The following is a 141896-nucleotide window of genomic DNA, read 5'->3' as shown; positions in this document are numbered from 1 at the left end:
GAAAAGGCAAAAAAAATCGGAAAAAAAAGGGGAAAAAGAGAAAAAAGGAGGGGGAAGCGAAAAACAAAAGGGAGAAAGAAGAAAAAGGGCAAAAGAAAAAAAAAACCACATATTAAAAAAGAAAGGTAGAAAGGAAAAAAAACAAACAAACAAACCAAGGAAGGAAAGTGGGAACATCCCCCGGGCAGGAGGAGGGACAGGAGCCGGGGGAGGGGGGAGGTGGGGGGAGGTGGGGGGAGGTGGCGGTGCCAGCGCCGGCCCCGGGGGCTGCGACACCACGTTTTTGTCCTCTACTGCAAAGTGTTCTGTGAAAAACAACCAACCAAATCCCACCCAACGACAACATCAAAAAACAAAGAGAAATCTCTCCAGCTCACACGAGCCTGAGCTGCTCTCCGCTGCTCTCTTTCCAGTGTCTCGGGGGGGTCACGGCCGAGCTGAGATTGGGGTGGTGGTGGTGGGAGTTTGCCCCATGGCTGTGATGGGGGGAGAAGGGGTGGGTGAGGAGTGGGGGATGTGGTGTGGGGGTTTTTTTTGGGGTGGTGGTGGTTTTTTGCCAGGTGTCGCTTTACCCAGTGGCTCGGGGAGGCGTTGGCATCAGGAAGCCTGTGCTAAAGCGGGGTGGGGGCCTCGCCGCAGTTGGTTAGCAAAGCCAAAGTCGTTATTAATGGTTATTAATGGTGCACTAATTACGCCCTTGTAACTGGGAAGCTCAGATGGCCCCTAAGCACCCCCCCCGGTGCTTCTCTAGCCAGGCAAGCGCTGGGCATCCCCCCCGCAGGAGAGGAGAGCACCTCCGGGGTGGGTGGAAGGGCATCACCCAACGGGGAGAGGACCAAGATGGGGCTTGGGTGTCCCTTGGGGTGGCCGGGTGGTGGGGTAGGGCTGCTGGGGGCTGCCACGATGAGGGACACCCACACACCTTTCTCCATGGCTCCCAGAGCTCTGCTCCCTCCCTCCCTCCCACCCATCCAGTGCCACCGGAGAGGTGGTGTCCCCCCTCCTGGGGCGGGCAGGGGCTGTGCCACCCCATCTAACACCTCAACGCACCAAAGCACCGCACTGGGGGAGGGACTCTGCGCCTGGTAGCCCCGTGCTCCCCAGCACTGTAAGGATGGGGCTGAGCCCCCACCTCGGCCACCCTGTGCAAACCAAAGACCCCCCCAAACACCCCCCCCCCCCCATTCCCCGCAGCGCTGCGAGGATGCACAGCCGAGGGGTACGGGGAGGGCTCTCTCCATCCCACAGCCTCCCCCTTCCTCCTCCCTCGCCTCCCGACGCTATCCCTTTAGTTGGACTAACACAGGCAGAGAGAGAGAGAAAGAGAGGTTTTATTATTCTTTTTCTTTTTAATTTTTTATTTTTTATTTCCTAAAAGCCACCGGTTTTTCATCCCAGGCATGGCCAGAGGAGCTCACCCAGCGTTGAGGGGGGGAGGTTGGGCTGCGGCACACAGCGCAGCGGCTCATCAGTTTTTAGAATTAATGTAACGATAACAAAACTAACGGCAATTTTTAAGTTTTGTAAGGATTTTATTTATTTATTTATTTATTTCATTTCAGAGGGGGTGGGGGCGGGAGGGGGATGTTTGTTTTTTAGCACAAGCCGGCTTTTCTAGAGGTTAAAGAAAGGCCGTGCTTGGCCGTAAACGCTTTGGGGAAAGATCCCGGTTGCAAGGAGAGAAGGTGGGAAAAGAGGGGCAGGGGGGGAAAACAGATTTCCAAGAGGTTGTCAGCCCAGGGCTGGGGGAAAAAAAAAAACAAAACACTAGCAAAATTATTATTTTTTTTTAATTTCAAAAATAAAACACACACAACCCCCAACCCCAAATGACACACACACATCCACACACAAAAACTACCTCAGGTTTTCATACCTCAGCACATTGCGCTTCTCTTTCCCTTTTACAGATTTTCTATGCCTTGTAAAACTGATAGCTGGAGCATTATTTTTGTTTATTTTCTTAATAAAAAAAAAATGAGTTGGAAAACACACTCTTACTGAGTGCGAGGCGGGAGAAGGAAATCAATCCCACGGGTGCCACAGCTCTTCCATAGTCTCCTTCCGCTGGCTGAGAGCCAGGGGCCGTTCCTTCGGAGAAAGCTTGAGAGATATTTGAAAAGAGAAAAAGAAAAAAACCAAAAGAAAAAAATGGGGGGAGAAAAAAAAAGAGGGGAAAGAAGAACAAAGAGAAAAAGGAGATAAAAGGGGGGGAAGAAAATAGGGGGGAAAAGAAAAAAAGGGAAAATGAAAAAAGGGGAGGGAAGAGAGAAAAAAGGAAAAGGAAACAAAACCCCCAAATATAAAAAAAGAAAGGTAAAAAGGAAAAAAAAAAAACCAACCAAACCAAGCAAGGAAAGTGGTGAAAGCCACCGGGCAGGAGGAGGGACGAGAGCCGGGGGTGAGGTGGCGGTGCCAGCGCCGGCCCTGGGGGCTGCGACACCACACTGCAAAGTGTTCTGTGAAAACAACCAACCAAATCCCACCCAATGACAACATCAAAAAACAAAGAGAAATCTCTCCAGCTCACAAGAGCCTGAGCTGCTCTCCGTTGCTTTCGTTCCAGTGTCTCGGGGGGGTCACGGCCGAGCTGAGATTGGGGTGGTGGTGGTGGGAGTTTGCCCCATGGCTGTGATGGGGGGAGAAGGGGTGGGTGGGGAGTGGGGGATGTGCTGTGGGGTTTTTTTTGGGGTGGTGGTGGTGGTTTTTTTGCCAGGTGTCGCTTTACCCAGTGGCTCGGGGAGTGTGACAAAACGGGAAAAAGGGCTTCACTGAGAGGTTCAAATTAACAATTTCTTTGGACTTCGCTCACAGGTCCAATACGTCACTATTGCAAGTTCTGTGTGTGCGATGGCGATTACACTATTGCAATTTAAAAGAAATTAGCGGGATCCACTATTGCGAGCTACAAATGCCCCCGACAAGTAGCAACACAAACCACAAGGGCGCTAGATATTAATGCCTTAGAAGAGTGCACCAGTCACAAACTCAATCACGTGGCATATACCGTACGGATGTTTCTTAGTCACTTACCCTCTCTCTCTCAGGTGAGGTCGCTCAATCCCTGGGAAGTTACCCTGTAGAGCGTCCTGGATGGGGGGGGCGGATCTCCTAGGGGCCAGCTGTATCCTTGGAGGATTCCCCATTTGTCTCCTCAGACCCTGCGGTTTTTATTTCCTGACTCGGTGAGGGTGCAGGATTATGCCGGAGTGGATTACACTGTCTGGGATATTTCCCTCCGGTGGTGCCATAGCGAAGTCTCTGTTGCCAATTTGTGATGTCCGGCGCTCAACCTCACGGGAAGAGTGGTGGGATGGGACTCGGGGCATTTTGTTTGTTAAGGGCCATTTGGTTTTGGTTGTTCTGTGCCATCTTGAGATAAGCCCGGGCTGAGCTGTTTTGCAGCTGCCCCCAAGTTCTCTCTGCACAGCCAAGGCACGGCGGGGATGGAGCTGAGTGGGACGGCAGCTCCCTGCCTCTCACCTCTTGTGCTCTGAAACCGGCTTGGCTGGCTGCTCCCACACAGTGTGTTACTGGCTTGCCCAGCAGGTAAAGAACCCAGATTTGGGACACCACTGGGGTGTCCGTTAGGGGTCCTGGGCTGCCCTTATGTGGTCCTGGGGGGGAATCTTGCAGGCCAGAGGGAGTCTGGGGCAGCCCTTCAAGGATCTGGGGGTCCCTCTTGTGCCTCTGGGGAGGGTTTTGTGGCTGGGGAGGGCCAAGCTGGTTTCAAGAGTTGCTTCCTCCCTTTCTCCAGCCCACCCAGCTCCCCCGACACCCCCACCCCCCAGGTTGGTGGGTGCCAGCAGTGCCAGCCTGTCCCACTGGGTCGGGCACTGAGGGGGGCACAGCCCCAGCCGCGGGATGGGAGGAGGAACCACAGCACCAGGGATAGAGACCAACATTTTATTTCTTTAACATTTCCCATGGGGGGCACCCCAGGGTTGCGCGGCTGCACCGCAGCTGGTGCCAGGAGGGACTCCAACGTCCCCCCCACAGCTCACCTGGCTCCGCTCGTGATGCTTTTGATGGGGCTCAGCGCGGTCTCTTCTGTGCTACGGACCAAGCGGCTCCAGGTAGGCGACTGCTGCACCGCACTGTGCCGCAGCGTGGGGAGGGGTGGGGGGCTGCGGCGCAGGGCTGGGAGCTGCTCCCGTCTCACCCAGCTCCCGGGGTCCTGCAGAGGGACTGGAAGAAGCCAAAGCAAGAGACGACGGACACGAGAGCCCGCCCAGAGGAGCAGAGCGGTGAGTGGCCCTGGCACCGAGCACCATGCAAACAGCCCACACCCCACAGCAGCCCTGAGCCGGGGCTGTGCCGGGGGCTGCCGGCCGCTCACTCCGTCCCCTCCCTCAGCAGCTTCTCGGCTAGCGGATGAAGGAACGGAGCTCAAATCGATGCAGGAGAAGCAGGGAGTGTGTGGGAGACCCCCAGATCCTGCCCCAGACCCTCAGCCTGTGCCCTGCCCTGCCTGCGCTGGGCAGCCCTGCCCGCCTGCTGAGGAGGGGGTGCTGCCCGCGGGCTCCAGCGGAGGAGACGGGGTGCAGCGGGCTCTCTTCTCTCTCCTCCTCTGCAGGGCAACCGAGGAGGCAGCGAGGAGGGAGCACCGGGCCCCACAGGACCCACTGGGCTCCCTGCCAACCATATACCATCTGAGCAGTGATGCCTCTCTCTACCCCCTGTTCCCCCAAAGCCCCCAGGTCACCCTGCCCTCCTCTGCCGCCTATAGGTCCTATCAGTGGGGACAGCTCCTTCTGGTCCAGGGAACCCCCCAGGCTCCTGGGCCCCCCAAGGGCCACCGCAAGAGCCCCTGCAGCCTGTGCTCGCTGGCCAACTCGGAGGACTGCAGCAGCCTGGTGAGGAGCAGCTCCTCTTCCCAGAGCTCCCTCTGCCACTTCCTGGAGCCCTGGCCCAGTGCAGCAACAGAGCCAGTGGTGCTCACACACTCGGGACACCCCCGCTCTCCCATGGCTGCTGGTGGGGCAGTGGGGAAACTGGGGCCGGTCCTGAGCCAGGAGCCTCCACAGGATCTGCCAGCCGGGACCGAGAAAGAGTGGGTTCCCAGGCAGGGGACGGAACTGAATGTGGAAGCATATGCTGTGGGGCTCTGAGCTGCTGCGTTGTGTCAGGTCTATCCAACGTCAGGCAGTACATTCCCAGGAGATGTCACTGCTATCAACTCTTCCGAGGAAGTCGGGCCGTTTCTGTAGTCATAGCCTGCCTGGAGAAAGAGCCCCACGGAGCCAATAGTCTGCTGAGCAGTAAGGGAGCACAGTCGCTGACTCTCAACCAAGGACTGAAATACAGCAACCCACTCTACTGCCTTCCCCCTACGCCCGCTGCCTCCCACAGTTGAGAAGAAACCAACCAGGGAGTTCCAAGTGAGGGGACCCCTCCCCCACTCCCCCAAATCTGCCCAACACCCCAAACCTCCCTCACGACACGGGACTCCTCCCACACACCGCCAACCCTCCCCCTCCCCCAACGCTCCAAAAAGCAGCAGTCCTTAGGACAGACTCCTTAAGCTGACTCCACAGCTACGGCTCCCCGTCGGCTCTGGGGGAGACAAGGGGGCCCCGGGGGTCTCCGTGGGCTTTAAGGGGGTCCCAGGGCTGCCCACGGGCTCCCAGCAATGCCCGTGCCCACCACCCACCCCCGCTTCAGGGGGCCCAGCGCTGACACCCCCCGACCCATCTCGGGGGTACCTGGGGGGACTCGGCCGTGGGCTGGAGGCGGGCGAAGGGGGCACGGCCGGGCTGACCTGCCGGGGGCGGGGGGGTGCTGAGCGGAGCCCAGAGCGGAGCCAAGCGCCCGGCCAGGCCGGCCCCGGGCACCCTGCGCTGCGGCCGGGGCTGCCGCCACCTGCGGGGAGCGAGCGGGGGGTGAGGGGGCGGCAGCGGGGGACGGGGGGGGGGGGCTGAATCGGCCCTGTTTCCTCCGGGGACCCGCCACTCGGCTCTGCCCCCCCCAAACAGGCCCAGACCGCCCCCCGAGCCCCCCAGCCCGGTCCCGCCACCCCACAAACCCCCCGAACTGGCCCTGGACACCTCCGCACCCCTCCTGCCGCCACACCCCCCCGGTCCCCCCCGTCTCACCCGGTACCGACCGCCGCAGCTCCCGACCGCCGCCGCACACCGGAAACGTTCTCCTTCGCGTCCGCCCACCCGCGCATGCGCCGAGGGGCAGACCCGGGCCACGCCCCCCAGCGGAGGGGGGGGGCGCGTCGAGGAGAACGAGGCCCCCTCAGCCCCGCGCCACCGCTTCCCTCCGCCCCGGGTACTGCGAGGCCGAAGAAACCAGCCCAGCCCTCCCCAAAATGAGCCGGGACCCCCCCGAAACCAGCCCAGCCCTCCCCAAAATGAGGGTGTCCCTGGCACCCTCCTCCCGGCTGGGATGCGTCACCGCGGGGGCGGCCAGGGGCACCAAAACGGCCCAAAATGGGGGAGTTCATGGGGTCTTTGGACCCCCTGAACAGGCGGTTCCTGCGGGGCGACCCCCCCCCAGCACTGGGGGAGAAGGAGCCCACCCCTTCGCCTCCTGGCACGGGATCGGGCCCTGCCGCCACAAAAAAGGGGGTGTCAGCACCATTTTAGAGACGGAATCCATCCAAAGGTACTCCAGGAACATTTGGGGCGGATGCTGGGTATGGGCATCGATACAGAGCTGGTGGGGAGAGAAAAAACCCAAATCGGGCTGGCAGAGACCCACGGGCAGCTCTGAAGGACTCGGGGGGGGGGGACGGGGTTAATTACAGTTCCCCAAGTTATTGTAGAGATCGATAAACCAATAAAATACTCTCAATTCCTTTTAATATGCTGTGACTGCATCACCCGGACAAAGAACACATGCACGGGATGCCAAAAATGATATTGCCAAAAGCAGAGACAGAGACTGTCGCCGATCGGATTTGCATCCTCCAACAATTAACGGCTTTCTCCCCAAAAATGCTTTAGCTTCTGCGCGCCTTCATCAAATCAATATCTCTGAATTGTGGCTGAAAATCCTAAAGAAATGGGCAATGAAAGCAGGAAGGGAGGAGCGGGTTTGCCAGTGAGACGGGCACTGCTCCTTCTCTTTGTCTGATCCCGTGTGTGAAGCCAGAAAAAAGCAGACGGAGGCAGCGCTGCAGGGACTTGGCACTGATTTAAAACACTATGAACAGTATCTTTATGGATATTCACTTACCAGAAAAAAAATTGTACTTAAGAAGGGTTCAAAACTGCTTTAGGGGGGCTGAAAAACTGCTTTGGAAGGGTTAACCAACTGCTTTAAGTAGTGTTCAAAACTCCTTTCAGGAGGGTTCCAAACTGCTTTTTGCAGCAGGGAAGCTGGGAGAAACCCCGCATTTCCCATCTGGAAAACCAACAAAAAGAAAGAAATAATCCACAGCCTCACTGAGGCCGCAAAGGAAGAAAACTTGTCAGCTGGGCACCCGGCGGCGGCACTGCAGTTTTGGCGGTGGGTTGTGTGTGCCAGAGCGCCTTTTAGCACCTCCTCGGGCACATTTCTTTTCCCTCGGGGCTGAGATTTAACAGGGCCTTCTCATCTGGCCAGCTTTCCGTTGCGCTCATTAATAGGGGTTGCCATTAGAATACCCTGGGAATCTTTGGATGGTTGTGCTTGCGTTGTTAAGTTTTGCGGGTTTGACCTTTGTCATTGTCTGGATCTGCGGTAGAGGGAAACGTCCGGCAGAGACCCCGCCGGCTCCTACCGGCCACAGCCACCGCCGGCCTCTATGGCGGGCAGTGATCCCATCCAGACTCCGCCGGCTGAGATCCTGCCAGCTCCTACAACAGCCCCCGCCGCCCCCCTGCTGTACACCGTACCGGCACAGCCCCCGCCAGCCCCCCCGACGGGCATCCCGCCTGCACAGCCCCCACCAGCCCCCGCGACATACATCATCCCTGCGCAGCCCCTGTTGGCCCTGTGACAGACACTGATCCCATCCAGACCCCACCGCCTCCCACGACAGCACCCGCAGCTGCAACAAGGACCAGACCTACTCTGACCGTGGTGATGGCTGATGCAGCTGAGCTACAGACACAGTCAGTCGGTGCCGGTATCAGTCACCTCTGTGCATAAGAGGAAACGTGCAGTAGGGCCAGACAGCAATGGGCAACCAGGGACATCATACAATGAAGGAACAGAGGAAACTACTCCATCATTAGCCCCAAGTGAGCTGCGAGACATATGTAAGGATTACGGCTGTCAGGAAGGCGAGCAAGTGATTCCTTGGCTACTCTGATGCTGGGATACTGGAGCCGAGAGTTTGGAGTGAGATGGTAGAGAAGCCAAGCGGTTGGGACCATTGGCTAAAGATTCGGGTATTGACAGGGCTCTTGGAGGACCACCACAATGCCTCACCCTCTGGAGGCGACTCTGTGACGAAACGGGAAAAAAGGACTTCACTGAGAAGTTCAAATTAACAATTTCTTTGGACTTCGCTCACGGGCCCAATACGTCACTATTGCAAGTTCTGTGTGTGCGATGGCGATTACACTATTGCAGTTTAGAAGCAATTAGCGGGATCCACTATTGCGAGCTACAAATGCCCCCGACAAGTAGCAACACAAACCACAAGGGCGCTAGATATTAATGCCTTAGAAGAGTGCACCAGTCACAAACTCAGTCGCATGCCCTATACCGTACGGATGTTTCTTAGTCACTTACCCTCTCTCTCTCAGGTGAGGTCGCTCCATCCCGGGGAAGTTACCCTGTACAGCGTCCTGGATGGGGGGGGACGGATCTCCTAGGGGCCAGCTGTATCCTTGGAGGATTCCCCATTTGTCTCCCCAGACCCTGCGGTTTATATTTCCTGACTCGGTGAGGGTGCAGGATTATGCCGGAGTGGATTACACTGTCTGGGATATTTCCCTCTGGTGGTGCCATAGCGAAATCTCTGTCGCCAATTTGTGATGTCCGGCGCTCAACCTCACGGGAAGAGTGGTGGGATGGGACTCGGGGCATTTTGTTTGTTAAGGGCCATTTGGTTTTGGTTGTTCTGTGCCATCTTGAGATAAGCCCGGGCTGAGCTGTTTTGCAGCTCCCCCCAAGTTCTCTCTGCACAGCCAAGGCACGGCGGAGATGGAGCTGAGTGGGATGGCAGCTCCCTGCCTCTCACCTCTTGTGCTCTGAAACCGGCTTGGCTGGCTGCTCCCATACAGGGAGGTGTTGGCATCACGAAGCCCGCACTAAAGCGGGGTGGGGGCAGTTGGTTAGCAAAGCCAAAGTGGTTATTAATGGTTATTAACAGCACACTAATTACGCCCATGTAACTGGGAAGCTCAGATGCCCCCTAACCACCCCCCCCGGTGCTTCTCTAGCCAGGCGAGTGCTGAACGTCCCCCCCGCAGGAGAGGAGCACACCTCTGAGGTGGGTGTAAGGGCATCACCCAACGGGGAGAGGACCAAGATGGGGCTTGGGTGTCCCTTGGGGTGGCCGGGTGGCAGGGTAGGGCTGCTGGGGGCTGCCACGATGAGGGACACCCACACACCTTTCTCCATGGCTCCCAGAGCTCTGCTCCCTCCCTCCCTCCCACCCATCCAGTGCCACCGGAGAGGTGGTGTCCCCCCTCCTGGGGTGGGCAGGGGCTGTGCCACCCCATCTAACACCTCAACGCACCAAAGCACCGCACTGGGGGAGGGACTCTGTGCCTGGTAGCCCCGTGCTCCCCAGCACTGTAAGGATGGGGCTGAGCCCCCACCACGGCCACCCTGTGCGCAAGGACCATGTCACGGGGCACATGGCAGCGTGCCAAGTGTGCAAAGCTGGAGGAGGAACATCTCCTCCAGCCGCGCTGAGGGCAGCAACAGTGTCACTCGCACTGTGGCTCTACCCACGCTCTCCTGGCAGCACGGGAAAGCGCAAGCTCGTCACCTCCCAAAGGCCACTTCCTAACGAGAAGCGAGGCCCAGCTCCTGCACAACACGGCTGGCCCAAAGCGGGCTGATTCTGCCCCCTGGGGTGGTCTCAGGGGAGCTGGTGGGCACATATGGGCATGCCGAAGGGCCAGAGCCCACCCTGTGATGCTGTAGGCAGAGGGGACAGTGGTACCTGGACAATGTCCCCACCGCCTCACACACGGAGGCTTTCAGCAGTCACAGCCACCCGGGCGCTGCCGAGGGGGCAGCAGGGGATCCCCACGGGGGGTTTACAGAGCACAGAGAGCGTCCGTACACCACTAACCCCTCTCCAGGGGCGGATTTTCGGGATGCTGCTTGCTCATCTCACCGCTGAACAACTCCCCGATTGCCCCTTCAGCACGTTGTGACCATCGCTTCGTGGCTTTTGTGCTCCGATACTCATCCTGGCTCCAATCCTCTTCCTGGGGGATTGTGAGGGAGCAAAAGACCACATCGCTACATCCAACTTTTTTTTCAGTTAAATAAAAAAAAAAGAATAAATCACCCTCTGTCATTATCAGGTAGAGTTTCGTTCCAGTCAGGCTCTTTTTATTAAAATAAATATTTAAATTATATAAAGAAATAAATATTTCTCTTTTCACATTAAATAACTCCCTGGAGACAGCAAAAAAAAAAAAAAACAACCCAGAGTTACTGTCTCCAAAATAAGGAGGGTGGGAGGGGAATAAACCATCTTAACTTCTACTTCATAACCTAAAGAGGAAAATTTGTCTAAGAAATGTAACTAAAGGTCTAAGAAATGTAACTAAAGGTCTAAGAAAAGTGACTAAAATAAGAACTCTAATTGTCCACGTGTCACAGCAGCTGTTGATGGATTATCTCCCACACCATCTTCTTGCGCAAGTATGGCATGTGAGTCTGAAAAGAGAAGAGAAATCCATTAAATAACGACATCACGGCAGAAAGAGGCGGAAAACACGCATAAACGCCCAGCGGAGTCCTTAATAGGATGTTCCCTTTAAGAACTGTCAGCCATTTGGGTACAACACCCCACGCGGCTCCTAAGAGGGTGACACGACAACCCAACAAAACCAGATTGACTTGACCGCGCGACAGCTTACAAGCACGCTAACAAAAGACCGGTATAAAATAAAAATAAGCAGCGGCAGTATCTTGCCCAAGAGGAATCTCACCGGCAGCAGCTCCCAAAGGCGGGGATGGAGAACCACAGCTCTGCCCTGCCCAGGCCACTTGGAAGTTCTGACCCCAGCAACTACGCACCGAAACGGGGCACAAAACCTCAGTCCCTGCCTCGGACACAATTAAGAGCTGCTGCGTAACCTCCCTGGCTCCTGTCCCTGCGCGAAAGGGGCTGGAGGGGTTTATGACCTTCACTCACCTGGGTAAAGTTGAACGGTTTCTCTCTGGAGATGTAATCTGCGTATTTGCACATAAAGACGACGCAGTCGCTTCCGTTCAGCTGCTGAGGGATCTCCTAAGGAATGCAAAGAAGATGGAGGATTTCCCTCTGTATCAAAAGAAAAGCAACTCGGAAGTAGCGCACATTACCCACACCGACGCTGCGCTCACCGCACACTCCTGACCCTACTTGCGTAATCCCGAATACCCACTCCCGCCCACGAGGAACAGACCCAGTTCACTGCGCACCATCCCTCCCCTCTGCCTCCCAGACTCGGACACTACAACCCAAATTCTTGGCAGGCCCAGAAGGGGCAGCAGCCCTCCTCCCTGCGAGGCCTCTCGAGGTTCGCACGGCGTCTTTCTCAAGTGACCTTTCTTAAATCCAGTCTGTAGGGACCGCTTTTTACTATTAACTCCTCGAGAAACATCAGCTCAACCCTTTGCTTTGTCACGTGCCAGGATCTGGGCCCCAAAGAAGCACTTACAGTTCCCATTTCAAACCCAAGTGGTGCTCACGTACACGTGGCTCCATGCTGTGAAGAGTCCACTCCGAAACATTCAGCTCCAGGTTTCTTTTTTCCCGGCTTTTTGCAGGTATTGGCTGGTTAAAACAAAAGGGAAAAACAGAAATCCCTTTTCATCTCTGTAATTTAGGCCAACAACAAAATACAGCGGCTGAAGGATCACAGGAAGACGGACGGCAGGACGGGAAAATGTCAGAGGATCCTCACAGCAGCTGATTTAAGGCTGATTTTGGAGGAAGAATCCCAATCTGAAACTTACAAACACGGGGAGAGGCTGTGAGCTAATAGTCAAGAACGAGGCCAACAATTCCAACAGAGACTTCCACACAAACCTAAGTTCATTGCTTCGGAGAGGTCAAAAAACCCCAAATCACATGTTACCAGAGGACCAAGAGACAAACCAAGCAAGGAACCGTAATGCCATAATTCCACCGGTGCCTTGATCCCACACCCTGGGCTCCGACTAACAAAGTCGGCACACGTGTGCCACGGGGCTATGGCGTATTTGGCTGTGCCTATCACGGGAAGGTGGCAGAATCCAGGCACCCCAGACCCTGGGTGGAGGGGACGCTGTGACACCAGATCAGCAGTCAATGCCAGACAACTCGCAGCAAGCAACTCCAGGATTCCTGGTTGGTTATCTACAAGCCATGTGAAAACTTGCAGTCGCCTTACAGGGACTAAATCTAAAAACCCTCTCCTCATTCACACCATAAAAGCAGTGACGGAGCGGTTACTTACAGCAAAGTCTGACAAATTTCATCCCCTTTCTGTGCCAGTGAGTTCAAGTATGTGATGGTCTTCTTTCTGACATCTATGACCTGTTATTAAAAGGTGACTGTGAGACAAAGCACAACCTTGTGCCGCACACCCACCAACACCTAAATGACTTCTCTTGCCAGTTATTTCTCCCCATCCAACTCCAGAGAAAAAGCCCGTGGAACTCACAGCTAGTGTCCAGTGCGCTCACAAGTTCACAGGCATGAAGATGATGTCCTGCTTGAAGACATCCACACTCCTGGTCCACCTCCTGACTGCTTCATAGCCCCCCGATATTAGTTTGGGATAAAAAGGTACTGAAAGCGTGGACCGCTGGATACCCTTCCTTCTTGCCTCTTTCCATCAGCAGACCCATGTAGAAATTAACGACCTGTACCATAAAGAGTAACCATGAGGTGTAAAAATAAGACGCTGGCTTTCCCAACGAAAAATACAGCACCACGTCTTTTCTGGCCACCCTTAAGCACGCAGCGGAGAGAACTCCAGCCTCAGCTGTCAGCTTTTGTTCCCAGAATTTCACACGGGGTTACATCGGCAGTTTGATCAAAACACCTGCCCCCCACGCCAATAACACGAACTAACTCCTGGAAGCTGCGTCATACAAGAAGTAAAGGAACTTCCAGAAACACTCGACCCTTCAATACCTCAAGTAAGAACTGTACAGAGATTTCTAGGCTCTGCAGCGGAGGTCGTCAAAGAACGTTGATGAGACTTCTGTACACGGCGGAGGGGTATTTTTCAATAAAGGCTGAATGAGACTGTCCCTGTGCTGCAGCTGGTTTTACCTCATCATTTAGCCAGCAAAGGTTCCTGAGCATGTGGATGTCCTCACGAGTGACCTTTAGTTTGAAGGCACTGCTCATGATCTCATCTGGCTCACCTCTGCCAAATGCGGCACTGACCTCTCTCTCCATGGCCTGAAAGGAACAATTCAATGGGGAAGGACTTGTGAAACAGAGCACGGAGCACGCTGACCTGGGGGCAGCTTTCCACTGAAACACGGCCTGTAAATTCAGCTCAGGTGACAGAGCAACTGCCTTCGACGGTTTCTTGGCTCAGTGAGCGATAGCGCTTTTGCCTTGCTTGCTTGGTTTCAGCATCCCAACTTTGAACTTTAGAGCCCAGGCTTGCTGCCATTTCTTTTCACCAAGGACGTTGGGATAAAACCCATAAACTCAGCAAACACGCTAAAGCAGCTGAAAATGGAACACAAGTCTGGCAAACCCCTTTCCCACGTGCTGCCGCGGCCCTCGCAATACCCAGGTTTAAGCCAACCCCAGCGGGCATCCTCCGTACCAAGGCAGCTAAGTCAGGAGCCTGAAAGAATGTGAAGGTGGGGGACTTCAAAGGGAACGGCAAAGGGGGAAACTGAGGCAGCTACACTGGAGTCAGGCAATGGGGAGTCCAGGTTGTACACGCAACTGGTCGCAATTTGCACGTTCCCATCTAAGTCTGCTTAAGGAATGCAAATAAATCAGTATGTCTGGTAGTATAAAATACTCTGATCTGCAATAGCATCTTCTTGCTTGAATCTGGGTGAGCAAAATAAGAAAACCACCCGGTTTCCCTTGTACCCAGCATCAACTCCGCAGACTTTGTAAACTCTGCATTTGCTCGCCCTTTCCAAGTCCATCCTCAACAGGCAGGAAAAGGCGGGGGGAGCTCAATTAGACTGCAACTCTGAAGAATAAAAGCAGCCGAAATTCATACAAGCAGGGGAAACTGAACTCCCACTCCCTGGTGGTCGGCACCATGGATCAGCAAGCTGATCTTTCAGGTTCTATCACCATGGTAGGACAAGAGGCACATCCAATATAACTGGATGAGTCGAGTAAGCACTGCTCTGGAGACTGGTGTTCAACCTGGACTCATTTTTTGTCCTGGTAACAGAAGGCCCACAAACCCTCAGGTCAGCACAACTGAAGGAGCGCTGGAGCACACGAAATCCTTCAAACCAGCTTTAGTGCTGACCCTCGCACTGTGAAGTCACAGCCGCAGACACTCGCTAACAGGTTCAATGCAAGTTCTTCAGATTTCAAAAAGCCTCAAGAACCACCTAGAATAAGAGGAGTTCCCTGCGGCTCTGTTGCAACCTTCTGTTTTGTGTAACAAACTGTTGGCTATGGTACCTCCGTGAGCAGAGGAAAGCGTTCCGCTGTTTTTCTCAAGCTTGGCACTTTCTTTCCTTCCACATTGAGGCTGGCTGACTTTTTGGACTGCACACGTGTTGGGTGTCCTCGGAATAACGCATGTTCTGAGATTTCAGTGCCACGCTGCCTCTATTAGACAAACGGACGTTAAGCTAGCAATCAAGCACAGATTTGTTTGCTTGGGGATAGGACAGAAAATCTTGCTTATATAGGGAACTGGAAGGGTTTTTGTATACACATCCAACCAGCAAACCCCAGAGTTACTTTTTATTGACGACTGCATTCCAACTGTGCACCCATGGAGTGCTGCACTCAGAGGCAAGAGAGGCAGAAAGCTCGTTTGGCTTGGGCTAGCGTTAAGAACCCCAGCAAAGCCTCCACGTGTAGGTATCAAGTTGAGAGCGAGATTACTATTTCTGATTTCCATTATTAAAATTTTATTTTTTACCTCAATCCTGACCAGAGGTGAAAGTCAAAGAGATGTACTTCCCATCCCAGCAAACAAGATAAGACTAAAGACACCCCAGTCCAGCTTTGCAGGTCAACTAAGGCTGTGCGCTAAAGATTTTGAGGCTCTACCCAACACATTAAAGGGGAAGAATCAAAACGGTATAGTGTAGCGTGCTCCTAATAGTCCAGAAACAAAATTAACAGCAGCGTAAACACTTTGCGACTCATCAAATAATGCTCCCGCTTTCCTGGGGAAAAACAACCTGGGCAAATACAGATATTGTTGAGTAAGTCATGTGAAGTGGAGAGTGCTGAAGTTTCTGATCACAAATAGCTGTATTTTCCTTGTGAGTAACACAAGCTTACCCCTGCGATGGTTTGTTTCACGGCTCCTTCCTCTTCCTGAGAGTTTTCTTCTGGTGTGCAGTACCTGCCAGGAGAGGGAGAGAGAGAAGTGAGCTGTGTATCCATCCTGTCCCATGGAATTCTCAGGAATTCACCTTCTGGACAAGAAAGGCTTTTTCAAGGCTTATTCTGACTACAGCCCCGGTTGCGCACATCAACATGTGACAATATCGCCTCAACTTCCAGCACTGTTCTTTCTTAGCAGCAAGACTGGGATAGAATGAAGAGCTGGGAGCTCTGGAATTATTTTTTTTTCCATCTACTTGTACAAGACTCCTTTTCTTTCTCTTTTATCAGTTGCATTATTTGGAAAACAGGGAAGCAGCCAGCACTTCCTCTATCGAGTGCTTTGTGATCTACTGCTGATAAACACTGCACGCTGGGTGTTCTACTGCAAGGTGTAACAGGAACATCTGCAACTAGACTTGCATCCAAACAGAGTGAGCTTCGGGAAACTAAGACCAGCACACTGAATTCCAAATGGGACAGCGACAGGATGTTTACTTGCCTTCTACAGGCCAGTCAAGAGAGTGATTATCCCCATTTGGAGAGGATTGTCATTCAAACCACGCAGACTCTGAAGAGCAAACAAATACACAGACATTGAAGTTGTCCAGATATATGTCCCTGCTTCAAAAACACAAATTCGCATTGTCACCAAAAGACCCCTTTTTTTCAGGAGGGAGACCTACACCAGACTCTCACGGTATTCTACACTCATTGTGCTTTAACGGCTTTCAGTCCAGCATGGTAAGAGGAGATATCACAAGCTTTGTCAAATCATTTCAGTTAGTAGCTAAATCCGAAAAAAAAAAAGGCAAGAAAATGTCCCTTTTACTTGAACGCATGAGTTATTTTTTCTCCATCTCTCCCCTCCAGCTTAGGGGAACCACTGACACTTTAAGCACACAACAGTGCCGCACAGCTAAATATAGCGCTAGTGTTTAAAGCGGGGAGAAGAACAGGGACAGAATTAGCTACAAAACAGGACTGCCGCAACTGAACTTCTCTCTGCTCCCATCTACGCTTTCTCCTCTCTCATGTAAGGGCAGGTCACTGCAGAAAGATGCGTGCATCTTACTGCCGTACAAAATCTGCAATAGCTGCACCTACTGCCCCCAAAACCCATTTCCCTCAACACCACAAAGCCCTCAGAACTCACAGTCCTGCCAGCTCAGACAGCCAACACCAATGAGGCCACTGGCCTCTCAAACCCAACCGCACGCTGCCTTTTTCCCCCTCCCAGTCAAACCCCACGCATCCTCTAAGTCCCAAAAACTGCCTCAAGTCCCACCAGGCTTTACAAGCTCTCTCATCCTTATGCTCAGGATGCGAGTTTCCAAGTGAAAGAAATGAAATGTCAGCTCGTTGATGGCTCGGCAGAACGACTCACAAACCAAAACGGATTCTGCAAATCCAAGGACAACTTGGGATGGCCACCACTCGCACCCTTACTGGCTTTCTTCCCACAGCAAACACCACACCAGCACAACCCTCTTTGTCACGCAGCACGGCTCTCGCATGGGAGCTGTGTTGGAGATGCACCTGGCTTGCGAGCAATTCCGGAGCCGCAAGCTAGCTACTCCTCTTTCACAGCACTGAGACGATCAAATACCATTGGTCATCTTCGGGACTCTACCAGCGGCTGAGAGACACACTCACGCAGAGCCAAAAGAAACAAGAACCATCATTAAAAGAGACTCTACCTGATCGTATCACCTCTCTGCGACCACTGCGGGCAGCAAACATCTATACATTCAACACCTGCACAGAAAAGCAGTAGTAAGAAAACAAGAAGACGACTTTCAATCACCATCAGATAGACACAGCTCTCAATTTCTGGGTGATAAATAAAAAACCCCAAAACTTTTAATGATGACTGTATGGTCAGGAGGTTTGAATTCTGGCAAGCACTTTGAACATCATCTGCCAGTGTATAGGAAATGCCCTGTTCCGATTTGAAGTCTACCTACAAAGTGGAACGGATTGGAACCATGGGGATACTCACTGGTCCTTAGTGTTGGACGTGGACAGACATCTCCTCTGTGTTTTGGTTCTTCTACGTGACTCACAGTCATCACTGGTTCCTTGGAGGAGGCTTGAACGCTTTGGGGCAGGAAAAAAACAACAGAGGAGAATCACAATTTTTATATGTGGGGCATTTGTTATCAGTGCGTACCAATTCACAGTGGCTTTTTGGGTTTTTCTTTAGAAAGAAAAAAATATTCTTTGCACATCTGACAAATATCTGCATCAACCTGAGGAGGCCACTTTACTCTGTGGGACAAGACAGAGTTCATTTCAACCAGCCTTGACCAATTCTGCTCAATCTATTTGTTAAAGATCATGCTGACAGTGAGAATGGCAATGTCCACAACATCCACACTGCTGGGACATTTTACTTCAGACCCGCCCTGCTCTGACCTCAGGGACTATATGCTCTGTAGCAGTTGGAGTGCATTAGACCCGTTCCCCAGGAACCTTCTCTAGTTTAGCTTCCTCTGAAAGGAATCTCTTTCTCATGCTCCAGATCTGCTCCAAAATATGAGCGAAACCACAATAAGCAACGACTGGGAGATTAGATGCCGAAAGCAGAGTCTTGACCCGCTCTCAAATGCGGTGCACTTAAACTCAGTGCACCCAAAATTACATGAGAAAATGTTTTCTGTATCATTTTCATGGTATGGATTTTCATCTGAAGTGGCGGATTCTGGCGCAGCGTGCTCCTTAGTGGGCGGCCTCAGTGGTAAGAAGCTGTCTGGAGCAGCTTTGATGCTCTGTTTGCCATTCCGGCTTGTGCTGAAAACATCAATGGCAAAAGAAATCGTATCCAGAGAACATTTAAATATGCACCTCCACCACCAACTACTTTGTCAAGCACGTACACCGATGACGATGGAGACAGACACGAGATGTTCATGACTTTCAGATGAAGACCTGCTGTCTTCAACTGGCTAATGGGGAAGTACAGAGAAGTAAAAGTGAAAATCACAACAACTGCCTTGAAGATACACTGTCGATTGTGTCCTCAGCCTCCTCTCAAGTTCAACACTTCCTCTTACCGCAGACCTTTAATCTCTAGCTAGTCTCCTGCACCAATTAAGTAGCTGGGTTTAAAGAAAAAGTTTAAAATTGGTTCTTCGGGGAGGAAGCAGCTGGAGACCTCCCTTACCATAGGCAGTAAACCTTTCGGAGAAGAAGTCAAAGAAAACGGAAAGATTTTTACCTCAGACATGGAATTCTCTTGTGAGGACGGGATAGTGTTTCCTTCGTCAGGTGAGCATGGGTTCCACACGGCATTTGAGCTACGAGAGAAGAGCATAAGGTATCAGTAACTCTCAAAGGAAACTGAAGAGGTTCATGAGTTTACAGTAACGAGCTTCATCAAAGATAAATTCTCATTTTCTCTCTCACATCATCGTATTATTTGTGTTATGTCACTTGAGGACATTTTCGGGTTTTCACACTGGCAGCTACAGCAAGTTGTGCGCACAAGGTATTGCCAGTCAAAAACCTGAAATACAAAAGGCTTCTTGGGATCTACTACCTAAAAGGAGCCTTGAAAACAATCTACTTCTGGCAAGCTAACAGTGGACGGATCAGAACGGAAGGACTGCATCCAAGGCAGCTCTGGCACTGAGATGACAAGATAAACGCCCGGCCCCACTCCAGAAGCAATGCAAGGATGCAGGTAAGAAACAGAGGTCACGCTCAAGTCTTCCCAGATGCTGCCTCGTCCCGTGCCTGCAATAATCCGTACAGAACCCTAGGGGTAGGCTTGGACAGTACACAAGGTAGGGTGAAAATGAAACAAGTCGTATAACTTGATGTCAGCCTTACCAATTTGCAGCATTGATACATCGAGCGACGAAAATTGTGGTCTTTTAGTTGAAGGCTCAAAAGAAGTGGACCGAGGCTTAAAAGAAAACAAAAAAAAAAAGTACCAACGTGAGTATAACTTGAATGTGAATCCAAGCAAACACACTTCCTGAGACTTAGTCAGCTCTGCTATGACTTGGGGACCATGACACGCTGGTTCACATTGCAGAAGAATGCAAATCTTTGCAGGACCTTTAACAGGTATGCTTTAATTTTTTAATACAGGCTCTCATACGTGAAGCGATTAAAAGAATACAAGCTTGTCACTCAGTAATCACTCAGTCAGCTCCTAAACATTCCAAAGTGTGATAGTTCAGCCCTTGAAAAATATATTTTGTACAAATCAGAGTTAATGACGCTCTCAGGAATGAAGAATTAGAGCCCGACAGTCTCTTAGCCCTCTTATCCCATGGGGCAATAAGAAAAATAGCACTACACCTTTGAACCAAACTAGGGAGTCAAGCAGTCGGTGGCTCATTTTTACAGAGCCAAAGTCTTACAGGAATCCTCTCCTGGGCTGGTGGCTAATGAGCAGAAAGAGGTTTATCCACAGGAAGTATGCAGTTTTTCTTGCCAGGTAGTGTATTTTGATTCCTTAACCACAAACTCGAGAAAGAGAATAACGCAGACTTGAGTAAGGCAAACCCAGCCCACATTAGAGCTGCCTGCTAGAAATGGAAAAGAACCACCTACAGCTGTACAGGCTCAGAGCAGGCTCAACCTCAAGATGCATTAGGGAGAGCTGCTTGCTCTCGCACCTTGCACAGACCCTAATATTTCAAACCCCTTGCTAACCTCTTCCGCAGACTCTGTGAATGGAGCATCTTTGCTGACGGAGGCCGCCGGGCGTTTGGTTGCCTTGGTCGGCAACTGCAGCACAGCAGAAACTTTCTCTTTCTGTTCAGAGATGGAATAATCTAAAAACCAAAGACAGGCCATATAAGAACATGATAGAAAACCAACAGAGGTACATTGCGAATACAGCCAGGAGGGAGCACACAGCTTTGATTTAAAATACTCTTTCTGCTGACACGCGCGGGCTCACCGCCAGAGACCTGGGCTATCTCCTGCTGGCAGTAAAAGTATTGTGTCCTGCCACAGTCACCGCAGATAACGTCATACAGAGGGCTAAGCCCCACCATACACCCTCAAGCCATTGGCTATAGGGATAGATAGCCACAAGGAAAGAACAGCTTGAAAAGCCACTGTTTCAGGAACAATGCCAGAGCACAAAAGTCAGACTTTTCGAAGGGACACAAAACCTCAGAAAAATCAGGCATATTCAATACTTCTGTAATGTGCAATACCTGATGTTTTCTTTTTCGGCGGACTCTCGTCACCATTGTCCACAGGTATCCAAACGCTGAGGAAAGAACACACACAACAGCGTTTTGCAACCCTAGGGAAGCTCCCAAGAGGCTGACTTCCCTTCACAGGGCCCAAACTTCCAAAGTTACTTTTCCTATCCCGAAGGTCTCCCCCTCCAAGCGCCCCTGGGATCATCTCAGGCACACACACACCTAACTGCACCCCTCCTCAACACCCCCCAACCTCTCCCAGCCAACGACCGCTCTCAGAGAGCTAATTATCCCGCTGGAGCACATTAAGCCTCTTTTTCTCGTTGGGTTAATGCTCCCTAACATTTTACATTTGTTCCTATCGCCAAAAACTTAAGTTCATATGTAAAGTTTTCCTCTTTCCTCGGGGAAAGCAGCACACCAGAGATTACTACGCCATCTAAGTTCATAAATCACTACACCGAGTTGCAAAGAAAAGTCTAAGTAGGACAGGAAATAAAAGGTGGGAAAGCAACAACTGCATACACCCACTTCAATCACTTACTGCTAAATCAGTGCTCGTCAATGAGTTCTTGAAATAATTCTTTGCTGCACCCTTTCTTACTAAGCATAAGTCCAAGTATTATATCAGTTGATAACAATGATAACATCTAGTAAAAATTTTTCCTTTGGGAATGGAGCACAAAGGTTGCTCCTAGGTGGGTTTTCCTCTATTTGTTTTTTTTTTTTTTTCTTCTATTTGCCCCCCCAAAATGTCATGACAGACTCCAAGGATTCTTTGAAGAATTCTTTGGTCTTTCTTACACAAAGGAATTTCTTTTAAACTGTTATGCCCTGAAACCCTGCTGATATCATTGCTTCTGGACTACCTTCTCTCTGTATCAGGAGCACAAAGAAGTCCCTAAAAGCACCTTTCATACAACATCAAGAGTATTGGCTATTACTATGCTATTAAAAGTCAGGCAGAAAATATTGGGGGGTAGGCATTAGAGGGAAATATCTTCCCATAAATATGCATTCTTACTCAGCATATTTGATACTTCAAAAGGCAAAATCTTTGTATCCTCCTGCTCAATTGTTAGCAGGAGCTAACTCCTTCTGAGCTGCTCTCCAGGCTCAAGGCTACGTCCTGAGAGAAGCGCAGTTTCAATACCTGACTGCGGTTACGGCAACTGTCTGTGAACAGAAATGCCGCTTTCTCCAGCTTTACCAGAGCACCCAGCACCTGGAGAGCATTGTTTTGTCCTTTTTTACCTTACCAGCCACTTGGAGGTTTAGAATCAGTTTGATGGCGAGAAAAGAGGAATTCTCTCTTGGGAAGTTGTAATAAGCTGCTCCCCGCTCCTTCACCACTCCAAGTCTCCACCCCCTCTTTTTTCCTTTTCAAGCCCCCGCTGTGCAGACAGAAAGCCAACGAGGGGGTGGCTTTGCCCACGGATTTGGGGGGAACATCTGGAAGCCACAGTCATCTCAGCATCACAGGGGAACAACTCTGACTGCGGCACGGGGCGAGCCCACAGCGGCAGGAGCCACAGCCGCCGCACAGGGCCGGAAGGACGGGGATGCCGGGCTGGGAGAGGGCGGGGGGGGGCACGGAGCTGCCGGGGGCCCACCACGAGCCCCACCGCCCCGGAGGGGGGGCTCTGGGCGGGCAGAGGGGCCGAGCCCAGCCCAGGGGAGGGCAGCCAGAGCCAGGGGAACCCCAGAGCAAGACCCCACCCTGCACCCGAGCCCACAGAGCAACTAACGCCGCTCCCGCCCGAGGAGAGCCGGCCGAGGCGCCGGGCGGGCTCCCGCCAAGGAGGCCCCGGGGGTCCCGCAGGCCCCAGGCGGGGGGGGGGGAGAGAGGAGGAGGGGGGAGTGGGTGCCGGGGCGATGCCTGGGGGCGGCCCTGAGGCGGCGGGGCGGCTCGCTGACCTGGGAGGGGCGGCCTCTTGCGCGGCGGCGGGGCCGGGGGCGGCGAGGACGGCGACGAGGGCCCCCAGCAGCCATTGCTACACAGGCCCCGGCCGGCCCCCGGCGGAAGTGCGGCCGACCCGCGCGCCCAGCGCCGCCTCCCCATTGGCTGCCGCCGCCGAGTTCCGGCCCCTACGAGCTGGAGGGGAGGCTGAAGGGGGGGGAGGGGGCGGTGGATATGCGCAGGCGTGTTGCCGTCTGCGCGCTGCCTGAGGGAGCCGTTGAGGGCCGCCCAGCCCGCCTCTGCCCCTGCCCTGCGGTGGGGCCGGGCCGGCGCCGTCCCGCCTCGCCCCGCCCTCCTGTGTCTGGGGGAGGCGCTGGCCCTTCTCCGAAAGCCCCGAGCCGGGCGCCGGGAGGCCGAGGAGTGCCCGGAGGAGAGGAAGAGGCCTGTTTGCCCTCGGGGAGAGGCCCTCACAGAGGCCAGAGGGGGCCCCCTAGAAGCCCTCCAGAGACGGAGGGGCCTCCCAGAGAGGGTACCGTGGTTTTGATGCTGCTGGACATGGGGTCATTGTCAGCTTTGGGGATGGAGAGGCACAGCGGGCACTGCCTGATGGTTTTCCTTTCTGTCCGTCTCCTCCCCAGGCCCAGGGGTGAATATTTGGGAAGCTGAAAGAGGATAACTTCTTTAACCCAAAAGAAGTGAAGCTTGAAGCCCACATCAAGGTGCCTTCCTTTGCCTCCAGCTGCATGATAGGCAAAGGTGGCAAGACAGTAGAGGGGTGTGTGTGTGTGTGCATGGGTGCCCCCCCCTCTCTTTGCCCCGGGGACACAGAGTTTGGCATCAGCCATCACCCCTGCCCACCCCAGGGGTACAAATCCCGGGTGCTCAGTGGTTTCAGCGACGTCTTGATCCTCAGCCCCCATGTCCTGGTGGTGGTTCTCGTTCGTCCCAAGGAAGGGGGAGACACACAGGGTGCCTGGTGCCGTGGGGACACCGGCAGTGGAGGATTTTGGCTCTTCCACAACAAAACCCTCTTGTGGTTTGCTCCAGGTGAATGAACTGCAAAACTTAACCAGTGTGGAAGTCCTTGTGCCACAAGACCAAACCCCAGATGAGAACGAGGAGGTCATCGTTAAAATCATTGGGCATTTCTTTGCCAGTCAGGTATGGTTTGGCTGTGGCTTTACCCGATCTTCCCCGGCTGCTTTCGTCCACCGAGGAAAGGCGCGGAGTGGCTGAGCCCAGCACCACCCGAGCATCCCGCCGCTCTTCTTTTGGGTGGTCCCTGTGTCCCCAAGAGGCACTGAAGGTGTTTCATCAGCTCCCCCAGGCTGTGCGAGCGCTGAAATTAAAGATTGGCTTGTTTGAGCTAATAATGGGTGTTTTGGATGCTGTGCAGAGCAGCACCCAGGGTGTGAATGGAATCTTCGGCGCTGGCAAAGCCACGCACATCGCACCTGGGTGCATCTTCCATAACCTTGTCTCCTGTCCACTTGAGAGGGAGGGCGGCCCCCCCAAAAAATTCAGGTGCTCTTGAGGAGCGATGGAGGAAGCACAATTTAAAAAAACAAACAAACAAAAAAAAACCCCAAAACCCTAACCAAACTTGAAATTAGTTACAGCTTGTCTGGAGTGAGAAGTTGCGAGCGTTGAGATGCTCAGTGGGGGGTGGAGAAGCGGTGCCCTGACCCCCACCTCTTGCTTTTCCCTTCTCCTCCCCAAGACTGCACAGCGCAAGATGAGGGAAATGCTCCAGCAGGTGAAGCAGCAGGAGCAGAAACACTCTCCGGGAGCCCCGGCCCCGCAGCACAGCAAGGGAGGCTCCCGCCGTGCCACCCAGCACCGCCTGATGAATGTAACCCAGCCACCGGACATCCCCCACCTCCTCTGTTATAGGTTAATTTTATTTATATTCTGTTTTGAGGAACAGATTCTTTAATTTCTTGATCAACTCTGGTGCGCAGATCCACCATATGAGTTTTATGTTCAGTGTCTTGATTAGTCCAGTTTGGCCGCTGTATTATTCGAAAAGTGTACCTATCCACGATGGCATATTCTGATTTTTGTTTCTCTTCCACTACCCATGAGGAGCCATCCACAAAGAATTTTTCTCTTTCATCTAATTCTTCTTCTTCTTCTTCTAAATCTTCTCTTACTTTGGTCTGTAGATTTATTAACTGGAGACAGTAGTCTTTCTTTGGGCTCTCCGTATAAAAATTGGGCCGGATTTTGAATGGAAGTCATTTCCATTTCTAATCTAGGGGAGTTAATCAGAATTCTCTCATACTTCAACAACCGACTGTCAGTAAGCCATTTATCAGCTCGTTGTTGCAACACTCCCTGGATGTTATGGGGGGTATATACTTTCAGTTCACCTCCTAAAGTGACTTTTCCGACCTCCTCTATCAATAATGCGGTTGCCACTACCACTTGCAGGCAAGTGGTCCACCCCTGGCTTACAGGATCTAAGATTTTAGAATAATATCCTACAGGTTTTCTCTGCCCTGCCCATCCCTGGGTCAAATCCACATATGTTGTTCTATTATCCACATTGATGAAAATTTGAAAGGGTTTACGGATATCAGGTAAGTTGAGGACAGGTGCTTCTATCAATTTTCTTTTTATCTCTTCCCAACGCCTCTTGTCCTCAGAGGTCTACTTTACTAGTTCATTTTTAGTTAATTTCGTTCATATAAATATTTTACTTTATTGCTCTAATCTTTTATCCATTGTTGACAGTACCCTAACAATTCTAATTGTCTTATTTGCCTTTTATTAGTAGGTATTGTTAGAGACAAGATTCCCTTTACTCTTTCGGGATTTAATTTCTAATGCCCCTTTGTAAGCCAGTGCTCTAGATATTTTACTTCTTCTGTAAACTGTAATTTAGTTCTTGAAACCTTTAGTCCCTGGAGACTTAGAAAATTTAGCAACTTAATCCTTTCAGTTCTAACATCTTCTTGAGTTTTTCCAGCAATTAGTAAATCATCTACATATTGTATCAGAATCAACACTTGAACTCAAATTCCAAAGTCTGTGGGCAGTATCCCTTTAAATTTGATATGCTATTGTAAGCAGCACACCCTCTACACAGTCAATTTTTTGCTGACAACAAATTGTAAAAAATAGGGAAACCTCTGAGGTGTGATGTAGTTTTAGGAACTGAAGAGCAGCTTTCCCAAAGTTTAGGACAAGTACCAAATAATATTGCACAGCTTAAAATACAATTGTTTACGTTCTGACTTCAGTACAGTACAGCTTAACTGTGAATGTAAGGAATTAACATTTTGCATTGTGAGCCAAATTATTTGTGGCAGAAGGTCAAACATCACGTAGAAAATTTAAACCTGGATGTTTTAAATGTCAACTTGTTACAGGACTTGTAAGCAAACTTTAAAAAGCTTAAAAAGCTGTTGGCCTCACTTTTGAGGGCTCCAAACACTCCTGCAAACCAACATTAATATTTCTGACCTATACAGACCGTTCAACACACTGTTCCCTAAAAAAGCTATCAGGCAGTAAGCATATGGTGAAGTACACATGTTTATTTAACATTCCTAAAATAAGTTGTATCTACATACTACATAAATGAATGAAGTCTTAATATAAAATAGAAAACTGCATTGACAGAGGAAATCAAAGTCCATATGGAGTTACTGATCGAAGACCTTTTGTTTATGAAATTTTACAGTCATTTCTATAAATGATCTCTTCCAAATTAGATGATTTTTTTCTTTTCTCCTAATCCACACCATTTGGATGACTTTACAAACAGTGGTGTTCATTATAAACTTAAAAAACAGTTACAGCATCTTCTGGTGCACAAGTGGCTATGGAAAATGAGACAGTCTTTTTTTGTTCTTTCAGAGTGTTCTCTGCCATGTCTGCGGTTTCTTTCTGTTTGCTTTTTGTTCCATCCACTGGACTTCCAAACGGAGAGATAAATTTGATTTCCGCTGGTGGAGGTGACCAACTAACTCCAAAAAACCCCTGTTCTCTAACAGCAAGACTATGGATAAGAATTAAAAGGCAACGACTCACGAGAAACTATGGATTGGCTTCTACTTGTGGCTTCTTCCCTCCCACCCCCCTCTAAAATCAACTACAAAGCTATTTAGGGGCAGTTACATGAGAACTGAAGAAATGGCAGGAAATAAATATAATGCATTAACAACCCTGAGAGCAGTCTACGAGAGGAAGTTCTGAAGGGGAATTAAACTACTTGGTTGGCTGCGGACATGCACACTGGGCATAATCTTGCAAGACGATCCATCGCTCTAGCTAGTGCGCTTCCAAAAGGAGAGGTGAATCTTGTTTCCACTGGGGGAGGTGACCAAGGACCTTCTTTTCTTGTGGTTCTGCAAAGACAGAGAAGTATCAAATTGATTCTTTTATTACCAACAGTATTTAGTAGAGGAAAAGAAACCCCGTGGAGTTACAAAATCAATGCCAAGGAATTATTTATGGCCTTCTTTGTAGACAGGATCAAGGCAGAAAAGGTACATCAAGAAGCTTCCTTCTGCTGTCATTCCTTGCCAGACTGCCCCAAGCATTCTCAGTCACTATTCGCAGGAGCTTTTAGAGCCCCTCCCACCTCCCAGGTTTTAAGAGGCAACCGTCCTCAAACGGTTTTCCAGAGGGAACCGGACAACATGGCCAGAAACAAGCAGTTCTCTTTACTCGTTGTCTGACCTTCTCCTGCATTCTATAGGGAACTAAAGACCATAAGAGTGTGGTTTCATACGGTGGAATAAGACCTTAGATAGGCAGATAGACAGACAGACGGATAGAAGAGCGCGCCATCGTTGCAAAGAGTAGTGCCCACTTGCCCTTTTCTCTCCCATCCCTCTTCTGTTTCCATTAGAAAACTAAACCCCTAAGTGGGGAAAACGGTGCCCAGCAGACCAGCAAGCTGCACAGGCTCAGAAAGTCAGAGCAGAACTGTAGAGCCAAGTGAGGAAGAGGCAGTTCGGTGGCTAAAAGCTGAATCGCTAGCACGACAAAGGAATGCAAGTAAGTGCTCAAAAAGAATTTCATACTTGCTTGCTTGCTTCATTTTTGATTTTGCAGCTCTCCCTCTCTTGAGTTTTGGCTTTCCTACAGACTCTCGGGAGTTGGTATCCTCCTCCTCTTGAGTTGGAAGCTCCTGTGTCAAGGCAACAAAAACATTACTCGTGCACAAGTTCTTACACTTCTACAGAACACAAATGAATGTTTCTTTCATGAAGAAGTCATGACAGAGTGATTCCCAAAAGCATGACAGTTTCTCTCCACAAAAACAAACCTTCCCTCTCAAATTCTCCTACCATCCTACAAGCTGAAAGTCTGCAATTAAGAGGTAGCCCACCAAGTAAGTTTAAAGAAAGCTACTCTGCCTTTTGTTAAAGGCAAAGCAACGCTTCCTAATTCTTGACTTACACAGATTCAGCGGTGATTTTTGTCACTAGTTTCCATGAAGGAAAAAAATAATCAAATCATTTAGCTGATTAATTTCAAGCTCTCTTTCGATATACTTTCAAGGAAAAAGGCAAGGCCTTGCTAAGTATGATTTGAAAAAGCGGTAGAGAGCAAAAATCAAGAACGTGAGACAACCAGAGGTTTGCTTACTGGTTCTTTCACAATTCGGGAAATGCTAGACACATTTTTTTCCCTTGACCTCAAAAGAGGGGGCAAAAAGACAGGTTGGGAAGACAAGTCCGGGTCTAAATCCTGAAGCTGCCCAGGATGGTCTGCTTCCCCAGCTAAGAGAGGTTGGTCACTAGGCTGCGCCTCTTCATCCCTGACTGTATTTTCAGCAAATTGTACCTTAAGGTTTTTCCGTTTTCTTGCACTTCTTCTGGGAGTGACTGCCGTTTTTATCTCATGAGCAGTGTCAATCTGGCCCATTCCTTGACACGGAGATGCTCCCAGTGCTGCACTATCTTCAATCCCCTGAAGTTAAAAAAGGTCCGTTAAGGCAATATTCATTACCAAACAGACTAACTTCAAGTCGAGCTAGATGAAACCGAGGACAGTGAAATGCTGCTTTTCCTTTCAGATCACCACTGGGTGTAAAAAGTTAAGACACGTACAAGGTACTCTCTGCTACAGATAACAGTTCATGTGTTGAAGGGATAGAAGAGAGCATTCAGTGCTCCATTTCTGGTGTTCCTCTTCACGAGTAACGATTTGTCCCCACTCGTGGACAAAGTGAGCGGCTTTACAATACAAGCTGCATACACAACTGCCAGTAATCATCCCATTGCAGTCCCTTCTGGACCGATTACTAACCCACACAGAGTGACCGACTCTGCACCTAACGGGGCAAAATGTCCCCAACGTCTGAAGTTTCAGTCATGAGAGGTGTGACCGCAACACTGCGCCAAACTGGCCAGGTATCACATTCGGCATCTCGACACTGCGCTTTCAGGAATCACTTGGATTACACGAGACAACACGTATATTTTAACTACCTCCACCTCGTGCTTTCTAGTTCCCTGTACGGAGCAATTCTTCTTTCCTTCTAGATCCTCAGATCTGACGATCCTGAGTGAGATACTCAGGCTTTTATGGTGAGAACAAAAGTAGTATCTGTGACTTATTTCCAGTGACTCCGATGCTCAAGAGAATTTAACCCCTGTGTAAGCACCTTTGCCCAGCCCTCTACGTTATCGTGCTAGCCAACGATGGCAGAAGGAAGAAGCCCCTCTGCAGCAGTCTCCATAGAACCGGCTCGTTTTCTTGCCTCCTGCCTTGTCCAAAGTTGCCAAAGCATCCTATGATAGCAACACACCATGCTTCACAACTAAACTCAAGACATACTAGTCTGCCATAAGCTTTCCTTTCATGCTTACAAATCTACAAACAAGAGAGCAGTGACTACTTTGTCCTCAATTCAGTGAAGGCAGACGAGCCAAAAGCAGGTGTTTACATCTAAATCAGGACAAAACAGTTATAACGAAAGCAGAAAAACCTTCCCCGTACTGCCACACGAATGACTGCAGAAGCTTTGTGACCGTCTCAAGTACCCGCTGCCTTCTTCCCATCACAAATTTCCCGTCTACACCATAAGGGATTTACGTATTCCCAAGTCTGTAACCCTCTTCTCTACAGTGTCATCCTAAATCCCAAAGCCGAGACAGCTAAATAAGTGACTGCCCATTTAACTTCATCTCAAATGTGGGACACTGAAAAGCACTTTCTCTTACTTAAGACCGATCTATTTGTGGTACGCCTTCCCTTCAGTTTGCATTTCACTCCTAACTGTTACTAACGATTCATGGCGGATGTCTTCTGAAGAACTCATCAGCGCCAGCAGAAGTGAAAACAATGGGGAAGAACCTGGGACAACTGGAGAATCACTAGTTCTAATTTTCAGTCCATGTGAACAACCTTTCAAAATTCATATTTTACAAAGTTCAGATGGTAAAAAATGTAGTTTAAGAAAAAAAAAAAAAGACTTTTAAGTAGCTTGAAGTATCTTGATGCTGAAATTAACTCATTACGGGGAATTCTGTTTATGTTAATAAGGAACAGAGAGTAAACGATCTCAGCACCTAAATCATTCCAACAATGAGTTTGGTTCCCACAGCATTTTGTCATTTGGTAAACGGCCCCCAGTATCGAAAAGCTGCACTCTCCAACTTTTTGTGTTGTCTTTAACAATTAAACGACTTCTTTTATTAAGTCAACTAAGAAACTTTTAAGTTCTAACAAACCAAACGAATGTATGGTTATTTTAAAAAATAGTTTAGGCACTTTTGTTTTTCCTACTACAGCCCTCAAAGGCCCCAGTCTTGACGGGTTCTATTCGGTGTTAGAGGTCCACAAAACGCATAGGAGAAAAACAGAACTGCCCTTATGTAATGAGGCTTTAACTTGCGTTCACCAGCTAAAGAAACTGAGACCGTTTTGGGTGCCTTCCAATTGTCAGTAAGACAGGACTGTCCTCCATTTGCAAAGAGTTTTTCTGTTTTGTCGAAAATGGGAACATAGCTGACTTACATTAATTTCCTCAGTTTTAGGAAAATTGTTAGAAACAGTTATTTCTTCCTGCAGAAAAGGAATATTTCCTTCAACTTCAGCTGCTTCCTGCCTACATTCTTGGGGAAATCCATACACTTCTCCTCAAGGCGATTTCCTGAATGAGTACTGACCACATGCCAGTGTTAACTCACTTTCTTCCATGCAATACAAAGAAGTGTATTTCCCAAAGCTATGGGACAATGGGCACACGGCAATTTAATTAGAACTAAGCTTCCCCTCTTCAAGACTGGTCCTAACGCGCTGCTTCCAAAAGGACTGTATATGCAATACTCACGCGCACACTGAAAATATTCCACAAGGTGAACGCAACAGTGTTTCCGTTAAATTCTTTGGTGGTTTCATTTCACACCAAGTTTACCGGCATCTGGTGTGGTCGGTTGTTGTTGCTGGCTTTTTTAAAATACAAACCTTAACCGCAGGAGGAGTCTCAGGTACATTCAGCTCTGATGCTCCCGCGAATTTCTTGTGTGAGATGGGACCACACATATTTGATCCAAAGGGGCTGGATGCCACAGATGAAGTAGGTGGTCTGCATGGGAACTGCCAGCTACAAGCCCGCACGGGAGAACACGAAGGAACGGGACGGCCCACCAAATCCAGCAATCTGGAAGATTCACAATTTAAAAGATGAAAAGTAATAAATAAATGGGGGGAAAAAATCACGCTGCGGTCAAGAAATCTGACACGACACATAACAAAAACATTCCAGGAACAAGAAATACAGGTGAACCCTCCCTGTTCAGGTGATGTATCAGGCCCAAGAACAAGCTACAGGCATCTTCTAGTTTCTCAAGTATTTTGGTACATCTCATGCTTAATTTCCCAAACCACTGCCACTGAGGAGAGAGGAATCCCTTGCAAATTGCGCAAGTCAGGTCAGTCTCACGCCAGAAGAAATATCATCTACATTGCAACACTGGCACCACTTCACATTCTCCCCTCACTTGTGTGCCCAAGTTGACCTTTTCTTTCACAGAGACAAAGCGGAATGCAAGCACTTGGAAAACACAGAAAGTCTACACACACACATCCATCCATCCACATACGAGAAGCAACACCTTTTGGAAAAATTCATGCTAGATCCACTATTCCTGGAACATTTTTGTGAAGATTTTGTAATTGGTGTCCCAGCAAACGCATCGCACAACTCTGCATCATGGGGAGTTGATGTTGTGGCTGGCGGTTCTGTAGCTCTAGGACTAGAATTACAAGGAAAATGTAACTGACTCCCATTCCCGTGAAGTCCACACATACCAGAATTCAAGTTTATTTGACCGTGCCACCCGTAGGAAAATCATCGGACAACCGCAAGCCTCTTTCCTGCTCATTAGAATTCTGCTTAAGTTGATGTAAAAAAGACAGAAACGAAGCAGCAACTGGGCAGGAAGCAGTAAAAGATTACTATTCGATCCCACGAGCAAGTCTATCAAAATCTGTACAACAGTACCTTAGTGGTAATCAAAGTTTTTGTGTCAGCCATCTTAAATTCTGTAAACACATTCACCATAATGGCAATGTGGTATGTATGTGTGTGTGTATATATTCATATATCTATATGTATTTGCATAAGTGAGATTTTCATAGCAGAACTCTCTCTCTAAATACTCCTTATGAAGGACAGTTTCTCAAGTGTTCTATATTGTACGTGCAAAAAAGCCAAAGTTTTGTGCAGGTGCACCTTCCCTCCAAAACACTCACATAATGCAAATGGATTTTTCTCTCTCTCCACACATGTAGCTCAAGACTGTGACAAAAGGCTGCTTACCCATCGCGTTGGGAGAAACTGGGTTTCTGCTCATTTCCTTCCCAGAATTTTCTGATATTGGCCAATACGTGACTGAGGAAGTTTTCTCTTTTACACACATTTCCCACATGAGCTTGTTTCGTTATTGTTGATAATGGCTTTGGTCTTGAGTCTGTAAAGCAAGAAGGGAAACATATCAGCCTTGTGTAATCAAAGTGACAGTGAGTTGTCCACTCTATTCCCTCTCCTAAAAGTTACCTTCTCTTAATACCAATGAAGGCAAACGGTAAGGCTTGGCTCTCTCAACAGCCCGCTTCCTTTCAATTCGAGGAAGGATCTTGCCAGATTGGGCTACTGCAGAACTTCTGGCAACTTTAGAAAAAAAGAGAACAAAAAAGAAATGAATCAAAAATTTCAAACTCAAAAAATATGTCACCTTAAAAGAAGGCAAGAAGTATTACCTTCAGATGTCCAACGTTTAATGCATCCTCTCAGAAGTTCTGCAGAACCTGTCTGGACAGCAGCTGACAATACTGCTTCCACCTGCTCCTCCTAAACATAACAGACAGAATAAAATGAGAATCTTACTTACTTTCAGCACCTGAACCATCAACGGTGAATGTTTGTTTCTAGCTGTATACTCAGTCAGACATCACAAAGTCAATTCGGAGACATGCGAGTCATTCCACATTCTTTGTCTTAATTTGAGCCACAGGCTGGACTGCTCCTTGGTCTGAGGAGCACAGTAACTTTTCCTCTGACATTTCAACTTACTGAAGGCTAATTCTGATCTTTAGATCCATGCCTCTGCAGTACAGGCTTCATGCACTGACTTCCAATTAGCTCTTTTCTGTAACATCCTCTGCCACTACCCATTACGCATTCCGTGCGTGTAAGGTTGCCATCAGGAGTGCAGGAAGGGTGAAAGGTTCCTCCACAAACTTTTACTTTGCTCTTTTGGGGGTTTTGTTTAGTTGGGTTTTTTTAAAGACATTTAAAAGTATCTTTCCCTTCTAGGCAAAATCGTTACATTCCAAGGGATTTCTACACAGTGGAACACACATGTGATATTTCCATCTTTTTCTGAAAACTGGTTGCAGGCAAGGAAACACACCAAATGCTATTCACAGCGGCAAACAAAACTGCAAACCAAGCTTCTCGACCCTACTGCTGCAATTTGTCTCACTAACATTCCAAAGGAATCCCTGCTCAAATGCATAACAAGTCTCCGAACGGCACAGTCACAATCCAGCAAAGGCTATTAAAAAACAGACGGGCTGTTCATCACAAAGACTATCTCTCATGAAGCTCTTCAGATGAGAGAGAACGGTCGGTGCCAAAGGAAAACCTGTGACAGAGGGGGTGAAGTCACTATGGCAAGATAAAGGAGACAGAAGGCAGTGAGCGTCATGAGATAAAGGTGATGACGGTGTTGCAGCAACAAGAGGGCAGTCTAAGAGGAGTACGTTGGGCTACTGTAGCACGAGGCAAAGGCCGCAGAGGTGAAGATCTGCTTTCACCTGACACCAGTAATCCTTTACCACAGCTCTCTTCCTTGGAAGCAAACGGTCGTGTGTAGTGCAGCAAGCTGACGTTTGCAACAGCTCGCATCCCAGCGAGACACCCCCATTGTCAGCTACTGCACTAAACTTCATGCTTCGAGAAACTGATGGGGATGAAGGTTGCTCTGAGGGAAAGAGGCTTGATGTTGCGCGTGACCAGCACTGAGCGCACGCTTCCTTGTGCATGTCTGTGGCCCAGAATTAAGAGACGGGTCTCTAAAGACAAATCTCTTAGGGCTGTTCCCAGTCAAACTCCATAGTTTGCGGCTAAGCATACTATTTCTTCTGCTAACTCCAGCCAACACTCGTATTTCAGGGCAACTAGCAAATAATACGAAAACCACGTTATCATGTCTTGTAGCCTCTCCAGCCCCGCCAAACCAGAGGGCTGTATCTCCCCCTTGATTCCCTCATATGCGCTCACCTGGCTCAAACTGGATGGCTGGACATCGACGAGTCTTGGAGACAGCAAGCCAGCTACCAGACACCTGTGGTAGCTCTCACCAATGGCTTCAGTCATTGAAGGGACAGATTTCTTCAAAAAATTCAGGGTCTGAAACATCAATCCAAAACTACTCATAAAGGCCGCATTGTTAGTCGGTCACTAAGGGCCTGGGTAACCGCTAAGAGAAATTATAGAAACGTCCCCTTAAACTGTCAGAAAGCCTGCATCAGGAATGTGCTTTGGCTTAGCCATCTGAGTAAGCGTTACTATGCCGAGTCTTAAAGACGGCAGCCAAACTAACAGTTACAGTTTATTTTAAAAATCCTGTGAAAGAAAAGAGCAGCCCTTGCAATGATTGAGTATTTTCTAGCTTCTCTCTCGATACACACGCCTTTCTTTTTCCCTGACCACTGACACAAAATGCATTCTATAGCAGCTAAACTAACACACAACTGTAAACCACGCTTTGGAAGATCCTTTCGATGCTTGTTTGTGCAGAAGCTGATCCATGTTGGAAATATTTAGCGAGCTGAAACTTAAGTCAACATTATTTGTCACAATCTGGGCAGTGGCTCGGAAGTTGCAATTGGGCCAAGTTTGGGAGAAAAAAAGTTTCCGTTCTTCTCAAACAGTTAAGTAATTTCTCATTTTCTCCATTCTGGCTCCCTTTTTTCAAGTTAATCGGGGATAAAAACTCTAACTCAAGACTATGCAGGCAGTTTGACCGATGGCTCGTAAAGAAGTAACAGCTTTCCCCGACTTCCACAACATTTCTGTTCTTGCTCCTAGAGCAACATTGCATTCCTTTCTAGACATCCAATCCCTGATCATGCTTCCACAGGAGACCGTGGTGGTTTTACAGTCCCAAGAGCGGACCTAAAGCATGAGCATTTGCATAAATCTGGTGACAGGCTACAATTGCAATTACGCGTGTGGATGGGCAGGAGGAGCATTAAATGGTCTCAGACACTGAAAGCAGTGCAACAGAAAGCTTAGAAAATGTCCACCTCGTGACATTCTCAACAGAGACAGAATAAAAGGTCACCTCCTTCTGGAAGCTGGTGCAAGTCATGTGAACAACTCCGGAGTTCAGCAAGCATGTGCCATCTGCAGAAACAACAAACGTTTGACAACCTTCCAGACTCTCTCAGTTATGTTATGACCAGTTTACATTGTTTACATAGCAGTATCTGGAAAGATAGAACTGAGTACTTTGAGCTTCAGTTCCAAGTCATTTCCTTCTATAACCAGCACCACTTCACAGGCTACGTCACAAAAGCAGCAAAACTCCGCAGACTGCCAGATATATTTCACAAGAGGAAATACCTTGTTAGTACAACGTCATCAGAGTTGGGTTGGGGGTGTGGGGGGTTGGGTTTGGTTTTTGTGTGACAGACAATGAACAAGAGAACCGAGAAATAGCATCTCATTTTAAGCTTATCGCTCTTAAAAGCACTGAAATACCTACCAAAAGTACAGGCACTCGGATTAAAAAACTGCTCCGGTGGTGGATAAAAAGGAGGAACTTCCCGACGTAGACTGCGCTCATGTACCAGAATATCCAAAAGGAGCTCGGGAGAAGTCATGCTTGTCACAGTCTCCAGTGACCACAAAGCAAAATAGGGGCAATCATGAAGGAACTCTTCTGGCCTTAAAGAAAACAAGGGCGTCAGCTAAACGCCGACATTCAAATTAATTATTTGCAGGGATATTGAAAGCAACTTAATAAAAATCTACCTTAGCGAGTCTGGCATTTGAGCATGATACCAGCTGTTAATGTCAAATACGCCCAAATAAGTAGATGGTTTGCCTTGACCGTATGTTTGCACTTGCCAACTGAAGACTGCTACACTGATGTCAGGATATATTGCTGTAAAAGAGAAGACATTGTTTTATTTGCAGAAAATAGGGTAGATCCGATATTTTTAAAACACCACTTTCGATTTTGGCTTAATTTTGTTCTATCACTCATGAAACACAACTTACTAAGAGTAGTGAAAAAAATTACAGAGCAGCAAACATCTCTGCGACAGGTTTCAGTCATACTGCCCCTTTTGCTTGTTCAAATTGCATCCGTTCTAAGCAAAGTCAAATACACAATTATTAGCTAATTAAGTTCTCCATACATGAAGAGCTGATCAAGACGTTTAGCTAGATGAACAGTTTAGCAAAAAAAGCATGCTAGGAACACATACATTGCGACTTTTAGAAAGCATACAAATAATTGTCGTATATGCTTGTCTCACACAGCTGGCATTATTCATTTCCAGCTTTGACTCAATGACGAGTTTTAAGAATAGCTCCTTTCCATGCATATTCCGAACGAAAGACCACAATTCTCACACCAAATAAACAAAGAAACCCTGACAAACCAGAAATTGGAATAGAGATTTTAACATAAACTATTCACAACATTCACACCTCCACACTTACACACACAACACCAGTTCTCTTAATCCAAAGGCATTTCAGATGAAGACCCTTAAGATCAAAGCCCCTTAAGATCGTTGAGTCCAACCATTAACCTAACAGCGACAGGTCTCTTACATACCTCCAGGGATGGTGACTCAACCATTTCCCTGGGCAGCCTGTTCCAACGCTTTACAACCTTTCCCGTGAAGAATTTGTTTCTAATACTCATTCTAAACCAGACCTGGCACAACTTGAGCTCATTTCCTCTCATCCTGTTACTTGGGACAAGAGACTGACCCCCACCTCGTTACAACCTCCTTTCAGGTAGCTGAAGAGAGCAAGAAGCTCTCCCCTCAGCCTTCTTTTCTGCAGGCTAAACAACCCCAGTTCCCTCAGCCGCTCATCGCAAGACTTGTGCTCTACACCTCTCACCAGCTTCATTGCCCTTCTCTGGACATGCTCCAGCACCTCAAGGTCTTTCTTCCAGGGAGGGGCCCAAAACTGAACACGGTCTTCAAGCTGTGGCCTCACCAGTGCCGAGTACAGCAGGACAATCCCTTCCCGACTCCTGCCGCTCACACTATTTCTAAGACATGCCAGGATGCTATTGCTCTTCTTGGCCACCTGGGCACACTGTCGGCTCCTTTTCAGATGCCTGTCGACCAGCACCCCCATGTCCTTTTCCACCAGGCAGCTTTCCAGCCACTCTTAGAATCATAGAGGAGCGACACCCGGGCACTTGACCCGACCTGGCCAACAAGTCGATTTCATACAACGAACATCACATTCGATATCAATTAGAAACTTTGCTGTGAAGTGCTCTCTCTCCCCTCGATGGCTGTGATCCTGAGAACTTCTTCCCCAAGCTTGTACTGCTGCATGGGGTTGTTATGACACAAGCGTAGGATCTGGCACTTGGCCTTTGTTGGACCTCAGACCATTGGCCTCAGTCCAGCCAGCCAGCCTGTCCACATCCCTCTGTGGAGCCTTCCTACCCTCAAGCGGATCAAGGCTCCCACTCAGCTTGGTGTCCTCTGAAAAATTCTTGAGGGTGCGCTCCATTCCTCTGTCCAGATCATTAATAAAGGTAGGTATTAAAGACATCAGGCCCCAGTACTGAGCCCTGGGGAACACCACCTGTGAGGGACTACCATCTGGAAGTAGACACGCAAACAGGTTTGAACAGGGCAAAAAGAGATTCAGATAACATTCCAAAGCAGTGGAGAGAATGATCTTATTGTTCAAAGGTGACAGCTGAAGGAATAAAATGCCTGACCAGCAGTATACAGATGACCCCACCATACATCGCTAGAGCATGTCAGCAAGCGTGAAAACTCACCTAGTTTTTACCTTAAAGAAGTCTCACATAACTTAAGCACACGGTTTGTCTTTTTCAATAATCCCAACAATCCAGTCTGTACAGATATTTAAGGCTTTCAGACCCTGTGGCCAGAACAGCATCCATTGCTTACATTCCAAACCCACGTATTTTAAAATAATCAAACACAGGCATCAGAACAAACCTTCAATAATGCTATCCTCTCTGTCAACAGGGCTGAGAAATTTTTCTACTGTCTGACAGCTGAGTAGTTTAAAATGGCTGATCTGCCCTCTCAAGGGAAAGACTCCTCCTGTGAGATCTAAAGTGTACCTCTCGTCACAGTTTTTCAAACCCTGGGGAAACAACAGAAGAGACAAAGGGTCATTTTGAGATAAAAACATACATTATAGCTAAATATGAAAGACACTCTATATCTCATATAATAAGCATATTTTACCGTGTATATTTCCCATGAGCTTATTTGTTACAATAAATAGAAACTACAAATGACATGCAAGAGAATTCAGTGTCAAACCCCAACAGCTAAGTTTGGCGGTACAGACCAGGCACGTTTTCAAACTCTAGCATTTCCCTAACATCATTCAGATCTAAATGTGTTTTGCAGACTTCCTTGCAATGTCAAGGTTTCTTTATAAACCTAAATATATATCTACAAAGAGATATCTGAAATAACGCAGCACGCATGCACACAAAGCTCTTTCCTCCGTGTCTTGGTCACAGAACTGATGAAGTCAGAGAAGTCATGCCATCGCAGCAGCTAAAGCTCTGTCGAGAGGTATGATCTAGAGGCACATCGCCAGAGTGAACGCACATCCCTCGCTGGGAACTACGAGAACTTCTTACTGATGAACAATCTTCTTTCAAACCACATAAGCTCCTGCCACCTCCTCTTCTCATCTTGTCAGAGACTGATTAATGGGTGAATCGGGTGAAATGGGTGAATGGCCCTCAGGTCCTTCACCGAGCACAGCCAACAGCAAAAGGGGAAAACAGAGAGGACATGGGATGCACGTGGCCAAGGCATTTAGGATCACAAAGCACTACAGAGTAAGCAAACTGCTTTGAGATACACTGAAACCCCGGCAGGATTGTGTTCAACCCCTGATGCCACCAGTTGCTAAGTAAGCATTAACTAAAATGAACCGTCTTTCCAAACACAGCATTGCTTCAAACTGTCTGCTGTACGGTGCAAGACTGGGCGTACTGTGGACACCAAACAAAAAAACAACAAAAATCCACCACCACCAAACAAAAGCCAACCCAGAAACGGATCACACCACGTTCTACCCAAGTTTCCTAAAACTTTCCTAAACTAGCATGAAACAACACATTCCCATACGATCTCATAACATACATCTAATTCACCTGAGAAGAGGCAAGCTTTCTCTTCATAGTTCCAGGAAATGTTTCAAATAAATATCAAGGCTGTCTAAAACCAGTAATAATTACAAAAAATTATGGTTTTCATTCCTAAAAAAAATAACAGACGTGCAGAGGAGATGAGGAAAATGAAAACCATCTCTTTGAAAAACTGATGTGAAGCATAGGCAAAGAGCCTCATTTTTGGTACAGAATGAATGATCACTACACCCAATTTTAATAAAAGATGTTGTCCTGAACGAGACATCCACCACTCCAAAAGACAGTTTCATCAGGTAAAGTACTAAAACTCCAGAAACCTGTCAGAGACTAATTTTAAGAGCTAGAAATTTAGACTTTCGTTCATATATGAAGAGCCGGTCCTCCACAAAGAGGGCGCAGAGGGAAAGGGCAAAATAATACCAAAACAATTCCTGCCTAAGACAACTTCTGAAGCAAAGCAGTCTATTTGAAACTTCCCACACTGGGGCAAGCAAATCCCACTTAAGGAACTCCATTGTATGGAAGTGATGAAGGAGGGACTTTATCGACCAGTAAAACAGGAAGAGAGTTTTCAAATGAGATGCACTGGTCACACTCCGATATGGAAGTAGACGCTTTTCTGCCAGTGAGGATGGAAAGAAACTTGTCTCAGACAGCCGTGTAGGCAGACAGTCATGTGGTACCGACCAAGCTGTGATTCCAAGGAAGTGTTCTGGGACTAAAAGTGCCCACGGTAGAGTACAGATCCTGGCCTAATGCACCTTTTGGGGTTTGTCCTGTTGAGAATATGCAAGACAGAGGATCAAAATAGCAGGAAAGGCTTGCTCTGAATTAAGATTACTTTCCCCTCAAAAAGGTTTTGGAAGACTTCCGAGCATACTACTGAATAGAATTCTACATTACACAGATGCGCCCTATATCTGTTACATACCAGAGATATAATGATACCTCACCTGCATTTTAAACGCACCACCTTTGGAGCCAGCTTGTACATTTCTGTATTCTCTTCTGAACGAGTCATCCCACTGTTTACTGTATTTACATATTTTGCTGGCTCTGAGAGTGGATTCAATAGGTAACCCAGCCAAAGAGAAGAACAAGTTATCTTTACAGCTACAAGGTTTCAGGATCATCACCACGTAAGAGACGCTGTAGGTACATTTCATGTGAAGTACAGCTGACAGAGCTCAAAAGGAAACCAAGAAACTAAACCCAAAGATCAGCAAAGAAGAAACAGGTATAGATGACCGTCTTTGGAGAAAGGGAGACAGAGGGAAGCTTATTCAAGTCTGCAGGTTGGTTAAACAAAGCTATTCGAGGCCCTGTCTTTTCTTCCTACATGCCCTCAATTTGCTGTTTAAGAATAATTTTATTTGTAAAAGCTGCTTCCTCTTCAGGAATTGAATTGATAGGGGCTCTTTGCAGACGAATCTAGTTGCAACACACGACACTGCAGCACAAAATTGTACGCCTTGTTTTCAAAAAGCATGCACAAAGGCCAGGCCCAAGAAGACTCAGCAAAAGACTACTTTTTTTCCAGTCAGCTCTGAATTTTGATGGTCAATATTAGCCCTGCGAACTCAGCTGATGCTCACCCACAGAAAATAACTCTTCTTTTCACACGCGTGCACATCTTACCTCATACATGACTTGTCCTGATGCCAAGCACTTTCTGTCACCAAATGTTAACTGCAACAGATGTAAACTCAGCGCATCACCTTCGCTGAAAAGGGTATCAATGAGGAAATTAGATTACAAAGATGCTTTATAATCCTCATAATCATTTCATTAGTTCTAGACCGACGTTTTCTTAATAGCACGCTCTTGCTGACAAGAAAAACACCGCTTCCCAAAACACGGTAACTGGCCACATTTAGCCACTAAAATACATAAGAGGACATTTTGGCACTAAAAGCTCCAAGGGCAAATGCTAACCATACATTTTGAAAGCTTTAATACGTTGCATGGACTAAAACTTGTTGGATAAACTTCTTCACAGCCAAGAGGTCTCGATCACAACTGCTTTAAAGTCAAACTTAAAAAGACTGTCGCTCTCGGAACGGCTGAGATGATGCTGAAAGAGAGAGAGATCTTTCTCCCCTTCCCTTACCACCAAAGTTCCGGTCCCTCTCCTGCACCCACTGCACCCTCCCGCATTCGGATGTGATGCAGTCATCCAGCAGGAAACCGTTGACTTCTCTGCTGAATCCTTCCCTCCAGGTGAGCTGAACTGGCTCACGAAGGCTCACTGGCTCACGACTGCCGAAGCTGGCACAAGGCAATCGCCAATACTGTCACCGCCCTCCTTTAGGGGCAGCGGGCTGTTGTATCGGCACCTTTAGTCTTCTAGATCTGCAGCCTCAACTGCTTTTAATGGTATTTTAATACCATGCTGGGAGCATCAAACAAACCGTGAAGCAGTCAGCAAGAAACAAAAGGAAATCATTTAAGAATGCAAGCGCAAAAATGCAGCCACAGTTGCTTTGCCTTCTTTCCGAAGGCGGGAACTACCGGGTCCCTCTTCACATCTCTTAAAGCCTGTAAAAATGGCATTGTCAGCTTAAAACCTTTCCTACCTGACAGAATCTCCTGCATAGCTCAAGAAACAAAACAAATATACCTGTATCGACTGTATGCCGACAAACACATTAAAAAAAAATAAAATTCAGTGGCTCACTGAAGTGACACTGAAGTGTTTATTCACCTTTCCTGTGTAGACTGAACAGCCCACAAGTAGCAACAATTGAGAGGATCATTCTCAGGCTCTTGAAAAGTGACAGCATAGACAGGAATCCTTCCTCCTTCAAGCTGAGAGTGGTGCCTACAACGTTAAAAGAAAAAAAAAAAAAAGAAAAAGAAAAAGAAAAAAAGAAAAAGAAAAAAGAAAAGGCGAGCCTACCGGCCCTAACTGTTTGTAGAAGGGTAGCAGCTTCTTCCATGAAAAGAAGACCTTACGAGCTTATCCTCAAAGTACAGAAGGTCATACTTCCATCTCAAACAAGTGAGTCAAGGAAGAGACAACTGTATATGCAACAGTCAAGAGGTGAGGAAACTCCTGTCCAGCAAACGCAATAACCTGGGCTTATGTCCTCCTCTGCCTCAGGAGGAGGAACATCATAAAGGATTACTTCAGCAGCCAGGCAAAAGATTGCTCCTACTGTTGTAGCCTACTTCAATATTGAACTTCAGATGCAGCATATCTTCTGAACAAATTTAAAACAGTGCCAAACACAAGTAGCTTCTCATTTCTTGGACTACACAAAGCATTTTTCTTCCAGACTTGTGAATCTTATTGGTACCTTCACAGTCCATTCTTGCCACCTAATTATTCCTCCACTGGCTATGCATCCAACAGCTTCTGGTGAGTCGCTGCAGACGTGCTGAAGTGAATCCCTGTCTGAAGCTGGCCAAATATTTCAAGTGAGATTGCTCTTTGGCAGATCTTAAATCACCTCTTAATTTTTCTTACTTATAAATTTACACCTCCCTTATTCTCACCGCCAAGTGTTGCAAGCAAACTTTCATTCACATGCATCGTTGCCTCGGAATGGGTCAATCTCTGATTTCAGCCAAAGCTGACGTGGAGGAAAGAATATATTTTCAGACACAGATCAGCTACTGATCTTTCGTCTCTCACTTGTTTCCTCCTGCACATTTTAATGACTAGCATCACCAAAATCACACCACTAACGTACTTCAGCCTTTCAAAGTATGCCCTAGGTGCAGTTACTGGATCTGAAAAAGAGTTCCTCAAATCAGTTTCATCAAAATACGCACACAGGGAAACAACGGTTTCACTGAATACTACTGGTAGAACAGACTGTCTGATAAAAATCGGCTCTATCGCATCCCAGCTGCTTGACGTGGAAAGCATGCTTCTTTGGGTTACAATTCCTCAATCCACAGGCACAATAAGGAAAACAATCCCAGTGCACGCAGGAGAAGGCCATCCACTTAATGCAGGTATGACTTAAAAGGTATTGCAGAAGAGGATTTCTACACATTCCAAGATTGTACTCATACTGGGTTCAGTCCCTGAAAAAGTCCTCTTTAAATTCACATACTTCCTTAGGCAAAAAATGGAGACCGCTGCCCCTCCAGGCGTGGCCAAGGGTAAAGGCCTACTTACTCCCTCTTCAAAGTGTTCATGTTCCACAGTGACAGGTAGCCGTCTGAAAAACCCACAGCGAGCTGATTGCTTCTGCTTATGTAGCACAGGGTTGACACTGCTGTTCCGGAAGGATTTTCTAAATAAAAACAGAGACGTCTCCCTTCTCTGGTCACAGCTTCTCTCCTCTGTGGGACTTGAGCAGGACTTCTAGTGACAACTTCCAGATCTACACACACAAAACAAGGAATGCGTGATGCCATTTAGCGTGCATTTTATACGCTGACGTCACAAAACCCATAATCTAAGTCGACCGTCCCAGGCAAAATACCAATTTATGCAGCACTTTTTTTGCCATTTCCATTTTGTACGTCTTCAAAGAACATAAGAACTCTCTGATCGGACACGTATTCTCACTCGTAGGCAAAAATCAAGTAGAAGCGTAACCTTCATAGACAAATTCCTCTTGGACTCCATACATCAGGAGTTTGGGCCTCACAGTGAAGCTATTTGAAGTGACACCAACTCCTGAAGCCACTGTTGTAATAGTTAAAACAGTGGATGCAATCTGAATACACCAATCAGAGATTTCATTCATCCAAACGCAGGGGTTTTGACAAGTTGGATTTTTTTTAGAAAACAAGCCTAGAATTTGCCCCAAGTCACTTAAGACGAGCCAAAGAACGTTCCCAAGAAATAGGGCACCTCCGACACAACTTCCTACCAGGCAGCTGCACCGACTCAGATGGTAAAACTCCCACACCTCACTGGCAAGAACCGTAGTGACACAGCGATCTCGGTGGGAGGGGGCATTTATAACACTAGGAGGAGTAATCAGCCACTCCTAGCTTTAATCAGTTCAGGACTATACAATGTCAGACCGCCACCTGCAGTCAGTACTCACAAATGTCTGCACACTAGTATCTTCAAAGCGGGATGCATACTGCTTCTTTAAAAGACACACATTTTCTTACACCTCATTTCATGTTTAAAAACTGAAGCTTACCCAATGCTTCGATATCGTTCTCACTGCAAGACAAATCATCCAAACAAAGGTCAACCAGAAGTAGATGACCAACATCTGTAGCCACTGCTGCCACTCCAAAGAGCCATTGCAGGCTCTGATGAAGGTGCTGAGTGCTCACACTGGCTCCTCCGTGACTCGTTATGGGCTCTATAGCAGTTACCTGCAGGAAAACTACAAGTTAATATTTCAGCTGTTTGACAACCCAAGTCGAAATCATTCAAAAGGGAAGCCAGAACTGGCACATCACAAACAAGAAAGTAAATACAGGAGCATAAGACTTAAAAACAAAGCATGGTTTACGATTCTATCAAGGAAAAAGAAAAAGAAAACAGCCCTGTACAAAAATCTCTTATTGCCTTCCCTTTACTGTATTTCCTACAGCTATTTCACGGAATTAACTTCAGCTGAAAAGGTGCAGTCTATTATTACAGCTTACCAACTTCCATTTCCTACTTAGAAATAATGAACTATGGAAGGAAGAAGCGCGCGCTGCTCTCTAACATGCCAAGCAGTCGGCATGCACCTCTATTACAAGGTGAGGACAGATTTTTCAGCACGTGTTGCAACACGTCCCAGGACAATACCCACTGCCAGAGCAGAGCACAAGCACAGGAAGACTCCTGCACTGAAGCTATACAACAGAAGGACACAGGCTATCGTTTAGCCCTCTCACAAAATGCAACCCAATGCAAACAGGAAGCTTTACATCAACAACAAACTGTTACAGGAAAATAAAGCAAGGGAGTGAACTTCACAAGGTAGTCCATTTTTTATCTTCTATTTTTACCCCCAGAGGTGGGGAAAAATAACCAAACCCCAAAGCCCCAAAGGTTTCTCCTCTCCCCTATCAAGCACTTGTTGCCACTACTCTGCCTGGCGACCTGCTCCACAATTTACCTTTCATCTTGCTCACGAGAATTCTAATCTTAGAAGCACCCGGAGCAATTTAGACCACTCTCATTTCCTGTTTCAGATTCCCTCTAAATCAAATCAAATTTCCAGTCTTCTCTCCTACTCGAAGGACTATCGCAAGCGCTTTGATTGTTCCAATTCTTGCTGCTCCAAGTCTTGAGGACTGTTATGAGGGAAGCAGAAATACGCTACACAGCTTGCTGCACAATTAGCCAAAGTTCAAGTGTCGCTTCCAACTTCTTTCTCTTCTAAGATTGTTTCCGTTGTTCAACTGGCTCCAAATGAATCTTCTCCATTTGTACATACGGTCTTCCAACAACGTTTCCCGATTTTAACACTGCCATTTACCACCTAGAAGCTCCTGAAACGGCCTAGTTTTCCACTGCGCTCTGCACAGGCTTTTCATATGCTCCTAGACTAATGCCGACTCATTCTGGGAAGGAACTCAGAAAACTTTTCTCAGCTCACAGGATCCAAATGCTACCCCTCTGCCTCATACAAACCAGGAAAACTTGGGAAATTACCATTCCATACTTCTGAAACATACAACCATTATAAACCCATTTAACAGAACTAATGTTTTTAATTCAGAGTTGCTTTTACTAGAAACCAATTCCAATAAGACTCCTTTAACATTTTCAGTTTTCCGCTGCATTTCACATGTATATCATCCAGAGGGTAAAAAGAGCTGTTGCCATGACAAAAAAAAAAAAAGCCAAAATTCTTTCTAAGCTTACAAGTTCCGTTTTCTAAGTCATTCCTTTTCTCTCTGAGCAACTACACACCTACTTTTCCACTCAAAGACAGTCATACAGTCACTACACATACCCTGTATTAATACACTCATGGCTTGACACCTCGGTCCGGAATTACTTGAAGTTGCTGTTAACCTGGATAACTTTGTTGTCCACAGAAGTCAACAGTCCAACCAGCAACACCTGTGTCCTGCCTATGCTCACCTAACCTCAGAGCAAAAAGATAGGAAGCGAAATGAAAGCAACAGACCAGACAGGTTTGTAATCAAGAGCATTCAGGCCATAAGAGCAGAAACTCAGATAAGCTTTGGCTTTATTCCCAAATTCACAACCTTCATCACACAACAGCCAACTTGTCCCCCCAAGGCTTCGTCATATTTTCTCCTCAACCACTCTTTTTGTGGTATGGAAAGACTCCCTGATACAACTGAGACTTATAACTCTATTTGGTTTCAAAACACTTCTGTAGACACAGACTCAATACATGACATGTTCCTTCTTCCCCTTTCCTGTTCTTCTTCCCAGCTTGCTTAGATTTCAGAAATAAAACTTAATAAAGCTACGTCCTTTTTCACACACATAATTTACTTATTGATTATACGCCTATGCCAGCACACAACTTGTCTTTCCAGCTACAACTCTCAGATTTACCCAGACGGTAGGCAAACGCACCCAGTGGAGCACCAACCCAACTCCTCGCTTTAGAAAGTACCGCAATACAAGTGCTTGAGACGAGTAAGCACACTGTAGCATTACAAACAAGCAAAACAGAAACTGTGGTCTGCTCTAAAGTCACCTGCTTGCTAGGCTGAGATTCATGGGAAAGGGTCCAAGTCATTTACAGCACAACTATGGAAGACCGAGATCTTTGAAAGACGGAATTCCTGACAGAAATTTCATTCTGACAGAAAAAAGCATTTCAGAAATTTCTGTTACAGACCTGTTAAGGGGTAGTGATTTATTTTTTCACTCGTGCCAAACAAAAGGTATTTTTCAATGCCCTTTTGTGGAAGTGGAGAATCAGGTAACTTTGTGCTCTATGATGAAACTAGAAAACTTGGTTTACTATCCCTAAACTCAAAAGATAACAGTACCATTGTGCCCAAGATTTTACCTCAAGGCTCTCTCGACTGGATACTCTCAAGTGACAGTACGTTAATGCACTAGACAAGAAATACCCCCTACAAAGAGGCGCTCCAAAGCTTGTCCTGAGACAGGGTCATGCAGCACCTAACAACATAAAAGCTTCGCTTCTCCAATTAAAAAGTACGTACCATTCCAGGAAGAACAACCGATTTCACCACTCGTGATGTTCCAAGGTCATACAGACAGAGAACACTTCCCTCTGCTTCTTCCAACCCAACCAGTAGTCCCGTTCTCTTCTGCCAGGAAAACTCCTTCACCACACGAACAGTGGGAGGCTGTTTCTTTACTCCACTGAAACGGTGCGCAGAGTGCCGCTCTGCTGTCACAGAGTTCACTACCTCAAGCTGAGGACCACGCGCCAACCACGCTAGGCCATTCCTCCCTGGAAGAGAAAAGAAAGCTGGCTAAAGCAAATGTCCAAGAGAAGACAGAAAACAACTGAAAAATCACAGTCGCTGCCCCTTTCCTTCCCTAAAAGGACCTAACAGAGGAAGACTGACTTACCTCGTCCTGGTCAATTCCTTAAATCACCCACTGAAATCCTCAAGCCATACCTCTTAAAATTAACAGCCTTATTTATTCTTTTGCATTTGTACCTGTCATTCCTGCACTGAAGAATCTGAATTGTTTGGGATAAAGATTACAATATCTTGACCTAGAGTCTTTAGACCACATTCGGCTTGGTTTTGCTAGAAATCATCGAAATGCATATGGGAATGCAAGTCTTCAAGCAGGCTTCCCACATAATAAATCTAAGCCAATTCATTCCTAGTTGATTAATTGTCCTTGACACAGGACACCTTCTCCCGGGGTACTCATCTGCATCCTAGTAGATACTTTGGAAATATGGCTGCAGCACTTAACAGCGTTATCCTCTTCCTTCTGGTTTTATTCAGACTAGAAAAAAAAAAGCAGGGGGGGTGCCTCTGTAACAGCCTAGAAGAACTATTTCTGCACGCGATGTTACGATGGTCATAGAGCCGGTGCAAATAAATACCGCCAAAAACACCACTATTCCCTTTTTGAAAATGCTTTCTTATGGAATTAAAAATTGAGGAGGGCTCACTGACTCAGCATGTTTAAGTAAACTATTTGAATTGCACAAGATCGGTGCAGGTTGTTATAACTTCAAAGTTTAACTATACCAATGTTCTAATATTAGCATACGTTGAAGCATCCTTTTTGGTCTCGCTAAGCCTGATGCACCTTAACAGCACCGACCTGGCACAGTTGATACTATGACCCGATGCTTCCGGTAACCTCCAGGCAATAACAACTTTATACCAAGTCCAAATTTAAAGGAAAATGCTCACCTCTAGAAAACTTCCCGCACAGCACAGAATTGCGGCTCCTCTCCTCTTCCCCAACTGCCTCAAGAGTCACCTCTGGAAACTGCAGCAGACTGCTCGTAACGTGAGCCCTCAGGTCTGGCATTCTTCACTGTAAATAAAAAAAAACATTGACCAAACAGACTCATGTCAGCCATAAATATTCTTGAGATTGACACTAGTTTCATCAGACGCAGGGAAAAATCTCCTAGGCATCACCTGTATCTCTTTTCCTTAAAAAAGGGGCACTCAGGACAGTTTTTCCTCCCACAGCAGAGCCAAAGGAGAATCCTTTGCTTTTCTGATGCCCATGAGATCCCCAACAAAAAGTGACAGAGAGGTATGGATGAGATAAATAACAGGAAAAAACCCACTACACTGAGTTCAAGGCTGCTCACACAGGTGAGTAAGAGGGGGTCTGAGAAAAATCCTATTGGGAAAAGCTTCTCAGTAACAGGCACAAGTTTCCAAGCTGAAGAGAGGATTTCACAAACCATGTTGACTGCGCTGCCACCAAAAGAGAGGCCTTGCTGCCGCCTCCCATCTCTCCATCTGCCCCTTTCTTCTACTACTGTACTCCTGTGGGCTTACCTTGCGCTGCCTTGAACACTTCTTAGAGCACTTTGGGAGCCAACTTACCTCCCTAAGCAGACAGGCAAATAAGCCAGAAAAGGAGACAGTGTTCCACCAGGTTAGAGAGTGCAACTGGCTTGCAGAGAGAACTCGCAAGTGTAAAAGGCGGCACAAGGAAGGGGGCAGGACAACGCGTTGGGAAGAAGGAGAGGGAATTCGTCCGTGTGCGCTTTGTGGCAGTAAGCCGGTATGCTAGCTCAGGCATGGGTGAACACCACACTCCGTTTGCAGGGAGAGCTAAAAACCCCTTTGCTTTTAGAAAGGACACCACCCAGGACACAGTCGGTCCACTTAGAACTCCCTCTTGCACGGAGAGGCCCCCCGTCTCACTGAGAAAGGCTGCAGCTGACAGGCGTCGCTCCTTCCTTCAGCCAGAGGGGGAAGCCAAAGTCATTTCAGGGAAGTGGTACTTGGTGATCAGAGAAGGGACGACATTGTGTGCCTCTACTCAGATCACATTTTCTAAGGAAACAGGACAAAGAGTGGGAAGAAGCCAAAGAAGAAGAAATGGAAAGAAAACTAAGTTCTTTTGGGAAAAACAGCATCCATTTTGTTGAACAACAGGTCAAGATCACAGAATCGCAGAATGGTCAGGGTTGGAAGGGACCTCTGGAGATCATGTAGTCCAACGCCCCCCTGCCCGAGCAGGGTCACCTACAGCAGGTTGCACAGGACGGCGTCCAGCGGGTTTTGAATGTCTGCGGAGTGGGAGACTCCACCACCGCTCCGGGCAGCCTCTTCAAGTGCTCTGCCAGCCTCAAAGTAAAGAAGCTCCTCCTCATGTTAAGATGGAGCTTCCTATGTTCAAGTTTTTCCCCATTACCTCTTGTCCTATCGCTGGGCACCACTGTAAAAAGACTGTTCCCATGCCCCTGGCACCCTCCCTCTAAGTATTTATAAGTATTAATAAGATCCCACCTCAGTCATCTTCTCTCTAGACTAAAAAGACCCAGGTTCCTCAGCCTTCCCTCATGAGAGAGATGCTCCAATCCCCTAATCATCTTAGTAACCTTTTGCTGGAGCCTCTCCAGCAGTTCCCTGACCTTCCTGATCTGGGGAGCCCAGAACTGGACGCAATACTCCAGATGCGGCCGCACCAGGGCAGAGTAGAGGGGAAGGATGACCTCCCTCCACCTGCTGGCCACACTCTTCTTGATGCACCCCAGGATGCCACTGGCCTTCTTGGCCACCGGGGCACATTGCTGGCTTGTGGTCATCCTGTTGTCCACCAGGACTCCCAGGTCCCTTTCCACAGAGCTGCTCTCCAGCAGGTCAGCCCCCAACCTGTACTGATGCACGGCGTTATTCCTCCCCAGATGCAGTACCTTACACTTGCCCTTGTTGAATTTCATAAGGTTCCTCTCCGCCCAACTCTCCAGCCTGGCCAGGGCACTCTGTATGGTGGCAGTATGGGAAGCAGAGGTGACAAACACCTGGCAGCAGGGATCATCTGTAGGTTCTACGTTTCAACTCCATGCTGCATCACTGGGAGGGAAAAGGAAGGAAAGAAGCGGAATTAAGTCACACGTAGGAGAGAGACCCAGAATTCTCAGGAAAAACAGTCACCTCTGTCCCACAACTCAGTTGTGAAAATATATGCCCTCCGCTAATACGAACACAGAATAAGCTCTTAATCTGCTGCCTTTGCTTATTGACAGATTTGCTCTTTCTTCATCCGGAGCAGTCAATCACTTTGAAGGGGAATCTTTTGTCCTTTTGCCCAGCACCTGACTGCAATTTGCAGCAGGAACAGAACAGGAAAAATTATGAAAGCGTACCTTTCAGCATAGCGTAAGGCTGACAACGTTCCTTTGTAGGAGAGGTCTGCCGGACTCACGGCCGCAATCTGGAAGCGTATGAAAAGTATCAACTGACATTAGACTTTGAAGGAGATTTTTTTTTAAAGCAGTGTTAAACACTACCAAAAATCAGAGAGGGATTAAGTCCATAAACATAAAAGGAGAATCCTAGTGTCTTAGCAACCTGGCTATAAATTAACTCCTTTAGCATTTGAAGAAACTCAGGTAAGCTGTTTCAAGGCTGTCAGCATTTAGTCAATGTTTTCACAGATGCACTTTTTCTATTTGTATTCCTCCATCTCTCTACTGATAGTCCTTTCTTTAAGAAAAAATACCTCTTCAGAGATGCTGGAGTACACAGTTAGTTCCCTGAGACAAAGGTGATCCTTTGGCAGTTTCATCTTATTTAGGAATGAAACATCTTGTGCACAGCCCAAACGATAATCTCAGATTTCAGGAAAAAAATATAGTTGCTTCATAATACTGCTTCATTTTATGGAAAGAGCATGGCTTTTCTAAATAAAGGGGGGCTGCTTATGAGTGTTATATCTAAATAGAGAGAAATGTAGGTAAGTTTTTACAAATATGCATAAAACTCTTGCAGAAGAAATGGGGTTTGAATGGCTAATGTAGAAAGAGAGAGAGAGAGATTTTTGTTCTGAAAACAGAAGTGCTCTCCATTTGAGTAATGCGTTTCCTAGTGGCAAGAAACTTGTGACCAGCAGAAGGGTTCTCACCTTTATGTTGCATAGAAAGCAATCTTTTATCTTTTTATCTACACGCACTTTCACCACTGTTAGAGCCATGCGATCAGAATTAGAATCGGTTTACCATGATGGTCCGGCTGTTTCCCCCCAGAGCGGACTGCAGGAGTTTCGTCAGGACGGAGTCCTTGTATGGGATATGCAGCACTTTCTTTCCTGGAGCAACCTCAGCCAGAGCACTAAGGGAAAGAAAGTCAAAATATGGGAACAGTAAAGCATAACCATCAAAAGCAAATTAACGGGGGAGAAACTACCAGATTCTAAACTTCAGTACATTCCTGCTTATTTCATGCTTATGTTCATTCTTCAGTATATGAGTGCTTATGTACATCTCAGGCTTTATTCACTTAAGTAACTTTATTAGCCATGCAGCAAGTTGGTCTCTGTCGCAATCCCCAGCACTTCCCGCTGGATTAGGCTTTGGGAAACAATTCCAGGGTCCCCAGCCACCAAGGAATGAGCCGTTACTAACTGGCAAATCAGTAGAAACACCAGCCCCAGTCATGAGGAGAAAGTCTCATTTTTCAGTCATGGATTTTCACGGGTTTTGTTTTCAGGCCACCCAAACAGGGCGCGCTTTTATAGCCATCAGCAATTAAGTTCTCTGTCCCCTCCAGAAAAGCCTTTTCCTAAAGGCGCTCTCCTTCCAAGGGCAGACCCACAAAAAGAAGCCCTCTCTGCTTAATCCATTTCACAGAGAATTTCAAATGCAAACAACAATTAAACAGGACGTCTTTTCCCCGCTTCAGGGAAAGCCAGTAATATACACCTTGGCAACAGATTTAGCAAATCTATCATTGTAATGCCTTTGCATTTCCCATTTCCACCTGGAGAGCAGGCTGAAAGGACTCTCATAAAAAAAAACCCAAACCAACCACAAAACATATTCCTGTCTAGGGGGTAATTTTATGAAACAATTTGAACACCTTAACGATTTGAACATCTTTTTACAGGTACAAGGCAACAAGAAACATTCTCGAGGTGAAAAAAAAGAAAACAACACCTATTCACCTCTTTACCCCAAAGATCTTTTCACCACATGGATTCCACCACCAATACACAGCTGCTAAATAACCCCGGCTGCTGCCGATCCGTAAGAAACCCTTCAAAATACAAGAGAACGCCGAGCCCGGCATGCTGACGGTGCTGCCAGGGCTGTGAGTCGGAGCTGGACAGAGTTGCAGCCCCTGAGGTTGAAATCAGACCCACGTTTAGGCACAACCCGGGGTTTTAAGCCTCGCTACAAACCAGACCCCCGCTTTTCAAGAAAAACAGGGAGATTCACCTCAAAATAAACCACGTTCTCGACGCCAAAGGGGCGCTGGTCCATGGCCGCCGCCGCCCTTAGGGCCAGTTCCATGGGGCTTCGCTTGACCTGGAGCAGAACTTGAGGGCGTGAGGACAACAAGCCCCCTACACAAAATCTAAAAAAAAGGAAAAGTTCAATAAGATTTGCTGTTATTCACCCACCAAAGCCTAACCACTACAACTGGCCCTTTCACAACCAGGCCTGATCGCAGAAGAAAACTGAAATATCCCAATTCCCGGTTCAAACACAAGGCGTGGAGCTGCCCAGACCCCACGTGTGGGCTGGGCAGACGGGGGGGGCTCTTCTTCTCAAAACCCGCAGGAAGAGAAAGGGCAGGAGTGTTTTCCCAGCCCTGGAAGAGGCTGTGGGGAGAAGGTGGGAGGGAGGAAAAGGCTGCCCAGGAGTGGAGTCGGGGGAAGGAGAGGGCTCCATCCATAGGGGAAACGCCATTCCTGGCCACACAGGAGGCTGCGGGACCACCCTGGGGATGGATTTGGGGGCTCTCCCTGAGGGAAACACTGCTCCCAGCTATGCAGGAGGCTGTAGGGCAACGACAGAGATGGATTTGGGGGCTCTCCCTGAGGGAAACACCATTCCCGGCAACGCAGGAGGCTGCGGGGACACCCCGGGAATAGGTTTGGAGACACTCCCTGAAGGAAACCCCATTCCCGGACACGCAGGAGGCTGTGGGGCCGCCCGGGGGACAGATTTGGGGGCTCTCCCTGAGGAGAGCCTGTGGGGAGGAGGGAGGCGGGGGCCGCCCCAGGGCCGGGGCCACTCCTGGAAGGGGAGGGGGGGATCTCCAGCCGCCCACGCGGGGCTGCCCGAAGCCTGAGGAGATGAAAAGAAGAGGAGAAAAGCCAAGAGTTCCCTCACCGCCATCGCCTCTCACAGCCCCGGCCCTCCCCGCCGCGCCTCATGGCGGCTGTGTGCGGTGTCACCTGAGCGGGGGGCGGGGGCTGAGGCAGGAAAAGGCGAGAGGGGAAGGGAAGGGAAGGGCGGCGCCATTTTGAATGGGAGGAGAGGGGAAAGGGGGGGCGAGAGATGGAGGGGGGTGTGGGAGCGAGGGTGTGAGGGGAGTAGGTGTTGTGTGAGGGGGGAGTGAGGGGGGAATGGGTTTTCGGGAGAGGGAGGTTTGCAGGGCTGTGAGGTGCCTGTGAGAGAGGAGGCTCCGGAGGGAGGTGAGTGGAAAGGGCTGTGTGTGAAAAGAAAAGCTTTAAGGACAGGCCGGGCTGGGGAAAGGTGGTGAGCCCTGAGGGAGGGCTGGGGGACCGGGGTCGGAAGCGTGGGTTTGGGGGCAAAACTCTGGGAAAGAAACTGCAGGACAGGGCCAATCTGAGTATACATTTTAGCGAAGCTTCTAGGAAAAGGTGACCAAAGGTGCCTCTTGTCCTTTTGTGGGCTGGTTTTGTCTAAGTTATTCATGCGAGTGGACTTTTGCCACATGGGATGGGAACTTTCGCTTCCCGGGATAGCTGATCCCCCTGGATAACCACTGCCCGCGAAGCACTGCGAAACCCCGTGATCAAAAATGAGAACAAAGGCCGGATTTTGCCTCTCAGAAGGATCTCTAAGCCCCATCTCCAAGCTATTTTCAGTACCTTTCTGGTTGTTTTCTTCCCCCCCAACCCCATGATGTTCGTCGGGGGGGCTGGCGGAGCTCTGCAGGCGGATGTCCGGCTCATTTTGGGGAGGGCTGGGCTGGTTTCGGGGGGTCCCGGCTCATTTTGGGGAGGGCTGGGATGGTTTCGGCCTCGCATTGCCCGACGCGGAGAGAAGCTGTGGTGCGGGGCTCGTTGTCCTCGGCGCCGCGCGGCGCGGCCCCGCCCCCTCGCTCGCGTTTGCCGCGGCGACGCAGGGGGGCGTGGCCCGGGTTTTCGCCTCGGCACATGCGCGGGTGGGCGGACGTGAGGGGGAGCACTTCCGGTGTACGGCGGCGGGCGGGAGCTGCGACGGTCGGTACCGGGGGAGACGTGGGGACCGGAGCCGAGGAGGGCGGGAGCGGGCGGGCGGGGTGGCGGCGGCGGCGGCGCGGAGGTGTGCAGGGCCAGTTCGGGGGGTTTGTGGGGTGGCGGGACCGGGCTGGGGGGCTCGGGGGGCGGTCTGGGCCTGTTTGGGGGGGGGGCAGAGCCGAGTGGGGGGTCCCCGGGGGAAACAGGGCCGATTCAGGCCCCCCCCCCTCACCCCCGCTGCCGCCGCCTCACCCCCCGCTCGCTCCCCGCAGGTGGCGGCAGCCCCGGCCGCAGCGCAGGGTGCCCGGGGCCGGCCTGGCGGGGCGCTTGGCTCCGCTCTGGGCTCCGCTCTCAGCCCCCCCCCGCCCCCGGCAGGTCAGCCCGGCCGTGCCCCCTTCGCCCGCCTCCAGCCCACGGCCGAGTCCCCCCAGGTACCCCCGAGATGGGTCGGGGGGTCTCAGCGCTGGGCCCCCTGAAGCGGGGGTGGGTGGTGGGCACGGGCATTGCTGGGAGCCCGTGGGCAGCCCTGGGACCCCCTTAAAGCCCACAGAGAGCCCCGGGGCCCCCTTGTCTCCCCCGGAGCCGAAGGGGAGCCGTAGCTGTGGAGTCAGCTTAAGGAGTCTGCCCTAAGGACTGCTGCTTTTTGGAGCGTTGGGGGAGGGGGAAGGTTGTCGGTGTGGGGAGTGGAGGTGTGTGGGAGGAGTCCCGTGTCTTGAGGGAGGTTTGGGGATGTTGAGCAGATTTGGGGGAGTGGGGGAGGGGTCCCCTCACTTGGAACTCCCTGGTTCTTCTAAACTGTGGGAGGCAGCGGGCGTAGGGGGAAGGCAGTAGAGTGGGTTGCTGTGTTTCAGTCCTTGGTTGAGAGTCAGCGACTCTGCTCCCTTGCTGCTCAGCAGACTATTAACTCCGTGGGGCTGTTTCTCCAGGCAGGCTATGACTACAGAAACGGACCGACTTCCTCAGAAGAGTTGTTAGCGGTGACGTCTCCTGTGAACGTACTGCCTGACATTGGATAGACCTGGCACCACGCAGCAGCTCAGAGCCCCACAGCGTATGCTGCCGCTCTCAGTTGGCTCCATCAAATCCTCCAACCTGAGAATACCAAAGGTACGGAGTTGAAACGGGCCCTTCCTCACCCGCTGAGTCAGATGAACCTTTTTGTGCCCAAGTCGGCTGGGGACTGCTCCTGCCTCGCCGCCTTCAGGCGGAGCATGGCTGTGAGCAGGGGAGCTCAACACACAGTGCTTGCTGATTGCACCTGCTCCCTCGGGGGAGCGCCCGCAGCGGTGGGATGGGAGGAGGGAGGACAGCACAAGGGCTAGAGACAAACATTTTATTTCTTTAACGTTTCACATAGGGGGTACCCCAGAGGGGTTCCCGGCCCCACACCCCACAGCCGCTCAGTATTCGGGGCACTGTTGGTCTTCTGGGCCTGGCGCTGTCACCACTTGCAGGGCTGGCAGAAGCAGACACGGCTAGTGGCATCTCCACCAGCCCTTCAGGTAGCCCCACAGCCAGGCGCAGCCCTGCCGTGGGCATCTTCCTGCCCTGCACAGCCCTGGGTCTGCCTGGCCACACTCCCTGCCCGTGGTCTTGCAGGACTCCTCCCTCTTTGCCTTCAAGGCCTGGAAAGCGCGGGTGATCTCCCGCACCCGCTCCACCTTGTCCATGTCCATGGCTGGGGGCCTTCCGGGGGACAGGTGCTCGTCCGTGGGCCTCTGTGTCCTGTCCATCCCCTGCCGGGGAACCCACTCTTTCTCGGTCCCTGCTGGCAGCTCCTGTGGAGGCTCCTGGCTGAGGACCAGCCCCGGTTTCCCCACTGCCCCACCAGCAGCCATGGGAGAGCGGGGTTGTCCTGAGTGTGTGAGCACCACTGGCTCTGTTGCTGCACTGGGCCAGGGCTCCAGGAAGTGGTAGAGGGAGCTCTGGGAAGAGGAGCTGCTCCTCAACAGGCTGCTGCAGTCCTCCGAGTTGGCCAGCGAGCACAGGCTGCAGGGGCTCTTGCGGTGGCCCTCGGGGGGGCCCAGAAGCCCGGGGGGTGCCTGGACCAGAAGGAGCTGTCCCCACTGATAGGACCTATAGGCGGCAGAGGAGGGCAGGGGGACCTGGGGGCTTGGGGGGACAGGGGGTAGAGAGAGGCATCACTGCTCGGATGGTATATGGTTGGCAGGGAGCCCAGTGGGTCCTGTGGGGCCCGGTGCTCCCTCCTCGCTGCCTCCTCAGTTGCCCTGCAGAGGAGGAGAGAGAAGAGAGCCCGCTGCACCCCGTCTCCTCCGCTGGAGCCCGCGGGCAGCACCCCCTCCTCAGCAGGCGGGCAGAGCTGCCCAGCGCAGGCAGGGCAGGGCACGGGCTGAGGGTCTGGGGCAGGATCTGGGGGTCTCCCCCACACTCCCTGCTTCTCCTGCGTCGACTTGAGCTCCTATCCTTCATCTGCTAGTCAAGAAGCTGCTGAGGGAGGGGACGGAGTGAGCGGCCGGCAGCCCCCGGCACAGCCCCGGCTCAGGGCTGCCGTGGGGTGTGGGCTGTTTGCATGGTGCGCGGTGCCAGGGCCACTCACCGCTCTGCTCCTCTGGGCGGGCTCTCGTGTCTGTCGCCTCTTGCTTTGGCTTCTTCCAGTCCCTCTGCAGGACCCCGGGAGCTGGGTGAGACGGGAGCAGCTCCCAGCTCTGCGCCGCAGCCCCCCACACCACCCCACGCTGTGGCACAGTGCGGTGCAGCAGTCGCCTACCTGGAGCCGCTTGGTCCGTAGCACAGAAGAGACCGCGCTGAGCCCCATCAAAAGCATCACGAGCGGAGCCAGGTGAGCTGTGGGGGGGACGTTGGAGTCCCTCCTGGCACCAGCTGCGGTGCAGCCGCGCAACCCTGGGGTGCCCCCCATGGGAAATGTTAAAGAAATAAAATGTTGGTCTCTATCCCTGGTGCTGTGGTTCCTCCTCCCATCCCGCGGCTGGGGCTGTGCCCCCCTCAGTGCCCGACCCAGTGGGACAGGCTGGCACTGCTGGCACCCACCAACATGGGGGGGTGGTGTCGGGGGAGTTGGGTGGGCTGGAGAAAGGGAGGAAGCACCTCTTGAAACCAGCTCGGCCCTCCCCAGCCACAAAACCCTCCCCAGAGGCACCAGAGGGGACCCCCAGATCCTTGAAGGGCTGCCCCAGACTCCCTCTGGCCTGCAAGAGTCCCTCCCAGGACCCCATAAGGGCCGCCCAGGACCCCTTACGGACACCCCAGTGGCGTCCCAAATCTGGGTTCTTTACCTGCTGGGCAAGCCAGTAACACACTGTGTGGGAGCAGCCAGCCAAGCCGGTTTCAGAGCACCAGAGGTGAGAGGCAGGGAGCTGCCATCCCACTCAGCTCCATCCCCGCCGTGCCTTGGCTGTGCAGAGAGAACTTGGGGGCAGCTGCAAAACAGCTCAGCCCAGGCTTATCTCAAGATGGCACAGAACAACCAAAACCATATGGCCCTTAACAAACAAAATGCCCCGAGTCCCATCCCACCACTCTTCCCGTGACGTTGAGCGCCGGACATCACAAATTGGCAACAGAGACTTCGCTATGGCACCACCAGAGGGAAATATCCCAGACAGTGTAATCCACTCCGGCATAATCCTGCACCCTCACCGAGTCAGGAAATATAAACCGCAGGGTCTGGGGAGACAAATGGGGAATCCTCCAAGGATACAGCTGGCCCCTAGGAGATCCGTCCCCCCCCATCCAGGACGCTGTACAGGGTAACTTCCCAGGGATGGAGCGACCTCACCTGAGAGAGAGAGGGTAAGTGACTAAGAAACATCCGTACGGTATAGGGCATGTGATTGAGTTTGTGACTGGTGCACTCTTCTAAGGTATTAATATCTAGCGCCCTTGTGGTTTGTGTTGCTATTTTTCAGGGGCATTTGTAGCTCGCAATAGTGGATCCCGCTAATTTCTTTTTAATTGCAATAGTGTAATCGCCATCGCACACACAGAACTTGCAATAGTAATGTATTGGGCCCGTGAGCGAAGTCCAAAGAAATTGTTAATTTGAACCTCTCAGTGAAGCCCTTTTTCCCGTTTCGTCACACTCCCCGAGCCACTGGGTAAAGCGACACCTGGCAAAAAACCCACCACCACCACCCCAAAAAAAACCCCACAGCACATCCCCCACTCCCCACCCACCCCTTCTCCCCCCATCACAGCCATGGGGCAAACTCCCACCACCACCCCCCCAATCTCAGCTCGGCCGTGACCCCCCCGAGACACTGGAACGAAAGCAACGGAGAGCAGCTCAGGCTCTTGTGAGCTGGAGAGATTTCTCTTTGGTTTTTGATGTTGTCGTTGGGTGGGATTTGGTTGGTTTTTTTCACAGAACACTTTGCAGTGTGGTGTCGCAGCCCCCAGGGCCGGCGCTGGCACCGCCACCTCACCCCCGGCTCTCGTCCCTCTTGCCCGATGGCTTTCACCACTTTCCTTGCTTGGTTTGGTTGGTTTTTTTTTTTTCCGTTATACCTTTCTTTTTTTATATTTGGGGTTTTTGTTTCCTTTTCCTTTTTTTTTCTCTTCCCTCCCCTTTTATCATTTTCCCTTTTTTTCTTTTTCCCCCTTTTTACTTCCCCCCCTTTTATCTCCTTTTTCTCTTTGTTCTTCTTTCCCCTCTTTTTTTTTCTCCCCCCATTTTTTTCTTTTGGTTTTTTTCTTTTTCTCTTTTCAAACATCTCTCAAGCTTTCTCCGAAGGAACAGCCCCTGGCTCTCAGCCAGCGGAAGGAGACTATGGAAGAGCTGTGGCACCTGTGGGATTGCTTTCCTTCTCCCACCTCGCACTCAGTAAGAGTGTGTTTTCCAACTCATTTTTTTTTTATTAAGAAAATAAACAAAAATAATGCTCCAGCTATCAGTTTTACAAGGCATAGAAAATCTGTAAAAGGGAAACAGAAGCGCAATGTGCTGAGGTATGAAAACCTGAGGTAGTTTTTGTGTGTGGATGTGTGTGTGTCATTTGGGGTTGGGGGTTGTGTGTGTTTTATTTTTGAAATTAAAAAAAAAATAATAATTTTGCTAGTGTTTTGGTTTTTTTTTTCTCCCAGCCCTGGGCTGACAACCTCTTGGAAATCTGTTTCCCCGCCCTGCCCCTCTTATCCCACCTTCTCTCCTTGCAACCGGGATCTTTCCCCAAAGCGTTTACGGCCGAGCACGGCCTTTCTTTAACCTCTAGAAAAGCCGGCTTGTGCTAAAAAACAAACATCCCCCTCCCGCCCCCACCCCCTCTGAAATGAAATAAATAAATAAATAAATAAAATCCTTACAAAACTTAAAAATCGCCGTTAGTTTTGTTATCGTTACATTAATTCTAAAAACTGATGAGCCGCTGTGCAGTGTGCCGCAGCCCAACCTCCCCCCCTCAACGCTGGGCGAGCTTCTCTGGCCATGCCTGGGATGAAAAACCGGTGGCTTTTAGGAAATAAAAAATAAAAAATTAAAAAAAAAAAAAGAATAATAAAACCTCTCTTTCTCTCTGCCTGTGTTAGTCCAACTGAAGGGATAGCGTCGGGAGGCGAGGGAGGAGGAAGGGGGAGGCTGTGGGATGGAGAGAGCCCTCCCCGTACCCCTCGGCTGTGCACCCTCGCAGCGCTGTGGGGAATGGGGGTGGGGGGGTCTTTGGTTTGCACAGGGTGGCCGTGGTGGGGGCTCAGCCCCATCCTTACAGTGCTGGGGAGCACGGGGCTACCAGGCGCAGAGTCCCTCCCCCAGTGAGGTGCTTTGGTGCGTTGAGGTGTTAGATGGGGTGGCACAGCCCCTGCCCGCCCCGGGAGGGGGGACACCACCTCTCCGGTGGCACTGGATGGGTGGGAGGGAGGGAGGGAGCAGAGCTCTGGGAGTCATGGAGAAAGGTGTGGGGGTGTCCCTCATCGTGGCAGCCCCCAGCAGCCCTACCCCGCCACCCGGCCACCCCAAGGGACACCCAAGCCCCATCTTGGTCCTCTCCCCGTTGGGTGATGCCCTTCCACCCACCCCGGAGGTGCGCTCCTCTCCTGCGGGGGGGATGCCCAGCGCTCGCCTGGCTAGAGAAGCACCGGGGGGGTGCTTAGGGGGCATCTGAGCTTCCCAGTTACAAGGGCGTAATTAGTGCACCATTAATAACCATTAATAACGACTTTGGCTTTGCTAACCAACTGCGGCGAGGCCCCCACCCCGCTTTAGCACAGGCTTCCTGATGCCAACGCCTCCCCGAGCCACTGGGTAAAGCGACACCTGGCAAAAAAACACCACCACCCCAAAAAAAAAACCCACACCACATCCTCCACTCCTCACCCACCCCTTCTCCCCCCATCACAGCCATGGGGCAAACTCCCACCACCACCACCCCCAATCTCAGCTCGGCCGTGACCCCCCCGAGACACTGGAACAAGAGCAGCGGAGAGCAGCTCAGGCTCGTGTGAGCTGGAGAGATTTCTCTTTGGGTTTTGATGTTGTCGTTGGGTGGGATTTGGTTGGTTGTTTTTCACAGAACACTTTGCAGTAGAGGACAAAAACGTGGTGTCGCAGCCCCCGGGGCCGGCGCTGGCACCGCCACCTCCCCCCACCTCCCCCCTCCCCCGGCTCCTGTCCCTCCTCCTGCCCGGGGGATGTTCCCACTTTCCTTCCTTGGTTTGTTTGTTTGTTTTTTTCCTTTCTACCTTTCTTTTTTAATATGTGGGTTTTTTTTTTCTTTTGCCCTTTTTCTTCTTTCTCCCTTTTGTTTTTCGCTTCCCCCTCCTTTTTTCTCTTTTTCCCCTTTTTTTTCCGATTTTTTTTGCCTTTTCCCCCATTTTTCTCTGTTTCCCCTTTCCCCCCCATTTTTATTTTTCTCTTTTTTCACTTCTTCCCCCTTTTTTCTCTTTTTCCCCTTTTTTCTTTTTCCCTTTTTGTTTTTTGCTTTTTCCCCCTTTTTTCTGTTTCCCGTCCCCCCCGTTTTACTTTTTCTCTTTTTTTACTTTTTTCCTCTTTGTCCCCTTTGTTCTTTTTCCCTTTTTTTTTTCTTTCCCCCCCTTTTTTCTCTGTTTCTCCCTTTTCCCCCGTTTTAATTTTTCTCTTTTTTTTACTTTTTTCCCCTTTTTTTATCTTTTTCCTCTTTTTTCTTTTCCCACTTCCCCCCCCCCCCCCCCCCCCCTTTTTTTTTTCCTCTTTTTAAACAAGCTCTCTCCCGAAGGAGCGGCCCCTGGCTCTCCGCTGGCAGAAGAGCCTACGGAAGAGCTCTGGCACTGACACGGGCGGGAACACCCACTCACACATCGCAGCACAGCAGTTAGTTTGGCAACACCCCCACCCCCTGTCACAAGTGAGACCCGCACAGACAAAAGGCTCCTGAGTGAGGGCACTGGGGCAGCCCCACCTTAGAAGCAGCAGAGGAGCAGAGCCGTCCGGAGCCATCAAGAGCACAGGAAGGGCTATTCAGGGCCTCATTGTCTGCGCCGAGTGACCGTCTGCTGAGAACCGCTCTGGCGGCTCAGAGCTCAGCCCCAGCAGCAGTCTGGAGCCAACGGGGAAAAGTACACTGGGAGGAAGACTGGCAGCCTTCCTCCACAACGCCCCGGAGAGAATGACCACAGTGCTGCCTATCCCCATCGCTTTTCCAACTCGGTTCTTTTTTTATTAGAAAATTAATTAAAAAAGGATCTCCAACTCTCAGGTTTCCAAGGCACACAAAATCTCTAAAAGGGAGACACAAGCGTGAGGTGCTGAGGTACCCAAACCTGCCCACGTTAGTCCAACTAAAGGGAGAGCGTCGGGAGGCGAGGGAGGAGGAAGGGGGAGGCTGTGGGATGGAGAGAGCCCTCCCCGTACCCCTCGGCTGTGCATCCTCGCAGCGCCACGGGGAATGGGGGGCTGTGTGTTTGGGGGGGTCTTTGGTTTGCTCCCCTGACCTGCTGGGGGTGGGGGAGGAGGATTTGGGAGGGGGGGATGTCCGGCGACGGGGTTACATTCATCGGGCGGTGCTGGGCGGCACGGCGGGAGCCTCCCTTGCTGTGCTGCGAGGCCGGGGCTCCCGGAGCGTGTTTCTGCTCCTGCTGCTTCACCTGCTGGAGCATTTCCCTCATCTTGCGCTGTACAGTCTTGGGGAGGAGAGGGGAAAAGCAAGAGGTGGGGGTCAGGGCACCGCTTCTCCCCCCACCACCCACCCCCGAGCCCCCACCGAGCATCTCGACACTCCCAACAAGCTGTAATTAATTTCAGGTTTGTTATGGGTTAGTCCCACAAGTTGATGCAAGGAGACGGAGCCAATTAAGACTGAAGTATTTATTAGCAAGCGGCAGCAAGCAAAACAGCGCTGGGCGGCCTGGGAGTCTCACTCCGCCGACGGCTCGCACCCGTTTCCCGAAAGTCCCTGGTTTTATACTCTTCTTTTTCCGGTAGAGGGGTACTCTGCGCTGTGGGATCCGTCTAAAATGTCTTTTGTTCCCTCCTAGTGCAACAGTGAAAGAGCGAAAGAAGAAGCATCTCAGAGTTTTGAGAAATTATCTCATGTCCTGGAAGAGAAGAAATCCGCAGCTCTTCTGGCAATTGAAGTTGCCAGCAAAAATAAATAATACAACTTTCAAAGTAAAACCAGAAAGGATTTATTTGAAGTGCATGAACAGACCCATCCTCATCTGCACTCTTTGACTGAGTCAGATTCCCCCCCCCACTGTCCCCCCAGTGCTGTAGCCACTCAACAAAGGGCTTCTGTGTTTAATTCTAAAACAACATGTATCTACATTTGAGGTTTTTTTCTCCTGAATCTCTGTCATTCCAGGTCTAGAAATACCAGAAATCAATGAAGAGCAGAGCAAAATGTACAACAAAGCTCTGATCAGTTGGGAATGCCCTGGGAAGACAGACTCAGCTGATATCTATGTTCTTGAGTATCATAAGCTTAATAGAGAAGAGGAGAGTACAACGTGGCAGGAGATCGAAGTTTGCAGCAAGAGCAAAGTCATATCTGATCTCGATGACGACAGCAGCTATGCCTTCAGAGTTCGAGGATATAAAGGATCCATCTCTAGCCCTTGGAGCCGAGAAGTTATCTTGCGTACGCCTCCAGCCCCAGGTATTGGGTTTTCTTATGTCCACGAGCTGCTGGTGGTGTTAAGAGCTGTAGGTGGTTTCCAGTAGCTCCCAGACTTCTACTACACTGTTACCGGTTGTATACATGTTTAAAAGCACTGTTAACAAACAGGTTAAGTAGGTAGCATACTGAGACTGTGTTAGCTTGCGTAATGTTCCTGGTAGCCTTTAAAAGCGAGGAATTCTAGTGCCAGCATGACTTAAAATATAGTTTATAAGCACAGAAATACTTAACTAAGAGAAAATTTTTGGGGATGCTGTTTTTCAGTTCTCAGTTTTCTTTTTGATGACAAATGCGGGTACAACAGTGAACATCTCCTGCTGAACCCAGGAAGAACCTCTGTGGAAAGTAGGGCTGGATTTCCTCTACTGCTGGGGTCTGAGCGCATGCAGGTCGGATGCTACACAACCCTGGATTACATCATTGGCGACACTGGGATTGCCAAAGGGAAGCGCTTCTGGGCTTTTCACGTGGAAGCCTATTCCTACCTGGTGAAAGTGGGAGTTGTTTCTAGCAACAAGATACAGAAGTTGTTCCATAATACCCATGATGTGACCAGCCCAAGGTAAATTGCAGACTCTTGCTTAATACATGTTTTGTATAAGGAGATGGCTTTTTAAAAAATAAATTAAGAGCGAGCCTGGTCTCAATTAGTATACAAGATGAACCTAAGCAGTGGGAAGTGGCTTGAAGGATATAGTGTAAGCAGGTTGTCCTGTTCATCCTCTACTATTAGTAGGAAGATGTTCTAATTGTCCAGAGTCCTATTTTCTTTCTTTCTGGGAAAGAAATCGGGTTTCTACAGATATCAAGATATGTCAGTTAAAGCAAGAAGGTTAAAAAAGAGAAAAAAAAGCATCATTTGCAAGATTGAAGCAATGCTTAGTTGTCAATAGTAAGATTCTGCCTTAATTCCCTTAGCATACTAGGTTTGGCAGCCACTCAGAGGTACAATGTTCACTGTGCATATCTGTGTGTCTTTGCTGTAGCTTGCGTCATGGTGGATTCCAAGTCACTGGCTCATCCCAGGCTATAGATTTGCATATGACACTGGAGTGCTACTGAGCACAAGCCAAAGTGCAGTGGACAAACCAGCAAAAAGATTTCCAGCTCTCAATTACAGTTGTAGTAAGCCTGGATGTGGCTAGGAACTGCAGGCTGGGAGGCTATCTCCCAGGGGCTCTTAACTTTTTCATGAATCTAACAAAAGTGTTGGCCTTCTGCTGTATAACATACTGAAATTATAAAAACGCCAGTGTCTCAAGCTTCTGAAAGTCAGATGGAGACTTTTTGAAAAATGAGAAATTAGATCCTGATTTTCTCATTTCTCCCGGTCCCTGCCAGGAGGGAGTGAAGCTCAGCCCCGCTCCCTCCTTTTACAGGGAGGAAAACAAAATGGAAAAAAGAAAACCAAATTGTCCTATATTAGAAGTGTATAATTCCATTTTAAGGGTAGGGCAGCAATAGGGCTGGTACCACAGCCCCCCAGCCCCACAGCCACTGTGGGTCACCGGCGTAATAATGTACCTCTCCGGTAATTAAAGTTTCTTTTGGGAAGGGGGGAGAGATGGGGACTCTCCTGCGCCGGGACCTTTCCCCTCCAGGGAGGCAGAGCCGGAGCAGCGAGCACGGTCCTGCCCGGAGGGCAGCGTGGAGGGGACGCGCACGGGCATCCCGGAGGAACAGCAGCAAGGAAACCCCGGCACTGCACCTTTCCCTTCCTCCGAGCCTTTGTCTTTTCCTCTTTTTAAGGGCTCAACCAGTTTCTTCCCCCTCTGACCGTCACCATGGGGCACTGGCACCAGCAGCTTTGCAAAACCCCATCCTGTAAAAGCCGCCTGATTTTGGCCCTGTTTGGGGATGCGCTGCTTCCATCCTTACAGAGCAAACTGATAGATTTGGTTTTCTCCCTCCTCCCCATTTAGCAAGAAGCACCAACGTGCCGTTGTCGTTTTGGGTCGGTTTGCTGCAGAAAAAGGCTCCCGCAGGGGACGGGATAAGCCGATGGCAGGAGGGTCCCTGCACCCATCCCACCGCTGCTGGTGGAGGGCGGCAAGGGGACCTTTTCTTCGGGGTTGTCCTCTCCTCCCGGGCTCTGCAGCCCCACGCCGCAGCCCAACGACCCCCCCGAGATGGGAAGAGAGCACGAGAACCATCTCTGCTCAACAGCTCAAGAGGAAAAAACAAAATAAACGAAAGAGATAAAATAATACAATAGGATGAGATACAATAACGCAGGAGCACCCGCCCCACTCGTGGCACTACTTTTATTCTCGGCCACTGCAGTGATTGGGGGGTTTGACAGGATGGACCTTCCAAGGTCCCCTCCCACCCAAACCAGTCTTTGGGTCCATGACTGGAAGTGTCTGAGGTCAGGTTGGATGGGGCTGCAACCAACCCCGTCTACTGGATCCCAAACCACCCAGAAATCCAATCCAAACTGTTCTTTGGGTCCGGTTGGAAGTGTTCAAGGTCAGGTTGGATGGGGCTGGGACCAACCTGGTCTACTGGAAGGTGTCCCAGCCGATGATGGGGAGGTTGGACTGGATGGACCTTCAAAGGTCCCCTTCAACACAAACCGTTCTGTGGGTCTATGACTGGAAGTGTCCAACGTAAGGCTGGATGAGACTGGGACCAACCTTCTCTACTGGTTCCCAAACCTTCCAGCCCAAAAATCCAACTCAACCAACCCAAACCTTCTATGAGTCTGATTGGAGGGGTTCAAGGTCAGATTGGACAGGGCTGGGACCAACCTGGTCTGTTGGAACCCAAACCACCCAAAAATCCAACTCAACCAATGCAAACCATTCTGTGGGTCTGAGTGGATGTATCCAAGGTCCGGTTGGATGGGGCGTTGAGTAACCTGCTCTACTGGAATATGCCCCTGCCGAAGACAGGGGAGGTTGGACGAGATGGACCTTCAAATGTCTCCTCCAAGCCAAACCAATCTGTGTGTCCATGACTGGAAGGTCCGAGGTCAGGTTGGACGGGGCTTGGAGCATCCTGAGCTGCTTGAAGCTCTCCCTGCTAATGGCCACCCCACCAGAGGTTGGCGGTTGCCGTGTCACCACGGTCAGTCAATCAGCGATGAACGTGTCACCCTGATGTCACAAGAGGTGCGTGGCACACCCACTCAGGGGGTATAAAAGGGCCCACCGGGTGGTGGGTCCCACACTTTGGAGGAACGTCCATAAGATGACCTCTAACATGGCTGTCGCCACCAAGAACCGACCTGCCAGCGTGAGGCGGACCAAGATGGACTTCTGGGATGGGATGGAGCACACCTTCGCTATGTCCAGCGTCACCGCTGAAGGTACGGCCAACCGCAGCCACCTCTCCGGCAGCCAAGACTCAAGGGCTTGTCACCATTTCGGAGCCAGCCATGACACTTGGCGTCTGCCACTGTGTCGCGGCTCAAGGGGGAGATGTTTGGGGTGGACCTGAGAGCTGGTGGAGATGGGGCCTGACCTGGTTCTTCTTTGTTTTTTCAGAGCGAACGGCTGTCTGGGATGCAGTGGCTGGCTACATTCAAGACCAACTCCTGCTCCACAAGGTGGTGCAACACCCGTGTCCTCCTCATGCACCATGAGGGGTGGTGGGATCCCCCTGGGGCGTGGCCTGCTCTCACCCTTCAACTCCTCAGAAAACAGGAATCTCACCCCAAAAGTCCCCACTGACGGCCAAACGGGGCCTGTGCAATGTTGGTGTCACTTCTGGTAGGGCTGATCCAGGTCGCTGGAGACCCCCCCGGGATGGCCTCATCCTGGTTCTGCCCAAACTCCTGTGCTGTTTTTTTCTCCTGAGGAGGGGAAGGACTCAACATCTCCTCCCCAAAGTTCTCCCCACCGCCCAGCTCGTGCCTCCAAACGGTGGGAGAGGGCAGGATCCAGCCTGAAGCACCATCCCTGGATGGGGGAGGTCACCTCCAGATCTTCCCTCTAGCCAGTCCTCACCCTCCCACCCTTCTCGTCCACTTGCAGGGCGTCCGAATTCCCACCCTTGGCTCCTTCGGTACTGTCCTCGAACGCGTCCAGGTCGGAGATGAAACCCTGACTATCCAGAAGCCGGTGTTCCACCTGGCCAGGAACCTTGCTGTTGTCCACAACCTGATGGACAACAAGGACTACCTGCCCGGTAAGATGGCTGACTGCATGGTCATCTTCTCTGAAGCAACTCCAAAGTCCAATAATTGAGTGGTTTTGAGTTTTTTGGGGGCAATGCAATGATTGTGACACACAAGCTGTAGGACACGGGCCACCGGGTGAGCGTCTCCATCCTTCTCCTGTGGTTCTTCCAGGCAACAAGGAGCTGGAGCCCCTCAAGTACTCCAAGGTGGCCGTGGCAGCCGCCGTGTCCCGGCAGAAAGTGGTGGACTTCATCCAAGGCACCACGACCCTCCTCTCCCACTGCCTGGGGAAGGGGGAGAATGTGGCCCTCATCCTGAGGGAGGTGGGGGTGCTCCTCATCGAAGGCACGAAAGTGCGCGTGAAATTCTACCGCAGCTTCCTGGAGAGGCTGTCTGGGAAGGAGAACTTGGAGAAGGTTGTCTTCAAGGTAAGCATTTTGGTTTCTCTGTGGTGCGTGCGGTCCCACGGCAGTGTTCTGGCACTGCTTGTGTGGGGTCCCTCAGGACACGTTCAGCCACTCGGTCCAGGTGAGAGTTACGGTCCTGCCAACACTTGCTGCCTCAAGCTCCTCCGACACTTGAGTGCCTCAGCCATGTGGGGGATGTCCCACCATTTTTGGCCTCTTCCAATGTGGGGTGCTTTAACCACGTTGAGGGATGTCCTGCCATCTTTGGTCTCCTCTAACACTGAGACCCTCAACCACATTGAGGATGTCCTGCTGTCTTTGGCATCCTCCAGTGTGCAGTGCTTCAACCACCTTGAGGATGTCCTGAATCTTTGTGTTCCTCCATTGCAGGTCCCCCATCTGCTGGACATGATTGTGTCCCCAGTGGTACCCGTGGCCTCACTGAGCTTCTCCGGCCGTGTCATCCTCTTTCCCAAGTGAGTACGTTGGCGGCTGTAGCCGCTCTTTGATGCCAACGCCCAAGGTAGCATCTCTTCCTTGTGCCGCTGCGGGTGTCCTGGGGACACCAGGCGGCGACTCTTGATGATGTCCCCAGGCCGCAGTCACTCCCATAAGGCAGCTCTGAGGGGAAAGACAGAGGAATTTGGATGACATTTCTTCCCGTGGTGGCCTGGACTTCTTTGCTGGGCGACTCCATTTCCCAGGCCCGTCCTTGGGGATGGGATGTGGTAGACTTGGGAAGTCAATGGCCTTCATGGCAATGCCAAACTCTGCCTGCGGGCAAGTGGCCGCAGGAAGTGGCAAGTGCTGGTGGTGCCATGGGTCATATGGGTGTCTTCTCCTTCTTTCCAGGTTTGTGATGGAGTGTGTGCCCAAACACCCACCCAGGGCTCTCCTCAAGACCTCGAGACAAGTCCCTGGTGAGGATGTGCAGACGAGAAAAGACAGTTTGCCACCTCTCCAGCAAGGTGGGAAAGGTAAAGCAGCTCCCAGCTCTTCTCCATGGGACGGGCAGCCAACTTCTGCCATGTTGTGGGGAAATGGCCGACGCTGAGCGCCAAAAGGCTCCGACTTGTCCCAAAGCTTCAGGCCAACTCCTGAGGGCCTTTTGTCCTAACGATTTGTTGGTGTCACCAAAAGAGAGCCCCGGGGTGGGATGTGCCCAAGGGTACAGTGGGAGGATGGTGGGCCAAGGCCTTCTCCTCCCCCTCTTCCCCTCAGAAATGACACCTGTCCCCTCCCCGGCACCACCCGGCTCCTCCTTCCTCACCATCATGATGATGATGAAGTCGGAAAACCACATTGGAAATGGTGCTGGTGTTGGGGAGGACACGATGGGGCTGCTAGAGGAGCAGAATGTCCAACCCTCAGACATTTTGGGAAGGGGCCTGAGCACCCCCTGCGTGTCCCTGGGTGGTCTGGCAGCGTCACAGCGACGCTCTTCTGAGGAGGTGTCTTCTTTCTGGTTCCAGTGGGGTTTCCCGGTTTTCCCTTTCCTGCTGCTCCGAGCCCGACTCAAAGCAAAACACCACAGTTCGGGGAAATCTTGGAGCTGCAGAAGAAGAAGAGGACAAGGTCTCTGGCCAGGTGAGGCTGAAGGCTCAGGGTGGGCGGCCGCACGGGGCCATTTTACCCGGAGAGGTGGGAGACGCTCCATCCCTGGAGACATTCCAGGCCAGGTTGGATGGGGCTTTGAGCAACCTGATCTGGTTGAAGACCTCCCTGCTCATGGCAGGGGTGTTGGACTAGATGGACCTTCAAAGGTCCCTTCCCACCCAAACCATTCCATCAGCCTGACTGGAGGTGTTCAAGGTCAGGTTGGATGGGGCTGGAACCAACCTGGTCTACTGGAAGGTGGCCCTGCCGATGACAGCGGGGGGCGTTGGACTAGATGAACCTCTAAATGTCCCTTCCAACCCAAACCATTCCATGATTTTCTGACCCAGCAAGAGCCCGTTCCCCAGCCCTGAACGCTCCTTGGTCATCACCACCCAAGAGTGGTGAAGGCAGCACCTGGAGGGGTGGGATGTGGCTGCCGGGAACACCCCCATTTCACAGGGCTGGATCTTCTCCAGCTCTTCAGGAGAGCCCCAGCGTGGTCTAGGGACAATGGGACAGCTGTGTGTCAGATGAGGGTCCCGGCACAGGGGGTTTCCTCAGCCAACCTGCTGCTGGCTACATGAGGAGGCACGTGGCTCATGGGGAGGGGCAGAAAGCAGCCCCAAACCCATTGTGTCCTCAGGTAGACCTCTTCCTTTGTGTCCTTCCAGGCGGCGGTTGGTGGTCCCAAGGGTCTCCTCCAACACAAACCAACCCATGACCAGCCAACCCAAGGGCAAAGCAATGCCCAAAAGACAACATGGACGCAGAGCCAAGAGATGGCAGCCAACCCTCAGTCCGATAGAGGAGGAAGAGGAGGAGAAGGAGGAAGAGAGGGAGGAAAAGAAGGAGGAGAAAGAGGAAGAGAAGGAGGAAGAGAAGGAGGAGGAGGAAGAGAAGGAGAAGGAATAGGGGAGAAAATCCTCACCGAACGCACAGTGCTGAAGGCGGTGAAGGCCGAGTCCTCCCATCCCCGCGAAGCCTCGGCCTTCATAACGTCTGTAATAGCCGTATTATCGGCAACGAGTTCTGAGGTCAGCCTGCTCAAGGAGCCTGCCTACGGGTCCCTCCAACGGCCACCACCGAGCCGAGGCAGCAAAACCAGCAAAGCTGTCCCTCCATGGAGAGTTCAGAGAAGACTTTAAAGGACAGTCCTGTGAAGAGTCCCTGGAAGGATCCCCTGAAGAGTCCTCCAGAGAGTTCCCTGCTGAGAACCCTCTGTCACCCGCTGCCAAGAACCCTGGCCAGACCCCCGGCTGTCCCCCAGCATCGGCCACCCCGCATGGCCCAACTGTTGGAGGAGCTGCTGAGGAGGCAGTCCCAGGAGGTTTTGACCCGCTCGCTGCTGCCACCAGCCGTTGTCTCCTGCCAGGCTGTGCCTAGATCGGGAGAGGCGGGTGGCAAGCAGGCCAAGCGCCCCGCGCCACACGGCACCCCCAGGACGCAAGAGACCTCCCCGTGGGACAACATCCCACCCAAGAAGAGGAAGATGGTGGTGTGCTAGGTGGAAAAACACTCCAAACCCCTGTGGGAGGGAACGCCGGAGCGGGACGGTGCCGCAGTGGGCAGCAGCAGGCAGCACATGGGCAGCAACAAGCGGAGGGCATCTGATGGCAACACCATGGCCACCAAGCGACGCAGAAACCTGGTGGATGCTGGGGGGCAAAGTGCCCCACGCTCCCCCAGCCTCTCTTCATGGGCTGATAGAGAAGGCGTGGAGCACGCATCCCCACCGCATGCGACCCGCACCCACCCACTCCAGCCCCAGCCCCACTCTCCCACATCTCTCTCTCTTTCTTAATTCATTAAAGGTTTGATGTTTGGTTCACAGTGTGTCTGCCTGCGGTCATTCCTGCAGTGGGAGGCGCGGGGGTTAACGCAGCCCGTGCCGCATGTGTACATCTGACCCTCCACCTCTTCACCCCTGTATATGAGGAATCCCCCAAGGTTGTGGATGGAGACTGTCCTGGTTTGAGGTAAAACAGAACCAATTTCGTTCAGTAACTTCGCTTCTTAGCGGGGCCTCTTCTAACTACTAAAATAACTGCATATTGTGCAGACAGTGTTCACTCTCTCAGAGAGATCAGACCAATTGTTTACAGCTGATGCCCAGGCATGGGATGCAGAGAGGCTCCTGCTTATACTTATTGCTATAACCCCCAAGGCCAACCAACTTTGTTATTTGCCCCGTCGGAGGGTCGGAAGCGGAAAAGCATAGTGGGGTCCCACCTGGAGGGAGGAGCGGACAGGACAGGTGACCCAAAACTGACCAACAGGGTATTCTATCCTGTGGGAAACCTTGGCTGGTCCGAGGGATCAGAATACGAGTTTAACGTTGACCTTGACCAGATATCCGTGTACCCTTGAAGAGACTGGGGAGTCCTGAGAAGAGCTAAGTAAAAAGATAAAGGTTGGCAAACATCCTGGCTTTGACCAGAGCATGAACAGTGTGTGATGTGAGAGCGTATCGGGCAAAAGTAGAATGCTAGAATATATGCATAGATAAGCACCTGGGTAAAAGAATATAAAAAAGCACTGCTTGTTAAGTAAAGAAGTTGGATTGCTGCAACTTGATGTCCAGTGTCGTGTCCGTCCCAACAACGACTCAGTATTATCAAGATTTTATCCCGCACATTTACACAAAACAAACAATAATAATCTTTTTTATTACACGTGGCAGGTCAGTGGCAATTCTTCATGCCTAATCTACTGATTACTCTGGTGTCTTGTCATGTTAAGAACATAACTCTCCCTCCTATAGTGGAATTATATTCTTACTGATTCATTGAATAAACTAATTATATTTTCTTCAGTCATGCCACTTGGCCAAGAATAAGGAGAAACATATTAAGGGAGGTAAATATTTATTAGCTTGTCTTCCTCTGACCTTAATTATGTTGGATAAAGCCCAACATTCAAAACAAAACGGAACTCTCTTGTTACTACCTTTTACAAGACACTTCAAGGGGGTATTTATTTAATCTACATTTAGTAATATAAAAGTTTGGTGTATCACTGCATCTAATCCTGTAGACACTCAAGACAGCCAGCAGAGAGCACGGAGCACCTCTGGGAAAGTGAGTCCTCTCACCTGTCTTTGGCACTGTCTTATGATTCAATAAATAGCCCCAAAAGAGTGCCTATATCTCTCCATTTCTAACAGAGAGCCTACACGAGAAATTTAAACTACATTCCTAACCTTAGGGTGGCTAAACTTAGACCACACAAATCTTGATCATGAAGAAAAACTCTATGAAAGACGTATGTTGTATATCTCAGGAAAGTACACGAAGGGTTAACAGCCCATTTCCACCTTTTCTATCTACACTCAATTGTTGCAGGGAGTCACCATGTGTGTGACAATATATGTAGAATCATTGAATCATAGAATCATAGACTTGTCTAGGTTGGATGAAACCCTTGGGATCATCGAGTCCAACCATCTACCCTACTCTACAAAGTTCTCCCCTACACCATATCCCCCAACACCACATCTAAACGTCTCTTAAACACATCCAGGGATAGTGACTCAACTGCCTCCCTGGGCAGTCTATTCCAATGCCCGACCACTCTTGCTGTGAAAAATTCTTTCCTAATGTTCAGTCTAACTCTACCCTGTTGGAGCTTGAAGCCATTCCCTCTTGTTTTGTCATTAATTACCTGTGAGAAGAGACCAGCACCAACCTCTCTACAGTGTCCTTTCAAATAGTTGTAGAGAGTGATGAGGTCTCCCCTCAGCCTCCTCCGCCTCAAACTAAACAGTCCCAGCTTCTTCAACCGCTCTTCGTATGATTTGTTTGCTAGGCCCTTCACCAGCTTCGTTGCCCTCCTCTGCACTCCCTCCAGCACCTCGATATCTCTCTTGTATTGAGGTGCCCAAAACTGGACACAATACTCGAGGTGTGGCCTCACCAGTGCTGAGTACAGGGGCACAATCACCTCCCTACTTCTGCTGGCCACGCTATTTCTAAGACCAGCCAGGATGCCGGTGGCTTTCCTGGCCACCTGGGCACACTGCCGGCTCATATTCAGCCCCTTGTCAATTAGAACCCCCAGGTCTCTTTCTGCCAGGCAGCTTTCCAGCCACACCTCCCCAAGCCTGTAGCGCTGCACGGGGTTATTGTGGCCCAAGTGCAGGACCTGGCACTTGCCCTTGTTGAAACTCATACCATTGATGTTGGCCCAATGATCCAATCTAAGTCTCTCTGTAGAGCTTCCCTATCCTCCTGGGAATCAACACTCCTGCTTAACGTGGTGTCATCTGCAAACTTGCTGATGATACACCCTATGTCCTTATCGAGATCATCAATAAAGACGTTAAACAGAAATGGTCCCAACACTGAGCCCTGAGGCACACCACTTGTGACCGGCCGCCAGCTGGATTTAAATCCATTGAGCACCACTCTTTGGGACCTTCCAGTCAGCCAGTGCTTGATCCAGCAGATCGTATGCTCATCCAGGCCCTGCGAAGCCAGTTTTTCCACGAGAATTGTATGGGGGATAGTATCGAATGCTTTTCGAAAGTCCAGGTATACAATACCAACAGCCTTTCCCTCGTCCAATATTCTGGTTATCTTGTCATAGAAGGAGATGAGGTTCGTTTGGCAGGACCTGCCTTCCATAAACCCATGCTGACTAGGCCTCACCCCCTGGTAACTAGGCCTGATCCCCTGGTACTAGGCCTGATCCCCTATATATATGGGGGGAAATTAAAAGTGTTTCTATCCTCTTTGTAATATGCTATCTTTCATCATCACTAAGTTCAAAAAGCGGGGAGGATGGGCAAATGATGTCATAGTTCCTTCCTCTAACAGTAATTTAAAAACTGGTAAACATTGTCTGAGAAGATGGAAAGTACTTGCCTTTCTGCAAGTCTCGCCCGGTCGCTTCCAATGGTAATAGCTCATTTTCCTGAGGTGAAGACACAGTTTTTGTTGATTGGTGTTCGTGAGGGTATGGAATCTTGTAATACTCAGCTAAATATATCCCAAGAGGGAAAAAAAATGCAAAGTTTACTATATTGGCAGCACTGCTGTTTAGGAAGGAGTGACTAATTCCATACTTACCAGATTTATAGCACATTTCCTTTATTGCTCTTTCCTCTTCAATATCTGCAGCAGTCTTAGGCACCCAATTAGAAACATCTATAGGACAGGCTTTTAAAAGATTAACAGTTATCTATACAAAGGCCTCCAATAATTCTTAAGAATCAAATACCATAATGAATTTCATTTCTGTCATGGGTGTTTCTTTTCTGACTGCAACCTCTGCTTCTGGGCAGAAAAATGATTCCGTAATATTAGGTATTGCCAAGTGCAATGGAATTGCAGTTACAACACCTATTAAGAAGTTAATGTTTGTTGGTTTAAAATGAGTGAAAAAAAATCTTCAGTACTTATTTGCAAAACAGTCCTTCATTTACACCCAAAAGGAAATCTTGTGACTAAACATGTCCCCAGGGAGCGCTTGTCACAAAACCTCTGCCCAAAGTTACTGTCCTGTAACGCCTGCCAGCAGAGCTGGTGAAATGAGCGCTCCTTATCTGTCTCAGTTCAGGCTACTAAGACGAGCAAAGCCCTGCTCTTTCTGTTGTTGAAGTTAACGTGGCCAACTCAGACTGAAACTGAGTTTGGAGGCCCTAACAGGCAGCCCTGCCCGCTCACACAAAGGACAGCGGGAAAAGCAAAGGCGGCTCGGGGCTGCCTGAGAACTAACACCGTCATTTGCAGGGTGCACGCAGGAGAGTAGGTTGTTCTCTCACGCTCTGGGAATGTGCAATTCATTCCATCACTATGAATCTCTCATCTCTGAGTGAGATACAGTCAACGGTTTAACTACAGTTCACAAAAAGGGAATAAATAATAATGTGAATATATACATATAGACACTGCAGTAATTCTAGTGAAGAGTTTTGTCTGGTTTCTCTTCGCTAGACTCGAGAGTAACTTTCTGCAATAAAATGAGACTGCCTTCAGAGTTTAGGAAATCAGTCAAACAAATTATTTAAGTTGAAGTCACTCGGCTATCTTTTGTAAACAAACCTGTGACTTCACCTTCAGTGATGAGTGTCTACACCCCCTGTTCCAAAGTTTGTTTCCTGGGAAAGAAGTACCTCCTGAATTTGTGATTTCATCCCCAAATTCTGAGAATTTTTGAATGGTGGATCACATCATCTGAATAGTGGATCACATTTTAAACTTCATTGAATGAAAAAGAAGTGAATTGTACCACCATTGAAATATACAGCTAGGCATTTCACAGGGGTTAGAAAACATTGCCTCACTCACATCTGGGGACTACCAGTTCCAATATTTTGAGGATTAGCTGGAAGCTATTTCCAAAACTTGTCAACAACTCTTTTCTAACAATGTAATTGTTATTATAATACATCAGTTGTGATGTATACACTGCAGGAGTCCAAAAAACCCATTCTGCTTCCTTGTAAAAGAGAGAAAAAAACTCTTTACAGTTCTCTTCCTCTTCGTCATCCTCTTCATCCTCCTCGTCGTTGAGGTTTATAATCAGTGGAGGGTGAACAGGTAGTAAAATATTCTTTTGATTTCTGAGTGATTCTTGATGATGGGCCGGAGGCAGAATCCCTTCTTGTACACCCTGTGGCAATGGGGCATCTGCAGACAAGAACATTATATTTATTTTATTTGGAGGGAACTAGAATATCAAGTCCAGGTTCAGACCAGCAGGTACAGTTTTTAAATCATTATATTGAAAGAATCATTAAATAGATAGATTGTGCCTTTTAGGAAAAATCTTCTGCGGAGGTTGACGTCTTCCAACTACAAGAAAGTAGGAAAGACGCTCTCTTCCGAGAGCATCTTCCAACTACAGAGAGTAGGAAGAATCACAGGCACTCACTCCTCTGACTGGACAGATGAGGCAGTGCTGAATAAGGCCTTTTGAAAAGAGGAACACTTTGACCATTCTACGCTATTTTAAAAAGGCTGGCTGTCTCTTCCAGCTGGTGGATAGATTAATTTGAGGCAGAAACCTTCTTTCTTCCAATACCTTTTAAGATATTTACAGCTGAGGGAAACACACAATCAGTAATACGTGGGCTGAAGTGAGTGAGTTCAGGACCCCACCTGTGAAACTCGTTTAAACATGCTGAATAATAGGCAGGCCTGTATCGCTCCTCATGGCATCAGTTTTGGAGGATTTAGCAATGCTAAGATTAGCTTTTTTTGGCTTGTAGACGTTCTTTTGCTACCAATTTTCTGAATCAGAATTCTCTTTACTAAGTACAAAATGTAGATTTTGAGAAAGAATATCAAGTTCACAAAAATAATTTGCACTTAATTAGAAGAAAATCAGAAAAGATATTCTTTTCCTTAGGAATTTATATCTACCCGTAATATTTGCAGCAAAACCATTCCAGTACAGGGATAGCATTTTCTGAGAGCCAGGAAATGCAACGGACTGAAAATAAAAATGATGAAAAATGGTAAGTCTATTTGTACTGTTCAAGCTGACCAATTTGCAGCTCTATATACAATCAGGATTGTGTGCATTATATTAAAAATATCAAAGAAATAAGATGAAGCGTGGGCATTTTCTGTTATTCCACTTGCTGTTATTCTTCCGCATCTCTTGCTTGCCTAGGAGCAGCATGTGTATCCTAGCAAACCCATTTTAATAACACTCCTGCAGATCAGATTTGTTGTATTTCATGCCAGAGAAAGTAAGATACAACACTTTACCTTGATAGAGCCTTTGTCAGTGTCCAGAATAGGATATTATTAGCCCTGGGTAGTGTAAGCCAAATCAAACTTGAATTCGTTTAATCACAAAGCGGCAATGTGCCTTTGAAAAACTGTTCTATGGGATTCTAATAAAAGAAGCAGCAACTTGGAACTTGGTGTTATTTTAATCAGTCTTTAATCAGTCTTACCCCGGCAGAAAACACTCATTCCCTCCAAGAAGCAGCAGAGGTTTCTAGTATGAGCCGGGCCTCTGCTTCCCAGCATGAAAAGGTCAAGATTGGTGAAGATACGGCGGCCTTGTGGAAGGAAAGGGAAAGGTACTGGAAGCAGAGGAGCCGCAGCAAGGCAGCGGGGCTGCGTCTGGGGGCCTCTTCCCGCTCTTGCCCTCGGCATCCCGTCGGGGCGGGAAGAGGCGGACGCCTCCAGCGGCGCCTGTGCTGTCGGCACCGGTGACTCGGGGCCCGATGCTCCTGGCTGCCGCCGTCAGTGCCACCGGCCCCGAGCTCGCTGGCGGGAGCAGTCGGGGCGGGAAAAGGCTTCTGCGTTGCTCCTCTTGCGCAGACGTGGCTGTGCTACTTACCCGCCCCGACGGGGGCTCCCCCGGCCGGGGGCTGCCCCTCCTGCCGCCGCCTGTGCCGCTGCGCTGCGCTGCGCTGCGGGGGCTGCTCTGGGCGGCCCCTCGGGCTCCTTTCGCTCCGCATCGGGCAACCTGCGGCGCTCGGTGACTCCCGGGCGCAGCCCCGCAGGGCTCTGCCCGCCCCGCGGTGGCCCCACCGCCCTCCCAGCGGGGGAGAGGGCGGGTACGGACGGGACGGTGTGTGCGGCACAGAGCCCGTGCGGCGGGGCCCGGGGCAGGCAGGAGGGTCCGGCCGTGCCCCCCGCCGGCTGCCCCGCCAAAGGGGGATGGCCGCCGGGACGGAGCGGCCCCAGCCCAGCCCCGGGGCTGCCCCGACGCCCGGACAGCGGGGACCCGAGGGACACCGAGCGGCTGCCCCGGACCGGCCGGGACCTCGGGGCAGCGCAGGAGGGGAGCGCCCCGCGGCCGCCTCCCGGGGCGGCTCGGCCCCTCCGCCCGCCGCTCCTCTGCCCGCCCTGCGCCAGCCCGGCCCCGCCGCCGCGCTCGGGGACGGCCCTGACCGGCCGAGAGGGGCCGCGAGATGACGAGCCGATCCGAGCGGGGCCGAGTGTTGCCGAGCGGGGCCGAGCGGCAGCCGGTACCTCTCGCCACAGCCGCTGGCGAGACCTGGGCGTTGCCCGGGCAACGGCGGGAGGCTCAAACGCGCCGCAGCGGAGGGAGCGGCCGGTGGCCGAGGGAGCCGCTCCGGGGCCGGCCCGCTCCGCGGCGGAGAGCAGCGCAGCGTGAGGGGGGAGCAGGGGGACGGTGCGCTCGGCCTGGCGGCAGAGCCGGGGGGGAAGGAGAAAGGCTGAGGAGCAGCCGGGAGCGTGAGCGAGAGAGAGAGGGGCCGCTGGAGCCGCGCTCTGCCCTCCCGGAGACGGGGACGGGAACGGAGGACCGGATCTGCCGGTGACATGCGGAAACGAAACTCCAGAGACTCCACAACCGGGAAGGCTGTAAAGTAGGTGTTTATTCAGCGCTGGGCAGCACGGGGGGGTCGCCCCACCACAATCGTGCGCGCCCAATGCAGCGGCCTTCTCAAATATATATAGTGCTTAATTACATAATCATAAGATTTCCCAATACGCCTATACATATGCATAACCTGTCCCCACTTCGTATTCAAATTAGCTCTAAGAAGTCATTTCCATAAACTCCTCCCAACTGCGCTTGCGCAATGCCTCCTGGTGGTGGTCGCTGAGGGTCGTGACCACGAAGGCTGATGATTCCTCTTCATCACCGCAAGTAACTCTTTGTCCTTGCGCAGACTCAGTTCTTCTTTGGTCTTTGTCCAGACCGCAGGGTTGGTTTCAGCCGCTTTTCAAGGCATACTCTTATTCGTTATCAGGAGCTGTCCTTGGCAATCTCAAGACTTCTTGCTTTTTATCAGGCCTGTCCTTTAGGTTATGAATCACTGCTAGTCAATCAGTGCACAATGTGTTATTGTCTCTATCACATACCCCTGACTCACCGGGCAGACCCTCCTCTTGGGGAAGTCTGCTGCCCCCCTGGGCCCGGGTTAAGGACGTCACTAGGAAACTTCCCGGCCTGGTACGGCCCTCGGACTATTGCCCAGCGCTGCTCTTCCCTGTGGGTGGCCACGAAGCCACAATGCGTAGTCCGAGGGCGATCCGGAGAGACTTCAGGGCCTTGGGATGGGTGGTAAGGGAATCTGGAGCGCCGGCTATTTTTCCTCTCTCCTTCCAGTTATGCGCAGCGACACTGGAAGGAACAGACGGACCTGGTCTCTTAATACATGGCTCCGTGGCTGCTGTCACCACCACAATTTTTGTTTTTTTGCACAAATAGGGTGGCCTCCATGGTGCTAGGCCTGCTGGGGTCAGATGGGATTGAGCTTTCTGAAAGGGGGAAGAGGGTCTTTGCTCAGGAGCCAGTGGGGCTCATTGGCAGAGCTTTAAACTAGACTTGAAGGGGTCAGGGATAGGATCAGACTTGAAGGGGTCAGGGATAGGACCAGGCTTGCCCGTGACAAGCTGCGGGAACATGCTAAGGTCAGGGGGACGGGGCGCCAGCGAGGACCCTCAGCCTGTAGGTCTGAGACGTGCTGGGTGCAGCAGACTCGCAGTCTTATGGAGATGAGCCAGGGGCTTCTGACGGAACAGAAGCCAACAGGGAAACATCAGTGAAATCAGAGTATCATAGAATCATTTGGGTTGGAAGGGACCTTTAGAGGTTGTTGAGTCCAACCCCCTGCAATAAGCAGGGATGGGGCATCTGGGAAGATTATGTTTTTTGATGATGAGGGTGGGGAGACACTGGCCCAGGTTGCCCAAAGAGGTGGGAGATGGCCCATACCTGGAAACATTCCAGGTCAGGTTGGATGGGGCTCTGAGCAACCAGATCCAATTGAAGACGACCCAGACCATTCTATGATTAACTACCGCATGGAAAAAACATACAAAGGAAAACTGAGTTAGAAGCAGGTTAGGCTGATTCACACAGAGACTGGAGACGCAAAGAGTAAGGAAGACCCTCCCATTGAGTCACGAGGTTCAGAGTGGATCCCCTTGCCTTCTAAACTCCTTATGGAGCCCCGGTCTCACACTTGGAGAACAGCTTATGTCTAACGGAATTATCTATACAATGTTTGCAATAATATTGAGTAGCTGCATGGATTAGTAATGTCTCATTAGTACTAATTCAGCACGCTCTCAGTCACTTACTGAGGATCTGCCGCAGCTAAGGCATCTCTCCGCCGTGGGTGAGGAAGGCTCTCAGTCTCAGGTAAGGAATCTCTAACCTTGAGAGTCGCCCCTGCCCACGGGGAGAGTCGCCTGGCGTGCAGTGCAGCTGCCATTCAGGGAGAGGTCAAATTGGGCTCCTCCTGACGGTGATATTTATCGAGGGGAGTAGTTGGCTGCTAGGCGATAGCACAGACGAGAGAGATGTCTTTTGTTTAGCTCGGGTATCTCCTTCTGTACTTTGGTTACCTTGCATTTTTAGGGTTTGAAACCACCTTTAGTTCTTAAAGCAAGCAAACAAATAAACTTCTCCTGTACAACAGAATTTTACATTGTGTAACAGAAAGGAGTGTCCTTTTCTATATCCAGTTCACCAATGCCACTTATCACACTCTGCAGCGTGGACCGATAGGATTCCCCAGCTCCTGTGTTGTTTATAAACAGGATTGGACTAGGTGTCACATCAGGGCTTCCTTTCCCATTTGTCCCTGCTGTGACTTCAGCATCTGGAGCAACAGAATCACCATCTTCCAGCTTGTGGATCTCCTCATTTGTCACTTCTAAGGTTTCATCAGATAGAGAGGCAACCTGGATGACCAACTGGGCAAAAGTAGTCACTTTCAGTCTTTTAAACAGCTCATCCTTTTTATACCTGTAATTTCTTTTGATCTCTTCCAACCTCTCGGTGTATTTTGTCAAACTGTTTCCAGTATCAAGGCGGGTTTTTATATGTTGGTATCTGGGATTCTGAGGGATGTGTCTGGTTAAATACTCCGGGTCCCCGACACTCCTCCTGCTCGACATCTTAACACCGCAAACACCCAACCGCGCCGCTATTCTCCCTCACTCCTGCTGGTGAGTTACTGTTACAGCCCCTTAGCGTGGGCTGTAGCCAAGTGAGATTCTGTAAGTAAAGAATTCCTGGATTGTTTCATTCAATTCGGTCATATTAGACTGCTTGCCCTCACTATCCCTCGGCAGCACTTTCACAGCCCGACCAACACTGGGGCTCTGCGCTTTCCTTGCACCGTAACGCTCCCAACACTCTCTCCCACACTCGCCAGAGCCCCGCTCCAAAATGGAAAACATCCAGCGACTGCTCCTACACAAAAGGAGCAAGGATGGAAAGCTGTTCCTGCCTTCACCATCCCGTAGCAGCGCTCTGACAGGCAGCTAATGGCAGCGTGGGCTGAGGCTGAGGTCCCCAGCAGCACGGGTGGCCCAGAGGAGAGAGGTGTCTGCTGCGGATGGAGCGATGCACTTCACTCGTAGAGAGAAGCAGCGACACGTTTATTGATACAAAACAGGGATTTAACAAAGTTTGAGAGTAAATGCGACAGTGCTGTAGCAGGATTCGATGGCAAGGTACACTTGGTTATTTCCTGCATGGAGGACAGGGTCAGGCAGAACTGCCAGGGAGACCCTCCTGTTGGGCTGAGGTTCGGAAAGGAGCCCCTTGCTTTCTAACCTCCTTCTCAGAGAGGAGTCTGGGTGCGGCTGGATCCAATCCTGGTCCCAGACTGGGTCAACGGTTTATGTCTAAGGGATTATATATGTGCAATCGATCCTTTCTATCACTTAGCTAAGATTTCACAGTTTCGCGTGCTATTAATCACTGACCGAGGATCTGTTGCGGCAAAGAATCTGTGAAGCTCGAGGAGTAACCTTGAGAGGCGTCCCCGCTCATGGGGAGATCCTGGCGTGCAGGGGAGCTCAAAGGGCTCTTGGGCTGTTCGCTGTTGATGTGGGTGAGATGATTGACCTATAGTCATATCTGCATATTGGCCACAGTACCAGCACTGCTCAAGTTAGCCCTTGGCTACTGTGGTGTTATGTGTTTCCCCGAAACCACATCGAGCCGGGGGCAGCCATCACATGTACACGTGCCCATTGTGACCACCACAGGTGTTAGTGCTTGGGCAGGGTCACGGGAGATAAAGGTCAGGTTGGAAGGCGGGGAGGGGGAGCACACCATCACAGTGTCAAGGAAGCGATGTTGGTGCAATACCGTTCCCTCCTCGACATATCTTTTCCAGCCAGGTGTCCCTGGAGCTGTGGGATTCTCATACAGAACTCACACCCTAACCTAACGCTAATGGGAGGGTTGGATGGATCCAGGAACAGAGACCTATTGGCAAAACAGAAGGAAGCTTCCTTGGAGGAGTCTTGGTAGCTACCTGTGATATCAGGTCCCTCAACTAGAGATCAAAAGTCTGTGGGAGATGACTGGGAGGAGTCATCGGTTTGTCGCAGGGTAAAAAGCTTTGCCTAAAAGAGAAAAAACATTTCCCAATGAGAAAAAAACATCACAGTTATCTCCCTTTGGAGAGTCTGGAGGTCCTACCAGGGATCTGAGGTCCCTAAAATACATGACAAAAGACAACACCAGAAGCCTGGAAGGAGCCTCGGGTGAAACCCAGAGGATGGAACATTGTCCAATGAGAAAAATCATCTCAGGTATCTTCCCTGCAGGAGACTGGGATTGGTACCCAGGATTACAGGGTCATAAACCAAAGGATAAACTGTGTGGGAGATGCCTAGGAGGAGTCTAAGGTGCATCCCGCAGGATGGACAATAGTCAAAGGACAAAAATCATCTCGGATATCTTTCCTGGAGGAGTCTGGGGTTGCTACCTGGGATCACAGGGCCCTAAACCCCAGGAAGAAAACACTCAGGAACAGGGCTGGGAGGAGTCTCGGGTGCATCCCGCAGGATGGAGCATTGCCCAAGGACGAAAATCATCTTGGGTATCTTCCCTAGAGGAGTCTGGGGTTGCTACCAGGGATTACAGGACCCCAAACCACTGGAAAAATGTCTCAGGGAGACGCCTGGGAAGAATCTCAGATACATCCCAGAAGAAGGAGCATTGCCCAAGGAGAAAAATCATCTCGACTATTTTCCCTGGAGGAGTCTGGGGTTGCTACCTGGGATCACAGGGCCCCAAACCACTGGAGAAAAGTCTGCGGGAGATGCCTGGGAAGAATCTCGGATGCATCCCAGAGGATGGAACATTTTCTAAAGAGAAAATTCATCTTGGGTATCTTCCCTGGAGGAGTCTGGGGTTGCTACCTGGGATCACAGGACCCTAAACCACCGGAAAAAAGACTCAGGGACATACCTGCGAGGAGTCTCCAGTGAATCCCAGATGATGCAGCATTGTCCAAGGAGAAAAATCACCTCGGGTATCTTCCCTGGAGGAGTCTGGGGTTGCTACCCAGGATTACAGAGCCCCAAACCACAGGAAAAATATCTGCAGGAGACGACTGGGAAGAATCTCTGGTGCATCCCAGAGGATGGAGCATTGCCCAAGGAGAAAAATCATCTCGGGTATCTTCCCTGGATGAGTCTGGGGTTGCTACCTGGGATCACAGGGCCCTAAACCCCAGGAAGAAAACACTCAGGAACAGAGCTGGGAGGAGTCTCGGGTGCATCCCGCAGGATTGAGCATTGCCCAAGGACGAAAATCATCTTGGGTATCTTCGCTGGAGGAGTCTGGGGTTGCTACCAGGGATTACAGGGCCCCAAACCACAGGAAAAATGTCTCAGGGAGACGCCTGGGAAGAATCTCAGATACATCCCAGAGGAAGGAGCATTGCCCAAGGAGAAAAATCATCTCGACTATTTTCCCTGGAGGAGTCTGGGGTTGCTACCTGGGATAACAGGGCCCCAAACCAATGGAGAAAAGTCTGCGGGAGATGCCTGGGAAGAATCTCGGATGCATCCCAGAGGATGGAACATTTTCTAAAGAGAAAATTCATCTCCGGTATCTTCCCTGGAGGAGTCTGGGGTTGCTACCCGGGATGACAGGACCCTAAACCACCGGAAAAAAGACTCAGGGACATACCTGCGAGGAGTCTCCGGTGAATCCCAGACGATGCAGCATTGTCCAATGAGAAAAATCACCTCGGGTATCTTCCCTGGAGGAGTCTGGAGTTGTCACCTGGGATCACAGGGCCCTAAACCACCAGAAAAAAGACTGAGGGACATACCTGTGAGGAATCTCCGGTGAATCCCAGAGGATGGAGCATTGCCCAAGGCGAAAAATCATCTCGGGTATCTTCCCTGGAGGAGTCTGGGGTTGCTACCTGGGATCACAGGGCCCTAAACCCCAGGAAGAAAACACTCAGAAACAGAGCTGGGAGGAGTCTCAGGTGCATCCCGAAGGATGGACAATAGTCCAAGGATAAAAATCATCTCGGGTATGTTCCCTGGAGGAGTCTGGGGTTGCTACCCGGGAGCACAGGGCCCTAAAGCATTGGGGAAAACGCTGCGGGAGATGCCTGGGAGGAGTTCTGGGTAGATCCCGCAGGATGGACCACAGTCAAGAGAGAAATATCATCTCGGGTATCTTCCCTGTAGGAGTCTGGGGTTGCTACCTGGGATGACAGGTATCTAAACCACCGGAAAAATGTCTCAGGGACATACCTGCGAGCAGTCTCGGGTGCATCCCGCAGGATGGAGCATTGTCAAAGGAGAAAAATCATCTTGGTTACCTTGCCTGGAGGAGTCCGGGGTTGCTAACTGGGATCACAGGGCCATAAACCCCAGGAAGAAAACACTCAGAAACAGAGCTGGGAGAAGTCTCCGGTGCATCCAGCAGGATGGAGAATTGTCCAAGGAGAAAAATCATCTCGGATATCTTCCCTGGAGAAGTCTGGTCTTGCTATCCAGGATTATAGGGCCCCAAACCACAGGAAAAATGTCTGCGGGAGACGACTGGGAGGAATCTCAGGTGCATCCCAGAGGATGGAGCACTGCCAAAGGAGGAAAATCATCTCAGGTATCTTCCCTGGAGGAGTCTGGGGTTGCTACCTGGGATAACAGGGACCCAAACCACTGGAGAAAAGTCTGCGGGAGATGCCTGGGAGAAATCTCAGGTGCATCCCAGAGGATGGAGCATTGTCCAAGGAGAAAAATCATCTCGGGTATCTTCCCTGGAGGAGTCTGGGGTTGCTACCTGGGATAACAGGGCCCCAAACCACTGGAGAAAAGTCTGCGGGAGATGCCTGGGAAGAATCTCCGATGCATCCCAGAGGATGGAACATTTTCTAAGGAGAAAATTCATCTCGGGTATCTTCCCTGGAGGAGTCTGGGGTTGCTACCCGGGATCACAGGGCCCTAAACCACCGGAAATAAGACTGGGTGACAAACCTGCGAGCAGTCTCGGGTGCATCCCGCAGGATGGAGAATTGTCAAAGGAGAAAAATCATCTTGGGTATCTTCCCTGGAGAAGTCCGGGGTTGCTACCTGGGATCACATGGCCCTAAACCCCAGGAAGAAAACACTCAGAAACAGAGCTGGGAGGAGTCTCGGGTGCATCCAGCAGGATGGAGAATTGTCCAAGGAGAAAAATCATCTCGGATATCGTCCCTGGAGAAGTCTGGTCTTGCTATCCAGGATTATAGGGCCCCAATCCACAGTAAAAATGTCTCAGGGAGACGACTGGGAGGAATCTCAGGTGCATCCCAGAGGATGGAGCACTGCCAAAGGAGGAAAATCATCTCGACTATTTTCCCTGGAGGAGTCTGGGGTTGCTACCTGGGATAACAGGGACCCAAACCACAGGAAAAATATCTGCGGGAGATGCCTGGGAGAAATCTCAGGTGCATCCCAGAGGATGGAGCATTGTCCAAGGAGAAAAATCATCTCGGGTATCTTCCCTGGAGGAGTCTGGGGTTGCTACCCGGGATGACAGGACCCTAAACCACCGGAAAAAAGACTCAGGGACATACCTGCGAGGAGTCTCCGGTGAATCCCAGACGATGCAGCATTGTCCAAGGAGAAAAATCACCTCGGGTATCTTCCCTGGAGGAGTCTGGGGTTGCCACCTGGGATCACAGGGCCCTAAACCACCAGAAAAAAGACTGAGGGACATACCTGTGAGGAGTCTCCGGTGAATCCCAGAGGATGGAGCATTGCCCAAGGAGAAAAATCATCTCGGGTACCTTCCCTGGAGGAGTCTGGGGTTGCTACCCAGGATTACAGGGCCCCAAACAACCGGAAATAAGACTCGATGACATACCTGCGAGGAGTCTCAGGTGCATCCCGCAGGATGGAGCATTGTCCAAGGAGAAAAATCATCTTGGGTATCTTCCCTGGAGGAGTCCGGGGTTGCTACCTGGGATCACAGGGCCCTAAACCCCAGGAAGAAAACACTCAGAAACAGAACTTGGAGGAGTCTCGGGTGCATCCCAGAAGATGGAGCATTGCCCAAGGAGAAAAATCATCTCGGGTATCTTCCCTGGAGGAGTCTGGGGTTGCTACCTGGGACAACAGGGCCCCAAACCACTGGAGAAAAGGCTGCGGGAGATGCCTGGGAAGAATCTCAGATGCATCCCAGAGGATGGAACATTTTCTAAGGAGAAAATTCATCTCGGGTATCTTCCCTGGAGGAGTCTGGGGTTGCTACCTGGGATGACAGGACCCTAAACCACCGGAAAAATGTCTCAGGGACATAGCTGCGATATGTCTCGGATGCATCCCAGAGGATGGAGCATTGCCCAAGGAGGAAAATCATCTCAGGTATCTTCCCTGGAGGAGTCTGGGGTTGCTACCCGAGATGACAGGACCCTAAATCACCGGAATAAAGACTCAGGGACATAGCTGGGATAAGTCTCGGATGCATCCCAGAGGATGGAGCATTTTCTAAAGCGAAAAATCATCTCGGGTATCTTCCCTGGAGGAGTCTGGGGTTGCTACCCGGGATCATAGGGCCCTAAACCACCGGAAATAAGAATCGGTGACATACCTGCGAGCAGTCTCGGGTGCATCCCGCAGGATGGAGCATTGTCCAAGGAGAAAAATCATCTTGGGTATCTTTCCTGGAGGAGTCTGGAGTTGCTACCTGCGATCACAGGGCCCTAAACCCCAGGAAGAAAACACTCAGAAACAGAGCTGGGAGGAGTCTCAGGTGCATCCCGCAGGACGGAGAATTGTCCAAGGAGAAAAATCATCTCAGATATCTTCCCTGGAGAAGTCTGGTCTTGCTATCCAGGATTATAGGGCCCCAAACCACAGGAAAAATGTCTGCAGGAGACGACTGGGAGGAATCTCAGGTGCATCCCAGAGGATGGAGCACTGCCAAAGGAGGAAAATCATCTCAAGTATCTTCCCTGGAGCAGTCTGGGTTTGCTACCTGGGATGACAGGACCCTAAACCACCGGAAAAAAGACTGAGGGACATACCTGTGAGGAACCTCCGGTGAATTCCAGAGGATGGAGCATTGCCCAAGGAGAAAAATCATCTCAGGTATCTTCCCTGGAGGAGTCTGGGGTTGCTACCCAGGATTACAGTGCACCAAACCACAGGAAGAATATCTGCGGGAGATGCCTGGGAGAGATCTCAGGTGCATCCCAGAGGATGGAGCATTGTCCAAGGAGAAAATTCATCTCGGGTATCTTCCCTGGAGGAGTCTGGGGTTGCTACCCGGGAACACAGGACCCTAAACCACCGGAAAAAAGACTCAGGGACATACCTGCGAGGAGTCTCCGGTGAATCCCAGAGGATGGAGCATTGCCCAAGGAGAAAAATCATCTCGGGTATCTTCCCTGGAGGAGTCTGGGGTTGCTACCTGGGATTTCAGATACCTATACCACTAGAGAAAAGTCTGCGGGAGACACCTGGGCGGAGTCAGGGGTACATCCCAGAGGATGGAGCATATTCTAAAGAGAAAAATCATCTCGGGTATCTTCCCTGGAGGAGTCTGGGGTTGCTACCTGGGATAACAGGGCCCCAAACCACTGGAGAAAACTCTGCGGGAGATGCCTGGGAAGAATCTCAGATGCATCCCAGAGGATGGAACATTTTCTAAGGAGAAAATTCATCTCGGGTATCTTCCCTGGAGGAGTCTGGGGTTGCTACCCGGGATCACAGGGCCCTAAAGCATTGGAGAAAACTCTGCGGGAGATGCCTGGGAGGAGTTCTGGGTAGATCCCGCAGGATGGACCACAGTCAAGAGAGAAATATCATCTCGGGTATCTTCCCTGGAGGAGTCTGGGGTTGCTACCCGGGATGACAGGTATCTAAACCACCGGAAAAATGTCTCAGGGACATAGCTGGGATAAGTCTCGGATGCATCCCAGAGGATGGAGCATTATCCAAGGAGAAAAATCATCTCAGGTATCTTCCCTGGAGGAGTCTGGGGTTGCTACCCGGGATCACAGGACCCTAAACCACCGGAAATAAGACTCGGTGACATAACTGCGAGGAGTCTCGGGTGCATCCCGCAGGATGGAGCATTGTCCAAGGAGAAAAATCATCTTGGGTATCTTCCCTGGAGGAGTCTGGGGTTGCTACCCGGGATCACAGGGCCCCAAACCACTGGAGAAAAGTCTGCCGGAGATGCCTGGGAAGAATCTTGATGCATCCCAGAGGATGGAACACTTTCTAAAGAGAAAATTCATGTCGGGTATCTTCCCTGGAGGAGTCTGGGGTTGCTACCCGAGATGACAGGACCCTAAATCACCAGAAATAAGACTCGGTGACATACCTGCGAAGAGTCTCGGGTGCATCCCGCAGGATGGAGCATTGTCAAAGGAGAAAAATCATCTGGGGTATCTTCGCTGGAGGAGTCCGGGGTTGCTACCTGGGATCACAGGACCCTAAACCACAAGAAGAAAACACTCAGAAACAGAGATGCGAGGAGTCTCGGGTGCATCCAGCAGGATGGAGAATTGTCCAAGGAGAAAAATCATCTCAGATATCTTCCCTGGAGAAGTCTGGTCTTGCTATCCAGGAGTATAGGACCCCAAACCACAGGAAAAATATCTGCGGGAGGCGACTGGGAGGAATCTCAGGTGCATCCCAGAGGATGGAGCACTGTCCAAGGAGGAAAACCATCTCGGGTATCTTCCCTGGAGCAGTCTGGGGTTGCTACCTGAGATGACAGGACCCTAAACCACCAGAAAAAAGACTGAGGGACATACCTGTGAGGAACCTCCGGTGAATTCCAGAGGATGGAGCATTGCCCAAGGAGAAAAATCATCTCGGGTATCTTCCCTGGAGGAGTCTGGGGTTGCTACCCGGGATCACAGGGCCCTAAACCCCAGGAAGAAAACACTCAGAAACAGAGCTGGGAGGAGTCCCGGGTGCATCCCGAAGGATGGACAATAGTCCAAGGAGAAAAATCATCTCGGGTATCTTCCCTGGAGGAGTCTGGGGTTGCTACCCGGGATCACAGGGCCTCAAACCACCGGAAAAAAGAATCAGGGACATACCTGCGAGGAGTCTCCGGTGAATCCCAGAGGATGGAGCATTGTCCAAGGAGAAAAATCCTCTTGGGTATCTTCCCTGCAGGAGTCTGGGGTTGCTACCCGGGATCACAGGGCCCTAAAGCATTGGAGAAAACTCTGCGGGAGATGCCTGGGAGGACTTCTGGGTAGATCCCGCAGGATGGACCACTGTCAAGAGAGAAAAATCATCTCGGGTATCTTCCCTGGAGGAGTCTGGGGTTGCTACCCGGGATCACAGGTCACCAAAACACTGGAAAAAAAGACTCAGGGCCATACCTGGGACATAGCTGGGATAAGTCTCGGATGCATCCCAGAGGATGGAGCATTGTCCAAGGAGAAAAATCATCTCGGGTATCTTCCCTGGACGAGTCTGGGGTTGCTTCCTGGGATCTCAGGTCCCTAAAGCTGTGATCAAGAGCCTGCAGGAGTTGTCTCGGAGGAGTCTTGTGTGGACCCTGGAGGATATATTTTCATAGAAAAAGAGTGTTTTGGTAGAGAAAACCATGTCAGTTTTCCATTGTGGGATGGCCCTGAGGTGCCCCCAGTGGAAGCAGAGGAGGGGTTGGGCAGTGCTGGTGTCCCCTGCAGCCACCGCTGCCCAGGAGGCCACGCAAAAGGTCTTGCTCGAGTCCTCGGGGAACAGCCCATCGCCACTTTTGGGGTCAGGAAGGAATTTTTCCCCCGGGCACACTGGCACGGGCCCCCGGGGGTCTTTCGCCTTCCTCTGCAGCCCCGAGCACGGCCCCTCGCCAGGGCTCCTCGGGGCCAGTTGTGGCCAGCGGTTCCCTGTCCTGGCAGGAGCGGGAGTCCAGCGGTGCCCTCCATCCCTCCGCCTCTCCTCCCTGTGCCAGCTTGGCAGGGGCACCTCCGGGACCTCCCTGCACGAGCCCCCCGGGGGTCTTCTGCCCTGGGCCGGGCACGGCCTGCTTGCACAGGCTGCAGGCGCCATGCTGCCTCAGGACGGAGCGGGCAATCGAAGCGGAGCCTCCGTCTCCTCTGCCAGAGCCGCCGGCTGGGCCTCGTCTGTCCCGGCCGCAGCCCGAGAGCGTCTCCACCGGCCCGGGCCCGACCCTGTGCCCCGGGGGAGCCCCGCAGCCTCTGCCCCGCCGCCAGCCCGCCTCTCCCCGGGCCCGTCCCCGTCCCCGTCCCCGTCCCCGTCCCCGCCGGCACCGGGGGGAGCGCAGCCAGCGGCCGCAGCCCGGCCCCTCTCCGCACCCCCGCTGCCCGCCGACGGCCGCCCCGCCAGACCCCCGGCAGCAGCGGGCAGGGGCGGGGCCGCGCCCGGGGGACGCCCGACGGCTGCGCCGCTGCCCGCTCCCGCGGGGACCCGCTCACGGGCCCGCCGGCCCCGCGCTTCTGCCCTCGGGCCCCGCCGCGGCCTCCGCAGCCTCCGCGGAGCGAGGCCCACACGCCCCCTGCCCGCAGCCCCCGCACGCACCCACCGGGACCCCCGGCCCCCTCCGCGCCCACACCTGCCCCGCCGCTCCGCCGGGGCTCCCGCCGCACGGCCCGGCCCGGGCCCGCAGGGCCGCAGCCCACTCGAGCCGAGCCCAGCCGAGCCGAGCCGATCCAGCCAGCCGTGCGGGCAGAGCCGGGCCGAGCCGGGCGGGGGGAGCAGGCGGCAGGCGCGGCCGGAGCGAGGCAGTGCCGCCTCCCCGGGACTCCCTCCCGCCTCTGCCGGGGATGGGGGGCGGGTGGCCGAGCAGCGCAGCGTCCCCGCAGGGCCCTCCCTGCCCTCTGCACCTGCGGGAGCAGACAAGTCCCCCCCAGGAGAGGCACTCGACGCTGTTCCATCCTTCCCCCGCTCTCTGCCCCCCTGCCCGTCCCCAGCGTCTTCCCGTCCTTTGGGACCTGCTCCTTGCTGCCCGGCCAGCTCCTCTGGGAAGCCCCTTCCCGGGCACTCTTGGGCCAGCAGGCAGTGCCAACGGCGTCCCTGGCAAGGGCCTGTGGCCCAACGCCTGTGGCAACCCAGCCCCGTCCTGCTGGGGAGGGCGAGGATGGGGCTGTGCTCGTGGCCGGGCGGGAGCAGTGTGGGTTGGGGGGATGCTGCCATGCCCCCAGGGATGCCATAGCCGTGGACATGCTGTGCCCGCAGGGATGCCATGCCCGTGGGGGTTCCCATGCCCACTGGGGTGCTGTGCCTGGGGGATTGCCATGTCTGTGGAGATTCTACGCCTGCAGGGACGTAGGTGCTGTACCCATGGGGATGCCGTGCCCCTGGAGATGCTGTGACCATGGTGGTGCCGTGCCCGTTGGGATGCTGTGCCCGCAGCGTGCTGGCACTGTGCGAGGTCTGCTGGTCCCTGCTGCAGGACTGGATGATCAGTGTGACCATCGGCTGGAACTGCAACCTGGACCTGTCCGACAGCGAGTGCCGCCCTTGCTACTCCTTCCATCACCTTCACCCCAAAAGGACTTCGGCTTCCCCTTGGCTACAGCTACAGGTGATGGCCCTGGCCCTGCCCTGGCCCCGCTGCCCCACATCCTTTATCCAGCCCTGCCCCACCATCTCCACAGCACCCATTGGTCTGAGGATGCTCTGTGGTGGGGGGGGCATCACCCTGGGGTGCTCCAGCCTCAGGCCAGCCCATCCCGTCCCTGCCCGGGTACCGCCGGAGCTGCAAAGGGCCATGGTGGCAGGCTGGGGTAACACTCGCTCTGCCCGAGACCATCCAAGTCCCCCCCAGCTCTCAGTGACATGCTGCCCCCAGAAGGAGTTGCACCCCTGCCTGGGTGGGACATGTCCTACAGCCAAGTGTCACCGCTGCCAGCCCCAGGCCTGTCAAGAAACCCCCGTGCTCAGCATCCCTGCCTGGGGCTGCTCCCTGCGGGCAGAAGGGAGGGGACGGGGGGACGGGGGGGGGGGGGGTGTCCCCATCCTTGAGCCCTGCAGTGCTGAGGTGCGGAAACAAACTCCACAACTCACGCAGAGTTATAAAGCAGCTATGTCTATTGCAGTGCTGGGTGCAAGGGGGATCGCTCCTCCAAACTTGCACACCGTAAAGGGTTAGTTATACAGCTTACAGACATGCTATATATACACATTCACAAGGTTTTGGGGAAATGCTTAACATGTTCGTTACTTTTCCGGGAACTCATTACCATAGGCTACTACCCACCCCGGTATGCGCATTATAGTCTCTCGGATAGTCCTTCAGAATCCTCTGGGAGTCGTTGACTCCTTTTTAATCACTGTATTGTTTTGGTCAACTGTCCTTATCTGGTTGCCAAAGCCGCTGCTCTATGGCTCCAGATGGCTCTGCTCTCTGCCACTTCCAAAGTAGAGCTGCCCCAGGGTCACCATTCAGGAACCTCTCAGCTACGACTCTTGCTATGCATTTTGCCATGTTGCAATGTCTCACTGGATGTTGTTTCCCCGTAGCGGTGCCATGGTGGGGACAGGCACATCCCCCAGCGCTCGTGGGGAGCTGGAGGGTCCTGGGGCTGCTTGCCCTGCTGCAGGCATGTGGGAAGAGCGCGGGGTCCCCCCAGCCCCCTCCGGGCACCGTCCCTGCCCACAGGCTGCCTGCAGAACCTGACACAGGCAGGCACCTTGGTTCGGGCGGCATTGCCCCCCCCGCTGCTACTGCAAGAGGAGGTCGCCCCTGACGGCACCTTGGCGTTGTCCCGAGAGCCCCCGGGGAGCACAGGAGGGGCTCTGCCCGCAGCCCCGGGGACCCTTTTCCCCCGGAGGGGGGCAGGAGCAGGAGCCGCCTGTCCGACGCTGGCAGCCCCTTCCCCTAGAGCTGCAGGGGGACAGCCGGGGGGCTGCAGGGATCAGACACGGACAGGTCCGTGGTCCTTCCTGCCCAGCAAGGTCACAGCTCCACCCCCTCAGCTGCATGCACCCCCCCACGGCCACAGCTCCTGCTTCCCCCCTCCCCAAATCTACACATGCCTTCTACAAGCCAGTCATTTACACAAATTCAACATTAAAACCGCACCTGGGGGCCAGCACAGCTCTGCGGAGCACAGCTCCAGCCCTCGGTGCCCCCAGACCCCCGTGCCCGGCAGCGGGGGGCAGGACAGCCCCATGGTCCAGCTCTTCTCCCGCAGCTCCTCCGCGTTCGGCTCCCCTTCCCCCTCCTCTTCTGCCCCCGCCACCTCCTCCTCCCACACTCCTCTCTTGCCGCTGTCCTTCTGGAGGGAGACAGGGACGGCGCAGCAGTTCCTCCTGCCCGGCCAACACCTCCCTGCTCAGCTCGACCCCCCCCGCTGCTGCCGGGGTACGGAGCGCTTCCCAGCTCTGACCTCCCCGTAGCGGACGCGAGAGTCCAACTTCCCTCGGTACCTCCATAACCGGCTGGATCCATCCAGAGCAGGAACTCCCCGCAGCGGGAGCAGGAGATGGTCAGAGAGCGGAAGATCCCCTCGGAGTGGGTGCCGGAGGGCAGAGACTGCAGTCCCCCCCCGCGTTGGCATCGTCCCGAGTTCAGAGCCTTCTCTGGGGGACACTGTGGGGAGGAGGCGGCGCTGGCAAAGAGAGGGGGTTCCCTTCTCCCCTCCCACCACTGGGGGATGGATGGGCCGAACAGATCCGACCCCCGCCGACCCCATCCGAGCGGAGCCGAGCGGAGCCGAGCCCCGCCGGTGCCCGCGGGCGCGGTGCGGCTCCTCCCGCCGCGGGTGACGGCGCGCAGGAACCGGCCCCGCGGCACCGGGCGCTGCAGCTGCTCGTCCCGCTGCGCTCCGGCGGGGCGGCGCGGGCTCGGGGAGCTCCTGCCCAGGGCGGGGGCGGGCGGGCGGAGCGGGGCGCTGCCGGGGCCGGGGGGCGGCCCGCGGGGGAGGGGGCGTGTGGCGGTGGGAACGCGCGGACTGCGATATGCAGGATCGAAACCGACATCCGCTGTATTAAGCAAGCGTGCTCTTTACGTACTTTTCTACCACGGCCAGTAATTGCCTACTTTGCTTGTTTACACCATCGCGTACTCCAAAAGATCACGTTCCCACCGAAAAGGGAATCTCTCTTCCCTGTGAGCAGCACCTCCTTATCTCGGGAGGAGCTTCACACAACTTCGTGGTCTGCCAGAACAGTGCTGCAGCTGCTTATTCCTCCCGATTAGTTCTACCCCACTTAACCCTTCTTTTGCCTCAGTCCCCACATCTCCCCCTTTTTTGTTTTTCAATTAGAAACGCCGAGTTTATCATCTTCTGCAGGGCCCTTTGCAGACAAGAGTATAAACATGGAACAATTAATGCTATAAAAAAAATTATGATCAATATCATTAATCCTGTCTTAATAATTGCAGCTATCCATCCTGTAATTCCCCAACCAGATAACAAATCGTTCAACCAATTCCATTCATTGTCTACTTGCAACTTTCTGACCCCCTCCTTTAACATTTGAATGTTTTTACGCACAGATTCTGAATGATCTGACAGATTCACGCGACACACTTGTGAAAGACCAAAGCAACCGCTGGGCTATAGCCGGCCCACACAAAAAACAACTTCCTCGTACTTTCATCTCTGCAGCAAAAGTTGTCGCCAACATCTCCATGTTATGAGAGTTAGAACCGATTCTTTGACGTGCCTCAATCATTTGGACTATCGTTGGATTTTGTAACAAACGCAAAATACACTGACGTTCATAATTAGCATTTCCCACAACAAGCTGCGTTAACAAAGACTCTTTCGCAGCAGCATTCACTGCTTGCAAGGGCTGCCACTTGGCAAGCAGATTTCCACATTGACTCAAATAATACCATTTGCGTAGGAGTAAGTATTAAACGTGTAATTTGCCAAATATCATAGGGTGTTAACTCATTCCCCCCAAATATTCCTTGTAGCAAACTTTGAGTATGTGGTGCACTTAACCCATTTTGCATAAGAGTTTGTCTCAAGTCTTTAATTACTTCATAAGGAAAAGGTGAGTGCTCATTAGGCTGATCCGTTCGTCGTAAGACGGGACACGCTATTGCATTTCCACATGCTGTATCTCCACTGTCCAGTGCCTTTTGCGTTATTTGCCTCCATTTTTCAACTGGATCATATCAAAAAGGGACATCTTCATTAAAGTCTGCTAAAATAGTACCTTCCCCTGTGAAACTTGCAGTATTAGACTTCTTCGTAGGTGATTCATAACATCCTGGCAAATCAGAGTGAGGCTGTCGCTTAAGTTTTGAAGCATCTGCGTTAGATTTTGTTGGATCAGGGCAATCTCGTAACTCTGAACTTTCCTTAACCACGAACTCAGTCTGAGATGCCCAATCTCCTGGACTCTCGTGCAGTTAATACTATTTTAGCAATTTCCGCTATGGAATCACAGAATCACGGAGTTTTAAGAGTTGGAAGGGAGCTCTAGAGATCATCCAGCCCCACTCCCCTGCTAAAGCAGGATTGCCCAGAGCACATGACTCAGGACTGCATCCAGGTGGGTCTTGAAAATCTCCAGAGAAGGGGACTCCACAACCTCCCTGGGCAGCCTGGGCCAGTGCTCTGTCACCCTCACCGTAAAGAAGTGTTTCCGTGTATTTGAACGGAACTTCCTGTGTTCTAACTTGTGCCCATTGCCCCTCGTCCTGTCACTGGGAACCATTGAAAAGAGCCTGGCTCCATCCTCCTTCAACCCACCCTTTAGATACTCATATGCCATAATAAGGTCTCCCCTCAGCCTTCTCTTCTCCAGGCTAAAGAGTCCCAGCGCTCTCAGCCTTTCCTCATACGGGAGATGCTCCAATCCCTTCATCATCTTAGTTGCCCTTCGCTGGACTCGCTCCAGCAGTTCCCTGTCCCTCTTGAACTGGGGAGCCCAAAACTGGACACAGTATTCCAGTTTTGGCCTCACCAGTGCAGAGTAGAGGGGGAGAATGACCTCCCTCGACCTACTGGCCACACTCTTCCCTATGCAGCCCAGGATGCCATTGGCCTTTTTGGCAACAAGGGCACATTGCTGGGCCATGGATAATTTACTGTCTACCATGAGCCCCAGATCCTTCTCCTCAGAGCTACTTCCCAGCAGGTCCGCCCCTAACCGATACTGGTGCTTTACATTCTTCCTCCCCAGGTGCAGGACCTTGCACTTGCTTTTGTTGAACCTCATTAGGTTCTTCTCTGCCCAGCTCTCCAGCCTGTCCAGGTCACGCTGGATGGCAGCACGGCCCTCTGGGGTGTCAGCCACCCCACCCAGTTTGGTATCATCAGCAAACTTGCTGAGGATACACTCTGCCCCCTCATCCAGGTCATTAATGAATATATTAAACAAAATTGGACCCAGTATTGACCCCTGGGGAACACCACTGGTTACAGGCCTCCAACTAGACTCTGTGCCGCTGATCACAACCCTCTGAGTTCTGTCCCGCAGCCAACTCTCGATCCACCTCGCTGTCACCTCATCTAGCCCATACTTCCTCAGTTTCCTAATGAGGATGTTATGGGAGACAGTGTGAAAAGCCTTGCTAAAGTCAAGGTAGGTGACATCTACGACTCTCCCCTCATCCAGCCAACCACTTATAACATCATAGAAAGCTATCAGATTGGCCAAGCATGATTTACCCTTGGTAAATCCATGTTGACCACTTCCAATAACTTCCTGTTCCTCAACGTGTTTGGAGATGACATCCAGAATGAGTCACTCCATTACTTTCCCAGGGACAGAGGTGAGACTAACTGGTCTGTCGTTCCCTGGGTCCTCCTTCTTGCCTTTTTTGAAGATCGGAGTGATGTCAGCCTTCCTCCAGTCCTCAGGCACCTCTCCTGTTCTCCATGACCTTTCAAAGACGATGGAGAGTGGTCCAGCAATAACATCCGCCAGCTCTCTCAGCACTCGCGGGTGCATCTCATCAGGGCCCATGCACTTATGAATGTCCAGCTTGGCCAAGTGGTCTCTGACCCGGTCCTCCTCAACTGAGGGAAAATTTTCCTCTCTCCAGACCTTCTCCTTTGCCTTCAGAGTATGGGATTCGTGAGGGACAGCTTTAGCAGTGAAGACCGAAGAAAAGGCGGCATTCAGGAACTCTGCCTTCTCTGTGTCTTCCACCACTAGGGCACCTGTCTCATTCGCCAGTGGGCCTACATTTTCCCTAATCTTCCTTTTTCTATTGATATACTCAAAGAATCTCTTCTTATTGTCTTTAACTGCAGTGGCCAAGCTGAGTTCTGAAGTTCACTTGTGCTGTTGTCTGAAGTTTACTTGTGCTGTTTTCTTCTCCTGGCAATGCCAGCAGCAGAGCCGTCGGAGGAGAAGGGTGAGTGCCAGGCTGGTGGTGCGGAGGGGCATGTGAGTGTGATGTGCGCGGTGGCCCCGGAGGGCACTGAGAAGGGTCGGTTGGTCTGGCTGTGCGGGAGGATGCTCTGCCCGCAGCGACCGCCCGAGCAAGCGCGGCCTTGGGGAAGCGTCTGGTTGAGCGTTTGTTGGCGTATTGGAGAAGAGCTGGGCAGGTGTCCCAAAGGGCAGCGTTTGGTGGGACCCCCTTCAGCCCAAAACTTTGTGGGACCTTATTGAAGCCACCCTGGTGAGGCCTCTGCTCCTTCCACCCAAGTACTTTACGTTTCACACTGTGGAGTGGTCATTTCTGACTGCATCCTCAGCAGGACCTGGGGCCGGTGGCTGTAGCTTCAACTGTGGAGCTGTAGAGACCTGGGAAGGATGGAGGAGAAGGAATGAGCCTCCTGGTGAAGGGAGGGAAGTGAGGAGGTGCGGTGTCCACGCTGGCCTTGAGGAGTGGCTGGGCAGGAGAGGACATGTTGGTGTAGGAGCCATGGAGCAGCCCGTGGCCAGAAGCAGAGGGTGGACACAGGGAGCATGGGCTCAATGTGAGAGGGAGCACAACCTCGGCGCAGCGGGTTTAACTAGAGGGCTGGGAGCGAGAGCGGCGTCCAGCCTGGGCAGGGGAGCTGGGTCTGCTCGTCCTCCATGTGAGAAATGGTGGTTTGCAGGTAGCATCTGGTTGCACTTGCTGGAATGCAGAGCAGGAGAGAGTTGTGTCTACTGCCAGGGGAGATTTCTGATGGATTTGAGACATGGAAGAGTTGACGAGGCTTTGGGCTGGGTTGACTTGGGTTGGGGTGCTGGCACGCACCCCTTGCTGCTTTCCCCCCTGTCCCCAGCCCAGGTCTTGGGGGAACATCTTCCTCAGCCTTGGCTTTCTCTTCTCTTGGACCTGGAAAAGTGAAACAGTGATGGGAATCAGAGCCAAACCAGACATGGTGCTCGGTTCTCACCAATCCCCTACTTTCTGCGCAGGGGACCGATGGTGGTCACAGCACGGTTTCAGCTTTGCGGGGTTGCGGCTGCTCTGAAAGGCCGTTGGGGCCGGTTTTCCCCTACAAAGGCAGGACACAGGCAGAAAGATGGCAGCGGGGAGGAACTGGGGGTACCTGGGTGCTGGGTCGGGGCCGCAGCTCACCCCAATGCACCCTCGGGTGCCCCCGTGCTCTGTGAGGGGGGGTTTCAGGGCCTGAAGGGTTGTCCCTGTGTCCCTGCCAGGCTCACTGTGGTGGCACGCTGCTCTGCGTCGGGCTGGGGGTGGCGGGGAAGGGTCTGGCACGCTGGGGCCGTCACTGACCCTCGTTTTCTCTCCCACCATGGAGCTCCTGGGTGTACCTCTCAGGTCTGTACGGAGCCCCCCCGGCCGGCGCCTGCTCCAGGCTGAACAACCCCAACGCTCAGCCTGTCCTCCCAGCAGAGGGGCTCCAGCCCTCACAGCATCTCTGTGGCCTCCTCTGGCCCCGCTCCAGCAGGTCCATGTCTTTCCTATGTTGGGGCCTCCAGAGCTGGACGCAGTACTCCAGGTGGGGTCTCACCAGAACGCAGCAGAGGGGCAGAACCACATCCCTTGCCCTGCTGGCCACACTTCTGATGCAGCCTGGGATATGGATGGCTTTCTGGGCTGCGATCACATGTTGCTGGCTCATGTTGAGCTTCTCATCAATCAGCATCCCCAGGTCCTTCTCCCCAGGGCTGCGCTCCATCCATTCTCCGCCCAGCCTGGATTTGGGCTTGGGATTGCCCCGACCCAGGTGCAGGACCTTGCACTGGGCCTCACTGAACTTCATGAGGTTGGCATGTGCCCACCTCTCCAGCCTGTCGTTAGTAGAAGGCCAGGCCTGCAGCACCCGGTTATCACCCCGGCTCGGGTGGGAGGGGATGCTCCTGCATGGGGGGGTTGCCCTGCACTGGGGGGGAAATGCCACAGAGGGAAGGTCTCGCCAAAGTGGGGGCCGCGCTCATGCTCCCTCTCCCCCATCCCTCCCCAGATCGCCCCGGCAGAAGGTCCCGAGGGCAGCGAGCGGATGGTCATCATCACAGGGCCGCCCGAGGCTCAGTTCAGGGTGCGCTGGGTGGGGGCTATGGGGGGGGGGAACAGTAAGGGACAAGTCGCAGGCGTCCCTGTGGTCACCACTGTGCTGCCAGCCTGGCTTGGCCTCCCTCAGCGCCGGGGGAGCTCTTTGTTGGGTACCCTGGTTTTGATGCTGCTGGACGTGGGGACATTATCAGCTTTGGGGATGGAGAGGCACAGCGGGCGCTGCCTGATGGTTTTCCTTCCCGTCCGTCTCCTCCCCAGGCCCAGGGGTGAATATTTGGGAAGCTGAAAGAGGCAAACTTCTTTAACGCGAAAGAAGAAGTGAAGCTTGAAGCCCACATCAAGGTGCCTTCCTTTGCAGCCGGCCACGTGATAGGCAATGGTGGCAAAACGGTAGGTGGTGGTGCCCCGGGGACGCAGAGTTGGGCATCACCCATCACCCCTGCCCACCCCAGGGGGACAAATCCCGGGTGCACAGTGGTTTCAGCGACGTCTTGACCCTCAGCCCCCATGTCCTGGTGGTGGTTCTCGTTGGTCCCAAGGAAGGGGGAGACACACAGAGTGCCTGGTGCCGTGGTGACACCGGCAGTGGAGGATTTTGGCTCTTCCACAACAGAAGCCTCTTGTGGTTCGCTCCAGGTGAACGAACTGCAAAACTTAACCAGTGCGGAAGTCCTTGTGCCATGAGACCAAACCCTGGACGAGAACGAGGAGGTCATCGTTAAAATCATTGGGCATTTCTTTGCCAGTCAGGTACGGTTTGGCTGTGGCTTTACCTGATCTTCCCCGGCCGCTTTCATCCACCGAGGAAAGGTGTGGGGCTTGCTGAGCCCAGCACCACCCGAGCGACCTGCTGCTCTTCTTTTGGGAGGTCCCTGTGTCCCCAAGAGGCACTGAAGGTGTTTCGGTAGCTCCCCCCGGCTGTGCGAGCGCTGAAATTGAAGATTGGCTTGATTGATCTAAAAATGGGTGTTTTGGATGCTGTGCAGAGCAGCACCCGGGGTGTGAATGGACTCCCCGGTGCGGGCAAATCCATGCGCATCCCACCTGGGTGCATCTTCCATAACCTTGTCTCCTGTACACTTAGGTGGCATGGCGACCCCCCAAAAAATTCAGGCTCTCTCGAGGAGTGAAGCACAAGTTAAAAAAACAGCCAACCAACCAACCTGAAATTAATTACAGCTTGTCCAGAGTGACAAGTTGGGAGCAGCGAGATGCTCGATGGGGGCTCGGGAGTGGTTGGTGGGGGGAGAAACAGTGCCCTGACCCCCACCTCTTGCTTTTCCCCTCTCCTCCCCAAGACTGCACAGCGCAAGATGAGGGAAATGCTCCAGCAGGTGAAGCAGCAGGAGCAGAAACACGCTCCGGGAGCCCCGGCCTCGCAGCACAGCAAGGGAGGCTCCCGCCGTGCCGCCCAGCACCGCCCGATGAATGTAACCCCGCCGCCGGACATCCCCCCCCTCCCCCACCCCCAGCAGGTCAGGGGAGCAAACCAAAGACCCCCCCAAACACACAGCCCTCCATTCCCCACGGCGCTGCGAGGATGCACAGCCGAGGGGTACGGGGAGGGCTCTCTCCATCCCACAGCCTCCCCCTTCCTCCTCCCTCGCCTCCCGACGCTCTCCCTTTAGTTGGACTAACGTGGGCAGGTTTGGGTACCTCAGCACCTCACGCTTGTGTCTCCCTTTTAGAGATTTTGTATGCCTTGGAAACCTGAGAGTTGGAGGGTTTTTTTATTAATTTTCTAATAAAAAAAGAAACGAGTTGGACAAAACGATGGGAATAGGCAGCACTGTAGTCATTCTCTCCGGGGCGTTGTGGAGGAAGGCTGCCAGTCTTCCTCCCAGTGTACTTTTCCCCGTTGGCTCCAGACTGCTGCTGGGGCTGAGCTCTGAGCCGCCAGAGCGGTTCTCAGCAGACGGTCACTCGGCGCAGACAATGAGGCCCTGAATAGCCCTTCCTGTGCTCTTGATGGCTCCGGACGGCTCTGCTCCTCTGCTGCTTCTAAGGTGGGGCTGCCCCAGTGCCCTCACTCAGGAGCCTTTTGTCTGTGCGGGTCTCACTTGTGACAGGGGGTGGGGGTGTTGCCAAACTAACTGCTGTGCTGCGATGTGTGAGTGGGTGTTCCCGCCCGTGTCAGTGCCAGAGCTCTTCCGTAGGCTCTTCTGCCAGCGGAGAGCCAGGGGCCGCTCCTTCGGGAGAGAGCTTGTTTAAAAAGAGAAAAAAAAAAAGGGGGGAGAACTGGGAAAAGAAAAAAGAGGAAAAAGATAAAAAAAGGGGAAAAAAGTAAAAAAGAGAAAAATTAAAACGGGGGAAAAGGGAGAAACAGAGAAAAAAGGGGGGAAAAGAAAAAAAAAGGGAAAAAGAACAAAGGGGAAAAAGAGGAAAAAAGTAAAAAAAGAGAAAAAGTAAAACGGGGGGGACGGGAAACAGAAAAAAGGGGGAAAAAGCAAAAAACAAAAAGGGAAAAAGAAAAAAGGGGAAAAAGAGAAAAAAGGGGGAAGAAGTGAAAAAAGAGAAAAATAAAAATGGGGGGAAAGGGGAAACAGAAAAATGGGGGAAAAGGCAAAAAAAAATCGGAAAAAAAAGGGGAAAAAGAGAAAAAAGGAGGGGGAAGCGAAAAACAAAAGGGAGAAAGAAGAGAAAGGGCAAAAGAAAAAAAAAAACCCACATATTAAAAAAGAAAGGTAGAAAGGAAACAAACAAACGAACAAACCGAGGAAGGAAAGTGGGAACATCCCCCGGGCAGGAGGAGGGACAGGAGCCGGGGGAGGGGGGAGGTGGGGGGAGGTGGGGGGAGGTGGCGGTGCCAGCGCCGGCCCCGGGGGCTGCGACACCACGTTTTTGTCCTCTACTGCAAAGTGTTCTGTGAAAAACAACCAACCAAATCCCACCCACCGACAACATCAAAAAACAAAGAGAAATCTCTCCAGCTCACACGAGCCTGAGCTGCTCTCCGCTGCTCTCGTTCCAGTGTCTCGGGGGGATCACGGCCGAGCTGAGATTGGGGTTGGTGGTGGTGGGAGTTTGCCCCATGGCTGTGATGGGGGGAGAAGGGGTGGGTGAGGAGTGGAGGATGTGGTCTGGGGTTTTTTTTGGGGTGGTGGTGTTTTTTTGCCAGGTGTCGCTTTACCCAGTGGCTCGGGGAGGCGTTGGCATCAGGAAGCCTGTGCTAAAGCGGGGTGGGGGCCTCGCCGCAGTTGGTTAGCAGAGCCAAAGTCGTTATTAATGGTTATTAATGGTGCACTAATTACGCCCTTGTAACTGGGAAGCTCAGATGCCCCCTAAGCACCCCCCCCCGGTGCTTCTCTAGCCAGGCGAGCGCTGGGCGTCCCCCCCGCAGGAGAGGAGCACACCTCTGAGGTGGGTGGAAGGGCATCACCCAACGGGGAGAGGACCAAGATGGGGCTTGGGTGTCCCTTGGGGTGGCCGGGTGGCGGGGTAGGGCTGCTGGGGGCTGCCACGATGAGGGACACCCCCACACCTTTCTCCATGGCTCCCAGAGCTCTGCTCCCTCCCTCCCTCCCACCCATCCAGTGCCACCGGAGCGGCGGTGTCCCCCCTCCCGGGGCGGGCAGGGGCTGTGCCACCCCATCTAACACCTCAACACACCAAAGCACCTCACTGGGGGAGGGACTCTGCGCCTGGTAGCCCCGTGCTCCCCAGCACTGTAAGGATGGGGCTGAGCCCCCACCATGGCCACCCTGTGCAAACCAAAGACCCCCCACCCCCATTCCCCACAGTGCTGCGAGGATGCACAGCCGAGGGGTACGGGGAGGGCTCTCTCCATCCCACAGCCTCCCCCTTCCTCCTCCCTCGCCTCCCGACGCTCTCCCTTCAGTTGGACTAACACAGGCAGAGAGAGAGAGAAAGAGAGGTTTTATTATTCTTTTTTTTTTTAATTTTTTATTTCCTAAAAGCCACCGGTTTTTCATCCCAGGCATGGCCAGAGGAGCTCACCCAGCATTGAGGGGGGGAGGTTGGGCTGCGGCACACAGCGCAGCGGCTCATCAGTTTTTAGAATTAATGTAACGATAACAAAACTAACAGCGATTTTTAAGTTTTGTAAGGATTTTATTTATTTATTTATTTATTTCATTTCAGAGGGGGTGGGGGCCGGAGGGGGATGTTTGTTTTTTAGCACAAGCCGGCTTTTCTAGAGGTTAAAGAAAGGCCGTGCTCGGCCGTAAACGCTTTGGGGAAAGATCCCGGTTGCAAGGAGAGAAGGTGGGAAAAGAGGGGCAGGGGGGGAAAACAGATTTCCAAGAGGTTGTCAGCCCAGGGCTGGGAGAAAAAAAAAACAAAACACTAGCAAAATTATTATTTTTTTTTTAATTTCAAAAATAAAACACACACAACCCCCAACCCCAAATGACACACACACATCCACACACAAAAACTACCTCAGGTTTTCATACCTCAGAACATTGCGCTTCTGTTTCCCTTTTACAGATTTTCTATGCCTTGTAAAACTGATAGATGGAGCATTATTTTTGTTTATTTTCTTAATAAAAAAAAAATGAGTTGGAAAACACACTCTTACTGAGTGCGAGGCGGGAGAAGGAAAGCAATCCCACGGGTGCCACAGCTCTTCCATAGTCTCCTTCTGCTGGCTGAGAGCCAGGGGCTGTTCCTTTGGAGAAAGCTTGAGAAATGTTTGAAAAGAGAAAAAGAAAAAAAAACAAAAGAAAAAAATGGGGGGAGAAAAAAAAAGAGGGGAAGGAAGAACAAACAGAAAAAGAGATAAAAGGGGGGGAAGAAAAAAATGGGAAAAAGAAAAAAGGGAAGAGGAAAAAGGGGGGGGAAGAGAAAAAAAAGGAAAAGGAAACAAAACCCCCAAATATAAAAAAAGAAAGGTACAAAGGAAAAAAAAAAACTAACCAAGCAAGGAAAGTGGTGAAAGCCACCGGGCAGGAGGAGGGACGAGAGCCGGGGGTGAGGTGGCGGTGCCAGCGCCGGCCCTGGGGGCTGCGACACCACACTGCAAAGTGTTCTGTGAAAAAAACCAACCAAAACCCACCCAATGACAACATCAAAAAACAAAGAGAAATCTCTCCAGCTCACAAGAGCCTGAGCTCGCTCTCCGTTGCTTTTGTTCCAGTGTCTCGGGGGGGCCACGGCCGAGCTGAGATTGGGGGGGTGGTGGTGGGAGTTTGCCCCATGGCTGTGATGGGGGGAGAAGGGGTGGGTGGGGAGTGGGGGATGTGCTGTGGGGTTTTTTTTGGGGTGGTGGTGGGTTTTTTGCCAGGTGTCGCTTTACCCAGTGGCTCGGGGAGTGTGACGAAACGGGAAAAGGGGCTTCACTGAGAGGTTCAAATTAACAATTTCTTTGGACTTCGCTCACAGGCCCAATACATCACTATTGCAAGTTCTGCGTGTGCGATGGCGATTTCACTATTGCAGTTTAGAAGCAATTAGCGGGATCCACTATTGCGAGCTACAAATGCCCCCGACAAGTAGCAACACAAACCACAAGGGCGCTAGATATTAATACCTTAGAAGAGTGCACCAGTCACAAACTCAATCACATGGCATATACCGTACGGATGTTTCTTAGTCACTTACCCTCTCTCTCTCAGGTGAGGTCGCTCCATCCCGGGGAAGTTACCCTGTACAGCGTCCTGGATGGGGGGGGGGGGCGTGGATCTCCTAGGGGCCAGCTGTATCCTTGGAGGATTCCCCATTTGTCTCCCCAGACCCCGCGGTTTATATTTCCTGACTCGGTGAGGGTGCAGGATTATGCCCGAGTGGATTACACTGTCTGGGATATTTCCCTCTGGTGGTGCCATAGCGAAGTCTCTGTTGCCAATTTGTGATGTCCGGCGCTCAACGTCACGGGAATAGTGGTGGGATGGGACTCGGGGCATTTTGTTTGTTAAGGGCCATTTGGTTTTGGTTGTTCTGTGCCATCTGGAGATAAGCCCGGGCTGAGCTGTTTTGCAGCTGCCCCCAAGTTCTCTCTGCACAGCCAAGGCACGGCGGGGATGGAGCTGAGTGGGATGGCAGCTCCCTGCCTCTCACCTCTTGTGCTCTGAAACCGGCTTGGCTGGCTGCTCCCACACAGTGTGTTACTGGCTTGCTCAGCAGGTAAAGAACCCAGATTTGGGACGCCACTGGGCTGTCTGTAAGGGGTCCTGGGCGGCCCTTATGGGGTCCTGGGGGGGACTCCTGCAGGCCAGAGGGAGTCTGGGGCAGCCCTTCAAGGATCTGGGGGTCCCCTCTGGTGCCTCTGGGGAGGGTTTTGTGGCTGGAGAGGGCCGAGCTGGTTTCAAGAGGTGCTTCCTCCCTTTCTCCAGCCCACCCAGCTCCCCCGACACCACCACCCCCCAGGTTGGTGGGTGCCAGCAGTGCCAGCCTGTCCCACTGGGTCGGGCACTGAGGGGGGCACAGCCCCAGCCGCGGGATGGGAGGAGGAACCACAGCACCAGGGATAGAGACCAACATTTTATTTCTTTCACATTTCCCATGGGGGGCACCCCAGGGTTGCGCGGCTGCACCGCAGCTGGTGCCAGGGGGGACTCCAACGTCCCCCCCACAGCTCACCTGGCTCCGCTCGTGATGCTTTTGATGGGGCTCAGCGCGGTCTCTTCTGTGCTACGGACCAAGCGGCTCCAGGTAGGCGACTGCTGCACCGCACTGTGCCACAGCGTGGGGTGGGGTGGGGGGCTGCGGCGCAGGGCTGGGAGCTGCTCCCGTCTCACCCAGCTCCCGGGGTCCTGCAGAGGGACTGGAAGAAGCCAAAGCAAGGGATGACAGACACGAGAGCCCGCCCAGAGGAGCAGAGCAGTGAGTGGCCCTGGCACCGAGCACCATGCAAAAGCCCACACCCCACAGCAGCCCTGAGCCGGGGCTGTGCCGGGGGCTGCCGGCCGCTCACTCCGTCCCCTCCCTCAGCAGCTTCTTGACTAGCAGATGAAGGATGGGAGCTCAAGTCGATGCAGGAGAAGCAGGGAGTGTGGGGGAGACCCCCAGATCCTGCCCCAGACCCTCAGCCCGTGCCCTGCCCTGCCTGTGCTGGGCAGCCCTGCCCGCCTGCTGAGGAGGGGGTGCTGCCCGCGGGCTCCAGCGGAGGAGACGGGGTGCAGCGGGCTCTCTTCTCTCTCCTCCTCTGCAGGGCAACCGAGGAGGCAGCGAGGAGGCAGCACCGGGCCCCGCAGGACCCACTGGGCTCCCTGCCAACCATATACCATCCGAGCAGAGATGCCTCTCTCTACCCCCTGTCCCCCCCAAGCCCACAGGTCCCCCTGCCCTCCTCTCCCGCCTATAGGTCCTATCAGTGGGGACAGCTCCTTCTGGTCCAGGCACCCCCCGGGCTCCTGGGCCCCCCGAGGGCCACCGCAAGAGCCCCTGCAGCCTGTGCTCGCTGGCCAACTCGGAGGGCTGCAGCAGCCTGTTGAGGAGCAGCTCCTCTTCCCAGAGCTCCCTCTACCACTTCCTGGAGCCCTGGCCCAGTGCAGCAACAGAGCCAGTGGTGCTCACACACTCAGGACAACCCCGCTCTCCCACGGCTGCTGCTGGAGCAGTGGGGAAACCGGGGCTGGTTCTGAGCCAGGAGCCTCCACAGGAGCTGCCAGCAGGGACCGAGAAAGAGTGGGTTCCCCGGCAGGGGATGGACAGGACACAGAGGCCCACGGACGAGCAACTGTCCCCCGGAAGTCCCCCAGCCATGGACAAGGTGGTGCGGGAGATCACCTGCGCTTTCCAGGCCTTGAAGGCAAAGAGGGAGGAGTCCTGCAAGACCACGGGCAGGGAGTGTGGCCAGGCAGACCCAGGGCTGTGCAGGGCAGGAAGATGCCCACGGCAGGGCTGCGCCTGGCTGTGGGGCTACCTGAAGGGCTGGTGGAGATGCCACTAGCCGTGTCTGCTTCTGCCAGCCCTGCAAGTGGTGACAGCGCCAGGCCCAGGAGACCAACAGTGCCCCGAATACTGAGCGGCTGTGGGGTGTGGGGCCGGGAACCCCTCTGGGGTACCCCCTATGTGAAATGTTAAAGAAATAAAATGTTTGTCTCTAGCCCTCGTGCTGTCCTCCCTCCTCCCATCCCACCGCTGCGGGTGGTCCCCCGAGGGAGCAGGTGCAATCAGCAAGCACTGTGTGTTGAGCTCCCCTGCTCACAGCCATGCTCCGCCTGAAGGTGGCGAGGCAGGAGCAGTCCCCAGCCAACTTGGGCACAAAAAGGTTCATCTGAGTCAGCGGGTGAGGAAGGGCCCGTTTCAACTCCGTACCTTTGGTATTCTCAGGTTGGAGGATTTGATGGAGCCAACTGAGAGCGGCAGCATACGCTGTGGGGCTCTGAGCTGCTGCGTGGTGCCAGGTCTATCCAACGTCAGGCAGTACGTTCACAGGAGATGTCACCACTAACAACTCTTCTGAGGAAGTGGGGTCGTTTCTGTAGTCGTAGCCTGCCTGGAGAAACAGCCCCACGGAGTTAATAGTCTGCTGAGCAGCAAGGGAGCAGAGTCGCTGACTCTCAACCAAGGACTGAAACACAGCAACCCACTCTACTGCCTTCCCCCTACGCCCGCTGCCTCCCACAGTTTAGAAGAACCAGGGGGCTCCAAGTGAGGGGACCCCTCCCCCACTCCCCCAAATCTGCTCAACATCCCCAAACCTCCCTCAAGACACGGGACTCCTCCCACACACCTCCACTCCCCACACCGACAACCCTCCCCCTCCCCCAACGCTCCAAAAAGCAGCAGTCCTTAGGGCAGACTCCTTAAGCTGACTCCACAGCTACGGCTCCCCGTCGGCTCTGGGGGAGACAAGGGGGCCCCGCAGGTCTCCGTGGGTTTTAAGGGGGTCCCAGGGCTGCCCACGGGCTCCCAGCAATGCCCGTGCCCACCCCCCGACCCATCTCGGGGGTACCTGGGGGGACTCGGCCGTGGGCTGGAGGCGGGCGAAGGGGGCACGGCCGGGCTGACCTGCCGGGGGCTGGGGGGGGCTGAGAGCGGAGCCCAGAGCGGAGCCAAGCGCCCGGCCAGGCCGGCCCCGGGCACCCTGCGCTGCGGCCGGGGCTGCCGCCACCTGCGGGGAGCGAGCGGGGGGTGAGGGGGCGGCAGCGGGGGACGGGGGCCTGAATCGGCCCTATTTCCCCCGGGGACCCCCCACTCGGCTCTGCCCCCCCCAAACAGTCCCAGACCGCCCCCCGAGCCCCCCAGCCCGGTCCCGCCACCCCACAAACCCCCCGAACTGGCCCTGCACACCTCCGCGCCGCCGCCACGCCGCCCCACCCCGCCCGCCCGCTCCCGCCCTCCTCGGCTCCGGTCCCCCCGTCTCCCCCGGTACCGACCGTCGCAGCTCCCGCCCGCCGCCGTACACCGGAAGTGCTCCCCCTCACGTCCGCCCACCCGCGCATGTGCCGAGGCGAAAACCCGGGCCACGCCCCCCTGCGTCGCCGCGGCAAACGCGAGCGAGGGGGCGGGGCCGCGCCGAGGAGAACGAGCCCCGCACCACAGCTTCTCTCCGCGTCGGGCAATGCGAGGCCGAAACCATCCCAGCCCTCCCCAAAATGAGCCGGACATCCGCCTGCAGAGCTCCGCCAGCCCCCCCGACGAACATCACGGGGATGGGGGGGAAGAAAACAACCAGAAAGGTACTGAAAATAGCTTGGAGATGGGGCTTAGAGATCCTTCTGAGAGGCAAAACCCGGCCTTTGTTCTCATTTTTGATCACGGGGTTTCGCAGTGCTTCGCGGGCAGTGGTTATCCAGGGGCATCAGCTATCCCGGGAAGTGAAAGTTCCCATCCCACGTGGCAAAAGTCCACTCGCATGAATAACTTAGACAAAACCAGCCCACAAAAGGACAAGAGGCACCTTTGGTCACCTTTTCCTAGAAGCTTCGCTAAACTGTATACTCAGATTGGCCCTGTCCTGCAGTTTCTTTCCCAGAGTTTTGCCCCCAAACCCACGCTTCTAGCCCCGGTCCCCAAGCCCTCCCTCAGGGCCCACCACCTTTCCCCAGCCCGGCCTGTCCCTTAAGCTTTTCTTTCCACACACAGCCCTTTCCACTCACCTCCCTCCGGGGCCTCCTCTCTCACAGACACCTCACAGCCCTGCAAACCTCCCTCTCCCGAAAACCCATTCCCCCCTTGCTCCCCCCTCACACAACACCTACTCCCCTCACACCCTCGCTCCCACCCCCCCCTCCATCTCTCGCCCCCCCTTTCCCCTCTCCTCCCATTCAAAATGGCGCCGCCCTTCCCTTCCCTTCCCTTCCCTTCCCTTCCCTTCCCTTCCCTTCCCTTCCCTTCCCTTCCCTTCCCTTCCCTTCCCTTCCCTTCCCTTCCCTTCCCTTCCCTTCCCTTCCCTTCCCTTCCCTTCCCTTCCCTTCCCTTCCCTTCCCTTCCCTTCCCTTCCCTTCCCTTCCCTTCCCCTCTCGCCTTTTCCTGCCACAGCCGCCGCCCCCCGCTCAGGTGACACCGCACACAGCCGCCATGAGGCGCGGCGGGGAGGGCCGGGGCTGTGAGAGGCGATGGCGGTGAGGGAACTCTTGGCTTTTCTCCTCTTCTTTTCATCTCCTCAGGCTTCGGGCAGCCCCGCGTGGGCGGCTGGAGATCCCCCCCTCCCCTTCCAGGAGTGGCCCCGGCCGTGGGGCGGCCCCCGCCTCCCTCCTCCCCACAGGCTCTCCTCAGGGAGAGCCCCCAAATCTGTCCCCCGGGCGGCCCCACAGCCGCCTGTGTGTCCGGGAATGGTGTTTCCTTCAGGGAGTGTCTCCAAACCTATTCCCGGGGTGTCCCCACAGCCTCCTGCGTTGCCGGGAATGGTGTTTCCCTCAGGGAGAGCCCCCAAATCCATCTCTGTCGTTGCCCTACAGCCTCCTGCATGGCTGGGAGCAGTGTTTCCCTCAGGGAGAGCCCCCAAATCCATCCCCAGGGTGGTCCCGCAGCCTCCTGTGTGGCCAGGAATGGCGTTTCCCCTATGGATGGAGCCCTCTCCTTCCCCCGACTCCATTCCTGGGCAGCCTTTTCCTCCCTCCCACCTTCTCCCCACAGCCTCTTCCAGGGCTGGGAAAACACTCCTGCCCTTTCTCTTCCTGCGGGTTTTGAGAAGAAGAGCCCCCCCGTCTGCCCAGCCCACATGTGGGGTCTGGGCAGCTCCACGCCTTGTGTTTGAACCGGGAATTGGGATATTTCAGTTTTCTTCTGCGATCAGGCATGGTTGTGAAAGGGCCAGTTGTAGTGGTTAGGCTTTGGTGGGTGAGTAACAGCAAATCTTACTGAACTTTTCCTTTTCTTTAGATTTTGTGTAGGGGGCTTGTTGTCCTCACGCCCTCGAGTTCTGCTCCAGGTCAAGCGAAGCCCCATGGAACTGGCCCTAAGGGCGGCGGCGGCCATGGACCAGCGCCCCTTTGGCGTCGAGAACGTGGTTTATTTTGAGGTGAATCTCCCTGTTTTTCTTGAAAAGCGGGGGTCTGGTTTGTAGCGAGGCTTAAAACCCCGGGTTGTGCCTAAACGTGGGTCTGATTTCAACCTCAGGGGCTGCAACTCTGTCCAGCTCTGACTCACAGCCCTGGCAGCACCGTCAGCATGCCGGGCTCGGCGTTCTCTTGTATTTTGAAGGGTTTCTTACGGATCGGCAGCAGCCGGGGATATTTAGCAGCTGTGTATTGGTGGTGGAATCCATGTGGTGAAAAGATCTTTGGGGTAAAGAGGTGAATAGGTGTTGTTTTCTTTTTTTTCACCTGGAGAATGTTTCTTGTTGCCTTGTACCTGTAAAAAGATGTTCAAATTGTTAAGGTGTTCAAATCGTTTCATAAAATTACCCCCTAGACAGGAATTTGGTTTGGGTTTTTTTTTATGAGAGTCCTTTCAGCCTGCTCTCCAGGTGGAAATGGGAAATGCAAAGGCATTACAATGATAGATTTGCTAAATCTGTTGCCAAGGTGTATATTACTGGCTTTCCCTGAAGCGGGGAAAAGACGTCCTGTTTAATTGTTGTTTGCATTTGAAATTCTCTGTGAAATGGATTAAGCAGTGTGGGCTTCTTTTTGTGGGTCTGCCCTTGGAAGGAGAGCGCCTTTAGGAAAAGGCTTTTCTGGAGGGGACAGAGAATTTAATTGCTGATGGCTATAAAAGCGCGCCCTGTTTGGGTGGCCTGAAAACAAAACCTGTGAAAATCCATGACTGAAAAATGAGACTTTCTCCTAATGATCGGGGCTGCTGTTTCTACTGATTGGCCCATGAATAACAGCTCGTTCCTTACTGGTGGCTGAGGACCCTTGAATTGTTTCCCAAAGCCTAAGGCAGCGGGAAGGGCTGGGGTTGTCAGATCACTGCAAATCAAATAAAAGCGAGCGGTTTGGAGTTGTCTCGTTCCCTCTTTCTTTTCCCAAGAAAGAGGGGTGGAAAATGGTAAAATGTTTTGCGGCAAAGTTCAAAATGGCAAAGGATGTAGCGTGTGGGGGGTGGGACGTGGGTTTAGGTGTTGGTGGGGACCCCAGCAATAAACCGTAAGAGGTAGAGCAGCTTTGTGGGACTTTTGGGGCTTGTTTTTGTGTGGATATTCGCTCGTTGCAGACCACGTTCCGGAGCCCTCCAACAGAGGCATTAGAAAAAGAAGTCTTTTTCTTAGTACTAATGCTTTGAATTTTCCAGTGTGGGAAAAGCCGCAAAAGTGTGTATTTCTGCCCAGCTGCGGAGAAATGGGTAATACTGAGCCCTACAATAGCTTGGTTGTTTTTTTTCCCCCTGTGTGATGACTGGTGTGGAGGGAGTTTGTACCAAAGAGTCAACTTCTGATTGTGGGCAGCCCCTGTTTTAGGAACTGTTGCACAGATTGCTTATCGATGCAACTGCTGCCGCGACTCCCGCACTCCCTGCTGAGTGATAATCCAAAACTGCAGAGCGAGCTGGGTGCCCGTGGAAGGGGAACTGCACTCTCAAGTGGAAATACTTGGGGTCTCTTTGCCTGTGGGAGGGAAAGGGACGTCAAGAGTCAACCTACACGAACTTCTCGCCTCCAGAGGTCTTGCTCTGGAGGTGACGGTTAATTGAGGGGAGTCGTGGAAGCGTGCTTTACTGAGCAACATGCTGCTGCTGGTCCAAGACTAAATGTCTCCAAAGTTTGGGGTTGGTTTAAGTGCTTTTTGGTTATTAGCTGGATGTCACTCTTAGAAGCACCTCTTGCCCTGTCTGGAGGGGTTTGCTGCTGCCTCCTGCATTGGGCCGAGGGGACCGGCAGCCCTCAGGACAGGGACTTTCTCAGGCGTGGAGGTTAAACCTGGTGCGTGCTGCTTAAAAACTGCTCTAGGTGTTAGTGCAGTGGTCACGGTGAGAAATGTGGTGGCTTAGGGGAGCCTGAGATTTGCATTCCTCTTAAGTGCGTGGGATTTTGGGGAGCCTGGGTGGTACAATCCCCTTCCTGCTCCCAGATTCCTGTCGCTGACCCACCAGCGGGATGTTAGCAGAGCTGATGCCCGCAGTGGCTGAGGGTTGGCATGATCCCGGCATCGCCGGAGCTCTGGAGCCGAGGAATGGGAGCGTGGCCCGTTTCCATCATGTCTTGTGAGGGAAATAGTGCGGTTTGATATAGCCGGGGTGTGTAAACAGGGATTCCTCTTTGCACGTGTGCTTACAGGGTGCACGCAGGTGTGTTACTTGGAGTGTTTCTTAATGCCTGCGAAGCTTTACGAGATTGGTTACTGAGCGTTGCTTTGCTGTGCAAGTGCAAAGTGTTATTTTCATGGAGAAACCAGCTCGGATGTTCCATTTAGGCATTCTGCCTTTAAAAAAAGAAAAATATTTTAAAGCTTTCCTTGCAGGCAGAATAACATCTGCTTTTGAGGATTGTTTCTTTCCCTGCAGGGTGGAAAAATCTACAGCCTCGCTAAGGCTGCAGAGGAAGAAAACTTGTCAGTTTCCTGGAGCAAACTGCAGTTTGGAGAGGGGGGTGGTTTGCCAGAGCGCCTTTTAGCACCTGGTCGGGCACATTTCTTTTCCCTCGGGGCTGAGGTTTAACATCGCCTTTTCATTTGGCTGGGTTTTGGTTGTATGAATTAATGGGTGTTTCAATGGGAACCACAAGACCTAATTTCTCAGTCGCCATCCCAAAAATTGTGCATTCTAAAAAAATCAGAATGCGGATGCAAGAACAGAATTTGGACCAGATTCTCCGGCGCCAGGACAGTGCACCGATGCTCCAGGGTGCTTTCCCTGGCAGCGAAGGCCTGGTCTGGCAGGAAGGCGGTGGTGGGGATGGCGAGGTACTGCCGGCTCAGCCGCCCCATGGCCGGGAAGCGATGCTCGTTCTTCTTCCACCAGCGCAGCAGCTGGTGCTGCGCTTGCAGAGGGGCTCCAGGATGTAGTTTTCCAGTTGCTGGTGGATCTCGGGTATGCTCTCCATCGGGTCCTACCCCAAAAGGATGTCATAGGTGCTCTGAGATGGGGCGCTGGTGCATGGGTCCTTGCGAGCAGGCAGCTGGCTGCCGGCATCTGCGCCTGTGGCTTTGGAATCCGAGTTTGGCACCCCAGACTGGGTGGCAGATGGGGACTGGTGGTTGCAAACCCACAACAGCGTGGTTCTCACTGGCTGGTGCAGCTCGCTTCTCAGGCTGGGGCTGAGAAACTGCATCTCCTTGAAGCGCGGGTCCAAAACAGAGGTGATAACTGCTGGGCTTTCGAGCACTTTCTCGAATGCAGTTCCCTTCAGTTTGGAAGACGGCAGAACACGGAGAATGGCATTACATGCGATCTACTCCTTGGTGTGTTGATTGGACAGGGAATCAGTCAAAAGAGAAAATAAGAAAAATTAATTTGCCTTCTACTTGGATGGCAGAAATCTACGAGAGGCAATAGAAGTCGGATGGTTGAACAAAATCTTGCATGGCTTTGAGTTTGCCCTGAGCTGACGGCTGCAAAGCCTATTGCGAAACCTATTCATTTTTGTGATGGTAGTGATTTTTGTTGGTGTTTTGTTTGGATGTCTTAAGAGTATCGTTATCAAGCAATTATCTCCCCCCAGCCCCGCCATGCCCGCCGGCAGCAATGGGCCGATGGGGTCCTCAGCTGTCAGGTGGGAGGCAGCGGCACCGGGGCAGGGAGGGGGATGCCCGGTACCCCCGGGCGGGCCGTGCTGTGCCGCCGGTGTGGCTGGAGGATGCTCCATGGCTGCTCACTGCGGCATTTCCCATGGCAGGGAGGAAACACAGGGGGAGCAGGGGGTGGGGGCAAATGGGGGAGGCAAAGCATCTGCACGGGGGGGAGGGGGGGGGCTGTGAGGGCCGTGGAAAGGGGAGTGAAGGGCATCTGCAAGGTTGGAGGGGGTAAACAGGGTGGTAGGTGTCTAAAATGGGGTGCTGGGGGTGTGCAAGGAGGGGGGGCAGCAGGCCGCTGAAGGGGGGTGTAAGGCATCTGCAAGGCGGAGGGGTGGGGGCTCAAAGGGGGAGGTGAGGGGTACCCAAGGTGGGTGTGGGAGGGAGGCACCTGGGCGATGCCTGTTGGGGGTCTCCCCACCAGACCCCCCCTCCTTGTCCCCTCCTCCGCATCTCGATGTGACCCCCTGGTGATGCTGTGGCCCTTCAGAGCAGGGGGACAAAGGCCACTGTCCCCACAGAGCCCCATGCCACCCGGTCACCTCAGCTATTGTCCCACCGGGCGCTTGTGCGGATGCGCCTGGTGTTGGGGTGCAGGCAGGAGGTGGCTGGGTGGTCCCCCCATCTTTCTGCATTTCCTTAGCCTGGGGGAGGGCCTGTCCGCCCCCCCGCTGCACCCATGGGACCCGGCTGCAGGAGCTGCTCTCGGGGACAAACGAGAGGTGGGGAATTAATTAATCTGCCCTGAAATTACAGCTCACGGCAAAGACTGAGAGGAATTTGCGTCTCCACCAGCAAGGGATGACGGTCACGTCCTGGTGATGCTCAGCTGTGACCTGTGTGTGTCCCCCCCTCACAGCCCCACTTTGGGGCTCTGGAGATGTGTCCTCTCCCGGGTCCAGTCCCCGTCACAGCCCAAATCCTGGCTCAGGAGCCAGAGGGGTCCCCGCAGGGGACGGTGCTGACCCCCACGATAGCAAAGGAGGGAGCCACAGGACCGGTGGCTTCGTCTGGGTCGGATGGAGATGGAGAGGGGCAAGGAGGGGGGTCTCCTGCTCCGCCACCAGAGCAGCTCCCCTAGTTTGGCCCCTCATCCCCTTATAACACTGGGATCAGTGTTATTAATTACACTTTGTGCGAGATTAATTACATTAATCCTCCCTCCTGCTGCTGGTGGCCAGTCCAGCTTGCGTGTGACGGGACGAGGGGGCCGAGGTGGGAAGTTTGCCTGCTCGTGCGATGCTTTTGGCCTCCCCCGGCACCGGGAGGACTCAAAGCCGGACCTGAACCTCTGCTTTGTACTTTTCCTCATCCTCAATTACACCAACGCTTCCCCAGGGAAAGATTTTTCTTTCTAACTGGAGGAGTTGCACTGAGACAGGTAAACTGAGGCAGGACAGTCAAAAATCCCTCTCTCTCCTGCTGGGACAAAAAAAACGCTGCAGCAAAATAATAATTTGGAGAAGTTTTCTTGAGATGGAACAACACTCTCTGCTCCGAAACTCAAAAGTGAGCTCGCCATCCCCTTTCCCAGCCCAGTTTCGATGCTTTGATGTTTTCCAGGCACCTGGCAGCGGCGGCAAAGGACAAAGTACTTGGGGGCCAGAAAAAGCTCATTCCCAGATGGGAACGTTTGTTCCTTTTGCTCGTTAAATTGGCTGGCGAGTGGGAGGTGTGAGCTTCCCCGAGCGTCGCTGCTGCGCGGCGGCAGGTGATGCCATTGGGTCGAAGCAGGAATTTGGGGGATAAAAAGCAGATTTCCGGTATTTTGCTCTTCTCTAAAGAGAAGGGTTTCCTGGAGGCCCTTTGAAAGCTGCAGTTGCGACTCGAGTGTGAGACGTGGTTGGTTTTTTATTTCTTTGAGCGCGGTGATCCCAGTGATGCTTCCCCAGCCCCGGGGGCAAGGGGAGAAGAGAACTCCTGTAGTTCTCCTTCAGCTTTTAAGGCACAGATGCTCTTTGTGCAGCGCTGGCAGTGGTATTTCAGCCAAGGAGGGCATTAGCTGTCAGCCCTTGGCTTTTTTCTTTTGAGGAGAAAAATGCAGTTTTGTGTGGAAAGCGGGCTTGCAGCAAGAGAAGCCTGAGCCTGGTTGGGCTGAAGACGAAGCTTCACCCTTGTAGGTTCTGAGGGCCTTTGGAGGTTGGTGGTGGCCATGTCCTGTGGCCAAGTGCCATCTAGTGAGTCCTGCAGGTATCACGTTTGGAGAATGAAACTGGCTGTGCTCAAAAGTGTGGGGTTGGGTCTCCCCACCCCAGCCCACCCCCAGTTTGGAAATCCCTATTTTAATTTTTCGAAAGGAACCACAAGAATGAAGCAGGAGGCTTGGTTTTGGTTTGAAACACTCAACTGTCTCCCCTTTTAGTAAATCCTTCCAGACTCACGGTGTATACAATACAGGTGACATTACAGGTGGTTTTATTTGGGTAGGGGAAAAAAAACCTCCTCCAAGTCCGTGTTTTTAGGGCTGTGCCTGAAGGAGGAGACATGCAGAGGTGTGATGCTCGTTGGCTCGCGTGGCCGCGGGGATGGGTGATGACTGGGAGGACGTAAGGGAGCTCTCCTCACCTGGCCCCAACTTGTACCTTCTTCTTCTCGCTAAACAGAGACACGACGAGGAGGCGGTGATGGACCAGGGAAGAACGAGCACCGTTGCCAATATTCACTATGAGAAGGAGGAGCTGGAAGGTGAGTCGGGAGAGGTGGCACCAGCCCCACGCGTTTTCCCGTTGCGCAAAGTCCCTGCCGCGTCTTGTGCTCAGTGTACGCATCACCTGCAGCGAAACGTGGCGTGCTTCTAAATAAACAAGCACAGTTATTTTCACATTTTTTTTAATGTTGTGGCTTTTAGACAGAGGGGACAAAGCCCCCGTGGCATCTGTGGTGTGAGTGTTGGCCACGGAGCTGGGCAGTTCCCAGCTTGTTTTCTCAGAGGCTGCTCTGCTCTTGGCTTGGAGAGGTCAGGAGAATAATTTGATGGCTGCAGACACAGGGCTGTGATTTTCTTTTTTTTTGTTCCAGACTTCATTATCGCGGGACTAATTGGATCTCCTCTTGTCGCCTTGTGCCGACAAAGATTTTAAAAATAATTACCTTCTGTCGCTGCTTAATGAGCAGGTCTGAGTGTTGTCCAGCCGAAGCTGGAATTTGAGACGAGGGTTGATACTTTCAGGGCACTTTTAGGTGACCCGGAGCCATCGCTTGTTGTTGCTCTGTTGTTGCAAAGTTAGAGTAAAACAGGCTTGGAAAAAGGGACGGGTCTCTGACATTCAGGAATGCAGTGAAACTAAAATGAAGAGAAGTTGGTGTTTCCTCCTGGGATGGCTGTGCTGGTTTAATCATGGCAGCGGCGTCAACCGTCTCCGCAATATCGAGAGTGATGAGAACGCTGCTTTTTTTGCAGGCCACCACACCCTGTCCGTGGGCATGCGGATGCCGCTGGTGAGGCAAAGCCACCGGCACCACCGACCCCACCGCCAGAAGCATCGGAAGAAGGAACGGGAGGACTGTGCCCCGATGGAGCAGGGCTACCACTGTAAGTCCCGCCGCAGCATTCATGAGCCTCCTCGGGGCTGCGTGGGTGCCGGGGTCCTCTGCAAGCAGGTCCGTGTGGCTGATTGGTGTGGTTTGCTGTTCTTCTGAGGGAAAGTGGCATTATTTGGGAGGCAGTTGAAGGCATAATGGATTGAGGCTGGTCTTCCTTAGAGGGATCCTGTCTTTAAAAATGGAAACATGGGGAAGGAAAGTGGCCCATCCTTATGCAGAGGTGGAACAGATGGTTCTCCTTCTCCATGGCTCTGTGCAAGCCTGGCCAGACCCGGGGGAGAGGGGCCAGCCCAATATTTAGGGCTGAACTGTTGCCAATCGATGGCCACGTAGGGCTTGCTCCAGCGTTCGCTGCCGTCTTCCACGTCCTCCTCAAACTTCAGCCACCTGCGGACATCGGGCACGATCAGCCCCGTTGCAAGAAAACAGCCTCAGCTCTGCAACCCCTTTGGTGCAGCTACGGGGCGGCAAGAGGAGAAGGCTCCGCGCATCGGCACCTGCAGCTGCAAAAGCTTTGCGTCCCAGAGAGCGGAAGGCAGGGCCCGTGGCCGCCACCGCAGCTGGCAGCAGGGATTTACCTTGCCGTTTCCTTCCACTTGGCATCTTCACCCTCCTTCAGAAAGATCTCATCCAGCTCGGTGAACAAGTGGTGGGGAATGTGCTGCTCATCCTCCTCGGTGCCGAGGATGAACTACACCCGCTGGGATGGGGTGTCTGGGGGCAGAAGATAAATCCCGTTACCACACCTGCAGTCGGCCTGTCACGCTCACATGCAAAGCAGCCATCGATTGGCACCAGTTCAGCCCTAAATATTGGGCTAGCCCCTCTCCCCCGGGTCTGGCCAGGCTTGCACAGAGCCATGGAGAAGGAGAAACGCCAGATCGGGCAAAAAATGTCATTATCTAGGATGGGAAATAATTATCTGAGCGGAGTGATGAATAAGCACTTTGATGATGGCTTTTAGCAAAAGAGAATTCTTCCTTTTGCTGCAAAGGCTGAACTGCAGGTCCATGGCTACTATCATGACGGATGAGGTGTGACGAGATAAGAGATATCTCCGGGTCATTTTTGGGGCTTTCTTCACCTCTCCCTGTCTCTGTAGTAGTGAGGAAGAGGGTTTGTTGTCCCTCTTAGCTGCCTGCAGGAGGCTAAAATCCCACCTGGGCTGCAGCCTGCGCCTCATCCTTCTCCCCAGGGTCCCCAGCATGCTGCCCCCAGTGGTGGCATTGCCAGGGCCAGTGAAACTTCTCCTCTTGAAGCAGAAGGCTGTGGGGTGCCATGGGGGACGGGAGCCTGGTGGAGATGGTTACAAATACTGTGATGCACAGATTTTTCCTTTGGGGGGAATATTTCCTGCCATTTCCAACAGGTGATTTGCGGAAAATGACCTTGCATTTAGCCAAGAACTTATTGCACTGGTTAGGACATCCGAGATGGGTCATCCTCTCACCTGGTGGTCTCCTACGGCAGGTCTTCCACGATGTTGCCTATAAAGCCAAGAACCGGGCTGACCTGGTGGCTGGCATCGATGAGTTTCTGGATCAGGTCATGGTTTTGCCGCCAGGAGAGTGGGATCCCTCCATCCGAATTGAGTCCCCGAGAAACGTCCCTTCGCAGGTGGGTGCTGCGGCAGAAGGAGGCACGATGGGGACGGGCAGGAGGGCAGCACGGCTGGGGGTGCTGCTCAGGGGCCCAAATTTACAGGTCACATACCCAGCCCAAAAAGCAAAACAAGCCAGTGGCTTAAAAGACATATCTTTCTCTTATTTCCATTTTACCAGGAAAAAAGGAAGGTGCCAGAAGCTCTCGATGACAGTGCTTCTCGCAGCAAGCCGGAGAAACACAGCGGTCCTGAACTGGAGCGGACAGGAAGGTGTGAACTGCAATAGTTTGGTGGGGTGTTTTTCTGTTTGCCCCTAAAATCTGAGTGCGCACCTCCCTTCTAGCAGAGTTTTGGGGTGAAGTGGGTCAGTGAAGGGGCTCCAGGTTACCAGCTTGGTCCCTTGGGCTGGGTGGGTGGGAGATTTGGGCAGCTGGGCTCAGCCGCAGCGTGGTTGCACACAGGTTTTCTTGCTTTGGGGTGGAAGCAGATGTGTAAGTACCTCCAGGTAGAGCTCTGCTGCTTCTCAAAGTGAGGGACTGTTGCAATAAGAGGGGACGGGCTCTCAGGTTTGGTCTCTTTTTCTTTTTGTTGGAGGGTTTCTTTTGTTGGAGGATGGACAGTGGGGTGGATTGAGAACTGGCTGACAGATAGAGCTCAGAGGGTTGTGGTTAGTGGTGCAGTCTAGTTCGAGGTCAGTAACAAGTGGTGTCCCTCAGGGGTCAGTACTGGGTCCAGTCCTGTTCAATATATTCATCGATGATCTGGATGAAGGGATAGAGCGTACCATCGGCAAGTTTGCTGATGACACTAAACTGGGAGGAGTGGCTGACAGGCCAGAAGGCTGTGCTGCTTTACAGCGTGACCTGGACAGGCTGGAGAGTTGGGCAGGGAGGAACCTAATGAAATTCAACAAGGGTGAATGTAGGGTACTGTATCTGGGGAGGAATAACCCCACGCATCAGTACAGGTTGGGGGCTGACTCTCTCCTGGAGAGCAGCTCTGTGGAAAGGGACCTGGGAGTCCTGGTGGACAACAGGATGACCATGAGCCAGCAATGTGCCCTGGTGGCCAAGAGGGCCAATGGCATCCTGGGGTGCATCAAAAAGAGTGTGGCCAGCAGGTGGAGGGAGGTCATCCTCCCCCTCTACTCTGCCCTGGTGAGGCCGCATCTGGAGCACTGCGTCCAGTTCTGGGCTCCCCAGTTCAAGAAAGACAGGGATCTGCTGGAGAGGGTCCAGCAAAGGGCTACGAAGATGATTAGGGGATTAGAACATCTTTCATATGAGGAAAGGCTGAGGAACTTGGGTCTCTTTAGCGTAGAGAAAAGAAGACTGAGGGGGGATCTTATTAATGCTTTCAAATACTTAAAGGGAGGATGCCAGAGGGATGGGAGGAGTCTTTTTTCAGTGGTGCCCATTGATAGGACGAGGGGTAATGGGCACAAGCTTGAACATAGGAAGTTCCATCTTAACATGAGGAGGAACTTCTTCACTTTGAGGGTAGTGGAGCACTGGAACAGGCTGCCCAGAGAGGTTGTGGAGTCTCCCACTCTGGAGATGTTCAAAACCCGCCTGGACGCTGTCCTGTGCAACCTGTTGTAGGTGACCCTGCTCTGGCAGGGGGTTGGACTAGATGATCTCCAGAGGTCCCTTCCAACCCTGACTATTCTGTGATTCTGTGTTTTTTTTGTATGCCTCAGTTTCTCCTGGGGCTAAAATGGGAGAAGGAGACTTCTTTTTAGCAATGGAAGTTACTCTGTGCTTGCGATTGTCCTTCCTCAGCCAAGAAAACTTAACGTGGTCTTCCACGAAAATGGTTTAATTTTTTTTCCTTCCTCCAGGCTCTTTGGAGGTTTGATCCGGGATGTGAAGCGAAAAGCCCCCTGGTTCTGGAGTGACTTTCGGGATGGTCTGAGCCTGCAGTGTCTGGCGTCCTTCCTCTTCCTCTACTGTGCCTGCATGTCCCCCGTCATCAATCACCTTTGGGGGACTGCTGGGGGAGGCGACCAACGGCCACATAGTGAGCACCTCTCTCTGTTGGGTGGCACGAGGGAGGACAACACTCATGCAAAAGTCCTTGCTGCAGTGAATTTGCACTTGTGGTTTTCCCTCTAATGATTTAATTACTCGCTGCTGCCTCTCTTCCCTGGACAGAGTGCCATGGAGTCGCTGCTGGGCGCATCCGTGACCGGCGTGGTGTATTTCCTCTTTGCTGGCCAACCTCTCACCATCCTCGGCAGCACCGGCCCCGTCCTCGTGTTCGAGAAGATCCTCTACAAATTCTGCAAGTAAGGCTGGCTGCTGCGGCCAGGTGCTGCGAGCGCCTTCAGAAGAAGGCAGGGATGGAGAAAAGATGTTTTTGTTAGTGGTAGTTGGTAGATTTAAGTTGTCTTCTGTGTCACAGACATCACGCGCTGCTGCTTTAGTATGTGACGGTGCAGGAGCCCTCGGTCTCTGAAGGATGGATGGGTGGTTCAGGGTTTTTAGAGTTAAAGTGGAAGAGCAGGAGGAGGAGAAACCACAAGGATATGGATGCCCGAGATGGGCTGCCCAGGGAAGATGAGACAAATGACTCTGGTTTGGGAATGAGGGAAGATTTGCTTTCCTCTCAGTACAAACTCGGGCACTTTTTTGCATGTTTTTTGCTGGAAGTGGAAATATATTTTACCCACATATCCAAACAGTTCTCTGGTCAAATGTTTTGATGATTTTTGAAAAAGCAGGAGCTTTTCAGGCAAAATGGATATTTTCCATGACAGTCTTTTTGTTGTGGCAACTGTGATGGGAGATTAACCTCTCTTATTGCAATTAAATTTATTATGAAGCCCCAACTTGCTGGCAGCAGGTAACTGGGTGCAAACCCAGCCGGTTTCGCTGTTAGGGCATCGGGGTGATGTGGGAGAACACCACCTTCCACAACAGGGACCTGACCTCAATTAGCCTCCGAGGCATTAACACAAGGTAATTGTTAAAGAATGATAATTAAATAATTGGCCTCTCCTCCTGCGGGCCCACACCCTGCGCCGCAGCCCCGAGGCTGTCTGTCGTAGGACGTGGAAACTGCATTTACCATCCGCAGCCTTGACACGCTCCTGAATTGCTGCCGACTTTCCCCAAAGGAAGGCACGGCTCGGAGCCTCTTGCTGCCCTTTCCACCCTGCATTTTCTTTTGCTTTCCCAGGGACTACGCACTCTTCTACCTCTCTCTACGGCGTGCATTGGGCTGTGGACCGCCTTCTTCTGCATGGTGCTGGTGGCCACTGACGCTAGCTCTTTGGTGTGCTACATCACCCGCTTCACCGAAGAAGCCTTCGCCTCCCTCATCTGCATCATCTTCATCTATGAGGCTCTGGAGAAGCTGAGTCACCTGCGAGAGGCCTACCCTGTGCACACGCACAGCAAGCTGGACTTCCTCACCATCTCCTAGTGGGTTTCTTCCTCCTAAAGTGCCGCTGCCCCTTGGCAGGAGCTCAGGGCTGCACCTCCATCGCCTTCCCCTCACCTCTGTCTTGGCTCCTCTCCTCCCAGCTGTAAGTGTGAGGCACCGACCCATCCCAGCAACGAAACCCTGCAGTTCTGGGAGAGCAACAAGATCAATGTGTCTGGCATCACCTGGGAGAACCTCACGGTGACTGTAAGTGCCCCGAGTCACTGCTTCCTCGTGCCGCGGCCGTGGCGTCCAGGGGCACTGGCCTGGTGCAAAGCTCAGAGCCCTTCAGGTGATGATGGGCTTCCAACTGTGCCAATGCTGCTCTGAAAAGTCGTTATTTCAGTCTAAGGTGTGGGTTTAACCCCCTTGGGCCTGGGAAGGAGAGTCCACCTCATCCCTGACATGGTGGGCAATAACTGTTATCCTCAGGACAGCGGTTCTGTCTGGGAGCAAGGTTCAGTGGGTGCTTTGGTTATTGGAGAAGTTGGAGGACTTCAGTTCATGCTTGAAGGCCATAATTAGCTTCCTTAATTGGTTCCTAGTAACTCCAGGCCTTGCTTTCTTACTCAGCGCTGTCTGAAGGTACGTGCATAAACTTGCATGTCTGAGCAGCTCCTTGGGCCATTGTTGCTGGAAGCAGAGCTCAGGCACAGGGTGGGACGCTCTTATAGACATCTTCACCCCCCTTGGCTGTGTCCTGTGAGCCCGCCCCCTGTGAGCCCGCCCCTGGGAAGGGACAATTTGTCTCTTCTCCTTTCCTGTCACTGTTGTCTTAGCCCTCCTTCCCCGTTCCCTCTTTCACTCTCCCCAAGAGTTTCCAGTGTTTCCTTCCCCTCTGGTGTCTTCTTCAGCCACGGTTACCTGCCGTTCAAGCGGAGGATGTGCCATAGGTCTGTGGTACGGTGTCCCATCACATCTCCTGTCTCTGCTGTCGTGGAGAGTTTCATGGACCTGCCTGTGGACACGATGGCCCCTACACACCTGAAGTCCTCTTCAGGCTGAGAGATCTGGGGCTGTTCAGTCTGGAGAAAAAATGGCTCAGGGAGACCTTATTAAGGTGTCTCAATGCCTGATGGGAGGGAATGAAGGCAAGGGAGCCAACTGTACCTCAGGAGTTCCCAGTGAGTAGACTCGGAAGGTTGTCAAACTCTGGAACCACTGGAACACTGCAACCGCCCAAAGAGGTTGTTAACTCTCCACCAATGGAGATCTTCCAAACCCTCATGAGTTCCCAGTGAGCTTTGAGTTTTGAGGGTGAACAAACACTGGAACAGGTGTCTCAGAGAGGTGGTGGAGTCTCTAATAACGGAGTTATTCAAAACCCACCGAGAGAAGGTCCTGAGCAACCTGCTGTAGCTGACCCTGCCTCAGCTGGGGCTTGGACTACACGGTCTCCAGAGGTGCCTTCCAACCTCACCCATTCTGTGAGTGTAGAGGACAAAAGTAAGACAGAAAGAAATGAGAACAGATCCCCTTGGCCACAAACACCTTGGTCTCCTGTGGAGAGGACCTGTGATGAAGAGAGGAAACTTATAATGAGGAAGGAGTAGCAGAGATGGAGTGTTATGCACTGACTGTAATCCTCCATTTCCCATCCCTCGTGTGCCTCTCCAGGCGGGAGTGAGAAGAAGAAATGCAAATGCAAATGAAGGAGTAATTTGAGCCTAGGGAAAAAAAAAAAAAGTGGGGTGGGGGAATGGTCTAAAATATTTAGTCATAGTTTCTGACTATCCAAGTCTACTTGACTTGGCAATGAACTGATAATTTGTAAGTGATTTCCCTGTCTTTGTTTTGACCCATGATCATCTTTCCCCTCGTATCATCTTGAGGACGGGGAGCGAGTGAGCAGCTTGGTTGTTGTCTGGCTGCTGGTCAAGGTTAACCCACCTTTCATAAACCCGCTTTCATTCACAACCAGACTGGAGAGCACTTTGTAACGTGTGTGGTGGGGATGGAAGAAGCAGATACTGGGCTGATTGTTCTTGAATTCTGAGAGAACTAGACGAGGTAATCTGCTGACCTCTTCGGTCTCTAGCTTGCAGGCTGTAATTCTTACTTACACGAGGAGATGAATAAAAGTGTGCAGTTTCCGTTAGGTGTGACTGTGCACTGCTGTGGAAAAACTGCTTCCACAGACTAACAGCATGACTGCAGTTTTTGGAGATGTCTGCCTGCACAGCTAATTTTCCTGAACATTTCCTTTGTCTTTGGGCTTTTCACCATAGCCTAAGATAACATTTGGAGCTTGAGAGTTGGTTTTGGAGATGGTCTGCAACCTTAGCTTTGAGTGTCCGTGTTTATGCTACTTTATGTGCCTTTTAGATGGCTTTATCTGTTGCACGATCTTGGAGTTGAGCGGCACTTTTTCCCTCTTTGAGCAGTTATTTCAACACGCTCAGTTTTTGAAAGATGAGTTTTAGTGAACACCAGGTTTTTTACAGTGCTGTTTAAGCTGTTGCTGGAATTAGCGCTCAGCATGAGCAACTTGTAATTGGAGTCAGACAGAAAAATTGAAACACTGGGGCCTTTTGTCTTTAAGATGGCTGTGACTGGTGGTGGTGGCTGCGTTTCATTTGTTGCTCCAAGAGCAATGGCTATGTGGCTGGTCAGAGTCTAGCTTAGACCTCAGTCATTACAGTATTATGTCAACTCTTGCTTTAAGAAACAGTTGATAGCTGTTTCAAGAGATGCCGGTGTGAACAGGGTTAAATTTGACAGGGTGGACATGTTATGTATTGCATTTACATCTCCGAACTGGAGTGCGGGGAGCTTGAGGTGTGCAGACAGCTTCAGGGATTAGCAAAATGGTTGATTGCAGTATGGAGGCTATGTGATGTGTACACAGACATTGCTACAGGTTCACTCACTGTAAACCTGGTGAAACTGTTTGTTTTCATCTGCTGGCTTTCACTGGCATGGACAAATGTAAAAGGTGGAAGATAAACAGAATATAAAAAATACCCACTGATAAGTCAGACGCTGCTGTGGGATAATTGAGCGTTTTGGTGGTTTGTTGAGCACCTCAGTTTTTGGAAGGACACCTGCATTCTCTCTGCTCTCTTTTTTTTTCTTCCAGATTTTGATGTGTCCAGAACATGAAATGGAGAGGGTAAACATGTACTGTGAAACCTGCAGAAGGCCTGTTTGTCGTCTATGTAAACCGGGTGGATGTCATGCAAACCACAGAGTAACAACCATAAGCACTGCCTACAAAACCTTTAAGGTAAAAGTAAATATTGTTGGACCTGGCCTTAAGAAGGGGGAAGAGCACTGAGCCTCGGGTTTAAGGGCAAACTTCCCCTGGCAGGATGCCAGGACGTGTGTTTGGAGGACACTGAACGAGTCATGAGGCATGCTGCTGTGCAACATCTGTTAATGTATATATTAGTGTGACATAGTGTGCGGCTAAGAAACTAAACTATATTTTCTATGAGGCTTCAAACAGAACCCCTTAAAAGCGCTTCCACCTTATGTTAGCCAACTGTGCATCAGTACTGACCAATGCAGAAGGTTTAAGAAGTTAATGGTTTACAATCTGGCTTTTTTAAGGCAAGTGTCCTTGTGGCTTGGGTTAGCTTATACTTCAGAAGCACTCCTGAAGAATCTGCATCGGCAGTTATCTGCTGGGACGCTGTATGTTTTTGAAGTTGCAGAGCTGTTGATTCCCTAAGCACCATACAACAGGGCAGACTTGCAAACACTGCTTTGTTATTAAAGAATGATTGCTGCTGCCTCCTCTTCTTCCTTTGCTTCCTCTCTTGCTCACAGGAGAGAAAAAAAAAAAAAAAGCCCATCCCAGCCTGCCTTCTGCTCTTTGGCCTCCTCGCCTGTTTGCAAGGCTTTTCCTGTACAGCTGTTAACTCTTGCAACTAAGGAAGTGCAGAGACACTCCTAAGTTCAAGTTTCCAACCACTCATTTTTCTAGCAAACCTTACTACAGATGAGTTAATAACCTATGAGGCTTTTCTATTAGTTCTGGTAATGTCTTGAAGACTCGTGTTCCTAGCCTAAGAGAGAAGGTGACTGCTGTGGCTGGGGAAGGATGAGCCAGCTGAGGCTGTCACCTCTTCTCCTCAGAGGCTGTGCCACCAGTCCTGCACATGGCAGTGGCCTGATGTCCCGGGCCAGTCATGGCGGGTCACTGAGCAGTTCTCCGCAGGGTTGCTGCTCATAACTGATGGCAGGCTCTTGTCCTCGTAACTACAGAAACTGAGTGCTGGCTGGGTGGCCCACCTGTGCTTGTTGTCAGTTTGGGTGGGATGCCCTTGTTCTGCCTGCCAGTTTGCTGTTTTATTTTAACAGGAGAAGCTTTCAAAAGATATCGAGTACCTCATCAGTAAGGAGAGCCAGGTGAAAGCTCGCATCACGCAGCTGGATCTGCTGCTGAAAGAAACAGAGGTGAGAGTGGCTTGTGGGTTGTCTGGGGATGGACCTTGCAAGGACACAGCAGGGACTCCAAATGGAACAGTGAAGTGTTCCAGATCCTTTGGTTTTTTTTTTGTTAGCCAGCAAAACCATTTCTGAACAGTTTGTGTTGGTTCTGAGTCACAGACGGTAAGACCTAATCCTGACAGTGTGGGAAATTTGGGCAACCTACAGAGGGAAGTTAAGTTTTGGGTGCTGCTGTGAATTTAATTGACATAAAGCTTATTTGATACCTTACCCAAAGAGAGGTGGGTTAGACTTACAGCTCTTGCATATGAGTGGTGCTGCACAATTTATGCTGTCTGTTTACCTTGAGGATGTTGCAGTGAAGTCAGAATTAAGGGCAAAATCTCCCTGCAGAAGAGTCAGAGCTGGGAGCTCACATGCGAGCTGAAAAACGCAATGGCAAAAATTGGCAGGAGCTCCTGGCCCTGCCTGTATCTTGCTGCAGATGGCCTTTGTGCTTCATAGTTCCTTTAATCCAGGGCACTCATCAGAGGTGGCACTACAGGGCATAGGGGAGAAACTGGGCTGGACTCCCAGTTCAGGGTGACTGGGGAAGGTGGAAGAGCACCTAGGTCTTGGGCATGAAGACTTCAGACGCTGACTTGCTTTTACAGTGCTTTTCCATGAACTATTTAGACAAACGCTGTGCGTAACTAAATACATAATCGGAGGAATAATTTCCTGCTCTTTCCTCTCTGCGTTAACATAGGAGACGCTTACTAGCTTGGGTGCAGTGCTGATTGCATTTTCAGTGTTGAAGAGCATAACAAAGCTCGTTAGTCTTGTCAGTCAAACAGATGACTAGTTTGCTCTGATCTCTTGAACAACCCGAAGTACATTTCTGTACACAGCCACAGTGCTGTGGGATCCGTCTAAAATGTCTTTTGTTCCCTCCTAGTGCAACAGTGAAAGAGCGAAAGAAGAAGCATCTCAGAGTTTTGAGAAATTATCTCATGTCCTGGAAGAGAAGAAATCCGCAGCTCTTAGGGCAATTGAAGCTTCTAAGAATTTAAGGCTGGAAAAATTGCAAACACAAGCAGAAGAATCTCAAGGGCTCCTGGAAAATAATGGCCTTGTAGGACTTGCTCAAGAACTGCTTAAAGAAACCGATCCATCTTGTTTTGTTCAAACAGCAAAACAACTTCACGTCAGGTATCTTATTAATTATCTTCCGTTTGAGGTACAGGTACTGTTCCAGGGATGTCTGGTCAGTCATATTCTTTGGACACCTGCTAGGAAAGTACTGAATGCAAGTACTTTGTGTTGCAGAGCCTCAGAGGCGGTCCCGGTACCATTCAGTAGAAATTCCTATATTACAGTGTGCGTTAAAAAACAGCCCAGAGGAGGGGCTCTGTCCTGCGCCAACGCCTAGCCTTCTTCAGTAGGACTGCAGTGGAAGGGTAACCCATTCAGCTCACTGATACAGTCCTTTGCTCAGAGATTGCATCGGATATTTGCAAGTTAATCTAACAGGTCTCTTCTGGCTTTAAACTCTTTGATCTGAATAGTTGTGCTCCATTAGTGCTTCACACCTATTTTGTTCTTTGAATGTAATGCCCCAAATTGTTAAAATGCTCTGCCAACCAAAAGATTCCCTGTTAGTTATCTTTACACTGATGTACAAAAGGCCTTTAAATTTTGCATTTTAATTCTGTCTAGAGAGACAAGTTTCTGGGACACATGAGTAAGTACCTGAAAAGAGAACTTTTTTTAAAGCAAAACCTAGCGGTTTTGCTTTAAGGAATGCACCCATGTGAATTCCTTTTTCCCTCTTCTGCCATCCCTCTGCTTCTGTGCTTTCAGAATCCAAAAAGCTACTGAATCTCTCAAGAGCTTCAAGCCAGCAGCTGAAACTACTTTCGAGGACTTTGTGATGGACATAGCCAAGCAAGAAGAGATCCTTGGTGACTTGTCCTTCCATTCCAATGGTAAATTATGAGAGCATCACGTCTTTCTTGAGTTATAGCTTTAAGGGCTTCTCTGGAAAGAGGCAAAACTTGTGCAGGGCTGCAGTTGCAGAACTCAATCTTGTGACTTGCATTGTCCCTTCTGCCTCTGTGATTCTCAAGGCATTACCTGGCAGCAATGCTAGCTTCAGCTTTGATAAAGAAGCTAAGATGCCATGGCATTCAGAACCAGTTTACATTGGCTTCCAAAATATTGTAGTTAAGTAATACTAGGTCTTCCTAGCAGCTTTTTGTCGTGATTGCATGACAGAAAAGAATAGGTTTTTATATGGTTTTTTAGTTGCCAGCAAAAATAAATAATACAACTTTCAAAGTAAAACCAGAAAGGATTTAAGTGCATGAACAGACCCATCCTCATCTGCACTCTTTGACTGAGTCAGATTTCCCCCCCCCACTGTCCCCCCAGTGCTGTAGCCACTCAACAAAGGGCTTCTGTGTTTAATTCTAAAACAACATGTATCTACATTTGAGGTGTTTTTCTCCTGAATCTCTGTCATTCCAGGTCTAGAAATACCAGAAATCAATGAAGAGCAGAGCAAAATGTACAACAAAGCTCTGATCAGTTGGGAATGCCCTGGGAAGACAGACTCAGCTGATATCTATGTTCTTGAGTATCATAAGCTTAATAGAGAAGAGGAGAGTACAACGTGGCAGGAGATCGAAGTTTGCAGCAAGAGCAAAGTCATATCTGATCTCGATGACGACAGCAGCTATGCCTTCAGAGTTCGAGGATATAAAGGATCCATCTCCAGCCCTTGGAGCCGAGAAGTTATCTTGCGTACGCCTCCAGCCCCAGGTATTGGGTTTTCTTATGTCCACGAGCTGCTGGTGGTGTTAAGAGCTGTAGGTGGTTTCCAGTAGCTCCCAGACTTCTACTACACTGTTACCGGTTGTATAAATGTTGAAAAGCACTGCTAACAAACAGGTTAAGTAGGTAGCATACTGAGACTGTGTTAGCTTGCGTAATGTTCCTGGTAGCCTTTAAAAGCGAGGAATTCTAGTGCCAGCATGACTTAAAATATAGTTTATAAGCACAGAAATACTTAACTAAGAGAAAATTTTTGGGGATGCTGTTTTTCAGTTCTCAGTTTTCTTTTTGATGACAAATGCGGGTACAACAGTGAACATCTCCTGCTGAACCCAGGAAGAACCTCTGTGGAAAGTAGGGCTGGATTTCCTCTACTGCTGGGGTCTGAGCGCATGCAGGCCGGATGCTACACAACCCTGGATTACATCATTGGCGACACTGGGATTGCCAAAGGGAAGCACTTCTGGGCTTTTCACGTGGAAGCCTATTCCTACCTGGTGAAAGTGGGAGTTGTTTCTAGCAACAAGATACAGAGGTTGTTCCATAATACCCATGATGTGACCAGCCCAAGGTAAATTGCAGACTCTTGCTTAATACATGTTTTGTATAAGGAGATGGCTTTTTAAAAAATAAATTAAGAGCGAGCCTGGTCTCAATTAGTATACAAGATGAACCTAAGCAGTGGGAAGTGGCTTGAAGGATATAGTGTAAGCAGGTTGTCCTGTTCATCCTCTACTATTAGTAGGAAGATGTTCTAATTGTCCAGAGTCCTATTTTCTTTCTTTCTGGGAAAGAAATCGGGTTTCTACAGATATCAAGATATGTCAGTTAAAGCAAGAAGGTTAAAAAAGAGAAAAAAAAGCATCATTTGCAAGATTGAAGCAATGCTTAGTTGTCAATAGTAAGATTCTGCCTTAATTCCCTTAGCATACTAGGTTTGGCAGCCACTCAGAGGTACAATGTTCACTGTGCATATCTGTGTGTCTTTGCTGTAGCTTGCGTCATGGTGGATTCCAAGTCACTGGCTCATCCCAGGCTATAGATTTGCATGTGACACTGGAGTGCTACTGAGCACAAGCCAAAGTGCAGTGGATAAACCAGCAAAAAGATTTCCAGCTCTCAATTACAGTTGTAGTAAGCCTGGATGTGTCTAGGAACTGCAGGCTGGGAGGCTATCTCCCAGGGGCTCTTAACTTTTTCATGAATCTAACAAAAGTGTTGGCCTTCTGCTGTATAACATACTGAAATTATAAAAACGCCAGTGTCTCAAGCTTCTGAAAGTCAGATGGAGACTTTTTGAAAAATGAGAAATTAGATCCTGATTTTCTCATTTCTCCCGGTCCCTGCCAGGAGGGAGTGAAGCTCAGCCCCGCTCCCTCCTTTTACAGGGAGGAAAACAAAATGGAAAAAAGAAAACCAAATTGTCCTATATTAGAAGTGTATAATTCCATTTTAAGGGTAGGGCAGCAATAGGGCTGGTACCACAGCCCCCCAGCCCCACAGCCACTGTGGGTCACCGGCGTAATAATGTACCTCTCCGGTAATTCAAGTTTCTTTTGGGAAGGGGGGAGAGATGGGGACTCTCCTGCGCCGGGACCTTTCCCCTCCAGGGAGGCAGAGGCGGAGCAGCGAGCACGGTCCTGCCCGGAGGGCAGCGTGGAGGGGACGCGCACGGGCATCCCGGAGGAACAGCAGCAAGGAAACCCCGGCACTGCACCTTTCCCTTCCTCCGAGCCTTTTTCTTTTCCTCTTTTTAAGGGCTCAACCAGTTTCTTCCCCCTCTGACCGTCACCATGGGGCACTGGCACCAGCAGCTTTGCAAAACCCCATCCTGTAAAAGCCGCCTGATTTTGGCCCTGTTTGGGGATGCGCTGCTTCCATCCTTACAGAGCAAACTGATAGATTTGGTTTTCTCCCCCCTCCCCATTTAGCAAGAAGCACCAACGTGCCGTTGTCGTTTTGGGTCGGTTTGCTGCAGAAAAAGGCTCCCGCAGGGGACGGGATAAGCCGATGGCAGGAGGGTCCCTGCACCCATCCCACCGCTGCTGGTGGAGGGCGGCAAGGGGACCTTTTCTTCGGGGTTGTCCTCTCCTCCCGGGCTCTGCAGCCCCACGCCGCAGCCCAACGACCCCCCCGAGATGGGAAGAGAGCACGAGAACCATCTCTGCTCAACAGCTCAAGAGGAAAAAACAAAATAAACGAAAGAGATAAAATAATACAATAGGATGAGATACAATAACGCAGGAGCACCCGCCCCACTCGTGGCACTACTTTTATTCTCGGCCACTGCAGTGATTGGGGGGTTTGACAGGATGGACCTTCCAAGGTCCCCTCCCACCCAAACCAGTCTTTGGGTCCATGACTGGAAGTGTCTGAGGTCAGGTTGGATGGGGCTGCAACCAACCCCGTCTACTGGATCCCAAACCACCCAGAAATCCAATCCAAACTGTTCTTTGGGTCCGGTTGGAGGTGTTCAAGGTCAGGTTGGATGGGGCTGGGACCAACCTGGTCTACTGGAAGGTGTCCCAGCCGATGATGGGGAGGTTGGACTGGATGGACCTTCAAAGGTCCCCTTCAACACAAACCGTTCTGTGGGTCTATGACTGGAAGTGTCCAACGTAAGGCTGGATGAGACTGGGACCAACCTTCTCTACTGGTTCCCAAACCTTCCAGCCCAAAAATCCAACTCAACCAACCCAAACCTTCTATGAGTCTGATTGGAGGGGTTCAAGGTCAGATTGGACAGGGCTGGGACCAACCTGGTCTGTTGGAACCCAAACCACCCAAAAATCCAACTCAACCAATGCAAACCATTCTGTGGGTCTGAGTGGATGTATCCAAGGTCCGGTTGGATGGGGCGTTGAGTAACCTGCTCTACTGGAATATGCCCCTGCCGAAGACAGGGGAGGTTGGACGAGATGGACCTTCAAATGTCTCCTCCAAGCCAAACCAATCTGTGTGTCCATGACTGGAAGGTCCGAGGTCAGGTTGGACGGGGCTTGGAGCATCCTGAGCTGCTTGAAGCTCTCCCTGCTAATGGCCACCCCACCAGAGGTTGGCGGTTGCCGTGTCACCACGGTCAGTCAATCAGCGATGAACATGTCACCCTGATGTCACAAGAGGTGCGTGGCACACCCACTCAGGGGGTATAAAAGGGCCCACCGGGTGGTGGGTCCCACACTTTGGAGGAACGTCCATAAGATGACCTCCAACATGGCTGTCGCCACCAAGAACCGACCTGCCAGCGTGAGGCGGACCAAGATGGACTTCTGGGATGGGATGGAGCACACCTTCGCTATGTCCAGCGTCACCGCTGAAGGTACGGCCAACCGCAGCCACCTCTCCGGCAGCCAAGACTCAAGGGCTTGTCACCATTTCGGAGCCAGCCCTGACACTTGGCGTCTGCCACCGCGTCGCGGCTCAAGGGGGAGATGTTTGGGGTGGACCTGAGAGCTGGTGGAGATGGGGCCTGACCTGGTTCTTCTTTGTTTTTTCAGAGCGAACGGCCGTCTGGGATGCAGTGGCTGGCTACATTCAAGACCAACTCCTGCTCCACAAGGTGGTGCAACACCCGCGTCCTCCTCATGCACCATGAGGGGTGGTGGGATCCCCCTGGGGCGTGGCCTGCTCTCACCCTTCAACTCCTCAGAAAACAGGAATCTCACCCCAAAAGTCCCCACTGACGGCCAAACGGGGCCTGTGCAATGTTGGTGTCACTTCTGGTAGGGCTGATCCAGGTCGCTGGAGACCCCCCCGGGATGGCCTCATCCTGGTTCTGCCCAAACTCCTGTGCTGTTTTTTTCTCCTGAGGAGGGGAAGGACTCAACATCTCCTCCCCAAAGTTCTCCCCACCGCCCAGCTCGTGCCTCCAAACGGTGGGAGAGGGCAGGATCCAGCCTGAAGCACCATCCCTGGATGGGGGAGGTCACCTCCAGATCTTCCCTCTAGCCAGTCCTCACCCTCCCACCCTTCTCGTCCACTTGCAGGGCGTCCGAATTCCCACCCTTGGCTCCTTCGGTACTGTCCTCGAACACGTCCAGGTCGGAGATGAAACCCTGACTATCCAGAAGCCGGTGTTCCACCTGGCCAGGAACCTTGCTGTTGTCCACAACCTGATGGACAACAAGGACTACCTGCCCGGTAAGATGGCTGACTGCATGGTCATCTTGTCTGAAGCAACTCCAAAGTCCAATAATTGAGTGGGTTTGAGTTTTTTTGGGGCAATGCAATGATTGTGACACACAAGCTGTAGGACACGGGCCACCGGGTGAGCGTCTCCATCCTTCTCCTGTGGTTCTTCCAGGCAACAAGGAGCTGGAGCCCCTCAAGTACTCCAAGGTGGCCGTGGCAGCCGCTGTGTCCCGGCAGAAAGTGGTGGACTGCATCCAAGGCACCACGACCGTCCTCTCGCACTGCCTGGGGAAGGGGGAGAATGTGGCCCTCATCCTGAGGGAGGTGGGGGTGCTCCTCATCGAAGGCACGAAAGTGCACATGAAATTCTACCGCAGCTTCCTGGAGAGGCTGTCTGGGAAGGAGAACTTGGAGAAGGTTGTCTTCAAGGTAAGCATTTTGGGTTCTCTGTGGTGCGTGCGGTCCCACGGCAGTGTTCTGGCACTGCTTGTGTGGGGTCCCTCAGGACACGTTCAGCCACTCGGTCCAGGTGAGAGTTACGGTCCTGCCAACACTTGCTGCCTCAAGCTCCTCCAACACTTGAGAGCCTCAGCCATGTGGGGGATGTCCCACCGTTTTTGGCCTCTTCCAATGTGGGGTGCTTTAACCACGTTGAGGGATGTCCTGCCATCTTTGGCCTCCTCCAACACTGAGTGGCTCAGCCATGCTGGAGACATCCTGCCATCTTTGGCCTCCTCCAACACTGAGACCCTCAACCACATTGAGGATGTCCTGCTGTCTTTGGCATCCTCCAGTGTGCAGTGTCTCAACCACCTTGAGGATGTCCTGAATCTTTGTGTTCCTCCATTGCAGGTCCCCCATCTGCTGGACATGATTGTGTCCCCAGTGGTACCCGTGGCCTCACTGAGCTTCTCCGGCCATGTCATCCTCTTTCCCAAGTGAGTACGTTGGCGGCTGTAGCCGCTCTTTGATGCCAACGCCCAAGGTAGCATCTCTTCCTTGTGCCGCTGCGGGTGTCCTGGGGACACCAGGCGGCGACTCTTGATGATGTCCCCAGGCCGCAGTCACTCCCATAAGGCAGCTCTGAGGGGAAAGACAGAGGAATTTGGATGACATTTCTTCCTGTGGTGGCCTGGACTTCTTTGCTGGGCGACTCCATTTCCCAGGCCCGTCCTTGGGGATGGGATGTGGTAGACTTGGGAAGTCAATGGCCTTCATGGCAATGCCAAACTCTGCCTGCGGGCAGGTGGCCGCAGCAAGTGGCAAGTGCTGGTGGTGCCATGGGTCATATGGGTGTCTTCTCCTTCTTTCCAGGTTTGTGATGGAGTGTGTGCCCAAACACCCACCCAGGGCTCTCCTCAAGACCTCGAGACAAGTCCCTGGTGAGGATGTGCAGATGAGAAAAGACAGTTTGCCACCTCTCCAGCAAGGTGGGAAAGGTAAAGCAGCTCCCAGCTCTTCTCCATGGGACGGGCAACCAACTTCTGCCATGTTGTGGGGAAATGGCCGACGCTGAGCGCCAAAAGGCTCCGACTTGTCCCAAAGCTTCAGGCCAACTCCTGAGGGCCTTTTGTCCTAACGATTTGTTGGTGTCACCAAAAGAGAGCCCCGGGGTGGGATGTGCCCAAGGGTACAGTGGGAGGATGGTGGGCCAAGGCCTTCTCCTCCCCCTCTTCCCCTCAGAAATGACACCTGTCCCCTCCCCGGCACCACCCGTCTCCTCCTTCCTGACCATCATGATGATGATGAAGTCGGAAAACCACATTGGAAATGGTGCTGGTGTTGGGGAGGACACGATGGGGCTGCTAGAGGAGCAGAATGTCCAACCCTCAGACATTTTGGGAAGGGGCCTGAGCACCCCCTGCGTGTCCCTGGGTGGTCTGGCAGCGTCACAGCGACGCTCTTCTGAGGAGGTGTCTTCTTTCTGGTTCCAGTGGGGTTTCCCGGTTTTCCCTTTCCTGCTGCTCCGAGCCCGACTCAAAGCAAAACACTGCAGTTCGGGGAAATCTCGGAGCTGCAGAAGAAGAAGAGGACAAGGTCTCTGGCCAGGTGAGGCTGAAGGCTCAGGGTGGGCGGCCACACGGGGCCATTTTACCCGGAGAGGTGGGAGACGCTCCATCCCTGGAGACATTCCAGGCCAGGTTGGATGGGGCTTTGAGCAACCTGATCTGGTTGAAGACCTCCCTGCTCATGGCAGGGGTGTTGGACTAGATGGACCTTCAAAGGTCCCTTCCCACCCAAATCATTCCATCAGCCTGACTGGAGGTGTTCAAGGTCAGGTTGGATGGGGCTGGAACCAACCTGGTCTACTGGAAGGTGGCCCTGCCGATGACAGCGGGGGGCGTTGGACTAGATGAACCTCTAAATGTCCCTTCCAACCCAAACCATTCCATGATCTTCTGACCCAGCAAGAGCCCGTTCCCCAGCCCTGAACGCTCCTTGGTCATCACCACCCAAGCGTGGTGAAGGCAGCACCTGGAGGGGTGGGATGTGGCTGCCGGGAACACCCACATTTCACAGGGCTGGATCTTCTCCAGCTCTTCAGGAGAGCCCCAGCGTGGTCTAGGGACAATGGGACAGCTGTGTGTCAGATGAGGGTCCCGGCACAGGGGGTTTCCTCAGCCAACCTGCTGCTGGCTACATGAGGAGGCATGTGGCTCATGGGGAGGGGCAGAAAGCAGCCCCAAACCCATTGTGTCCTCAGGTAGACCTCTCCCTTTGTGTCCTTCCAGGCGGCGGTTGGTGGTCCCAAGGGTCTCCTCCGACACAAACCAACCCATGACCAGCCAACCCAAGGGCAAAGCAATGCCCAAAAGACAACATGGACGCAGAGCCAAGAGATGGCAGCCAACCCTCAGTCCTATAGAGGAGGAAGAGGAGGAGAAGGAGGAAGAGAAGGAGAAGGAGGAAGAGAAGGAGAAGGAATAGTGAAGAAAATCCTCACCGAACGCACAGTGCTGAAGGCGGTGAAGGCCGAGTCCTCCCATCCTCGCGAAGCCTCGGCCTTCATAACGTCTGTAATAGCCGTATTATCGGCAACGAGTTCTGAGGTCAGCCTGCTCAAGGAGCCCGCCTACGGGGCCCTCCAACGGCCACCACCGAGCCGAGGCAGCAAAACCAGCAAAGCTGTCCCTCCATGGAGAGTTCAGAGAAGACTTTAAAGGACAGTCCTGTGAAGAGTCCCTGGAAGGATCCCCTGAAGAGTCCTCCAGAGAGTTCCCTGCTGAGAACCCTCTGTCACCCGCTGCCAAGAACCCTGGCCAGACCCCCGGCTGTCCCCCAGCATCGGCCACCCCGCATGGCCCAACTGTTGGAGGAGCTGCTGAGGAGGCAGTCCCAGGAGGTTTTGACCCGCTCGCTGCTGCCACCAGCCGTTGTCTCCTGCCAGGCTGTGCCTAGATCGGGAGAGGCGGGTGGCAAGCAGGCCAAGCGCCCCGCGCCACACGGCACCCCCAGGACGCAAGAGACCTCCCCGTGGGACCACATCCCACCCAAGAAGAGGAAGATGGTGGTGTGCCAGGTGGAAAAACACTCCAAACCCCTGTGGGAGGGGACGCCGGAGCGGGACGGTGCCGCAGTGGGCAGCAGCAGGCAGCACATGGGCAGCAACAAATGGAGGGCAGATGGCAACACCATGGCCACCACGCGACCCAGAACCCTGGTGGATGCTGGGGGGCAAAGTGCCCCACGCTCCCCCAGCCTCTCTTCATGGGCTGATAGAGAAGGCGTGGAGCACGCATCCCCACCGCATGCGACCCGCACCCACCCACTCCAGCCCCAGCCCCACTCTCCCACATCTCTCTCTCTTTCTTAATTCATTAAAGGTTTGATGTTTGGTTCACAGTGCGTCTGCCTGCGGTCATTCCTGCACTGGGAGGCGCGGGGGTTAACGCAGCCCGTGCCGCATGTGTACATCTGACCCTCCACCTCTTCACCCCTGTGTATGAGGAATCCCCCAAGGTTGTGGATGGAGACTGTCCTGGTTTGAGGTAAAACAGAACCGATTTTGTTCAGTAACTTCGCTTCTTAGCGGGGCCTCTTCTAACTACTAAAATAACTGCATATTGTGCAGACAGTGTTCACTCTCTCAGAGAGATCAGACCAATGTTTATAGCTGATGCCCAGGCGTGGGATGCAGAGAGGCTCCTGCTTACACTTATTGCCATAACAGACAAGGCCAACCAACTTTGTTATTTGCCCTGTCGGAGGGTCGGAAGCGGAAAAGCATAGTGGGGTCCCACCTGGAGGGAGGAGCGGACAGGACAGGTGACCCCAAACTGACCAACAGGGTATTCCATCCCATCTGCCTCATGCTCAGTAGAAAAGCTGAGGGATCAAAGGGTCACGCGTTCTTCCTTCAATGGCTGACGTCTGAGGAGGACTCTGTTCGTCTGCCTGTGATCCCAATCCTGACTCCGGATCCGGAATCCAGTTCCCGTCCGTCACTGAGTCCAGCCTGGGACTGCCCCAGTGCCAGCCGGTGACGTGATTGTCATCTCAGGAGCTTGATACGGTTTTGTATATATTTTTCATTATTTCTTTTTATTTTATTATTAATATTTCATTAAAGTAGTTTAGTTTCTTCTAAACTCGTAAGTCTCTTTTTCCTCCTCTGCCTCTCTCTTTGTAGAGGGGTAGAGGGGAGCATCTGTCGGTCCTGTCTGGGGTCCCTCGGGTCCCCAGTGGTGGATTTGGCCTAAACCACGACAGATTAATTGGCGCCCAACGTGGGGCCCGAACAGTGCTCCACCAGAGCTGTGATAAATTGTCCAAATAGTTTGAATTCCAGCTTGCTCAGAGATTAGAACAGACACCTTGCATCATGTCGTTCTTAGAGGAAATCGTGTATCATGCCTTTAAACAGCTTTGTTGGACCTTAATGCAGTCAACTTGGTCTAACCTGCCAAAGGTGTTGCAAATTTCATTTATTCTTTGTCTTTTTATGCGAAGGTTTAAAGGTGCTGTTTTGGTGTGGTTCGCAATTCAGATGTATAACACGATGAGTTGGGTAACGGCTCTACCTGTATATCTCGGGCATCAGGTGATGGATTCTGTTATTAATTATACTTTCGGTTCTACCTGGGGGATGTTTACTTCGCCCTTTGATACTTATGCTGATGTGACACCCTCAGAGCTGGGGCATGGAAGCCTTTTGGGCTCTGAGGATAAGGACTGGTACCTTGTTAAGATCGTGATTTTGTTGTTGGGGCTCCTGAATGTGGTGCAGGGGTGGTTTCATGTGAAACATCTGTGCAGGGGGAGCTGTAGGGGACCGTGCGCTGCCGCCACTCAGACCCGCGGAGCCGCTCGGCGATCTGCAGCGGCGCGAACCGCGGCCCCGCCCGGCCCGGCCGCAGCCGCCCCCCCCGGAGCGACGGCACCACCGGCAGCCACCCCCCCCACCGCAACGGCACAGGCGCCTCCTCCGCCGCCGCCGCCTGCAACGGCACCGGCACCGGCACCACCGGCAGCCGCCCCCCCCACCGCAACAACACCGGCCCCTCCGCCGCCCGTCCCGGCACAAGCCGTGCCCCCCCCCCACAGCGGCACAAGCCACGCCGCCGCCTGTCCCGGCACAACCTACTGCAGCCACTACAACCAGTACCAAACCTACTCAAACTCCATCAAAATCGGTACAAGCTGCCCCGGTAACCAGGAGGAAGAAGAAGAGGTCAACTCCTTCCCCTACCCCTTACGACAAAGACCACCTCAAGTCAGATAGCTTGGGGGAGGGTTCTGAAGAAGATCCAGGGGAGGGTCCTTCAAGACCAGATAAGGGAAAGAGACCTTTGAAAACAGACAAAGGCGAGAGTCCTTCTAGAGCAGATGTTGGAGAGGCCCCTTCTAGGGCAGCCTCACCACAGGAGGACTCAGATGTAGAGGGAGTTGTTAAATCCTTCTCTAGGAAAGATCTGAGAAATATCAGGAAGGACTTTAGTCATCATGAAGGTGAAACACTTGTC

At 51.9% G+C, this 141896-nt stretch overlaps 2 protein-coding genes across 2 annotated transcripts; one reads left to right on the top strand and one right to left on the bottom strand.

Annotated features, from left to right (window-relative positions):
- Positions 1-32712: 32712 nt before the first annotated feature.
- On the bottom strand, positions 32713-48973 carry LOC309685332 (protein ELYS-like). Its single transcript, XM_082501112.1, has 12 exons — positions 48823-48973; positions 47638-47891; positions 44676-44856; positions 43691-43898; positions 42266-42382; positions 41200-41284; positions 38403-38531; positions 36183-36301; positions 35914-36095; positions 35491-35552; positions 34425-34553; positions 32713-32990 (listed from the first exon to the last, which is right to left on the bottom strand). Exons 1-12 carry the CDS (start codon positions 48941-48943, stop codon positions 32871-32873), a joined length of 1707 nt encoding a protein of 568 aa, XP_082357238.1. The 5' UTR covers positions 48944-48973; the 3' UTR covers positions 32713-32870.
- A 1895-nt stretch (positions 48974-50868) lies between these two features.
- On the top strand, positions 50869-132377 carry LOC309685331 (E3 ubiquitin-protein ligase TRIM36-like; the record flags this gene model as incomplete). The annotated part of the gene is made up of 7 exons (XM_082501111.1): positions 50869-50877; positions 127673-127819; positions 128899-128994; positions 129926-130179; positions 130831-130955; positions 131497-131790; positions 132076-132377. 7 exons carry the CDS (start codon positions 50869-50871, stop codon positions 132375-132377), a joined length of 1227 nt encoding a protein of 408 aa, XP_082357237.1.
- Between the last annotated feature and the right edge of the window lie 9519 nt (positions 132378-141896).

This window comes from Vanellus vanellus (assembly GCF_965231255.1).
Source record: "Vanellus vanellus genome assembly, contig: HAP1_SCAFFOLD_59, whole genome shotgun sequence".
In the NCBI taxonomy this organism is placed as follows: domain Eukaryota; kingdom Metazoa; phylum Chordata; class Aves; order Charadriiformes; family Charadriidae; genus Vanellus; species Vanellus vanellus.
The sequence above is the reverse complement of the archived record's forward strand: the minus strand, read 5'-3'. Positions and strand labels throughout refer to the sequence as shown.

Bases quoted from the DNA above. Each gene is read 5' to 3' on its own strand.
- LOC309685332 (XM_082501112.1), bottom strand. From the start codon at position 48,943: ATGCCAGACCTGAGGGCTCACGTTACGAGCAGTCTGCTGCAGTTTCCA. The intron at 47,892-48,822 runs GTGAGCATTTTC...TTTCTCTTCCAG, and splicing joins GTGCGGGAAGTTTTCTAGAG to GGAGGAATGGCCTAGCGTGG. The intron at 41,285-42,265 runs GTGAATAAACAC...TACCCTTTTCAG, and splicing joins GTTCAGTCTACACAGGAAAG to CGAAGGTGATGCGCTGAGTT.